Source organism: Struthio camelus, chromosome 17 (assembly GCF_040807025.1).
Source record: "Struthio camelus isolate bStrCam1 chromosome 17, bStrCam1.hap1, whole genome shotgun sequence".
Taxonomy (NCBI): Eukaryota; Metazoa; Chordata; class Aves; order Struthioniformes; family Struthionidae; genus Struthio; species Struthio camelus.
This window is the reverse complement of record NC_090958.1, coordinates 10,353,501-10,473,426: the sequence shown is the minus strand read 5'-3', so window position 1 is coordinate 10,473,426 and position 119,926 is coordinate 10,353,501. Positions and strand designations below refer to the sequence as shown.

The window sequence follows — 119,926 nt, the reverse complement described above, 5'->3', positions numbered from 1 at the left end:
CAGTTGGACAGGAAACACAGTCCTTGCGTGAGCTGATAGGCTCCAAGGACAAAATGCTACTACGACAGCAATTTCCTAATCAGCTTCCAGCCATAAATGAATGGCTACACAGAATGCTAGAGATATTTACATAAAATTATATTATTGCTCTACTGACAAACGGTTTGACATAAGCGTTGATTTGCTGTCATCTAGCAAATTATGTTACAAAGTTACTGCTTAGAAATAATTGCTGTCAATGCTATAGTTGCCTGGATTTGTTACCAGAGCCACTTTGCTGTGCAGGCTAGTCACAGAAAGGTTTCTTGTAAAAGGCACAGACACAGACTGTGCAAAGTCTAGGTGCAGTCCAGGAAAGTGCAGTAAGATTTACAGCAAAGGTAACATCACACATTTACAGAGCAGCACCACAAATAACTTGACCATGTGTTCACAATAGTTTTATTTGCAAGTTACCGTAAGACACCTGTAGTACTACAGTCTGTAAAACACCATTAGCAGTAAAATAAGTCACATCAGAGAAGACTAGGAGGCAGCAGAGGAAAACGTGCACGAAGAATGCAGAAAAGCTATTCAGTTATAAGTTGTTTTTCCACAGCTTTTTTGAAAGCAAGGAGGAATACATGCTGAGAGGAGCAAATTCTTCACTCTTGTTATTTTTAGAGCAATAAAATTTTTGCACAGTGTCACTTTATTACGGTGAATACTGCACACTAGCAGTCAAATGCAAGTGGTAGGGAGAAAACTACCTCAAACTTTGTCCTTTTGAGCACCGGGAAAGGAAAAACAAAGGTGCCCTCTTTAAAAGGAAAGTTATCCAGGGCTGATTTGCTTATAGAGCCAGTAGTGCAAAACTGCTATGGGGGGCCAGGAGGTACAGATCTTAAGGACTAGAGAGAGCTTGCATGCATTGCATATCGCCTGTGCGTGCTTATCTAGTTTCGAGATAGAGTCAGTGAGCAAAATCAGCTGCAGTATTCCACCATTCCTTTTAGAGTGCCGGGATCTAATAAGGTAGAGCGTAGTTTAGCAGAATCCCAAAACCAAGCAGGGAAAATAGCCCTTCTGCTCTCTTATAATCCTTGTCTCTAATGATGCTGGTGTTGAGCTTGGGTCTTTTTCAAAGGGAAAAACGCGGCAGAGCAAGTCCAGGGAAACTCTCTAGATCTGGATGTATTCTGATGACAGACTTGGAAGAAAATAAGCTTAATGGAGCATCAGATGCAACCCATCTCCGCTTTCAAGGTACAGCAGCAGCTTCCAGAAAATAAACAAATATTACTTGGGACCTTTTTTACCCTCAGCAGCTTGAATAGCCTGGCGCAACTCTCAGTGCATACAATCCGCACTAGTGATAGCCAATGGAAAGACAACAAAAATAAAGGCTGCACAGTAATTACTTCCACTGCTAACTACACACAGGATAGATTGCTTTTGGTACAACGTCATGTATTGTCACAAGGAGAAAACCAGTGATTAAGTTGAGCAGACATGAATGATGCAGACCTTTGCCATGCTGCAATAATGACATATTATCCTTAGAGAAAAATCAAGTTAGCAGTAAAAACAGCTTAATACATTCTCTCAAAATACTAAAATCTACCCTCAAAACAGAGCATAAAAAAATTAAGTTTACCTACAAAAGGATGCTTATGCAATGACTAGTGTTTTTCCTAATCCCCACTTTTGGCTAGACTGCTCTGTATATGCTGCACGCTAGAGCAAACAGTGAGTTAGAACATATAGCTGTAGTGACATCAGCAAAATGCACTGAACTATTTTTGAGTAATTTGGCCTGAAAAAGGTGTGTTTGTCCCCCCACATCCATTTTTCAGTGGCATGCCTATTTAGAAAGCCTGCAAATTGAATATATATGTACAAAAACTAACAAAGAAGTTTTTAAAAACATTGGAACACATAAAAAATCTGAAGTTTGAACTCTTCAGATGTTTCAATTACAAATAAGGGTATTTGTGAATTTTAACACTTCCAGGAATACAGAAAAGGACATAGGCTTTTCAGTCAAGATTTCCTCTCTCATAACTGCTAGCTGCTGAAATTAAAGCTAAATAAGGCAGGCTAGGGAAAATGTTTGACTGAAAAAAAAACCTTACCCTGAATTATTCAGCTCACTTGTGATGTAATTATTTCAGTGAATGTCAAGCCAAAATTCTGAATACTCAGCATTTTTACATTTGCAGTTTTAAGGCAGAAAAACATCTTCCAAACAAGCTGTTTAGTCTTGGATGTAATAACAAAACTGAAGTGCATCTCAAATCTTTTCGTAATAACAAATTTTTTTAAACTTATTTGGAATTTTCTTACAGTTGGATGGGGGGGAGGAGAGAGGAGGTTGCTAGAGAAGCCTGAATTTTGAAAATAGTTTGCAGAAGTCCTGAAGCATGCATCGTGACTAGATGAACTAAAATTTTCCATGGTTATTTCTGGATTGTGTATTTAAGTGCAGCATTAAGATTGTAAGGTGAAGTTAACAGATCACAGCTCTGTGCAATGCCTTAGTTAGTGCTATCCCAGGTATTGGAATGACTGAATGCAGCAGAGGAGCTGTTCTGCACAAGCCTTCTCCCTAGAGCCAGCAGCTGTAGCACAACCAGCAGCCCAGGATTCAGCTGTCTTAAACTCAGGGCCCAGCTCTGTGAAGCACAGCAGTGTCCTTGGCTCAGCTTTACAGAAGGAAAAAAAAAAAAGAAAGAACCAACCAACCAACCAAGTTGAGCTGTGAGCATGTAGGTAAGCTATAGCCATGCAAGATAAAGAAGTCGTTGAGTCAGTCACAGTAGTCAAAGGACTCTGGAGAAAAACACCAACATGAAAAAGTACAAAACCCTGAGGAAGAGAAGCATTGCTGGAAGATGGCAACTCAGCAAGATCAGTGAGCCCACTAGGAGCAGCAACAGAAAGCATTTCCTCACCTGACAGATGACCACATTGCCAGTACAGACTCATCAGGTGTCTGCATTAGGGATGCTGGAGACATGGCGATGTAGTATTTTAGCAGGCAAACTGATACAGTTGAAAGAGACACACAAACTCATCTTCAGCTCAGGAAGACACTCAAAATCAGTTTTTTTAAAACTCTATATCTTTAGATGAAAAAATGCTGGAAATTCAACACACTACCAAGGCAGTTTTGCTTGGTCTTTTCCAGGAAATCAGAAATTGAAAATATTTTCAGAGTTGGGTTTTTTTTTTTTTTTTTTTTTAAGTCTTCACGCACACACATAAGCTACTTCTGTACTGAGTGAAATGAGGAGCTAGAAGGATCACACATATTTGTCTGCCATACCAATGAATTCAATGGAAAGGGAAGGAACTTAAGGATAAATTTTTTTGTTTGGTCAATTTTTTTTTTTAAACATAGTGAGAGGAAGATGAAGGGCAATCTAGAGAAGTAGCTAGCAGGAAATTTCTCTTATTCACAAGGTATTGAAAAATTTAGAGTCAGAAAGAGAAACATTTGAACCAGGGACTATCAGACTGCAGGATGAAGCTTCCAACAGCAACAAAGAAACTCAGTGGAACTGATGGATATATCAGATCTAATTAATCCAAAAGGCTGTTGAGAACTACAGGAGCAGAAGAGTACGTGGTGGAACCAGACAAGCTGTTTTCTGGTTTCAACTGCAGTTGTATACTCAGGTGACATGCTCTATCTAAAGGTTTGAGAAACTGTACCATCACCACAGCAAAGCAGTGAAAAAAATCCCCTAGTTTTCATGGTTATGTTCTATCTTGCTTTCTCAAGCAATTCAAAAAACTTTTTCGTTTCATGGTACATTTTAACTAAATTCATCATTCCTTTCTGTTCCTTGTATCTGTTTTTATATTGCCTTCCCAGAAATCAAGATACAGTTATCAAGCAGCATGCTTCTGATAAGTTTGAGCACAGCTCCCAGTTTTCCTGCTTACCTCTTCAGTGGATTTACATCAGTTTAACTAATGAGATCAGTAAGCTGTTGTTTATTGTCAGAAGTTTCATGAATTCCACAGAAGAACGATTTTTGGAACCACTGGAACTTTAGCCTCACTTTGAATAGGAAGACAAAGAGGAAGACAATTTGTCAATGGCAAGATATACTGAAAGAACTGGCAGAGTTCTGGAAAACACCTGGAAGGAAAGTCTTAAGTGTGGGTCATTTATAAAGGGGAAAGAGGGAGGATATAGCATTTACAGGACAATCCTTATATATAACTTCCACGATTAGCCTTTACATGAACACAGCATGAGTGGGACCATATTTTGGATAGGGATTTAACACTGGTTACCTCTTGTACCTTGCACAGTGCTGGGACCTTGTTCTGAAGACTAACCAAAACCTTCCTACAGGCCAGAGTTCCTGCTCTAGAACTCCTCTTAAGCTGACTGAAGAATTTTGCCTGTGGACAAAAGGCACATCAGAGCAAGATAACTATCCACAGACCTGGCATGTATCAACGTGGTCAAGTGTGTAAGTCTTCTCTTCAAATGTTTTTCTTATAACTCTCAAGTGTTATATATACACAATTTAGTAAAAAGAATAACTGAAAGAGAAGTGTAAATCTGTGGTCTGCAGAGAGTACTGCGATCAGAGCTCTACAAAGCTTGATTCCATCAAATCTACGCTAATATCTACTCAAATAAATGTCTTATATTCAAAAACAGTTCCTCATAAGCCTTCGTAAGTGGGAGTGTACATCTGAGTGCAACCCTTGCCCCAGCTCTGGGGTTCAACCTGCAGTGTCCAGGGGGCTCTAACTGAAACAGCACAGCCCAGACAAGCCATAAGCCTGTGCCCAGACCCAAGTGCTCATCTCCAGAGTCTTTGACTCCAGGAGTTTAAGACTGCCCATTACACTTCAAGCTTAGAGATAGAAAGGATCAGTGTCCAATTCTGGCAGAATGCAGGAAAGATGCATAATATCTCAACTAAATCTACTTAAGTACTTGAGTATTACAAGAGTGTCAAGTCAATCATCAGCTTGTCAAAACCTCAGTGGAGACAAGTTGCAGTTTAATTATATCTAAAAGTAAATCACCAAAGTGCAAATTACTGCATACACAGAGTTCTGCTAGATGGAACAAAGAAAATGAGAGGCAGCTACCGTCAGTAACAAAGAAAGAGCATGCATAAACCTATCTAGGGCAAAGTGAAATTCTATAATATTCGGGGAGGGGGAGGGGGAACATACTCTGGTGTGAAAGCCAGAGAAAATATGGAGTGAAGAATTTTAACAAGCCACTTTTCAGAGAGTTGTTACATATCTGTCAGTTACTGCTAAACTCTCCTTAGTTTCAGGTCACATTTTCTATGTTTTCACATTAATTAGAGAAGTTTCTAGTGGCTATTATCCAAGTAAACTTTTTAGAGCTCAGTTCTTCGGCACAGTCTGACTTTAGGCTAACAAATCATAAAAAACAAACAAGCAAACAAAAAAACCCAGCAAGGTAAGCTTACTTGCATTGCTCCCAGAAATACTTCAAACCTTGGCCCAAGATGAATTTTTTGTGGAAAATCAAAACATTTGGTCTTTAAGGACTGCTCAAGTAATTCTTTTTAAGACTTTCTGGGAACAGGGCTACACCTAAATGAACAGCAATATAAAGAATGTCAAGAGAGTCTCTGAATCATCAGGTACACTGAAAACCATTTGCATTACTTTGTGTGCTCAGTAGTTCAAAATACTGATGACTTCTTAATTTCCTTGCCATGAAGATGTAATACTTTTGCTTGTCTATAGAGAAGCTTTACCTATAATTTTTTCAGATGGCTTCCTCCATTGTAATTTCCAGCTGGCATCATACACTGGAATAAACATACTTGTGTATTTAACAATATTAATGTAGGCTACTCACTACTGCAGGGTTCAAGTGATATTAATATTTTAGATAAGTTAAAGTAATACACAGCATATTTATAGTTTTTGGAACAGCAGTTCATTTTAAAGCAAAATTCCAGTCATTCTATATATGCACAGTACTATGCTGATTTGGTAATACAGGGACACAATTTAATGATTTTCTTTGCGTTTGTTTTTACAAGATTCAGATGCCAAAAACAAAACAGAACATTAAGTTATCTGATTTAAAAAAAGAAAATCACATACGTTTACAACATCAAAAGAATAAGACGAAATATAAACCTTTGCTACTTACAGTTGTTCTATACAGATTAACCAAATCACAAATCTGTCACGATATAAACGTTTAATTGTTACAATGAATAAGAACATACAGAAAATGTTTTTGTTTTGTTTTTGTCTTTTTTTTTTTTAATAAAATCTTCCTTTGCTTTCTTATTTTAAACTTACCATTAACTAAAGTAGCTATGCAAGACTTCTGGGGTACATGACTAAGAAGGCACCAACAGTACAAAGCAAAGACAAAGCAGTCTGAGTATTTTAAGAGTGCTCTACACTGATACAACACAAGAAAAGGCAACAATAGTAAGTAAACCAGCTGCAACCGTTAGAAATTTGTTCTAGATTTACAAAGGTATTCCAACTTTTACTTTTCCTCCAATGCTTCACTTAGTTTGATCACAGCACATGCTACAAAAATCATTGCAAGCTTCACTTTACTAATGTGCACTTTTCACTAATTTAGTGTCTTGATTTCAATTGTCAACTAAACCATTTTAAAGCACAAATGTATTTAAAACTTAGTAAAAGGATTGATTGGACTTTTTTTTTTTTGTTTAAACCACTGCATTTACAAAAATATTTCCCCTAAAATCTGGGATTGCTTGAAGACATTGCTGTACAAATATAAAAGTACTATGCAAGGGACCAAATTCATGTGTATATTGTGTGTATGTATAGACCTATATTTATACCATATCACTGCGCTGTAACAACACAATAAATTTATCAATAACCAAGGACTATATAAACTATGCTAACATAAGCAAATATATATTAATAAAGTTTAAATCTATAGTACAGTTGCTCAGCAAACAACTTCGACATGGTATAAATATATCATAGCATATAACAGTGGGCAGCAACAACAGGTTTTTCTTTTTCCCATTCTGCAAGGAAAACCATGCTAAGCTCCTTGGGTTTCATTTGGCCACTGCTCAGTTTTATAATCACCTGCTACTCCTGAAAGCTCATAGTGTACCACACCACGCAACCCATGCAGCGTGTTGTACACTTAAAATTTTATATAACGTGTAATATTGACGAGGAAGATTCTGGTGACAGTCAGGATAGCAGAATAAGATAATTTGCCAAAGCATCCATGAGAATTTTATATATTTGCATATTTTTCTTCAGCTATAAGGTTGGAATGTTTTTGACAGTCAACTGTTTACATTCCTTATTCCCAAAACATCTTTACCATGAAATATGCATGTCACTTCATTTGTGTTTCAGTTCTCTGCTCTACAAATACAGACTAGATAAAGAAAAAAAATGTGAAATTATGAAATAATTGACATAACACAGTGTTATTATAGGCACCGTCTTTAAAATTATTTTCCAAATCTGACAAAAAAAAAAAATCATGCTTCTGCATTTAACACATCAACAAATTCAACTCAACAATGTTTATTGACTTCAGTAAAACACTGATGAAAGCAATTACTGATACTGATGGATGCCAATTTGATTCAGCAATAATTGCTAAGGAAGAAAGCCCCAAAGCACCAGATGTTAAGTAAAGCAAACCCTTGGCTCCTCATTCCAAGGGTCAGAATTTAAGGGTAAGTCTATACCTCCCCAAAAATCCGCAATTAAAGAAACTATTAAAAATGAATGGGGAAAGTGAAAGAGGAATTAAGCTGCCAAAGTTCTTCCTTAATAAATTAAAATTGAGGTGTCACAAACTAATTTTTCAGTAACAGTCATCTTTTCAACCATGCCAAATTTATTCCTGTAGTCACAACGATCGTACAAGTAGCAGAGATTCTAGAAATAGTTCAACTTTTCAAAACTGAGTGAGAAAAGCATTTTGGTAAAGATGTGTAGAAATGTCAAGAGAACTTCTACACTAGTATCAACAGTCAAGTGCATATTTCTATAGAAATGTTTTTAGCATAGGTTCCACATCACAATTCAATGATCATTGTGCAGTGTTCTGACAATGCTCCTAATATGCTCTACATGACAGAGATTTATGTACCACAGGAACTTCCTAATAGAAAATGCCCTTTAAAGATGAACCCTTGCTTATTAAAAATTAGTTTTGGCAGACTAACACTTAAACTATAGGAAAAGGAAAGTTTTGAAATGGAATCTTGTAAGCACCCTTATCTATTGAAGTCTAAGTTAATGGCTTTCTAGATTTCTTTGAAAAGCAGACTAAGTGGTATGAGGAAGCCTGGAGTTATTAACCAGCAAGCATCCTTGTATACTACAGTAGCAATTAAACCTGATTTCCATTCAAACACATTACCCAAGAGGAAACCAAAAACTAATTCTTAATGTTAATGTGACGATATAAGGTTTAAATTTATTTCCAGGAATTACAAGTGCATTTTGTTCATATTAGCAAGCAGTCTTTATACAATCCATTCTTCACTGCTGCCAAAATAAAATGAGAAGAAGACAGCAGAGATATGAAAAGCTAAAAATAGAACTATTTTCCTAAGTTATTTGTTGAATAGCATTTCAGTTGAACACAACTCAGAGGTAACAATAGATTTTTTTTTTCTCAATCATAGGCATGTGGCACTTAGACAATCATCTTTGCACAGAAAGCTTTAACAGTCATGCGAGGGCACAGTAATTATTTTAAACAAGGCAAATTTTTCACCACAGAGAGCAGTGGGGAAAGAAAAGGAGGCACTGCACTGGAACATAACACCTAGTAAACTCCACATTATACAATTTCAGTAACAAATACTTGAAAAGATCATTAAAAGGTATACAATTTTAAACATTATTTAGTGCTAGCTTTGTTTGGTTGTCCTAACTCAGCGTTATCAGAAAAGTTTGATAGTACTTGACAACAGAACAGTACTTCATGTCACGAGCTCATGGAGGCTGGATTACAAATCACCATAGTGTAGGTTGCAAGAAATGAACTTGAGATGCTGACATGCTGTAGGAGCAAAAGTAAATTCAAACTTTCTCATTTAAAGATGCAGTGTTCCTCCCTGCAAGAACTCTGAACGTCAGTGATTAGATTCAAATATAAAAACTATCATCCTCTTTGAAGCATTTCATTGGTATGCAGTATGTAGACTGAGTTTACTAACATCATGTTTTGGTTTCTCACTTACCACCACATATGGATGCCTTCCACAGAGAAAAGCATTTGCCATTAGGTCATCATGCCATTATGTCTTTGTTAATCTTCCACCACACAGTGAATAAATATAAGCTGGCAAGCTGCCACTCATTCTCTTTGCACAAGTCTTATAAACACTACTATATGGTATGAACTTTGGAAGTACTACACCTCCAACATGGTTAAACTTTAAATGATCTCTTTTAGAAAAGGCAGGGAGAAAAGGTACAAATTGTGTGTATACACGGAATAATGTTTCTCAGATGAATTCAATTAAGTTGGGTTCCTATGTGGCTATTTCACTGTATAGAATACCTGTTTATACAGCACAGGACACCCAAACAAGTGCATAAGCAAGATTAACATGAACACAACTTATGCTGTAATCCATAGCATAATGGTATAAATTCCATTGGATGCTAACCATTTCTATCTAGAAAGGAAGTGCAAAAAAATCTGGGATGTCACTGACTTAAAGTGCCCTGAATAGTAGCTTTTCTAAAAAATAAAAAAATAAAAAAATGCCAGCGACTTCAGTAAAGTCAGAAAAAACATAGTTCATAGTTCTTATAGGTTAATGAATTTTCTTCTTGGTTATTGATCCAGGAGTGAAAGGAACCACTGCATCTTTCAAACCAGAAAGCAAGCAGTTAAAATACGGCCAGCAGTAGATGCACTTACAGTACAGTACTGCAACAGGTCAACAACGGGCATTTACGCATAGGAGTGTCAATTACAATTCTTCAGGCTTAAAAGATTCATTGAAAGCATGAAAAGCCAAAACTACCAGAAACTGCCCTTCTGAATGGCTCAAAGAAGTTAGTGGATAAGCTGAGAGAGGCCACAAGACATGACCAACAATAAAGAACTGGGAAGAGGAACAGCAACATTTGAGCATGCCCAGTCCTTTAAGTCCTTGTCCTACAAAAAAGAGCAGAGACATGTTTCAGCAAAGGAAATTAATGCTGCCTTTGAAAACAAACACTCTTTCCTATCTCTATATTTTATATACACTGTGTTTATCATAAGTCACAGAGAGCACTACTAATACATTTGTTAGCAAAAAAAGAAAAAGAAAAAACCCAAACAAAAAACACAACAACAAACAACCACTGAGAAGCTCCTTAGCCTAGGAGGTGCACCAAATCTTCAGAAACGTCAACTTTATCTACATAGGATATACACTATAGGACACAGGCTATTCCTTGTATAAATCCTCTTGAAGTCTTAAAGGACAAAAACCAAAAATAGTTATAAACATGACTACTAAACAGGAAGAAGTCTCTACCTTCCTCTAAATAAATAAAGTACATTATTTGGTAGTCTGAAGAATCAGTTATTTTCACACAAATTTTCATTTCTAAAAAGTATAGTCAGATGTCAGAAATTCTGAATCTCAAGAAATAACAAACCAGAAGAACTAGCTGATCAAGTATGGGGGAAGGGGTGAAAATGGAAACCCACAGGAAGAGTATGTTATTGTGCATTTTAAGTCAACTGCTGGCAACTGGCCTTCACTGTAACGTTAACTGCTTATGTTTAAAGTGTTGTGAAGTGGAACAACTAATAATTCTAACCAAAAATGGCTTGTACAAATCACTAGCCTATCATTAGCCTATCATTATTAAGCTAAGTAAAAATTGCTAAATTTCAGAATCATGTCAGCCAAATGAACTCTTCAGAGTGGTATTTAAAGGTAACATTTTTAGCAGATCAAAAACTTCCCTTAGCACTGGGTCATTGATATCTTTATCTCTAATGCCTTTATCCCTTAATCCCTAATACAACCTAATAAGTATGGACTGAGCAAAGAAGCAGGAGAGATCATAACCTGGGATTTACCACAACATTAGCTGCTCGCTCTCTTTCCTGAATGTTATGGCCTATTGACAACAGGCCTCATCTTCCTTCTTAAAGTTATATCATTTTCTTCCAGCAGAGTACAGTTAACTGCCACTGCCTCTCAAGCAGAATTAACATTAGAAAACATGGAAGGGAAGTAAGCACCATCCATGTTACTATGTCCCAGGTTTAATTCTGTTGGCAAAGCCCAGCTAATAAGAACAGCCAGATGTGTTAACCTCAAATTTACCTGAAGTTTAATAATTAAATAATTTAAAGTGTTAGCTTGCAAGTTTAATAAACAAAATACAGTATTTCCTCAACTTTTTTTTTCTTCTCCCCAACATTAAATAAAAGGAACTGGGAGTAAAAGCAATCTAGAAACTCAAATCCCATTTTTAGTGCAGGAAAATTATTGGCTGTAGCAAAGCAACAAAGCTTCCATAGCTGCTGTCTGAGCCACGGATCTCCTGCAGTAAGGAAGTTCACAGGCTCAAAACATCCTTTTTGCTCAAACTGCCAATGAAAGATGGTACTTGTAGAACGCTGCTGTTGACTGAGAATAGCACAGAAACTATTTTTAAGACCATAATGTAGACAACCTAGATTAGGCTGTCTTCTTTAGTTAGTAGTTCTTTTCCAGTCACAAAACTTAAAGATAACTTAAAATATTGGTATCACAGAAGTTTCACAAGTATCACAAAAATTATTCACATCAATATTGACTAGCTTTGTACAAAACTATGGAGACTTGCAAGTCTTGCAATATATGAAGACCAGTTAAGTTTTTCTGTTGTATATATACTATTGATTAATGTAAGTTATAAAGATGTACTTAAATATTCCTTCCTTATTCTTTGAGTATAGCTATTTAATTGATTTTAAAAAAGAATTGCCAGAAACACTGAAAATTAGTCAGTATGTTTTAAATTAAGGGAGTTTAAATCTTCAGAAGTGTAGCAAGCTCAATCAAAATTTATGAATACTTAGATAACAATCATTATATACTTACACAACTATTTCAGAAGTACTTAAAACTGAAGTTTTACATCATACTGTGTTTCCCCCCCCCATTTAAATAAATTCTTAAGAGATTTTCCCTCTGCACATTACATTTAAGGAATTATTTTTAAAATAAGCATTTGAAGCCATACAACAAAAGATTCTGTAGTATTTTTTATGAATATCTTCGTCCCCTTAAAAATAAGTAAAAACTGTCCCCTTTTGAATAATATCTGAATTTCAAAGTGTTTCATAGCTTTTGTTCTGAGATATACTATTTAAATGTAGCTGTTATTCCTTAAATGTAATCTAAAATCTAAGTAAACATCTCAGAGAATTGCCTGGATTCCCTATAGACACTTTAATATTGCAGAGAAAATTAAACTAACTTCTTCAAAAACAGAATAGGACTGAGGTCAAATGCATAAGCATAACTAGCTACAAAAGGACTGCTTTACCATATTAAGAAAAATGGCAAATTATATGTTTCACTAGTAGCAATCACAAAATTGCAAAATTCTTTCCCCCAACTAAATGGTTTCTTATTCTTGTGACTTTACCTATGCACAATTTAAGATCGATATCCTGGCTGGAATCTAGCAGTTTCCTCAAAAATCAGTTCTTTCAGCTTTTCCTTCGGCAAGTCATCCAACTCCATGTCAAACTTGAAGGGTGCTTCAGCTACAGGCTTAATAATATAAAGACACATTAGTACTTTTCCTAATATTACTGTACTCTTGAATTTCATGTAGTTACTGTAAGAAAGAAAAATCTGAAAAATAATGTATGCCACAAATAATCTATTACTGTACAGTCTTCAAGAAGCAGCCCATTCTGTTAATCCCTTTTGAGCTTTGTATGTTAGATTACCAAATTTTAAGTCAATCCATAGTAAATAGCTACTCAAACCTAAAAAAAAAAAAAAGGTTAAAATATTTGCTTAAGCAGAGGCTTGTAACTTAGTAACTATTTGAAGAAAAATAATGTGGAATATTTTTATTTCTCATAATTTTTTGTCCCAGAAGTCAAACTAACTTACTGCCTCCTCCTCTACTTCTGCACTAAACTAATCTGAAATCTCATCAGCATTATAATAAACCACAGCAAGTTCAGCTTTTTTAGTTTTCTTTTTTAATGGATAATCTGATGGCAAGCTCAGTTATTTTCCTCCCTTATCTTAGTCATTATAAAACAAAACCATAGTGCATTAAGAAATCTGATTTTCAGGAGAGTATTCCTTAGCATCTACTCATTTTGTATTATGCTCCGAAATGTAGTACTATAACAAGAAATACAGAATAAAAACAGTACTTCCAACTTGAAATTGGCGTTAAGTCAAACAGATTTTGTGGTTTGATTATTTTAAAGAAATGCACATTTAAAGTACAATTAGATATCTCTACATACAAGCAAGCCTTTCTAATCTGGAAGAAAATTAAGAATGCAAAAACAGACATTCTCAAGTAAAATCTAGTAATTAACTTGTTCATTGTTGAAGAACAAAACAAAAAAACCTACATGTTCAGAATCTCATTGCTTTTATAATTTTGTAGGCTTAAAAGGGAACAGGTACAGATACTCCCTAAAAAGGGTAGTAATACAGTTAACTCATAAGCACTTGAATAAATGATAACACCTTAAAGTCTGTTTTTCCTAAATCTATACTATAAAACCTGCTCAATATAAATTACAGTTTAGAAAGAACTTTGTAACAAATCTGTGGCTACCTTCTTGGTAGTGTATTAATCTGTGTACGCATTTGCATAAATCTATTTAAAAGATAAGTAGCCAAGTTTCAAGTTTCCCATGAAAAATTAACACTATAAAATTTCTTGAAAGATACCTAAAAAGAAACAGCACAATTTTCAAACATATAGAGCACCTGCAGTTCTTCTTTAACTTCTTACTCTCAAGTTGGAACACTTTATTACACATAATTTTTTACACATAACAACATATTATTTTGAAATTTATCAACAACTAAATTAGTGTTCTGAATTTCCATGGGGAACCAGAACACAAATACTGTCTCATGTAGTTATGGTGATTACACACAAACACTTGCTTTATGAACACATTTCTAACGATTTTGGTAAATTGGTTTTTATACTTCATTTTTAATACATTTTTTTCCTCCATTACAACATTAAAAATATTACCCTTAAGCTAATGAGAAAAATAACCTTTCTGTTGTATCCTTTAATCTATAATATATACATTCTAATGACGTCTTTACCTCATCACTTGGATCATAATACTGCTCCAGATATGGATGGGCTAAAGCTTGCTCCACTTCAATTCGCTTATGAGGATTAAAGGTCAACATTTTATCCAACAAATCAAGTGCTAAGAGGGAAAAAAAGTAAACAAGAGTTCAATATATGCTCCAAATTGCAATGTGCAAAAAAAGTTGTAATCACTGATATTACATAGGAAAGACACACTACCCTAATTTTGTGCTAATTTCAATTTAAGATTTCCTTAAGTCTTTGCAGTTCCTCAGCTGGAGTAGCAGTAATAGAAGCAGCAGAATGCTTCCTGTAACTTGGACAGAGTCTCTTCCTCTGCCCAGCATATCAGCATTCCTTGGTTAGTTTCCTTTAGCAAGATCTAGTATGTTTTAAGAACGCCTGAAAAAAAAAAAAGTATACCCTTTCAAAGGATCTTCAGTGTCAGAATGAACATTAGGGGAAAAGATGCATAGAACCTTATCTTTGGTACAATCTGATTTAGTTACAGCAGAAACTGGATAGACTGGGTTTCTTCACTCAAATAGGTGCTCTGGATTTTTGGCAAAAAAAATCCAAAACAAGACAGATCTTTTCTAAAGTGAAAAAGTTATCAAGAATATACTCCTCTTCTGGAAGTACAAGAAGGAGGATTAATAAAGCTGATGGCAGCTCCAACTACCTGCTTCAATGTTTAATGATGAAAACCTCATCTAGAACTCGTTACAGTTCTAGATCCTCACAGTGAACTACCATAGCACAAGTAGCATCCCAGAAGATACTCTCCACCTAAGATGCAATCATGTTCGTATTAAAAAGATTTAGGCAAAATCTGTTAAACACAACCAATAAAGACTCCACAGAGAACTTTAAGATCTGGTATGACAGAGTGAGGTTTGATCAAATTCTGGACAAATGTTACAAGTTAAAGTTACTGCAACTCTTCAGCTGCTCTGATTGTGACAGGTTTTCATTTCCAGGAAAAGGTGGGGGGTGGGGGAGGAATGCAGATTTTAGCAGTAAGAAGCCCAAATATATTCGCAGTATCTTGAGTTCTACTCCATTTCTTCTCCTCACCACATGATTTACAATACAGAACTTAAAATACAGGCTTCTCTTTGCACCAAAGTAGTTGTAGTTTTGCATCAGGATAAGATGCCTGGATGAATACAAAGCATTTCAGAAGTTAAAAGACAAAAATTTACCATTGCATTTAAAGGCAGTTTTTAAAAGCCTCAAACTTACCCAAACAACAATTAACATTAACTATCTTTATACAGTTTTCTCAACACTGAAAACTTGCAGGGTGACATCATGCTAAAGCACGTCAGGCACAGTGCTTTTTATTGAAATGTTGGCAAATAGTTTCTTGAAACACTGCTCCGTCAAAGCTACTCTGAAGACTTAGATGAAAAGGTGTTACAGAAGTCATGCAAACTGTATGTTCCCTTAGCAGCTAAGCACATCACCATTGCTATAATTTGAGCTGTCAAAAGCCTACAGTAGAAAATTCTCACAGTGATGAGCACCGTTATAAAAGCTGAACAAATCACTGCTGTTTGAAGAAGTTAAGATCTCTCAATGATAGGAATAATCAGCTCTACATAATTCCTTGTGCAGAAATCAGCTTTTGTGTGGTAGTTCAGTATGTGATCATATTCACTGAGAGTAAATTATCCTATTAGTTCAAAAACTTTTTAATCTGACTTATGAATTGTGTCAAAGCAGGTAAAAGAGCACTGTACTGTGAATATAGCAACTCAAACTGTATTAAGTAGAATTTAAAAGGCAAGTTAATGGTTACATAGCAAAACAAAATACATCTAAATCTTTACCAAGGCATTGAAAAGACAGACAATAATTCTTACACTCCTTGCTTTTACAACTTTAGTTACAAATATTATCACTGGACTCTTTAAAAGACATTACAGTTTAGCATTTTCAACTTTTGAAGGACATTATCATGGCTGGTAGAGAGCTGACACAAAGATTGCACAAACTATACAAAGTGAGTTTGGAATTAAGAAGCTATCTTACTTCATATTTCAGAAATTAGGTTCAGAATTTGTTTGATGTCTGGGTCAAAATCCAGTCCCAACATTCAGCACTTGGGTAATATATCATTCTTTCAACGACAATAGCAAAAGTTAGGATTTCCATGTGTTACATGGAAGTTAAAGCTCAAAACACCACAACATGAAATTCTATATTGTTATTAAAATTTATTTTAATAACAAAGAGATAAGCTGGTAAAACAGCTTATCAGGTGATTTGTTTTCATATTGATTTATATAAATGTTTTAGAGGACCTGGATGTTTTATTTCCACCATAGATAATGGTAAATGCTTAAGGTAGTTTTAAAAATCCCATCCTGCTATTACATTGTATCAGATCTCTAAAAATGGAAGTGAGCACTAAAAGTAATAGAACATGAAATACCTTTAGGGTCAGCATTCGGAAACAGCCTGTTCCATGGTACCTTATTTTTGTGTGGTAGGGAAAGCAAGTAGTTTCTGGCCTTTAAATTTATTATACAATTCAGATCTTCTTGGGAAGGGGATCCAAGTATACCTTAAAAATAAATAAATAAATAAATAAGGTGCTGCATTCCTATGAAAAGTACATGAAAATAGTCACATCACATTTAATCATCAATAATAAAATTACCAGAAAGAAGATTTCATCCTAAATGTTTTAGGAGTACAGAATATCTTAGGAATTTTTAGAAACATTTCCTAAAAATAGTTAAGTTAATTTTTCTGGTAAGCAGACAAATGCATTTAGGTTTTCCTAGTTATCAGTACTCCATTTAAAAGATCTCAAGACTATAAGTTGCTTACCTGTAGAAATATATAAGTAAATAAATTAACTTGGATTTTTTGATTTGTATATTTGAGCTTTTTTACATCTCTTTAATATAGTAAATAAACTAGTAAGTATCTTCGAGCTTCCCTTCAAATCAATGATTTATCACAGAGATCGCTGTAGAAATAACTACATGGAACAGATAATGCACCTACAGATCCAGACGTTACATATTCTTAAAGACATTTAATATACACATAAGTAGCATAGAAGAAAGGAGATACAAGACCAAACAAGAGAAAGAAATGGGTGACCAAGACTAGCCTAGCTGGTAGAGGTGGAGAGACACAGATGGACGTGGAAATGCGATGTTTATATTAAGCTTACCAAGGATATGGTTAAGTTGGTCAAGGTAGTGTTTTCCTGGAAAGATAGGTCTGTTGGAGAGCATCTCTGCCAGAATGCAGCCTACTGACCAGATGTCAATAGACTTCGTATAACCCTGCAAGTAAAGGGAAAAAATTGTTTCGTTCAAAGGTATTTTTGCATAATTGCAGTAATATGTTACTTTACTAAATTGTGAAAGTGCACTCATGTTAATTCTTTTTTCAAGATTAGATGAGTCATGCTTACTCATGCTGTTTAACTTTTCTGGTACAGTAAGGAATAATTAAGCATTGTATATCAAAAACACTACTTGCAAGCGTTAACAAGAAATGAAATATGCAATATGTGCTGTTCCAAAAGGATTCTCTTAAGTTTAGCTACACCAGCTTAGTATTACCAACTGCAATTTTTGCAAGGCTCCCTAATTTTCTAGCCAATTTACACTAACAAATTTTGGTAACAAGCTAATCCCTTATATTCTTATTAATTCTACAATTCCTAACAGTATGTTAAATACACACGTGCATGCCATGAAAAGATGCAATCCTTCTTCCTAAAAGCATACGATCTAAATACAACACAAGACAGTAAGAAGCCTTCAGCATCAGAAGGATGGAAGGACAAAACAGATTGTTGGTGCGTTAGTTTGTAAAACACAACAGGTAAGTAGTCAAGATGATATGAAAAGGCTAACAGTAGGAAACAAGGTCTATATGATATAACAAGAATGGAACAAATTATGTTATTTTCATGCATACAACCTCTGTTGTCTGTAAGCAGCAGCTTGGATTCAGCAGTTACCCTGATGCCTGGGTAATACAAGGGCAAGTTTACTTCAAGAGTCCTCGCCCCACGAGCTCCCTTGCCTCATTCTCCCATAGCCTGCTGTCCACTACTCCCCTCCTATTATAATGCAGGGAGCTTCCAGAAAAAGCTAGTGACTTTGCTGAACCCACAGCCACCTCAGCACCAGCTTCTCAGGATGTGATTACTTGACTGTTTTCAAAGCACTGTAATTCTAAAAGGAATCAAGTTATAGGCCTGGAACATAGTAATTTCACCATTTCTTAAGAAGCACACAAAATATTTTCTTGTAAAAGCTGACAAACGTATGTTGATATCCAGAAATAAAAATGAATTAGGTTGTCGTATGTTTATGGCTTCAAGGCGAGTTTAAAACACAAGAAGCTTTAAAAAAAAAAAAAAAATCCAGTTCATCAGATGACTATTTTCTAAAGTACATTAAACACGGTATTGCCACAATAAATCCAACTCAACGTGTGGAATATCTGAAAGAACCTGGTCAGAGTACTGAACTTTGACAAAAGGTTATGAAGATCTTATATCATATAGGATATCAGATACACCTTAACACAGCCAGAGAAGAAAATGTGAATAACTTCAAGTATAAAATAGAAAGGGATGATTTGATTAAGATTATGGGAAAGCAATCAAGATTGACATAAAGGAAAAATCACAAGCCTTTAGAATCAGATTTACTCTCATTATACATTCTACATCTAAATTAAGATGTCAAGATGACACTAAGACAGCATTTGCAAGTCATAATGAAGACAGTAGTAAAATGCTCTCGTTACTAGTACTTCTGTCCTGCTCTATGCAAGGGCATTTGATGGAAAGAAGTCTCATGAATGACAAGGACTGGGCACACTGGAACTCACGTATATGTATACTCAGTTATACTATCCAGTAATTATATCTAGAACCACACATTTATTGGAAGCCAGTACGTAGATAGCAAAACCATTAACATGTTTCCTTATGACTATGCATGCGTTCTGATCCTAAAAACACAGGAGGAAAAAAAGCAAACTTTGGTACTCACAGGTGAACAGGAACACTGTAACAGTGCACTATGGTTCTTACCTTAGAATTTAGCATGATTTCAGGAGCCCTGTACCAACGTGTGGCTACATATTCTGTTAAGAATCCTGTGTGATCGTGATCTGGATCTGCAACACGAGCCAGTCCAAAGTCACAAATCTGGTTTTAAATTAAAAAAATAAAAAAATAAAAAATTTAGAAATACAGCTTCCAATGCTTCAATAAACATTAACTGACCAAGTCACCTTTCCCCAATGCATGATGCAACACCTACAAACACGGTTAACCTGCATTTGTAGAAACAAATTATCGCACAAAGGTTATGAAAAATGTTTTGGATGTAAGTACAAAAAATATTTGGTTAGGCTCAGAAGAATAAATGATATGGGAAAGAAAAATGTTCCTGATGAACAGTTTATTTTCTGCTACCAGCTTACTTAACACCTTCTCTGCTAGGTAGGTGGCAAGATATACTTCTCCAGCTTGTTATTAGAAACTTATCAGAACAAGCATAGAGAAAAGAGAAAGGGATTAGGATTCCCAGAAAACCAAAATTACTGACCAACACATTCCTAGCATAGTTCAATATCCCTTTTTACAAAAGCTACTGTCACAACTGTGCATCTTTGCAAAAGAAACATCCTGCCCAAACATGAGATAAGAGGCTCATGATCATAATCTCTCCAGTCTACCATTTTTTTTTCCAGTTTTTACTTTTTAATTATCCCCCCAACATACCTCAACCCTATAACAGGAAGGCAATTTTATCTAACCATGGGGAAAAAAAAGAGGGGGGGGGGGAGGGAAAACCCCAGCTCTGATCTAGACTAGCAAGTCCAGCAAAAAGGCGAAACTGTTTTTGATTGCCCTCTGGTAAGGAGGCAGAGCTATTTAATAGGAGAAGCAGCTCTTAAGATTTGACTGGTGTCCTCTCTCCAGAGAGGAATTAAGAAAACTGAAAATGTGAAGAAAAATAGTTTTCTATAATACAGCAGCTGTTGCTTTCTGTCATCCTACTGATAAACAGCAAGCTTGTTGAGTGACACATTAGCCACATCCATATGCTTTCAATGCCACCAAGCACTAGTCTATGATAATGATCAATTTCAACATGAAATTTTTAACAAAAGGGTATTTGCATGACAATTTCCTCTCAGAAAAACAAAGCATCAAATGTTTGCACAACAAACAGTTAACAGGTTCCTCCTATACACATATTTTGTAATATAGACACTCTGATAGTTAAGTGTGCATACTACATATATTAAAAAATAGGAAATAGTAATATGTTGTAGTCAATAAAGATTTTACCACATCATCTCGCCAAAAATTCAGAAATATCATTGTACCCCAGCAACCTACCCTTTTATGTTCCTGGAGGGACAGCCAGTGAAACCTAGTTCAGTTAAGAGACCAGTTAAGGAAGAAGTGATTCAGCCGAATAAAAGCTACATCTGAAAGTCAAGATTCAGCAACCAATTGCTAAACAGAGGGACTGAAGAAAAGACGATGATGAAACTCAAACCAGCCTGCATAGAAGGACTTCTCTGACTTTAGCTACATATACCTCTCCCCTCCCCAAATCCTTAACAAACAAATAAACAAAATGAACCCTTTTAATAACCCTTCTAATAATAAGGTTTTCGCAGGCTACAGAGATAGGGCAGCTGCCTTGTTTGCAATTAGCAGCTTACATGAAGAGAACCAGTACAAATAATCAGATGAGTTTCCTGTAAAGACAGGCCAAGAAACTGTAGAGGATAGCATTATGGACTTCAAAAAATAATTATGCAGATAGATAGAATTGTTGCAACCTCTTCCTCCTACCCCCCCCCCAAAAAAAAAAAAAAAAAACTAGATGAGACTAAAGCAAGGAGACCTTTGCAGAATTAGGATACTACATATAAGCAAAGTGCTATAACTGGTTCTAACAAAGGCAAAAGAAGAAAAACTTCCTCCAGTCCATTGTAAGGAGAAAGAACCGAATTAAAGATGTCTGTGAACGTCTCAGCCCAGGTAGAAAGAAGTGTAACATGGGATAGAAAGGAATATTATTGAACAAAGAGAGCTCAATAAAGTGACAAAGCCTCTGCTGACTTGAGCAGAAACAGGTTACGCAGAAAAGAAGAATCTCCGTTAGTGAGAAAGGCACCAAGTTTGAGGCTGTAAGAAAGAGGAGCTTTTGGCTGTGGCCTTGCCAGCTGCAGAGCTAATCAGAAGCATTAACAGGGCAGAATAAAAGAGAAACTGGAGGGTCAGCATTCTGCCTGAAGTCCCTGGTAGAAGGGAAATAGAACAGAGATGGACTGTACCTTGGTGGGGGTGGACAGTTCTTGCCCTGTGGCAACAGAACACATTTAACAGAGCAGTGACCCTACATAGGACAAAAAAAAGTTGTGTGTCCACTATGCCTGTTCAAATATTAAAGTCAATTGGGAAAAGTCAGAGCGCAAGAAGGAGATAGGCTTCTCAACCAGAAACAAAACAAAAAGAAGGAACACAGAATCTGTGGGAGTGGTATAATGACAGGCAAAAGAATTCTTGACATTTTGCCTAAGTCACAGCAGAAAGAAAAAAAAAACTGCATAATGAAAGACCCAGATGTCAGTCAATGCTCCATACCTTGTTTCTCTTCCTAAATAATAATTTAAAAAATAAATAGTATCCTATGTATATATTTAACTTCCAATTCTTGAAAACAATTTTCTTGTAATCACTTACCACGTCTTTTAAATCAGATGAAGCTACAAAGCAGATAGGAAAGTTTATCAGGAACATGCACTTATAACTATTTACTAAGCAAGTTAAATGACACCTGACAGTACTATGAATACACTGAAATATCTGAAGAGTCGTATCATCAACTACTCTGTGCATGTGCGTGTATATACATATTTTTTGTAAAAAAGGAAAAGAGGTGCTTTCATGAAAATTAGTTGTTAATAATGAGAGGGTAGCTGAAACAGTTTAGAACTTCTAGAGCAATTGGTGAAATCCTGAAACAAACAATAAATTGCAGTCTTCCCTCAGGAAAAACCTTCCTTGTCCTTCCACTTAAGTCCATTAAACTATCTAGCATCTTGTGGATGTTTAGTACTCAGAATTCTGTTGCTTCTTAGTTTAGCTTTGCTTTGTATTCAATACACAGAGAGAAAAGCACAACTTATTCATGATATTGCTAGAGTGCATTGATGTTTTAATCAAGTTAAAAGAGTGGATTCTCAGCTAGAGTAAACTGGTGCACTGAAGACACATTACAGCATACTAGTTGAGAATCTGTTTAAAATAACTTTGACCTGATTTTCTGAAGTATTAATGCTACTGGCCTAGGAAAAGCTGTCGTGACCACATACTTTTATGTAATTTATTTCATTTATGAGATTGCAAAACAGGTCAAATATTTGGGCACAGATGATCATGACAGCACATGAAAATATTTCCAAAAAACATTAGACAACATTTTAGAGTATATTCCTGCCTACAGCACATCTGACTCTATACGTCTCCATTATTTATGGGAAAGATGCCAGGCTGTAAAAGAGCAAACCAATAACTTTACTACCTGGGACTCTCACTGGAGAGAGCTTCCAAGGTGATAAGTTTTCACGAACTCTTAAACCTAATCTGTGACCAAGAAGACATAAAAGGAATAGTAGCTAAGTCAGGAACAGTAGTTAAGTCAAATTATGTATTCTGGGCTTATCACATAGTAGAAGAAAGTTTGTGAAAGTTTTAGGCCTCATTTAAATGAGTATGTAGCTTACCCTAAGGAAAAGGGTAGGCCCTTTAGGCCCTGCACTTCTGCCGTTAGCTTTCAGCTGACCACAACAATCTATAGGGTTCATAGATGAATTATGTCAATAGAGACAAATATATTCCTTTCCTGGAAACTGAATCTACAATCCAGAGGTCAAGAGCACATGTAAGGGAGAGGAAAGAAGGAGCTCCTGTTACAACTTGTAGAATGCTGGGCTCCCGAAGAGACCAACAGATCTCTCTCAGAACACCTTTAATGAAAAAGAGGCTAACAGCATTACTACTGAAGATGAACAAACTGTCTATTTTTGTTCCTCTGAAAGTGTGATTTTTTTTTTTGAAGTTGTTCATTTTCACAGTATGTTATGTTCTGAATTTACGTACGATGATCATTATGTAAGCATGCACATGTACATAACAGTCCCACAGATTGGCAGAACTGCCCTAAAAGAAACAAGTTGGTACAAGTACAGCATTCATCAGACAAGGCCTAACATGCACTAGTTTTCTCTCCAATTCTTTTGTTTAAACTTTAGATGTGGTATTACAGCATAATACCAGAGTTCCCTTTAGGTTATGAAAAAGCATGTGCACTGGCATACAAACTATCATATTCTCCACTAGGAAAGCATATATTGCAGTGGCATGGTCTAAAGCATGCTATTTTAAAAATCTTAGAAATCTGAATAGTACTCACAAGGATCACATTCCATCATTTTGCCACCCAGTGAGCTTAACTTCCTTTTTGTGACTATCAAACTAATGTTAAAAAAACACCTTTTGTTCTTCAATTGCACATATATAGAGAGCTACATTCAAACTGTTCTTTCCTGCTTCCTTCACTCAAAGTTGTAGATTTTTCCCCATCTCTTTTCATGAAGGGGTTAATGTCCTGAGGGGATCTGCAGTATCAGCAGATCAGCTGCTAAAATCCTATAGCAAGAGTCAGAGGTGACTAGTCCAGCAGTACTAAGCATTATGCGAACCTGATCCATAAAGTGGGCACATAAAGCAAACTGTAGCCAGTATTTAGGAAGGATAAGTATATGGACAGCAAGGATTTTTCATGGAACTGCGACAAACTTGCAACTGGTTTACATTTTGAAGACTTTTTTTTTTTTTTAATGCTAGACCTACTATCAAAAGCAAAGTGTAATTAGGTGCAACTGAGCATGTATCAAACAGCTGTACCATGTCAGATCACATTCACCTAAGCTCACTAATTTCTCTCCATCATTGGTCAACAGCAAATACTTAAGACAAAGTGTAAAAGGCAATATATTCCAATGCTTCTCTAGTATTCTCTCCAATCTTCCACGGATTTGCCACTACCAGACTCTGAATCAGAGGTAGTACCTTTGTATTCAATAGCTTTTTGTTCTATTAACTTGCCCAGTGTTCTTGTGAAGTCACATTGTCTTAGTACCTGCAGTACTCTACAAGTTCCACAGCTTAGCCATGCTGGAAGTTAAATATTGTACCCTTTTGCTGAGTATGCCAGCTGCTCCTTTCATTTGCCAGCTCTTACTTCTTTTACAGGTATAGACAGTAAACAATTTTTCTCTATGCACCCTCCTTATGCTACTAACAATTTTATCATCTTCTATTACATTCTTTTTTTTCCCTCAAGCAATCTTTTTCCAGCTGAGAAGACTTAGACTGAACAGCTCTTCCTTTTATGGAAAGAAGAACTTTAAAGTCCTGGTCCCCTCATTTTAAAAGGATATCAAGTATGATCACACAATATTTAAGATTTAAGAAGAGCAGGAAGTTATAGAATGGCATGTTTTCTGTTTTCATCTCTATTTCTGTTCTAATTCTTCACACTTGGTCTGTTCTACTGAACACCACTAAGCACTGATATTTTCCCAGAATTATAACTGCTTTAGGATCACCTTTGGGTAGTATTAACTAGTACGGAGCCCATCATTGAAAACGTAAATGAGTAACGTTCCCTCTCCAAGTAATTGCTCCGCATTTAATCAGCGCTGAATTTCACATGCCATTTTAGTTGCCCCCTAATACAAAGTCCTTTTCTTTTTTCAGTCCAATGCTGAACAATTGACAGTTTAACACAGAGGAACCATGACCTGAAATACACCAAGTTTTGAGTTTACTTTCTAGGTATAAACTATGCAGTTCTTGATATGTATTTGCACCCAGCTTCCAACAAGTCTGTTTGTAAATCAGCCTCCAGATGGAAACATTGATGCACTCATCAAAACATATTTAACAGAGTATAAAGTTCTTAGTCACTCAAACCTTAATGATTTTATCAAAATCAATAACATTTTGACAATCTTCCCAGGATAAGAAAATCCCATTAACCCCCAGTAACAAAACAATGTTCATGATTAGAGCAGGTAGTTTTTTAAGACACCATAGGAGCAAAATTTGTTCAAGAGACTTCAACTAACCTTGAGATCACAAGTGGTGTTAAGCAGCAAATTTGAAGGTTTGAGGTCACGATGAAGCACATTGGCTGAATGGATATATTTTAACCCTCTCAGAATCTGGTAAAGAAAATAACAGATGTGATCGTTGCTGAGGTGCTGAGTCTTTAAGAGCTTGTAAAGATCTGTCTCCATAAGATCTTGCACAATGTATCTGTAAGGCATCAGATGTAAGGCAGCAAAACAAACTCAGTTTCATGTTAGATATCAACATACAGTACCAGATGAAACTTCTGTCACCTAATTTTTGTCTCTTATTTGTCCATTTCATGACAGTTATGAAACTATTAAGATGTTTCTCAGTTTTCTGGGGATCTTAATTTGATCAGATTCCTATACAGCTTGCCAATAAATACAGACTGGTTTAGTTTAATGAGTAATAAGATTTTGAGATACTTGCTTCCAGTAGCATAAAAGCATGAAGAGGTAGAAACTGATCAGTCTCTTTGCCACCTCCCCAGTTCAAAAATTCAGCTGTTGTTCCCCTTTACTGTATGTTTATCATGCTACACTGAACACAAATAGTCCTTTGTTTACCACAATTAAACCCTAATATTTTCAGTCAGATGATTTTCCCTAAGATTGGGATAAAGAACAGTGTTTTTTCTCCTCCCTGCTGTAATAGGAATAAGTTAACTCTCGGGTTATAGTTCTATTATCACTTTTCACTGAAATGAACAGGACTTCACTGGAAAACACTGTTATTGCCATCCCAGCTGGGTGTTTCCATCCTTTCCTCTAGGCACAGACTGGAACGCACTACTACATCTTTTTGGAGGCAGTATGCACTTGTGTTACTTCAGACTGGTCAAGGAAAAGCAGCCTCAAGACTCCCACATAATACTGAACTCAAACAACATATTGCTAATTTATGAAGTGAAAATATTTGACCTAGATTCATTGAATTCAATTGCTGCCTCTATGTTTCTAGATTTTTTTATTGGGCAGGCACCTGCAAAGACCTAGGGAAACCAAAAGGAAACCATGTATACAGACCTGGGCAAGTTAAGCTGGCTGAATCTAAACAAGGCCTTGAATCTCAGGTATAGTCTCCTGGCTAAGACTACTTCTTACGTTAGATATCCCATGAAGCTAAGTTTTCTATGGAAGAACAGCAGCAGAAAGGCCATATTTACATACACTAATCAAGCATTTTACCTGCCCATGTTCAGTCTGCAACTTTTCACGTATGCAAGAAGCACCATAAAACTCTGGGGGTTTTTTTTTGTTTTGTTTTTTTTTTTAAAGATGTAGCCTTTCTATTATTCAAGAAAAAATTATATGCTTTCATGAAAATTTAGACAATTATACCAGAGTCGAGCCATTTTATTTTCCCCTCAAAGCAATCAGATAGTACTAACAAAGGCTCTATTGAGAGTGAATGTAGTTCTAGAATTAAGTGACTAAACTAAGTCCATCTCAACAATGCTGTGTCCTTTGCCTTGGAAAATAGAAACGAACATATGTCTCTTTACCTGAAAAAGAGCAAACAAAACTTGTGCTCATCTAGGTATCAAATCAGGGACTCTTTAAATTTCCCTTTCAATTCACAACAATAGGTGATAAACTTTTATTAACATTTAATAAGAGAATGGAAAGGGCGAAATATGCAAAACAGGGAAGGAGAAGGCATCCATCACTAATTGTTAAGAACAACTTTAACTTTAAAAGGATACACATCTTTCATTTGTTCAATAGTTGGAGCTCTGATGATATCATTTATTCCAATAATATTCTCATGCCTGAAGCGCAGCAGAATCTTAATCTCTCTCAGAGTTCTCTGGCAATACGTCTGATGCTCAAAAGGACTGATTTTTTTTATAGCAACTCGAACTTTGTTGACGTTATCATAGGCAGAACTGGAAGAGAATCAACAACATTACAGTTATTAGGAAGGTTAAATTCATTCACTTTAGAAAGCAAGAATATGAATTCAGCTGAATCTAGGGGCAGCGCATTTGTTTTACATTTTATGAAGAGTGGCCATAGTGGCATGTATTTTTTTAGTTTGATAAACCGCTAAAATATTTATGCACTATCACCAACTCATTTGGGTATCTACAAGTCCTCATCTTTTCCAACTGACTCAGTCTGCTGATTTTTCGGTACCTGAACAAAGAAAAAAGTATTCATCTTCTTCACGAGCCTGTGGAAAAAACAAGTTTGAAGCTATCGTCATTAAGAAAGAAATTTGAGATAAAAGTTCACCTAAGGTTAACCCGCTCACTTGGAGAGCAAAAAAGTCTTCAGAAATCATCTTTTGAGTAGTGAAATCCACAACCTAGGTCTACCACCTGCAAGTAATTCCAACTGCCACAACCTTTGACTCCTCCATCAACCTACACCTAATCTCCAGTGAAGATTAGAAATTGTAGAAAAAAGAAATGGAGAACTTGTGAAAACACCTTTCTAAGCTCAACTCCAAAAACAACTGAGTTCCAGAAAAGAATAATTAAACTATTTGTGTGAAGCCAAAGCAAGCAGCAGTGCACTCAAGGAAGATGTTGATTATGACCTGTATTAATGAACACATTGACTGCTACAGTTAGAGTACTCTGCTTTCAGAAGCTCAGAAAGGCATTCCTAGTTATGCCTAATAAATAGCTAATAGCTAACTAATAGCTTCAGTATTTCTGTTCCAAATGTCCACTGTTTACAAAGAATATTGCAAACGGTAAAAAGGCTCATGAAAACATTTATGATTTTTTTTTTTTAGAGTTTAGACTCAAAACTTATTACTGACCTACAAATTTTAGGATGTCTTACATGGTCCTGCTTATGGAAAGGACAAAGCATATCATTACAATCTTTTCTCTCTGTATTAAGAGTATATGGTAATTGAGTAGAACAGAGTCTGTGTGCATATGTTTTTTTTAAATATACATAAAGGCTTCTTTAGTCCACCTAAAATTTCTTTTTACTCTCTATTGATTTGTTTCAAAGTTAAAAAATAATCAAGCCTACATTTAAACATTTCTGCTAGTCTCAACTATTTCACATAAAAAATAAACATACTAGCCAGACAGATTTTCTATAGTCAACTCATAGAACACTGTCTGAAATCCTCTTAAGTGGCATTACTCTGCTGAGATGTCCAGGTATCTGGTGATCAGGTAAAGGAAAATGAAATCTGAAAATATGATTAGAAAAAGAGGACCTAAAAGCAATTCAGATGCTTGAGCATTTCAGATTCTTCCAACATAAAGCAGATTTGTGGTGCAACAAGGTGTTCTTGATTTTTTACTGCATACAGAAACGTAACAGTTTTCACTTTTGCTATTAAAAATGACAGAGAACTGCTGCTGCCACTGAGATACTCATATGGTTCATGTATACATACTGACATCCTTTTGCATGATTTTTCCACAGAATCACTTTGACTTGTCTGCATCCATAACTCCAATCTATAATCATATAGACAGCTGCAAATTTTATTTGCCTTAGAAACACTGAACTCAAACGCTCCATAGGGTGTTCTGTAATTCCACATGCTAAGCAAGTGTTAATTATTACTGCTGCTATTACATATGTATAGCTAACACATGAACAATTCACAAATCTCAAAACAGGTAAAAACAAAATGCCATAAATGGAACTTGGCATAGCCTTCAAGAGCACTTCACCTTTAACTGATTAACTAAGAAAATTACTAATCACCTGAGTTGCTTACAAAACACCAGTAAGGTAAGTCACAGGCAGAGGACAAAACTAGAAATATTTCTGAAGAAAGAAAAACCTGTTTTTGGGAGAAGAAATAATAAGATAAGATTCTTTTTACTTTACACAAACCTCTTTCTTCTTTGTATTGACTGAAGCATATGCTTTCTCCCACAATGCAGAATCTTACTTCCTTTCAAAGTATGGGACAGCAGCAGCTATGCAGCATAAAAAAGGCAACATGGCCAATATTTAGCAATTGATGCTGCTTAAATAAAAGCTCCTAATTACTTATAATGTTTGATAAAAGCCTGTTTTTGAGATTTCACTGAAGTTTTTGTTTTTTCAAGCAAAAGTTGGTTATTGGTGAAAAATGGGCAGCTTTCTTTGCACAGATTCAATGAATGTGAATCAATCAAATATGCTAAGATTTTCTCTCTTGTGGCTCAATTTCAATTATAATTCTCGAAGCATTACTTAGAAGGTGGTTTAGGCTATTCTTAAAAAAAAAGGGCAATTTTGCTTTCAGATGGTTCTACTATGCAATCTACATGATTCAGTGTGGAAGAAGCAAAGTATTTCCAGTACAGATGTAATCAATTTCCTCTCTAGTGTACATTTTGCATACAGTCATTTTTCTGTTCCTATCAGAAGATCTCACCACGCTAATGTACCTAAGCATGCACTTCTGTTACTGTTGCAAAGACTGAGCTCACGAGAGCAAAAGTGAAATAGAATCTAGTTAAAACATTAAAAGACACTGGATTTATTTCCATCATTACACTTTCTCAGACATAGGCTTTTTTGTAACATGAACATCTGAAACATTACCCAGATTCCTATGAACAAGAAGCTAATCAGACAAGTAGCTTTATAAATTTGCTTATGCATATTTTAAATAACATGAACAATATAGGTACACAGAGAATCTGTATTATCAAGTTAACAGTATTTTGCATTCTCAGAGTCACAGCCCTTAAAACAAATACGGCCTTGAGTAAGCTCTGTGACTCTTTAAGAACCAGTGCCCTTTTAATAAGGCACATGACCTGAAGACCTTCAAGACCTTGAAGGTGTTGACATTAACATACATGAGGGGGGAATCAGTTTAACCCACTAATGGTTTCAATTTGTTTGCTGTTATTTAGACAGAAAACATGATTCCTGTCCTTAAAACTACACATTAGAGTCAATCTCAGTAGAACTGAAGAGAGCCGTATGTTCTCGCTCATTCACATACCACTTATAGCAATATTTATTTCACTATATAGGGAACCAATACAATTGGGTCCTTCACAGGTCAAAGACTTCTACCATGAATGTCAGGTTTACCCACTACTCTCCAGAACACTGCTGAAGACAGACACACTGCTTATGCACGTTGTCCATTGGTGATGTTAGCCTATCAAACACAACTATAAAAAAATGCAACTCCAAACCCTAATGCATTGGCTCACTGCAGTTAACAGAAAGCTTACTTATCTCTTAACATAGGATTTATCTTGCTTAACCTTAGCTAGAATTAGAGACCTAATTTTATGACTAATAATCATCTAGGCTCCCCCTACAGTTCAATGAGGAATAGCTCCACAGATTTATCTGTTACCTATTATATTTAAGCATGTCCTAAATTTAGATGATTTGTGTTCTGGAAGTGCTGTCCCAGTGTATATAGTCTAACCTCATTGTCTAGTCATTCCACTTCTACATAAATGTCACAAATGTTTATATTTTCTTTGCATCACTTAACTGGGACTACCTTCTAAAGAAAAGAACCTTCTATTATCAAGACTTTTCCCCGAGAGAATAAAGATCTGCAAAGTGGGAATAACACTTCACATACTGACCATAAAGACTCAGACCAACAACTTTCAGAGTGCTAATTTAAAACTTCTAGTTTATAGTTAATCACTTATACCAATCACTGCATATAGAACTTGACCTTTTAATGTTTTCTGTGTTATTCACATTACGGTGAATCTACTTACTAATATTTTAGTTACTCAAAAAGAAGGATTTCTTTTCCCTCTAATGGTGTACAGCTTCACAAACTGATGCAATCATTCAGCTGTGAAGGCTATTTATCTGTAATGTGATAATTTTAAATATAGAGTTGGGCAGTTGCAAAATCTAATATACACAAATTATTCCTATTTCAAGCTGTGGTTACTATCCTGTGACAACCTACTATAGCACTATTATCTAGATACTCTTAAGACACTTCATAAAAACCAGTAAAAGCCCTAATAGTGCAGTTTTATCATTCCTAATATTAAGCATCTTGTAAATACATAACAAAGTTTTGACTAAATAAAACATCTTGCACAGCTGTACAAAATAAATAAATGAGCATTTATAACCTAAGAAGTTGTGTCATGCAATTTTTAAAGTCAGCGTCTTATCCTTTTACTACTCTGATAGTGACTTCCTGTTTAAAATGTCCAGGGTGGGGCCGTTTCCAAGTTCAATAACCAAAACATGCACTGCCATATCTGAGGAGCTTAAAAAAAAAAAAAAATACCAATTACTAAGACGAATCTGTTACGTAGCCCATCGTCCACTTCTCAAGGAAGAAAAGCTTTTCACTAGACAGAATGGGACTAATGCCAAAACTTAGCTCCTTCTACCCGCAATGGCTGCTGCACGCTCTTCCATCCATTTCTATTCTTCACATGTTTCACTTTGGAGCAGAACTGGAACAAGTGAGAGCATGCTGCAGCTGCTGTGAGGAAAGAAGCCAGCTTCTGGCAGTAGTTACATCCCACAGAGGGTTGTTTCTTCATATAACCATTGAAAAACAACTGCCTACTCCGTCAGCACCCTTCATCCTCATTACACTCCTCTGCCATGCTGCCTGAAGGCTTACCTCATCATGGGTTTTTCTTCCAGCACCTTTAGGATTATTCACCCTATAGCTGTTTTACAGGCTGCTGTTAGTATATGTGTACATATACATACAAATCCACAATGCTACCAGCAAACATCCTAATTACAACTCTAAGTAAAAGACTGATTTGAGTTTTAAAAGGATGTTTTATCAGTAGCTTTGTGTTGCCATGGTAACAAGATTCCAAGGGCATATCCAGGGATAAGAAACTCTTAAATACTGCTTACAACTAGGATAGGGAAGGGAAAAATAATTCCAAGCAAACAAGCCAACCTATAAAGATGTTGACTCTTTACTGAGTCTACATTTAGCTCAATCACAGACATTTCCACAACATACTGACATTTATCAAGTTACAATGCAAATAGCTTAAACTTATTTTTAAAACTGCTATATGAAAAATAACACATTATTACTATATAGTTGCCTAACAGTATCATAGTGGACTGTTTCATTAATTTGCCACAACTTCTTGGGGTGGGGGAAGGTGGTTATGGGATGTGATTTCTTTCTTTTTTTTTAACTTATATATAATCAAACATCAGCCCCTTCAGTTTCTTCAGAATAATTGTTTCTGACTCCAGATGATGAAAATATAGGGAGCTACAGTGGATTATTCTAACTGAGATTCTTTTTTCGAAAAGCAAAGCCTGGAAAAAGGATAAAAAAAGTCAAAGAGGTCAGATTTGAGGACATCAAGTAAAGGTGTCAATTTTATAATACTGAATATACTTTTTGTCCCCAACTGTAAACATCTAAGGTTATTAGAGGTCTTTGTTACTTTGTTCCTTCCATTTTTTCATATTATTTTTGAAGCTAAATAAGCATACCTTTCATTAGACCTTTCTCATTACTACTACCTTACAAAAATCAGCATCTGCTTTTAAAGGGAACACACAGATATTCAGATTAAAGGTGTATCTGCCTTGTTTTAATGGGCCTCACTTTATAAAAAGACAATCTACTTCTTGCTTAAGAGTCTTCCTTCTGTTTCATTAGCTTTCTCTAAAAGAAGTTCTTAATAACTGAACACTTCCTAGGCTTATCAGTTGTGAATTCAGGAAATATAATCTTTTTGCATTAGATAAAAACTCAGTGATACTCAGTGGTAAATCCAGGATTAATCTAGCTTTTCGTTTCTGTAGATTGTACCCTTACACCTTAAGGGTTCCCATCTAGTCTGTCACAGGAAACACTGAAGATAACATATTTCGAATGTTTAAATGAACAGTAAAATTAAAAACATTGTGATAGAATTAATAACTGAATTTTATTTTGTGAGTCATTATCCCTCTCCTTTCATAAAGTTGAGAGGAAGTAAGAGAGATGAGGAATATTCTTTTCTACTGCACCATGCATCCCTGACAAACTACAGAAAGAGCAGCATCTTAAGACATTTCTATCTCTTTCTCCATTAAAGCTTTACATTTATAGATTCTAATTTCTACCACTCAGAAAATTTAAATCTATGAAAAGAGAAAACTACTCAAACAATAGATTTTTGGGAAAGAAAACCCCTTAGCTTTCAGGCTGTAGTTGCTTTTCAAGCCCCATAAATATTATATAACTTTATGGACACAACCACTGGATTCTTTTTCATGCCACTCAAATTAGATGGACAAGAGTCAAATATGTTGTAATTCAGCACTTTTGAGTTACCTATTGGTAGGCTACAGACACTCCCCATCGATTACTAAAAGCCAGCAGTATGTGTTACCTTCTCAGTCTTAATGAAATATGTATAAGTACCAGCAACCCTGCAATGAAAGAAAAAGCCAAAATTTTTGAAATCAAAAGTGAGATACTTCAGAGTAAATTTAGATACAAGCAGTCTATATTATACTTCCAAAAAACTGAGTGTTTGAGAAATAGACCTTCTCTTATCCATTATATAGCCATGAAATACACAGTATTAAAGTTTTCAAAAGTGAAAGTGAGACAGGAGAAACATACAGTGGGTCCCTCTAAATGTAGCTATTCAAACAATTATCTGACTGCTGAATTCTCCACCATTTGTATACAAAGTATCAGAAAACTACCTGAAGTTATAAATCACAGGATGATCACAGATTTAACTCCTTTTTGTTGAAGGAAAAAAAAGAAAACAAAATCCAATAAACAATGACTGTTTGTAGGCACTGAACAGTCACTGACAGTTTCTCTTTTTTTTTTTTTCATTTCATACTACAAAAATTGCAGCAAAGGAAGAGCAATAGAGAACATTAAAATAACTAAAAAGTAGATATGATCCATTTTGCAGTAGGATTAACCTGGCTCTGTCTGAAAATTCCTTACTGCATGCTATTTGAAAATGTATTTTCTTTTAGTGGTTTTTGATTTGCCAGGATTCTAGTGTCACTGAACAGATTATTGCTTTTGGCTAAGAAAATACCAACAGCTGTTTCTAAATCTTGTATCATGACCCCTTTGTAAAGCAACTGTCATACTTTACACACTCATCACGGGTTCATCAGTATTCTTAGTCCCTTTTTATCTGTTGTTCATCACCAAATCATCAAGTCCTGCTACGATTTTGTTTTTATGGAAGATGACCTGAACATGCTATTTTAGATCGTATTTATAAATTTATTATAAAGTTGACTTTTTCATTTTCTTAAAAAAAGGGGGGAGGTGGAAGAGACACCTTATTTCTAAATCACTGTCCTCTAGTTTATCAGAAGCACATAGCGAGGTGCCCAAATAATCAATGCTGACTGGTCGATCATTACGATGACCACTAACATTACTTTGTTAGATCTCTGAAGATTGTCCCAGTTCCCCCCAGCCTGGATTAAAATATAACTGCATTCCCTTCACCTTTACCGTGTACTTTTTCAGCCATTTTTCCCATATCATTTCATACCAGTCCTAACATTAAAGGTTTCCAGTACAATTATGCCAAGTCTTTCCCACCGCGACAAAAGTGAATAATTACTCTTAAGTGGTTTTTACTCTTTGGGAGTTTCTGATCTACTGCAGTTTATTGCCCTTCACACCATGAACTCTTAAGGCCCTTTTGTAACCTCCTGTAAGAGAATCGGTTTTGTTAGTCTATTCAAATAATTCTTGTAGGTTACAAAGGCACAATTTTCTTTTTCAGAATTGAAAAAATAAAATCTGATGGGATCTTCCAAAGCATTATAATTTCGAACTACTTACTATACACATGATTTCACAGTTTAACTCCTGAGATCATTCCTACTATTTTTGAACAGAAATATCTAGCCAAAGCAAACGGAGCCTGAGCCTGTAAAATAAATTAGATTCACCAAAAGCTCAGTCAATTCATAACCCTAGGTGTGGTAGCCCAAATGATTCGTTGTTTTATATTTTGTCTTAACATATGCTAACAAAGAGAGGTGATTCTAGAACAACACCTTAACATTACTATTATAAAAATATTAGCTATTTCACCCAATAGTCTGTATTAAGTTTGCTTAAAGAAGTCATTTAACTTCACTGTGTTCTAATCAATCTTAGTAGTTCCAGGAAACCATCCGTTCTCTCAGTTTCCTGTGTCTTTTTATATGTATTTGTCTTTCTATACCTTTAGCTGTTTACCACTATGACTCCAAATCACCCCATTTGTCTGCTCTGTTTTATGCCACGTCACTTCAGGTCAGGCTCCAGAAAACAGACTTGTTGAATAGTCTCTTACATCTTACTATTTTGTCTACTTCTTGCTTTTCCAATTGTTTTCCCCATTTTAGCGGTCTACAAGCGCCAATTATTTCCTCTGATGCCAGTTATTTCCTTTTAACACCATCTGTGCCAAATTTAATGTTTAGACAAATTTCACTTTTATGTTTAAAGGTCTTTTGGCCATCTCTGAAATAAAATCACTATTCTTAAAGAATACATTGCTATACTAAGTTTCAATAGCTTTCTTTCTCTCAGTACAAGCTTAAGACAAGTTCTGTGAGAATAAATTTCTGGGTAAAACTGAGAGTTCGACAACACCAGAGACTACCTAAAGGCTCAGTGAATTAAAAGGAATGGTTGTGACCCACCGCCTGGCAATCCTGCCCCTTTCTCACTTTTTTTGGTTGGAGTAGGGGCTTTCTTTGTGCCGACTTAGAACACTGAAACAGCCAAATGCCAAAAAGGCTCCAAAACACAAACAGTAAATAAGTCATCTAGCTGCGTCTGGGTATCCCCTTTTGTCAGCACTAGCACTCACATGGTTTTGCGTTAGTCACATCGACTGATCTCCTTAAAAAACATTTTGTGAACTTGCTTTTCAGATAAAACAGTTTTCCAACAGTTAACTCTGCAGCTGTGTAAGCACTAGCACCAGCAGAAGAGAGGAGGAAGGAATTACATGACCTGAGGCAGGGAAGGAAAGGCTGCCCCTTTAGAAGCAGCACAGGCTTAGATCAGCATAAGTCAATCATGAAAACCACAGCTTAAGTTTCTAGCCCTGGTTGTCCTGAAAACTAAACCTCCAAACATGAGCCAATAAAGTGAAGGCTTCCTCATTCTGTGCTTATGATTCCTCACAGATGCAACAAGAAGCAACCAAGAAAAGTGAAGACAGGTCAGCTGCATAACTAACATCACTCCAGAATTTTGGGGGGGAAAAAAGAAAACAAAAAACAAAAAAACACTATGAGCAGCAGCAAAGCAGGTTACACATTTACAGGAAGTATCCCCCTTCGTTCCCTCAGAGGGGTGGGAAAGTGCTACCAAAGGAGCTGTGAGTGATAATGGTATAACCAGAACTGCCAATCAGGTTTACTCTTTTGTCTAATAAAGTTTTAATTTTTTCTTCTATCCCAAACATTTTACCTAAAGCAGCTTTACAAAACGGAAAGCAATACAAGATCCACACAATTACTTTATTTTTCAGGAATTAGCTTATTTAATTATTTGATTCCACACAATGTTCATCTCCAGAAAAAAACAGTTTGATGTTTCACTCCAAAACGATGCAACAGCAAACATTAAAAAAAAAAAACACACACACAAAAACACACACTGAACGAAATAATTCATGCATACTTAGAAGTAGAAGGGTTCCCTAAACCTGTAGAAACATCAGTCCAACATAATTAGTATCACAAAGCACCAAAGAAAGCAAGCTAATCGTTAGTATTTGGGGGGGGGGGGGGATGGATCTTCAGCACTGTGAATCTTACCACTACCAGAAGTTACTTCACTTCAGTATCACAGTTTACAGGGGAGAGGGAGAGGGAGAGGGAGAGGGAGAGGGAGAGGGAGAGGGAGAGGGAGAGGGAGAGGGAGAGGGAGAGGGAGAGGGAGAGGGAGAGGGAGAGGGAGAGGGAGAGGGAGAGGGAGAGGGAGAGGGAGAGGGAGAGGGAGAGGGAGAGGGAGAGGGAGAGGGAGAGGGAGAGGGAGAGGGAGAGGGAGAGGGAGAGGGAGAGGGAGAGGGAGAGGGAGAGGGAGAGGGAGAGGGAGAGGGAGAGGGAGAGGGAGAGGGAGGCCAAAACTAAATCCTGTAAAACAGTAAATCCCAGTAAAATTGGGCAAATTCTGGGCTGATCAACTGAAGTGGTTTGGGGAGTAATGATTCGGAGTGCTCTAACCACTTCAAGTTTAATTCAGGACATATCAGCAATATTTCATGAAGCAAGCTGCCTTCCCTCCAAACAAGAAGCAAGGTACTGCAGTGACAGCTGCTAATTTTAAGGAAAACTGCAAAATGAAGTAATGACATATCACAAACTATAAATCTAATTACAAGTTGCTGGTACTTAAAACATACTCACAACACAGATGAATTACTTCTTACCGTGCAACAAAAAACCTCTCATTTACATTCTAATCTCCGTGGAATATTTCACCATTTTATAAAAATTCTGTTAAAATACAAAAGAAGAACTTCCAAGAGAAGATTCCCCCCCCCCCTTTAACAAAACTTACTTGTTATGATTTTAGGTATTACTAAACAAAGTAGGTAGCAAAATAATATGCGCACAAGTAAACTATGCCACTGAAAGGCAATCAGCCCTAAGGAGGAACACAGCAACCATTTCACAAGCCTTTCAATCAGCATGTGGACAGCCAATAGGGCACTTAATATCTCCCATCATAGCAGTCAAGAGTGCAGACAGTTCTGTGCGAGATACTCCTTCTACATTAGCAGAGTAGAAAAGAACGGAAAGGGGTGGAGACAGGAATGATCTCTTTGAAACAGAAACCAACCTAGTGCAGTGATGAAGAAGGAGAAACCTCATTTTGCCAGAGTACCTACCAATTTCTGATCAAATAACTCCATCATCTGAATGAATGAGATTAACCATTACTCGGATCTAATTATCTTTTTGGTCAAAGCTGATAATGAAGTAATTCATCTTAGGCTTTTAATATACCTTAGAACCAAGATGAGTTTGAGAACAGCATTTTTAATACCTAGAAAAGTTGTATTAAAACAAAGTAGTGACCTCCTGAAAGAGGGGATTCACCTACAAGCGTACAGTTGTTTTTCACAGATGAACTAACAAGCAATATAATCTAGGTTTCACACAGATGAATCACCCAAAACAGAATACACTATTTCACATTTACTATTAATTTTTCATTACAGACAGTAAAAAAGTTATACTGTAAAATATGCTTGTACAACCATACTCGTCATCTGAACAACTTGCAAATCAAAACTGTTACTTCAAATATCATTAAAAACTGTTAATAAAATATGCCTTTTTTTCAAATAACATTTGAAAAATTTCTAAAATACTTAGCTTTCAGTGGAAATAAAAATATTTTTTAAATAAGCAGAATAACATCCAACTTCATCCATTAGCAGTGCGTGCTTGCAGTGATGAAGGCTAACCAGGTACTGGGCTGCATTAGCAAGCATGTAGCTAAGAAGTCAAGGAAAGAGATCACTCCTGTAAGGCCACATCTGGAATACCGTCTCCAGTTTTGCTCTCTCCCAGTACTGCAGCAAGTCCCTCAGAAAACTCTTAAGATGGACAGGGGGCTTGAGCACATGACATAAGAAAAAAATAAGGAAACTGGTTTGTCTTAGCCTGGAAAAAAGATGACTGGGGGGCATGAGAAGGTACCCAATTCTGTCTTAAACTACCTAAAGGGAAGACCGATCCAGACTCTTCTCAGGGCCAAACAGTACAGAGGACAAGAGGCAATGATCCCAAGTTGCTGCAAGGGAAATTCTGATGAAAATAAGGACAAAAATATCACCACGCAGGTGGTTAAACACTAGAACACATTGCCCAGAGAAAGTGGAACCACATTGCCCAGAGAAACTGGAACCTTCATCCCTGGAGATTTTCAAAAAACCAAATGGGCAAGACCCTGAGCAGTGTGATCTAATTCTGATGTTAGCCCTGCTTCAAGCTGGAGGTTGGGCTACGTGACCTCAAGACATCCTTTCCAACCTACATTATTCTATGAAATATTCCACAGCAAGCTGTCATAAAAACTTTTATTAAATTGATCAGTGAATTCCCTTTCTAGAGCACAGCTGAAAGCTATTACAAAGTATCAACATACTAAAAAAATTATGATGCTGGTGAAGTGCTGTTTTTCAACTGATGCTAAACTGTATACACATTCAGTTGGTAAGTGTTAACTTTCCTCCTGCAGACTTTATCTCCCCACTCAAAAACAAGTAGCTCACTGAACTAAGTCAGTCTGGTTTCCCACAAATACCTGTTTCTGTTCTCCTTGAGAGTACCAATAAACCCAGTCCTGAAACTGGGCATCTGTATGTCTCTCTGGGGGAGTCTCTGACCTCTCACATTTGACCTCTTGATATAGTCTCTTCCTCAGCAGACCAGTTTATAGGATCTCTGTGCTCTACTAAAATTTTTAAGAAAGCTGCAGGAGGTTTACATATTTAAGACCTCTACCATCTGTCAAATTTGATGGAAGGCAGGCAACAGGTTCAAGAGCCATATGTAGGGGTACAGGAGACAGACTAACACAACACCACATACAGATAACGTGAATGCATAAGCCATCTTTCCATAATAAATCACGCTAAAAAAAAGTTATCTGCTTCAGTGGGCTGGAACATGCTATGTTAAGAAAATATGTATTTATTTATGAAATGCAAGTCCCTAAGCTGCACTCTTCAACTCTTAAGCTAGTATCCCATTACTCTGGGCAGACAGGAAAAGATGCTACCTCTCATCTCCCATAAATCTTAAAGACAGCTCTGATATGCACAGAGAGAATAAGTAGCCACTGTCCTGTCCCCAATGCCTGCTGAACAGCTTGCTGACCACCTGTTGCATCACAAGGGAGAGAAGAACAGCTCTAATCGCTCCTTTTTCATTTCCATGTCAGGTTAAGGAAGTGCTAGAAGTCTGAGTGACTTAACTGAAGGGAAAAGCTTATCCGTGTCTGTCTTCCCCAGAGAGAAGCAGCTGATAACCAGCCACCAATTACATTCCCTAACTTTCTACTCTGATCTTTGCACTAACTAGAATGTATTAGGACTGGCTAACTTGTGTCAGCTGCCCATTTTCCGTAAGACGCAGATCAGAACACGTTAATTAAAAGGTATCAACACCCATACCCAACCTGTGCTCCCTAAAAGCATGTATCGGCAAGCACAGGTATCTTTAAATTTGCTCTATCACAGAGTACTCATTCCAGGTCAGTGGAACACTTAACAGGTTGCTTCTGTTCCTCATCACCAAAAGCCTCCAAATCACCAATCTGACCCTCACAGATGGACACAACTGGTCTCTAAACTACCTTTTTGTCTAACTTTGGACAGTCTTGAGAGAAGACATTATGCAGTCATTAACCCAGTCTGGACAGTCTTGAGAGAAGACATCAGGCAGCCATTAACCCAGTCAGTTCTGTTTTCATTTTTTAATATAAATGCCTGTATTTTACAGAGCAATCTCTCCCTAATATTTTTTCATTTTGAATCTATTTATGAATATACTTCTCAATTCTCATATAAATGTTTCCCTCCTCTAAAAGGAACTTCCATGAGAGACTGGAAAAGAACAGAAATTTGAAAAAACTACTGCCAAATGTTTTAACTATTCCTTTTCAATATTGCATTCATATCATCTGCTGACTAGCTTAATATCTAACATAACTCTTCTACAGAACATCACCAACTCAAAGATGTCTTTCTAACAACACAGTAAAATCCAAGTCAAGAAATGAAGAATTTGAGCTTCAAAATTCTTTTCTTCCAACTGCATTCATCTTCATTATTTAGTTGCAATATTTGCAGCAGTGATACTTCATATGCGCATAAGCGTGATGATAAAGGGCTACCAAAAAATGGAATACAAGACAAAACATGCTCATCACATTCCCAATAATGATTTCTTTCAAGAAATATGAAATCTGATTTGTTTTACACTGTCAAATGATCATCCTTGTCAAATTACTGCTGACCGAATAGATGAAGGAAAATTCACACCAAAAAATGAAGGCTCGACACTGTCATGTTTTCATCAGTGTTTGTGTGCATTTAGAGCAGAGTCTGTGAACAGGTCATATTCAGCACTGCCAAAAGCAAAAACAAAAAAAAAAAAACCACCACAACAGACTTGGGAAGGAAGAGGGAATCTCAAAACCTTGCATCTGCAAGTTAGTTCCGAAACTTTCACACTTAATCTGAAAGTCAGTTCTAGCTGGCTCTCAGGTTAATAGTCCCCTATATCACTGAAAGACAGAGAACATCATTACATAAAGAACTTCACACCAAAATCCCTCAAAACAACTCTCAAGCAAAAGAGAAGGGGAGGAAAAGGAGAAATAGACACAGTGTTTGCATATATTTGGATAAATTAATTCAGAGTTACAAACATGACTGTATGACTAAATAATGGCTGAAAGCTGCTAAAATGTCTTGCAGGCCTAGAAACTGTTGAAGATCTTGGGCAGAACTTTTTTTGCACTGTGGCCATTCCCTAGTTCCACATGCAAAAGGACTGAAAATAAGAAATAGGTTAAAAAATATATTGACATGGATATCTACTTATTAATCTTTCACTACCACCTCCACTCCCCTGCAACAAAAGTTCTGAGTAGGATGCAAGCCTATATCAAAGGATGCACATTTTTGGTAGAGTTTAACTGGAGGACATTACGATTGAGATTTCCCTGATAATATGCCTCTCCTGCATATGCATTTGAGAAAGCGCAGCCACAACATAGAAGTAAATATACTGTTCAAATAACTGAATTTTACTCAAAACCCATTTAAGTTAAAAATGACTGTACTAGAGAAAATAGTTAAATGCCTTTAAGGGTTTTCAAATTCAGATGAGAGAATGTTCATGTACAGTATATTGTACATTCTCCTCTATTTCTTGTGCTATTATTTTATGTTCTAATCAATATTTCTCAAACATTCTATTCTCTCTGCTGCCAAGTCAAAATGGAAGACTGACTGTAATGCTATCCTAAGGACACTTCATATGACCTTTTATTCCGTGACAAAAGAATTGTCTTTTATCTTGTTTTCAACTCCCAAATTCAAAAATCCAGAAATATAGGGGGCAGGAAAAACACGGACAAGAGTGAAGGTTTTTTAAGAGTTAAGTCACTTGTTTTCCATATAACAAGCCTTATGGCAGAAGGCACTTAAAAATAACTAGATCCTCTGAAGTTGCATGCATTAGCTGGGGGTCTAAAAAACCAAAAACATCAGAGCTTGCTTTGTTTTCCTTCATTAAAGTGTACAGATTTAAATGGATTTTGCAGCTGCAGGGAATATCTCCATCTTTACTCTCATAGCTTGCCCTCTAATCACCTCACAAGGGAGAGGCTTCTGCAGATCCTCACTGCATTAACAATCAAAGCAAGACATGAAACATTTAGTATTAATCTACATAACCTATACCTCCATTGATTAATAAGTAATCTTATTTAATCGTAGCAGCTCATCTGCTGTGCACTACAAAACATTACATTTGCTATGGCATTTAGCTAGAACATGTGCAATCCAATACTTACCAAGTATACAATACAAACTGAGACTTTGTTCCCTGTCATTTCACACCCAAGGCAGAAGAGCAATGATTAATTAACAGCTCAACATATCAAATCTAGTATTTCACATGAATAACTTTAGAGGGAAAAAACTCAGGAGCCAAATGTGTATGTCTCTATTTTTGTTAATAACTGTGTACAGCAATCATACTAGAGAAAAAAAAAAAAAGAAAGAAAAAAAAAGCGAAAAAATATAAGAAAATCCACAACACTAGAATGAGCTATTAAATAAAAAATAACATTACATAGCCAGTCTTGGAGATAGAACTTAATAAAATATTAAGTAATAGAACTTAATGACACACCATTGGATGGGGGGGAAGGGGCCATATTTTCCCTATATCTGCTCACCAACCTAGTGATGCCGAAAAAGGGCATCAACTGCCAACATACTGCTTCTTGTAATCTTTGATCATTGGTGAAACATTTTAGCTTTAACACAACATCTGTGTTACCATTTTTAACATCCCATTGATATGAGCGGGACTATACACACATCTTGGAAGTACTATTCCAAATCAGACTGCATGCGTAAACCAGCGCAGTCAATAATGAGATTATGTGCACTGGCTTAGTTGTCCCAGCACAGATGATTTGCACCACAGTAAAATATGGTTTGTACCATAAGCTACATTAATGTCAGTTTTAGAGTGGATATATTGCTGTGATCTATAACACTAAAATGATAACAGGGGTATTTTTACACCATAAACAGGATTTTTGATTTTCATTTTGAAGGTTCTTCCCCCAGCTAAAAAAGTGAAGGCCACAATTCAAAACTTAAATACAGGCATATCTCCCAGCTAAATTCAGGCCTAAATGAAAGCTTCCATTCTGAAATACAAGATGACTTCATTTTAATAAGCCAGCACAATCCATCACAGCTGTAAAATCTGTAACATACACTTGGATGTTGTGAAGAGCCTTCACCGATAAGTGTACTAGTTTATACTATAAAAGATTAAACATCAGAGAGAGACATTATCGCTAATATAGCTTTCACCAAGTCATAACCTGTAAACTTCATTTAGTACTTCTGGTCAAATCTGAACATGAAACAGAAGCAGCATTGGAAAAAAGTTGATAAAATAACAAAAAATAGTTTTATTTTTGAAACAAGGGATTCAAATTAAGTCACTTTATCCTGTTTTGCTAATGGTAAAAAACAGAATAAGAATTGTAACTAAGGTCACAAAGTACGTCAGTTTTATAACCCAGTCACTAGGTATACCACCTCAGAGCATCATCTTGACTCAGCCCACCACATGCAGGCTGCTAAAAGAAAACCCATCTCACACTCTAAATCCAGGTAGCTTACATTTTAGGCATTTTATAGTTCACTGGTTAGGTTTTTAAGAGTGATACTAACCAAAGCAAATGTGTACTACTGCTTTCTAGTGAGGCTTACCACCAGTCTTCATGATATAAAATAATCAAGAACTGGAAGAGCTGAAGAGAACTTTCATCTCTCATATATGTTAATTTAGACAATAATCTGGCAGGCTGTGCAACAGTCAACAAACACATCCAAAGAAAAGGCAGATAGGGACAGCAATTCGTATACACAGATTCACTTTTTCTGTTTATCAACCATGACCCTAGGAACATGCAGCACAGGCACAAAGGAAAAAACAGAGCTGTTAGCATGATGTTATGACCTTCTCCCCTTTTTCAGTGTCTATAATATAACTGTAAGGAGAGAAAAAAGAAAGGGAAAAAGCAACTTGAGAAGCAGGAGGAAAAAAAAATTAAAAATAACGAGCACACGACAGAAAGGAAACGAGACGCGTAGCTGCACCCCACGGTGCAGGAATTTTGGCGGGGGGGGGGGCGGGAAGAGGCGACGGCAGCCGAGGGTTGGCGGCCGGGGAGGGGACGGGCGATGCCGGAGGGACAACCTCGGCAGCGCGAAGGGGAAAGCGGGGATGAGGAAAGAGGCAAGGATGCTGGAGGCCTAGCTTCCCCTCCCCCGAGGGCCAGGCACGGGCCGCTGCCCCCCGCAAGGGCGGGACGCAGCCCGCGGCCGAGCCCCCGGGGAGGCTGCGGCCGGGCAGGGCGGCGGGGCGGAGGGAGGAAGGCAGGCAGGCAGGGAGGGAGGCAGGCAGGGAGGGAGCTGTGCAGGGCAAGGGCGCTGGCCCGGCGGGGCGCGGCGGCCGGCACTCACCACACCATGCCGTAGGCCCCCTCGCCGATGTAGGAGAGGTTGGTGTAGCGCGGCCCCACGTCGAACACTTGGCCCCGCACCATCTCCGGGCCCCCGGCGTTGGCAGCGCCACCCGCAGCCCCGGCCCCCGACACCGCCGCCATGTTGTCCGTGCCGGGAACCGCGGTGACTGCGTGCGGGGGGGGGGGGGGGGGGCGGGGGGAAGGAAGGCGGGGTGAGGAGGAAAGAGGGGGGCGAGGAAAGAGATGCGGGGAGGGGGGGGTGGAGGGAAGTAAAAGAGGCGTCGCCGGCTCCGCCGCGCTCCGGAGCACCGGCCGCCGGCTCCGAGCCCCCGTCAGCGCCGCCGCCGCTGTGAGGAGACGCTGCCGGGCGCGCGCGCGCACCCACAGCGCCCGGGGGGAGGGGAGGGGAGGGGAGGAGGGAGGGGGAGCTCGCGCGCGCGCGGGGGTGGGGCGGGGCCAGGAGGCGCCCCGGGGGGGCGGGGCAGGAGGAGGGGCGGGGCCCAGGCACTGCGGTAACGGCCGCCGCCGCAGCCGCGGGGGGAGGGGCGGGGTCACGTGGTGGGCGTGCCGGCTCTGCGGGAGCCGCGCGGCCGCCCGGCGCCATTAGAGGCGTCAGGTGGCGGCGGCGGCCCGGGAAATGGCACCCGGCCGCCCTCGGACGGGGCCGGCTGGGCCGGGCCGGGTCCGCGGGGCGCCCCGTTGAGGCCCAGGCTCGGCGGCGCCCGGGCTGTCGGGGCGAGCCGAGGGCCGTCAGCGCCGGGCCGGGCCGGCGGCCTCGCTGCTGGCTGACGGACGGCCCGGAGGAAACGCGGGGCGGAAGCCTGGGGCCGAGGCCTGCGCTCCCTGCGGCCCTTGCAGCCGGGCTCTGTTTTCTTCAGCTCCCTGTGACAACGCTGCCCCCCGCGCAGCAGTCAGCTGCGGGCGGAGAGGGGGTTTCTCTTGCGTTTAAGGTGCTGATCTGAGGCCCAACAGGCCCTGCTCTGTCCTTGGCTCTGCCGCAAGCCCCTGATGTCACGCAGGGCAAGGTTAACATCCTGCCAGAGAGCTGGGTTACTGGAGGGAGGGCAAGTTTATTTCTAACGCTTTCTGACTTTTCAGGGCTTAGTTTTGCAACCTCTAATTAGCATATGGTTTTTACATGCAATTATATTTTCCCATTACTTGTTTCCCCTATGAATGTAAATAAACTCGAGGTTTTGAGCAGGAGGTGAAGATTTAATTTGTTATAGTTTGTATCATGCCATGATTGTCGCTTGCAACAATATCCATTTTTCCTGTTTTCCTGCAAGGCTCCCTCTTCCTGCCATGTTCTTTAGGTTCACCAAAAACATCAAGAGTCTTTGCTTCTGAATTTTTTTCTGCAATTCTGTAAACACTATACTTACATTCCATGTTTTTTTAAGGCAAAAAATTGTACTTGCTACTTAATTTTTCACTATTATTGGCATGGTTTTAGATAGTCTCTCCTGTTCCTTTGAAAATGCATTAATCACATACAGATCTCCATATATCTCATCACACTAGTGTGTCCATGTTCATGCCCATCCTACCCTGTCGAAAGACCCCAATGTGAAATCAGCTCATTACCCCTGACTCATGCTTTTCTTAAAAGTCGCTGTTAATTTTGTGTTCTTCTTTAACCAGAAGGTGTTACGTGCCGATCAAGTTCCTGTCAGGGTCTCACTGGTTGTGCTCTGCCCTCTTTCTTCTCTCAACGTTTCTCGCAGCTCTGCCGCTGCTCTCTCTAGACTTCTGTTGACATTTCTACTGCCGACCGTGCTGCTTCATGTCTCTCTCTCTGCCTTCGGGGTGTGCGATCCCCGTCTTGCTTCTCCCCACTGCCCGAGTCCAGCTGCAAGTCGGACTGCCAGAGGCTCTTTTCTTGCATCCCACCTTCTGTCACTCCTTGCTGCAAACCAGCTTCCATCACCATGACCAAACAATTGCAGTCTTCTGTAGCTGGTTACAAATATTGTACAACCTCCTGATTACGACTTATTAGCATCCCCCAAAGCTTCGGCAGAAGTCAAAAGGAAAGAGTTATCAGTTTAAACTGAGCAGTGGCTTAGCCTAGCTGCAGCCTAAGGACTCTCCTTTGGCATGGACCTACCCAGCAGGCTTCAGGGTTTCAGATGCAGCCCCAGCATGTTTGGTGGAGTGAAAGCTATCCTGGATGACCAACGTAATCTAATGAAAAAAAAAAAATCCATCTTCTATTTATCACACATTAAATCATATGGCTTGGTTTTTGTGTATCGATGTGGGATAGTTAAAATTACTTGTTATGGCTTTATTTTTCCTTGTATATAATACTCTTTCCTTTCCATAATGTGCTTTTTTTTTCACTTTGGAAACCCACATTATTTTTCTGAGAAATTGCAGACAGCAGTAGAGGTGAATAAATGTTTAAATTTTCTGAAACTGTGTAAGTAAAATATGATTTTAAAGGTTCTTCTCTTAACTCTAAAAATGAAATTATGCTTACAGTTCTGATTACATACATAAATAAATGTCATCAGCAAAGGCAAAACAAATGATTATAGAGAAGCTAGCTTAAACACAACCTGTCATAGCAAAATTTAATTAAAAACTGGTGTATATCTAGATTATTTTCCACCTTCACCAGGATGTGTCAGATCAAAAAGGAAACCAACCAGCAGACCAGGAAATTGTGGAAAGACTGTCAACTGCTTTGAGTGCTGTGTTCAAATATATGTCTAATCCAATTAAACCCAAATAAGCGGTCAAAAGGCTATGGCATGCTTTGCCAACAGTTCCTCTTGTGACAGAACCTAGTTGTATGTAGTTCCAGGTAGCAATACAGTTGTTGAGTTAGACAGACCAGATAGAAATGGTAGCAACTGCTTTTCAGCCTTTATAAATACACAGCTATTACCTACACTTTATGCTGGGTCTTTCCCTCACACGGTGACAAGGTGACATTACAGCCTTGGTTCTGCAAGGAATGTAAATATGTTTTAAGCACATGATTAGTTCCATGATCAGAATAAAGGGTTATGTTGTGGGGAGAGGTGATACTTACTGTAAAATGATTGCAGATAACAAAAAGCAGGTGAAAAAAATGTCTCCATGCCTCAAGCAGAAATAAAACCACTGCTAAGAAGAGCTGTCCAAACAGAAGTGCAGTATCTTCAGTTTGAAAGCTGTATGAGGAACCAGCCAAGCTATAAAATAGGTCAGTTTACATGTGCGACAGTTTGGACTATCTATCTCCATCATGATATCAAGTTCAGGAGTCACTTGGATGAGTTCATTGTACAGTTAGGGTCTAGAGATTCTCTGTACTGTTACAAATATCTACTTTAACTGTTAACTTTGTGGTCTGTAAATAGTTCTCTTGAAAAGTAAATGTCATGCTATGAAAGACCCTATGAGTCCTGGAAACAGCGTGATCAGATATAGGCAAAGAACAGGAATGATACGTAGGTGCCCTAGAGCGTCACTCTTTCCTGAGGGTGGGAGGGTTTTCCATTTTTTTTGTGCTGATTTAGAACTAAAGCTACCTCTCCTAAAACCATCATCACTGCAATCGTCACGCTGTTTGTGTAGGGGCAGTCCAGACAGCGCTTTCGTGGTCCCTGCTGTCGGGTTATGGCATTCACTTTCCGAGAGCCTCGGAATGACCCTGAACCCTCTCATCCTCCAAAGAAAATGCAAATATTATGTGTGTAAAACGATTTTCCCAGCATTATTTAAAAAGACCTCAAGCCTCTGTGTGGGGGTGAAGACAGAGAGAGAGACGTAAGACATGGAAGATGTTGTATAAAGACATATTTTAACTTCTGTGTCACTCAGGAACCATGGTGATGAACGTGACAAAAACTTAAATTACTTAGATATGAGAGCTCTGATCCACAGGGAACCATCCTAAGACTGATAAAGAGCATCAGATACTAATAACTCGTAGTCACTACCGACCTGGGCTTGATTTAACTGGTGACATACAGCTAAAATCCCTTGTGACTGATTTTCATTTAAATGTTGGCCACTGCTTTGACAGTGTAAAGTGACCTCAGTACAAATGAGAATCTCTCTGTAATCTTATGCTGTTGGGAAGTTAAAAACATCCTCCTGTTGGAGGTACGGGAGGGAAAAAAGGCGATTAGGGCATTATTCAGTCTTTCACAGGTAGTTAACAAAACAAGGCCCAAATCACTGGTCAGTTGATGACAAAGCTAACTTACAGGGTTTTTCCCAGTGTTTCCCCCTCCCTTTCCCCCCATCCAGCATTCTGACTAACTTTGCAGGAAGCTTACAATGGCTTTCTTATACATTTTGGAGTTACAACTAGTAAACAGATTGGTATTTTTGTTTTCTGCATGCCAAGAGGAGCACAAAAGATTATTAACTGCAGAACTATACTGTCAGAAACAGCCTTGATCTTGCACTGGGTATCATTGCATCGCTGTCACACTCTGCCACTGTTGGAGGCGATGTCTTGTGTCATATTCTTGCTAAATTCACTGTTCACAGATATGATATTATAGTTTGAAAGCTCAGCTGTAATTTCAAGTCATTTCTATATTCCTTGGTTTTGTACGAGTAATTTACAATTATATTCTGTATATTTAAAAAGGGATTCATTTTACAGCAAACTTAAAAGCTTGTTATATAATTCTAACAATTTTAATTAATATACTGACATTTTGCTACTGTCTATATAAAATTAACTTGCTTTTATTTCTCAGCTGCAGTAGCAGCAGTATCCAGGCACTGTCCTTCACTTCAGTAATGGAAATTTCCCAGCCTCAAAGCACACACTGTTTCAGTCAGCTGCAATACAACTCTGAGTAATTTCAATATTGTTGTGTGCTTTGCTTGTCTTCGGTTATCGGGAGCTCATATCTTCTGAAAACCAACTTCTCTTCAGGAGCTTGCTTCATCTTGCCCAAGACTTAAGATTCAGTAAACAAGCTGTAGCTGATAAAAGAGTTGAACCATGCAGATAAAAAGTTATTTTACAGGGTTGAAAAAACAAAACATGTACATAGTCAATAGGTACACAGACTGTTACAGGGACTTGTGAGGATGACGAGGTAAACCTGATATATGACCATTGTTTTCTTATGCTGATGCTTTATATGCTGGAACACTATTAAGTTCTTACAAAAGGGAGATTTATGTAGAGTATAATAATAGTTTCTTTACTGCTGTATTTCTGATATGATTGATTGCTAGAAAAAGACAAGAAAATACAAGAAAGGAGATAAAATTATTACAAAACCTCACAAGTCTAATGATTTAGAAATACTAAAACATGCAATCTATTTCCCCCTAGTTGTTCTCAGTTCAGCTGCAGGCAGGACAAGTGATGCCTCCAACAAAGGCAGAAGTCAAAGAATACAGAAATAGGATTACTGGAGGTTGAGGTTGTCCAGATATTGCAGTAACTCCATTTTTAATACTTTTGTTCATAGCTAAAAATCAAAGGTTGGCTGCTGTGAGGGCAGAGGAGAAAGGACGAAGCAGAAAAGAATAAAAAAGAATACAGAGGGGGAAAGAATGTGAAATAAGATGACTAGGTAATGGGAATGAGTTATGGGATTAGAAGGGTTTAGCTGGAGGGGTCGTGCAAATGTAAATTCAAGGAAAGATCTCTAGTGACCTAACTGACAAAGTTCAATATTGAACCTCGTGTCTGGGAAACTACTGAGATGGTGGGCGTCCTGACTGCTAGACCTGGCTGGTTCTTTCGTGGATGGACTTTTACGCTGCTGACAGCAAGTTACCAGCGGTGTAATCCAAAGCATCAGGCACTGTGACGCCCAAGCCCACCTGCATCTGGCTTTGTGTGAGCAAAGCGCTTGGCCTATGCAGAAGTCCCTTCATGGGGAAGCAGTTGAAGGAACGGTGCCAAACTTTCCAAACAGAACTCGCTAAGGCTTGCTGTCAAGTGAAGGTGTCACCTAGGATGATGGTCATCACAATGAAACATACAGCAAACGATTTTGTGATGGTGTAGGTACGCTTCCTTGTTGTCTGCTATTTTTATATGTAGCCTAAATGATGGGCTTTGGCCGAACAGAAACAAGCAATAGGGAACAGCGCGCTGATGGGATTCTGAGCTTTTTCACATAAAAGTCACCAGGGTTCAAAGTTCGGCTGACGCTGATGCAGAGTGACGAGGCAACCGCTTGGCAGGCTTTGCGAAGCGAGCTGGAGGCCTTAGCGTGGTTATTCTGACTATAAGGTTACATATATGAAAGCCCACGGTCATACTTGGCTTTCCTGGTGGGAGCCTTGGCAGAGAGCAGGACTGGAAACAGGACTGCCTCTCTCCTTTGCTGGTCAGATCCAGGTCTTGTTGATGCTGAAGGACCGAACCGCAGAAGAGGCACCTCCAGGTTTGTGGCTGAGACACGTTTCGTTAGTCACCACAAGGGAATTTGTATCTCTGCTCTCTAAGCTGCATCTATGCTGCTGCAGGGGGAAGGTATCGGTCTCTTCTCCTTGCACTTTGTCAATCCACTGGGCTGAGAAGCCAGAACGCCCATATTGCATATTTTTTAAAGAATTTCAAGCTCGACTTCAGTTTCTACAGTCGGAAATTGGTAAATCAACATTCATGTTTAAAACAACCATTTATTTGCAATTTCGCATAGCTATCGGAGACAGGAGCTAGGCGGACAAGAGAGATTTCCTCGAGGAAGCGGTGTCACGGTGTTCTGAAAAAAAGAGCCAAGCTCCTGGAAACCGTGTTGCGTTACATGGGTAATGCAATGCATCTGAACGCTTCCTGTTTATCATGAGAGACAGAGCTTTCACCACGTCATAAAACCTTCAAGCATTTGTTAATAAACACTCCCAGGGAAAAACAATATCCAAATACACAAACCCCTGTGGCATCTATCACTATAAACAAAACAAGGGTTTTCGTGGTATATATCAGGAGACTATTTGTGTGAGGCAAGCAGATTTTGAGGCCCTACCCGACTCCCTCTGAAGCGCACGTCACTTCTCTCGTTACTCGCAGAGGCATTAGAGTTGGACCCTCGGCGTATGATATTTGGTATGTAAATAGCAAGATGTGTGAATGAGCAAATGTGATTTTTATTATCAGCGTTTGTCGTTTTCGTAAACAATGTCGGTATACAGAGAACGAACATCTGCAGAATAACAGCGCAGAACCTTATGTGAAAATGGCAAAAGTGAGATTCGTTTCTAACAACAATAATTTGCAGGTGCTGAGGTACCTAATCAAACATACAATTAGTGCAGATGCTCAGAACGGTGCTGCCCTGCTCTGTGGCCTTTCTCACTTGACAGCTCTGTTGTCTCAATTAATTCTTCTGGCTAAATGAACCCCGCCTGAAACAGCAGATCTGCAGAGCAAAAGGGTGCAAGTTGTTCAACCGCACCAGCGATGTTTACCGTGCAACTTGCCCCAAAGACAGATAAAATCTTTGGTAAGGAAATACAAATTACTGAGATTGGCTGGGGATGTTCTTGTGATCATGGTCAGGATTTAGGCTGCGACTGATGGGCACAAAGGGGCTGGGGGTGAGGGAAGGAAATTCTGAGTTTCTGCCAATTCTATAGGGAAAATAAGCAGTTTGCTAGGCAACTATACAGCTGCAATGCGAAAGACAGCTCTTGCCTCGTGGAGCTTTGCCGTCGAAGGAGGCTTCTTGAGCTCAGGAGGCTTCTTTAAACTTTCTGGGACAAATAGGAGCCTTTGAACTGCGCTGGAGGTTTTCATTTGGTAATCCTGCTATATGGAAATTCAAGATGGGTAATAACTGTGTATGATTCCTGCTCCCTTAAATGGCTAAAACAGTGTATATATGGCAGAGTTTAAAATGTTATCAGCTAGACTGAGGCAAAGACTGAACCTCAGAAAGACAGTCTCTCCTGCCACCAGCTCTAGATCTAGCTAAAATTATAAAGATATTCATAACTTTTTAGATTTGGAAAGTTTTAACAATAGGAAAATTATCTGGCTCACATTAACTTTGTTTTAACTGATGTGGAGTGGCTACTGCTCCAGATTTGCAGAACGATAAGAGATGCCTTTTGCAAGCGCAGTACATCCACTGTAATCAAGTGCTGCAATCTTACGGCATTGCCGAGGCTCTGGGTGCTGCATGAGTGACACAACATTGTTGTGGCCCCTCTATTAGTGTCCTGCACCTCAACTAACTTTTCAGTGGGGCGTCACATTTTTCACTGACACTGAAAAGAGCCAAAACTGACTCCCTGGCCCGGAGATTGTTTGGGAGAAAGACTAACAGCAATGAAAAGCATCTTTGACTGTTGCAATCACAGATGCTTAGAAAAAAAGCAAGAGAGAGGGAAGGCTGCTCTTCTTGAAGGCTTGGCATAATATCTGGAGGATGATGTTCTGCATTCACATTTTACAGGTACCATTAATGGATGCAGAGCAAGATTAAGTGATTTGTCTGCCAAACAGCAAGTGCAGGAGAGCAGACAGCAGATGTCCAGCAGTTCAGGCCTATGCCTTATGCACCAGACCATGGCATGCAAGCATGTGTGGATATTTAATTGTAATTCAACTACAAATTGCCTGGATTTATGAGTCTGGAAGGCCCATATGCTGCAGTAAGAAATGAGTGTTTATTAGCACAGTGATTGTGCTGGTCTTTCCTGCAGTGAGGTGAAGTACCCCCTTCTATAGAAAATGGACTAAATGAGGGCAGTATACCACTCTCATGCCCCGTTTACTTTTGTGAAGTGCAGCTGGATAAATGCCAATATACTGATACATTTCCAGCATGAACAGCTTTTACTGCCTCTTATCTCAGAAAATAAAAATGCAGCAGCTATCCTCTTAGCAAATCCCAATTTGCAGAAATATATACCCACGTTAGGAAGATAAACAGGACTCCTCCTTCAGGGACTGCTACATGGATACATTAGAAAAACCCTTTAAGAATGGGATTAGCAAGGTGGGGCCGTTGCCCTGTATCCAAGCATTTTTCGAGTGCTTGTTGCAGCAGCCTGGGCATCTGAATGCTTCCTCTTCCCTCCTCATTTCCTCTTGCACAGCTCTTACCCGTGGCAACGTCCTCCTGGGCTCCGGCAGTCCCGGAGCTGCTCATTCCCTTCCCCGCCGCGAGGGCTGGCCCTGCCGGATCGCCTCCCCTCGGCCGGCGTGTTCACCTTGTGCCCTTGTCAGGGAAGCACCACCTGTGAGATGAAGTAGATCAGGTGTAGAAGAGCAGCAAGGCGTCCCCCAGCGCACCCCAAATTTCTAGTGAAAATGTGCCACCCATGCATGTTGCACTCGCTGCAGCGCCGGTCTCCGTTCTCACAGCGTCCGACTCTCCTCCCTTCCTGGGCTGGTACTTCACTATTTCTTCAAGTTTGTTTGGCTGAATGAGCTCACCAAAGGGGCCAGACAAGCACCCACCGGACCTGTGCGAAGAAAGCAGGGCTGGGAGCAGAACTGTCCCTCTTGATACCAGCCGTCCGTCAGCCTGGCTCAGCCGCCACGCAAAATCACTCCCTAATTCTCACCCCAGCTGGGGAACGGGGACGTTTGCCAACGCTGCTGAGATGCCTTCAGACAGCTGTGTTACCGTCTGCAGCCTCTCTTGCCCTCTTCTCTGTTCTGGCCAAAAAATAGGAGAAAAAGCCATCCTGGGGCAGTGCGCTAACAACTTTCGTACCCCGTCCTGTCTGCTTGTCCTCTTTTTCCTCTCCTGTTTCTGCCTTCCACCCCACCCCAAATCTTTCCACTGTTATTCCGTGCTCCCAATTTCCTTGTCCTACCAACTTCCACGCAGCTGTAGACATCTAGAAACGTACTCCTGGTCCAGGGTCTTTCTCCTTGCAGACACACACCACGCTACCAAGACACACAAACGCAAGCCTCCTTTCACAGGACAAGCGTTCAGAAAAAGAGTATTACATAATCCACCAGACATGAGCATTACTCACCAAAACAATCATGGGTATCCTATTTCTGTAGCCCTACCCCTCGGTGCTTGTTTCTCTCCATTCATGTGCCGATGTCTTAGAGCCAGGACCTGACAATTTTTGTACGTGTATAAAGCTAACGCCTCTGATGGAGAGGGCTTTTTTGTACAGCTGTAATAGCGATCAGTCCTGCTGTGATGGGCAGAAATATCTTGGTGTGTTTGTTTGGTGATGTGCTATGAGCGTTTACACCACTGAATTAATAAAATAACCAGATATAAGTTTGTCAAATGGAATCCATTGCTAAACATCATTCATTGCTCTAGTCCTGCTCCACATACGTTAGGAAGTTATGCATTATCTTATAAACCACTGCACAAGAAACAAACAAATGCCTTTTATACCTAAGAAAAAATCTTTTGGTAGGAATATCATAGGAACATTCAAAGTCTCTATTTCTGTCTTTCATTAAAGGCAGGCTGTGTCTTCTTACCACCAAGGAAAAAGTAAACAAACGTAATTTCATCAGTTCTGTCTTTGGCTGATTTGCATCAGCAAGAATGAAAGACAAAGGCAAAGGCAGAAGGGAAAACAGGAGCTTTGTGCTAAAACTTTGAATGCACAAAATGCTTCTTTCTCCAGCTGTCAAACATTAAAAAACACTATGCATACCAGTAATAATAAAAGTGTCAAACGATTGACCACAATGGGAATCACAATGCTTCATTAAAAGCTCTAAAGCAGAGCAGAAAAGCTCCCAGCCATTTGTTAAGCAGAACTAAACGCTAAGATACTCTCAAAACGGTCGGAAGATGCTTTCATCTAGTCTAGTTGGTCGGATAAACATCTCGCTGCCGAGCGCAGTCCAGCCCTGGCGCTCGCGCCGTTTCGGCGGCAGCAGCTCTCTATGCCATTTGCTTTCCTGAGACTGGGACGCTTCTCGGTAAAGCAGAAAAGGTTAACGTCCTTTCCAGTGATCAGACCTTCACTCTGCGTGGTGCAGGGATATAATCTGTAATTCTGTATTTACATATGTAATTTTGCATTATTTGGAGAACCTAACCTATTTGTTCAGCTGACAGGCGATGTTGCGATAAGGAATTTCAGCAGACAGGATATTTATAGACCCTTTATCTCTATGTACAATCAGAACTAACACGTCAAATAAAACCCAGAATGAAGGGTTGTTTCAGTTCAACTTTTCTCCATTGTTGCTTTTGCGTTTTTTTTCCCTCCCTCTGTCTCGTTACTGCCTGAAAGTTGGCAGCGGGAGAAAAAAGGGAATGTGACTCACACTGACAACTTTGCTTGCTGTAAGAGACCTTAGTAATTGCTATAACCCACTTACAGGAAAGCTACCCCTCCTCTTTTCTCTTCCTCCACCCCGAGACAGACCGAGGCCGTATTTGTAACACGAGCAGCCCGGCTGATCGCAGAGGTCGGGCTGTTGCTTATAAAGCGACCAGGCCTCCCTCTCCTCCGCTGTTCTTGCTCTGGACTCAAGCTAACCCCTCGCGAGAACCTAAAGCGGCTTCAGGTTCAGGGGCAGCTTCCTGCCACAGGTTTCTGGTGGCCCCAACAACCAGAGTTTCCCAAGGAGGCGCAGCTCGACCGCGGCAGCGCTGGCCGCCGGCGCTGCCCCTCCAGCGTCAGGCTGCTGAGGAGTCGAACCATTTTTGCCTTTTCCTTCTATTATGGAATTTTTTTTTTTTTGGGGGGGGGGGGGGGGGAAGGGACTAGGTACAGGAGAAGCAGCACAGATGCCTATGCAGCACTCTACGAAAATATACTTTCATTTTTAATTACATAATCAACATAACGAGAGTGGCATTCGTAGTGAGGGGGTGGAACAGATGGCAGAGACTTAGTTTTCAGCAAGACAATTAACAACAGCTCTGGTTTCTGCTAGAAAAGGGGGGCTGCTGTCCTCCAGCAGGGTTAAGAGGGGTGCTTACTACACAGGACAAAACTCAGTTTCCAAATACAGAACAATATTTTTTTGTTTTGTTTTTTTCCCCTCCCTGCGTCGCTGCTGAAATTTCCAGGATACTGTCCAAAACACAGCCGTGTCCCACAGCCCCAGCCCTCTTGGTAACCAGCACAGGCAAGAGGTTCTGCTTGCCAAGCCTTTGAAACGCTCTGCGCACACACACACGCTTCATATACGTGTGTGTGTGTGTGTGTGTGTGTGTGTGTGTGTGTGTGTGTAAAAACAAGAGGGGTGGGGGGAGGAAGAGTTCAGAAGATTAAGTGAGGGGGCAGAAAGCGCCGGTGAGGCTCAGGTGAAACACGGCGTCTTCAGAGGCGTACCTTAAACGCCATATGCACCCACACAGCGGTGAGAAGGGCAACAGAGCTTCCGGACTCATCCGCTACAGAGCTTGGAAAGGAACCCAGCACCCGCACGGCCCAGCGCTCATCCCTCGCTGCCAGCGAGCACCTGTGAAGAGAACAAGCTGACAAGAAAACGTCTCTGCCCACTCGAGTGACACATCCGCCTAGAAAGGACCCTTGTCCGCTACTGCCAGCGACCCGGGGCGGGAGTAGAGGGCTGCAGCTCTGTGCTGGCATCTGAAAGTCACCCCTGCGCCGGACCCCCCGGGCGGCGATGTCATTGCACGTGATGATTTTTTTTTTCCCCCCTTTTAAAGTGTGAGTTAAAAACAGTTGAGCCAAGTTAAAAATTACATTAAAAATATTAAGGTTATCAAGTCAAACATTGAAAAACGAGCACATGACCGAATTAAGAGCGTTCCCTCTCCCAGCAGCCGCTCGAATCCACAACAGCAGGCCGGGCTCCCGGGCGGCACCGCTCGCAGCCGGCGGAAAGCGCACGACGCGGTTACGCCACGCGCGGCGAGGCTGCAGCCTCGCACGCTGCTCGGGCCTCCGCCGGTTCAGACTGCGCTGACGCGGAAACGGGCCACGGGCAGGAACGCGCTGTCGCACACGCGTCTGAGGGTAGAGGCTCTTCGCAGGACGGGTTTAGGAGAAGTGTCATACCACTGAAACTGAGGTTAGGGGTTGCAAAGCAGTGGAAAGAAAAGACCGCAAACATTTTCTGCTTAGCTTGCCCTACTTTTGCAGAGCTCGAGCAGGAGCTGAGAACCCACAGATCCAGATTTGTGCTTGTGGCTACTTCAATGGGAGGGGGGGCAGGGAGGAGAGAAGGGGGACTAAAGAGCCTTTGGCAGATGCTACCTTGGAAGAAATAAAAATCAGCAGAAGCAGTTAACTCTTCGAGCAACAAGAAAAAGAGAGACCAGCAGATGCACAGACAAGCACCGTCTTCAGTGGAGCTGCAAGGCTGGATCGGGCCTGGATTCTGTGAAGTGCTTCCAAAGCAGGAGCGTGCTGCATACAAATGAGCGCGCAGTTCAATAATTTGCATCATTAAGAGAGCTCTAGGCAGCTCATCTGGACTTTGAAAAAAGCTAAAGCAAATGCACAGTGTTTGAATACCATTAGGGACAGTCATTAACGAGCATTAAGACATTGACTGAATTGACACTTAGCACTGTAGTGAGACCCACCCTCCTTTCCTTTCCCTTCCCTTTTTTTATTGATTTGTGAAATCTCTTACGCACAAGCTTTTGAGTGCCACAGAGTTCAGCAATTCCCCGAGGATTACCCACTACTGAAGCACACAGTTACTGCTTATCGATATCACATCTTTTAATTTAGGCTTTCAGAAACTTACTCCCGTTTGCTTGGTGTAGGTACCATAGACAATTTAAACACCAATGGGTATCAGAAAAACAAGGACACCGACAGATGACGGGTTTATCGGGAAGGACACAAGGACACCCTGTGGCAGACACAGGCTGAAGGGTCTGCGTGCCCCGCTGCCCCGTTTAACCCCGTAACTGGAGGAGCTCTAAGCACAGCCGGCGCCTCGGCCCCTGCTGCAGACGCGTGAGCACATGCTGCAGAAGTAGCCGCGACGCCACCGCACAGGTCGGGTGCAGAAAGCAAGTTGCGCAAACAACCAAAGGTACAATGTAGTTCAATATGGACGAAGGCGTTCGCCTGCCAGAGCTGAAGGAGGCGACGAGCGAGGGGATGCTGAGAGCCAAGTACGGGAGGCAAAGCGCGCAGGGGGAGGCAGGGGCAGGCGGCAGCCCACGGGCAGTTGAAGGGGAGCTGGAAGGAATCTTAAACGAAGGCAGAAATCCTCCTGCGTGACTCAGAATATTGGTATTCACAGAGAGAATTGAGAACAGGCAAAAATAAAGAAAGCTGAAAGCAAAACCCAAAGGCCAAACCCCTCTCAACAGCCAGCAACACTGATATAATCTGAGCAACCAAACAACAGGTCCTTGTGAAAACCTCCCGCTGCCGCTTCCTGCGCGCCAGGCGGTGCGCGGCCGGCGACGGCTGCTGCCAGCGGCTCCCGCTGCACCAGGCGGCAGCTTTGCAGGCGGCCCCCGCGCAGCCCGGCCCAGCGCGGCGGTCTCCTCCGCGCCCCCGGCCCGCGTGCTGTGCCGCCTCGCGGGCGTCCCGAGCGCCCCGCGCCGCTTTGCTTAGCGGCCAGCTTTTGTACATGGCGCAGGCACACACTCGGCTCACTGGCAGATCCCCAGTCCCAGCAGTTTCATTTACGAGTGGATTTACGTTAGCCGACTTCCAGACCCGCTGCCATCAACCTGAAATACATCCAAGGCAACGTTTAGCTAAAAACTGAAGTTCTACAAGTTTTGAAGTGGAGCCTGTAAAGCAGATTAGTCTCCGTTCCCGATACAATACAAATATGATGGCTTTTTTGCCTTCAGTTTTTTTTTTTTTTTAATTAAAGAGTAGTCAGAGAAGTTCGTTATATGCATTGGAATTAAATTGAGATCAGCAAGACTGAAGAGCAGGACAGACTTCCTGACAGGGAGAGCTATTAGTCAGCAGAGCAGTCTCCCAAAGGAGGCAAGGGGAGGACAAGAAGTGCTTTAGCAGAGCCAGTATTAAGTGCTCCCAGTGATGCAGCCAGCTCCTAGGGACTGCCATGGGACGCTGCCTTCAGCAGTGCAGGATGCCTGCCATTAGCCTGCTAATGCACCTCCTGGCTTGGCCTCCTACTATTTGGGAACAGCTCATTGACTTAAAATGTTATTAACAAGAAAATACTAGAAGACAACTTTCGGAGGGTGGGGACAGGCCTTTGCCACACATCTTCCCATCACAGAAGGTGCTTACTAGTAAGGGTGGTGGGGAGGGGGGGGAACAGTTTCACTAGTATTAAGGAAAGATTAATGAAAATATCCTAAACTTCAAAGTAAGGTATGAATTGCTCGAGTCCCCTCTGTCTTCTTTACCCTGCAGAGGCCAGCCACTTCCTAATCTTTTTTTTTTTTTAAGCATTATCAGGAAGAAAAATACCAGTCACAAAGGGGTTAAGATCGAGAGTACAGATGCATAATTCCTTTACTTTAGAAAGCAAATGTACCCAAAACACAATTTGAGATGCTACACTTAATGCAGCATACAGTTTTATGCACACTTCCAGGAGGCAGAATTAAAATTAAAAATTCTAGATGAAACTATTCTTCAAAAGTTTTAATATTGGTCCAAAAACAAGCACGTGAAATGCTTTCCTCAGTCCCCGATTAGTATACTATTTACTGCCCTGTGTAGCAGGAACATCATGACAGTGGTTTAACTGGTAGGTTCCCAAAACACTGTTTAAACTTTAAATGTAACTGCAATACAGAGTGGCCAGCGATCTGGTGTTTTCTGTAGAAGAATTACAGCATCCTCGTCATTCACAAACACAGGCCACTCCGCTTCAGTTCCACAGTAACGATTCGATATTTCTAACATTTGGAAGAGATGAAAATCCATCCCAGTCCCTTGGAAGGGACAGAAAGGGAGAAGGATTACTTTTTGTTTTTAAAGGCAGACTCAGCAGTGCAACCTTTGGAAAGGTAGGAGCCTGCATGTGACTGAGGGGACAGAAGGGGAGCGGGCAGAGACAGTCGCGGGGTCCAATTCTTTCTCGCATCTCACCTCCCTCGATAGCGCAGGTTCAACGTTCGATACTGCTAAAACGGCTGCCCTCCAGGAAATCTTCCAAGAGCCAGCACTAAGGACGTGGTACCTCTACCACTAGTGACATTTGGGCAGTTAAATCTGCCAGGGAAAAACCCTTGACAGGCGTCCACCGCACCTCGAGCCGTCGCTGCAGCCGGCAGAACCGTTGCAGGGAATTAGCTGCATCAACAGGCAGCAATTGCCTGAAATACCCCAGATGTCAGCGGCCCCGCTCCGTTACCTGAGCCTGTCTGTAACCCAACAACCAGGTTCCTCGTTAGCAACTTGCCTTAATTATAGCTTAGTACTTCAAGCATAGACTGTGCACAAGATTTTAAATGACTGTAATTAAGAATACAGAAAGTTGAAGCGTCTTCTGCTCCATTGTTAAGATTGCCTCCCCCTTTTTCCCACCCTGATGCTGGAACGCAGTTTCCTAAAGGATCTGGTCTTTTATTTTTGAAGTTAATGGATTTAAACTACGCACACTGTCAAAAAAATTCTGTGGTTTTAGGGAAAAGCTAGAAATTGATTATATCAAGTATGCACATGCAAAAGAAAGACTTTGAAACTCTGGTTTAAGGCAAAACAACCCAAACTTAACCAACAAGTCAAAGACAGTGTCTCTAGACTAAAGAGATATGTCTTGCAGGACGGTAAATATAAAAGATATTTATCTGTTTATATCTTATACAAAGAGAAACAAGGCTGCCTAGATCCTGTGATCATGACTAAGAGATGAGGAAAGGATTATTATTCTAATCCACACAGGTTTAGTCCCCCTCTTCGCATTAATTATTTCTCTCCTGCCTCCCATGTACATGGAGTTTTTGCAGTCTCCCCCAGTTGCTGTTGTTGGCCATTATCAGAAGTCTGGTACTGGGCAAGCTGAACCCCGGCCTGATGGTGTCCGCTGTTATCTGTGCCAAAAACCTCAGTTGTAATAAGTTAAAAGTACTCGAATGTTAGCCAGTAAAAAACAAAAGAGTCATTGCAACTTCTTAAAGATACAGGGTAGGAAGGAAGGAATTATCATGTAAAAAAGCTTTTCCCATTCGGATTTCCAGTGGCTAACTACAAGGTGGAAATATCACAAGAGTGACACGGGATGCAGGGGATTTTTGAACGGCCTGTGGCGATGGGTAACATCAAAAGTCTTTTCCTACTGCCTTTTGGTTTCTTTTCTTTTTGGCAAAAGGAAGGAGGGAGCCCTCTAGGGGTAGAAAGACAAAGCCCTGAAGGAATATTCAGATATCTGCAGAGCAATTGCCTTCTCCATACCCGAGACCGCCGGCCTTACCTTGAGACAGGAGCAGCTTCCACTGTCATTTGTGAGAGCCTCGAAGACATCGGTTTTACCCAGGAAAATCAGACTGGGCAGAAGAAAGTCACAGGCTGCTTCCTGGAAGTGCTTACTCTGCAGGCTAGAGTATGATTCAGGAAATAAGTCTTTTCCTTACTGTTTGTGTAATCTTTTTCCAGAGAAAATTGGAGTATCACCAAACTTCAGATCCAGGTACTGGAGCTAGCCTGCTCCACCACAGCGTATTTTTTCTTTTAGGCTATGCAAAAGACTTGTTTTTGCCCCACTCTATGCCTTAAGCATACAGTGAACTCTAACAAAGTGAACAGGTTTATGTTTGTCAAGGCTTGTTCAAAATACTTCTTTCCAAGAACTGCTTCCACTGGAAGGCTATATAACAGCTGCACTATTTCAACAATATCTTCTCGTTCTAATAAGAGCTTAAGATTCTTTCCAAACAGCTCAACATAACATGGACATGTGGCAAACCCAAGCTTCAAAACATTTCAACTCTAGTGAAGGAGAAAAAAAAAACCAACCAAACCCAAAACCACACCCACCCACCCCCAAGCAAATATTGGGAAGCATGTAGCAAATGTAGCAAGATATTAAGAACTAGCCATAGTGCAACAGGTATATAGATACAAAATAAGATGCTCAAAACAGAAAAGGTTAAGATCAACTTATCACATTGAAAAATAGATTATAGAAGGGATGTTGACCTCGGACTTCAGGATAGCTGCATATGCAGAACTGTGCACTATCAGCTTGGTGAAACACATAGTTAATACCCATTACAGTCTCTACAGATAATTTACAAGTGACTTCACACGACATGTCCAAAAAAAAAACAATTTCCAAAAAAAAGAGAGAGAAACAGACAGACAAACATGAAAGCCTGTAATCTTCACCAGGGCCCCCTGAATTACAGTCTTGTTCTAGATGCAGACCATGTTTTACCTGGCCCTTACCAGAGTAGACACATGAAATCTCCTGCATTTCTAGGGAAGAGCCCATACTTACAGTCCTCGTCTCTGAGGAAGCACTTCTGGTCACTCCATTTCCCAGCTACAGGGGATGGGCATTTCCAGATTGATCTGACAGAGCTGGAGAATTAATTTCTGCTTAGCAACCCCCACTACAGTTTCCCAGAGACTCTGGATGAAACCAGCAAGCACTAGTCAGGGTCAGCTGAGTAACTCTACAGGAATTAAACAGCCCTCGTTCATTTTGTAAGAGACTAATTCAAGCTCAACCAGAAACATCTGCCTCATCACCACTGTGATTTCACTTTCTACTGTCTGTGAAATGAGAGGCAGCAGATTTTACTGCACATCATCTGCAAAGAAACCTAGATCAAATGGGGGAGGGTAAGCAAGACACAAATATTTGTTATTGCTTGGGCAATTAAGTGTGGTGGATAATGCTAGTGTCATTGAACCATTTGCTTAGATACACAGAACCTCAATGGTATCTAAATTTAGCTTCATGTAGCTTTAGAACAAAGTTTTATATTAATTTTGATGGGATAATTGGTTGCTTGTTGCTCAAATCCACCAGCAACAGAAAACTGCAAGTGCCTGATATCATAGGGCAAGACGACAGGCTATGAGCCCCATTTTCAACTCCCAGTCCATTGGCAATCCAGTAGATAAGAAAACATTCACAAGTAGGATGGCACAGCTGAAAAGAATCCGCAATGTCTGAGCTTCTACTAATTAAAAGGGGACAGTAAAACCAGAGTCAGGCATCAGAAAGGAGAAACAACGGTAAGGTCCAGTTCTGGTCTCCTCAGACATCACATAACTGCAGCTGGAATGGACTCAGATCAACAGGAAGATGCGCTCTCTTAGAAAGTACCAAAGATACCTACAACCCACTGGAGTGATTCTGTTCAGCTCTATGTTGCTTCCAAAGAGTAGCTGTAGCTTTCTTTGGATTGTGGAACTACCTGAATGATGGATTCCCATAGTTGCTCATAAAACAGCAGCAGCAGTTAGCTGTTGCTTATGCTCCCTGATGAGCTAAGTAAATTAGATTAGGAAACTGCTGCTAAAGGTAGTCAAGCAAATCCCAAACCTATGCTTTTTTTTGAGAATTTCCTGGTTTCCCAGGGATTAATACAAGTGAATCTTCACACTGGGAATTATTTCTTTTTTAAAAAATTCAGAGCCATGAAATGGAAGATATTTTCAAGATATTTAAGGTCTGATATGAACTAGGTTCAAGTATGCACAGAGCACCTCCAGCAAAATCTACCTCATGACTGATCGCAGTTATGTTTATATTCCAAGAATTATCTTTACCCCCTTCCCTCTATCTGCTTCTTTCTACTGCAGAATCTTGGACTCTTTCTAGAATTTTATTTTCCTGTTCCCTGGGATAGGTATAGTACAGGCACAATAGCAAGCTCTTTCAGCAATTGCCAACTCTCCTTTACCCTTTAGGCTTTCTTCCTAAAAGACTGAATATCTCAGATCCCCAAGACTACTAAGGCTTGCTTCTTGAGGTCCATTATCTCTGTCTTGCTGCTCTTACATCCTCCTTTGGGGACATCAGCACCACTGTTTCAGAAACAATCACACAGATTAGCTAATTTCCTAAGCCACTCTTGTAATTTGAAAGTTGCAATCCTTCTCAAAACTTCCTCTATGCTCTGTAGAGCGTTAAACCTAATGTACCCCAAGAATTCACTGTCTGTCCTGCCACATTGCCTCTTCAGCAAATATGCAAGTAACCAACAAATTCTCACTGTCTCTGCTGAAACAGGGATTTTCAGATCATTACCCCATCACTGCAAGACATTAGGTAGCAGGCCAACCTTATCCTGCAGTATTATTTGTTGTTAGCCTCTAAAGAGAACCAGAAAAAACTTGGATCAGATGAACAAGTTAGAATGGAAGCACACAGGCCATTTTTAAGATGGCTTTAGTAACACAGTCTCTTCAAGATGCTCTGTGATCCAAGAATTGTTTCCTTCTAATGCTTCTCGGAAGCACCTCTTTATCCAGAAAGGTCCTACGGAAGAAAGCAAGATTTGGTGACTAACTAGTATGACATGGCAACCCCACAAAGATGTGTGCAATTCCATAGACTTCACCTACTGGAAGGATTAAAATGAAATACACATTTAAGAAAAGAAACAATGCTCCAAATCACTATGCTTTATTAATACTTCAAAAAACATCAGATCCTACAGCGGAGAGCTCTTATCCCCATTTGTTTCCAATCATTGCTTTGAAACATTTCTTGCAATATGCAAATAGATACATGAGGCACTGTGTGAATACAAAAGTGACAATACAAAAAAATACAACAATAAAACCTCATGCAATACATTATATATATATTTATATAAATATATATATATAAAATATGGTAACGTAGCATAATACACACAAGCACTATTAGAACAATCCAATCCACATAAACAGACATACAATATGCATAGCATGTAATGATCACTGACAACAGGTTTTTGACCTGTGCACTAAACCAGTCAGCTTGAAAATAAGAAGAGTTTCAAGGAACTAGATAACTGGTTAAGCCACAGCTTACAAAACCTGCCGTAACACAGCTTTTCTGCTCAAGGTCACAAGTGTACAGTAACATACAAAATAAATAAGGACTAGGATTCCACAATGTTTGGCTAACAGCTCCTACTTCAAAGTCACTGGCCCTCTTACTTTCATTCAAGGTTTGTCAGCCAACACAGTGGCAAGGAACGTGCCTAAAGCAACAGTTCTGCTCTTCAACTATTTTAATACTGATAAAACACATATTATTAAGTCAGCAGGAGTAGTTACAATCTAACTTACCACTAAATAAGTACAGGATTGAAGTTCTCATATAGATCAGATACTGAAGAATTACATCAGCTGAAAGGTTGATCAGCCACATAGTATGCTACAGTTACCAACCTGTTTGCTCAGTCAGCTAGGGCAGGAGAGAACTGACAAGGTAAAGGAAGTCAGAGGGGTGCGTTGTCCCATCCCGTCTCCCGCCCTCCCCCCCAAACAGTGCAAATGGTTAAAAATACAGTTCTGCCGGAACAAAAGGATACAGAGACATTTCTCAAGTCCTGTAGCCATGATAAGAGAGCTCCTGTTTCCTGGAGTGAGCATAAGTATTCCTATGTAGTAACACACAAATAACAGGATTTTCTTCCTGCAATACTGGTCAGTGTCAAAAAGACACCAGCTGTAGTCTTGTATCTTCCTGGCTGATGTGGTACTTTCCACAATCTTGGGAGTTGCAAGCCTCCAAGAATCAGACCACACACTACTAACACAGATAAAAACTATAAGGCGGCAGCTACATTGACTTAACAGCCAATGGAGTTTAATGTCTCCAAAGCAGCATTTTTTTTTCTGGCTGGCACATACAAGGTAGGAAAAAAAAAAAAGGAGACTAGGAAGAGAATAAGGAGGAGTTAGAGCAGGACTGATTTTCAGAAGAGGAAATAAGAAAAGATAAATGCTTTTGGCATAAATTTTTAACCTCCAACAAAACAAACATCCAGCTACTATTAAAAATATGAAGTTTTTCAAACCCACAAAGAAAAAAAAATGACAGCAGCATTAATCATCCCATATTAAGCAGAATGCTTTTTAACAGAGTTAGGAAACAGCAATATGAAAGAGAAGCCACAGTATCTAATTGCCCTGAGAAGGCCCCCCACAAGATCCCTCTAGTTTCCTAGCTGTTATCTCTAACCTTAGGTATCCAAAAGGAACCATAATTCTTTAGGTAAAAGGATAAATATCTCCTCCAGACAGTAATGGTCAAACCTTCCAGCTCCATTTGCCATAGTGACAAGCCTTCCACATGCCTGATGAATACTGCCGAAGGACAACAAACCTCAAAGTGATCCACTAGAACAGGAAAGACTGATGTTCTTGTGCATGGTAATCCAGAGTTGTTTAATCATTAATAAGGTCAGTACTTGCTATATTAACATGCCCTGGCAATTAGTAATCAGGCTTAATAGATGAGAGAAAACTCAATAATCATAATCTAACTAGAATAGTCACAAAACCCAGATACATTCAGCTCCTCAGAAAGTTAAATATATCTTCTCCAGACTAAAATGGACATATTAGCAAAAAGACATGAAACCCTGGCTAAAAGGAGTTTGTTAACAAAATAAAGCAGACATTACAAAGCAGACAAATTCAGTTGCTTGAAACAGTGGTTTTAAGTTGACAGTGCACTGCCAACTCTTTGAGGCTGCATTTTTTATTCCATTGTTTGCATTCCAAGAACTTTGAAAACATTTATTTCCCTATTGATTTTACCCTCTTCTGTTTGAGAAAAGCTGCATCTTGCTGAATTTCCTAGGCTGCCAACACAGCTGTCTTTTGTTTATTTTTGTGTGCACCAGCAGCAGCATGCACAGCTTGGAAAACCCACACATTAAACTGGCAACGTGAAACAGCTTGGGGAGGCCTTGAGTGCTTTCAGGTTCTGGTGGGTCACAGCAAAGTAAAGGTTTAAATGATTCTCTAAGATGTTGGTTTCCCATTCTATTCAGTGAGATAAGGTTACAATCTCAAAAGCCTATCAGCTAATTTAAGGCAGTATTTTAAGAAGCATCTCTTGACAGATACATGTTCAGATTACTCCCTCATGTCTCTAGTTGAGCACTTCAGCTGACATGACTGAAATCAATAGAAATAGCTTTATCTACAGTAGAATCCAAGGAATATATTAAACATAACCAAAACATATGCAGGAAGAGGCTGGCTTAGTCCTTAGAGCTATCTACACTACAAAACAAAAAACTCAGCAGGGCTGGCTGTTTTAGTGGCTAGATTTAGGAAAGCAGGGAGGACTACGCTCATGTTTTCTGTGTTGTCAGTTTTAAAGGTTATGGCTAGTTTGGCAGAAAATCAATCATCTTTAGCATAATTACTCAAATGGAAACAGATGTGCTATAAAAATGTTTAGGGAGAATACATAACTTCACCTAGATTAGGAAGTTTTGCAGTCATTTGAAAGCTCCTTTTTCTCCCTTTCCCACCCTTCCTGAAAGGGGCTATGTCCATCAAGAGTCGTTTGCTCCTGAAAAAGGGAACTGGGACCAGTACTTCCTAGTAGGATTTTGCTTGACAGCACAGGCCCAATTCTGAAAGGGATAGCTATGCAGTAACAGAACTGAACTAGGAAGGGAAATTTAATTCAGTCTTAACTGGAGCTAAATTACACGTGAATCATCTGCAAAATGCCGTGTTGTGGCTAACATTCTCCCTGCCCTTGCTCAATACTTCAGTACTGTAAGAACAAAAATACACCACGTCTGGTGCTATGCTTAAGTACCTGCATCCACAAGAATCAGAGTAACCTAACTAAAAAAAACCCTCACCTATACACAGAGTAGAGTTGCAGCCTTAATTTCAAGTTTAAGAAGCTCAACCAACTGAATAACCCCTTTAGATATTGCTGCTATTCGCTGGTTCCTTAAAAGCTAGTACCTTCTGGGCCACATCATTTAGGAGATACCTGTTTTCTCAGGCACTTATTTTGGAAACACCTTTTTGTTTGTTTTTAAAGGGTTTCTGGTAGCAATGTTTTAACCCCAAACAGCTGCTTTCCCTTAAACTATCAGCTGAAAATGGGTTTTCCAATGCAGACAACTAAATTATATCCAATCCAGAATTCAGAAAGCAAGAACAAGTGCTTTTGCAAACAGTCAATCCCCCCCAACCCAAAACACCACACACCCTGGAAATTTTAGTAGCTCTACATGACAGAAAGTTAATAGCACTGGAAATGCTTTTAAAAAGAGCAATATCTCAGCTGACTTTGAATTCAGATAAGTGTCTATTAAATGCTATTAAAGTCATCACTGTGATTAACACTATTCAACTGCCAACTCCGCTGTAACCACTCCGGGCCCAATTACTCATCTTATGAGAGCTCACTAGCAGTATCAATTCATTAACACACTTCACACCATTTACTCATGGCAACAGTTGCACAGTGACCAATAACTGCATATACTGAATATTTCCTCTTAGTGAGACCTTATACATAGCATGTTTAGAAAAAATCCATCTAGTAGCACTAACATTCAAGACTGAGGAGTCAGAGAAAGTCACCTCGGCTGCTGGTACTTTGATTCCACCCCTAGCTGCTTGAAGACAGAGTTCCACATCCGAGTTTTTGCCTTTCTAATGGGTGTGTTTCTAATTCTTTCAAGCATTGGTACTTCACTCTAAGGAACTGACATTTGTAGCTCTATCTTCCAGCCCACTTCCTTTTTAGAATAGGCATTAATAATACTTAAATGCATTCCTGTCTCTCTCTCACTCCTCCATCACTTAGAGGATGGCTTTTACTTAATTTCCCTCTTTCTAGAAGTTTTCCTGCCTTTCTATCCTCTATAAGGTGTTCTGAGGAAAAAAGCCACATGTAATTTGTAAAATTTTAATCTTTTATATGTTAGACCCAAAGGACTTGGCTGTTTTAGATATATTTCTTTGTAGGAGAGTGAGAGCTAGGGAGAGAAAAGGTAGAAGAATGAACTACCCGTATCGAAAAGGCAATGTTGTATACCTACTAAGCAGTATGACAAAAGCCAAGTTTTCAATCAAGCACAAGGTAGGAATTTCAGTGTGGCGTTTCAAATGCAGGCTCCTTTAAGGAGTAATTTTTCCTGAAGCTAGATGCCAAAATGCAGCCAAGGACATCCATTTGGGGTTTAGCAAAAATCTGAAATTACTTTAACTTTTCATTGAATATTTGTCTTGAACCCTTCAAATAGCTTTTATGGTTTCAAAGATTTTTGGCTAGATTCAAGAATTGTTTTTGTTGCAAGCTCAAAGTAACATACCCATCAGAAAGACAATGAGGAGACAGACAAATTAGTCAATACCTTACATTGGCTGAAAAGCATTAATGTTTTAGGCGACACCAGGAAGGCCCAGAGACGTGGTACCATTCCCTCACCAAAACTGCATACTATTTGTAAAGTGCTGAAACCAAGGGAGAGAAAAGACAGCAGAACAGAAAACACATTTGAAACCCAAGGAGTTTGAAGACAAAAGACAAGGAAAACTAGTGCAGCAGATTAGTACTGTAAATCCAAAACATAGTACCATTCCAGCTTTCGGACTATTTAGTTCAACTTCATAATCTTCTGCTAGAGCTCCTACCTCTCTACTGCCACCACCCACGCAGTGACAACTGTTGTAACAGCATTACGTATTATAGCTATTGACTTCTAAAAGTAGTATCAAAGTCACTAGTGAAACAAAGTTGGAGGTTGTTATGCCATCCCAAGGAAAAGTCCACTTTTATGATCATTTTCAATAGAATTTTAAAAACACTCTTCCAAAATCCATAGCTGCATCCTTTGTTATACTTACATTACTGATTTACATCAAGTTGAATTTTTTTTTCATTAAAGAAAAAATCCATAGGTTTTCATCAGGCTGTCAAGAATAGGTCAGACATGTCCCAAGCCAATTCTTCCCCCCTCCGCCCCCGAGCATGTGAAATCAAGTTGTACTCCAGATGATACATTATGACTTTAGCCTAGATGATACATTATGACTTTAGTATACCAATTACCATTTTTTGACCACGTTAAATCTCCTACAGACCCAACTGGAATTTTTAAAGCTAGTAAGAAGCCTCTGAAAATTAGAGAAACATTTTCTATTTTCCCCCTCCCCCAAAATCTCTATCAGTTCCCAAGAACTATTCCTATCCCTTTAGATCTCAAAGGAACAATTCACCAAGTCATTCAGAATGAAAACATCCATATAAAGGAACAGCTTCTCAGAATGCAGAATGTCTTCCCTACCTAAATAATTCTTGAACTATGCTTTAAGTTTGATTACCACAGACGGCTTTCTAAATGTGCATTTCACACGTAGTTCCTTCCCATTCCCCCAAATCTTATTCATTTCAGATTTGATGGGATAGTCTCACATGGCTGTAAGTACACATGGTAAGACCTGTATTTTCTCCTCTGTATTCTAAATCTGCCCCAAACGGCTGAAATAGAAGGAACATTACAAAGAGCTTGGCCTGTTCAGTTCTATCCACGTTTCAGAAAAATGGTAAAGTTTCAGAAACTAAACCATACTATGCGCTTATCAACATTTCACAGCTCCCTTCATGAATACGGTAGCTTCTCCCACCCCCTGATAACAATAAACCTCAGAGAGCAGTGAAATCGGACAGTTCTGTGTGACTCTTACTATATTAATAATGAGAACTCTATTTCCAAGACACCAAGAGGCACTAGTGGTCCTCAGGATTCAGTGTAACACTGAATATCTGAATTAGAAACCACAGAGATGGGAGACAGTAGGTCCAAAGGGATTGCTATGCCAGTCTGAAGGCTTCCTGAACTGAAGTAGGTTCAGCACAAAAATTACACCTACCCTACTAGGTTGCTGTCACAGAAAGCTTTCCCCACATATTTTAGGGCAGCAAAATACACAGGGGAAAAGTGGTTACAACATTCCCAATGGAAAAAGCTACTGTATTTCCACAGTAAAACAAAGTCACTGTCTGAGTTGCTATATAATGACATGGTAGCTCACTGAAGAGTTACTATGTTAAACTGCACAATTATCCATAGTAATTGGGCAAAAGGCTCAAGTCACTCAGATTAACTGCATTATCCTACACTAGCTGATGCTTCAGAGACAGCATGGACATGAACAACACTGTTCCGTTCTGCCTTTGTTTAGTCATCTCAACTCTTCTACCTAAATTTCCCCCTAAACACTATTTTTCAACACATTTTAATCAACAGGACTGACATACTTCAATGCCATGCTTCTGAATTAGGCATATAATCTTACTATCATATGTAAAGCACTTCTTGTTTAGATATAGAAATTGCTGATACCTTTGCCACTGAGCATTCAGATCTTGTTGAGATTCCTGCTGGACAGGCTAGCAAGGCAGGATAAAACACAACCAGTGGCTCTCACACGTAATGGATGTAACACTTGCACAACAACATACACGCTCATTAAGATTCTTTCCTCCTTACCGTAGCTTCACATCTCCTTAAAGTTATTTGGGCCCAAAAAGTTGAAGTATGGCCAACATTAGGCATCTATTAAAATTCGTTATTTTAATAGATGCTTAATCTATTAAGATCAAAATTCTGTTATTAGACAGTTATAAGTTTGTGTTACTAAATTTTCTGGTGAAGGTCAGAAGATTATTGGCTTTTAAATGAAAGTCTTGATGAATCAGCTAGTTACTTTATGACTAACTAACCAGAGATTTTTGCATGGGGCAGAGGAGAAAAAAATCACAGTAAGTATCACGAAGCTTTTACTATGAGCCTCAAGATTTGGCAACACTGAATGAGATGTTTTCTTGAAACCCAGTTCCCACTAAATCATTCACAAAAATGAAACAATTAAGTGCATTAAACATTAATATTAATGAAATAAAAAAAATCACACTTTAAAAACATTATAAAGTGGCTCACCAGAATATGATAGGAAGCCAGCAATCTCTATTCTTGGGTGAAATATTTAAGGCACTTGAGGGTAGTCACTTTTTAAAATCATAAAGATAATAAAGACATAGCCACTTTAAAATTCTAATTTAAATAAAAACCAGAACAAAAGTAAAGTAACACTGCAAAAAAATCCTCCAACGTAAAGTTCAGTAAACAAATAAATCCTTAAAATAAAAATAAAACATTCACTTGTTATAGTACACACAAAAATATGGCAGAAACAAAACACGTTACTGGTAGAGCATGTACAACCTGTAAAGGACCTCTTTCAAACATATCAATAAGTGTCCTTTCTTTTCAGGTTGTCAGATAGCCAAGAAAATGTTAGGGAAAAATAATCCAGTGCAGTTAAATATTGGATTCCAGTTTATAAGCTAGAGCATCCCAGAGAGCAGCTGATTTTGTATTATTTTTGCCAAGGACATCTCTGGATAGCTTTCTTGCTCCTTCTCTGGAGCATTCAGCTCCATCTTCCCCTTCCCATACACACAGAAATTAACCTCTCCATTTGAAGAAAGAGGTCACAACATTCTCTTAATATCATCTTTGGTACAAAACAAAATAACTTACACAACACCTGGGCTGCTACTTCTGGTCACCCAGTTCCCTGGCACACCAAGCCTGTTCCTACAGGCCATACACAGTAACAAGCTTCTCTGATGATACAGCTTCTCTCCTCCCAAACTCCAGAGTAACATCAAAATTAAATATAACATACAGCATTCTTTTTAACCACTAATTTAAAGTTTCACTCAGAATTCAAACACAAACATTCTCATCCATTAGCTTATACATTATTATGGTTTCTTACCACTTCCAGGGCAGAGAGATATGACCAGCAGCCCTGGGACACACTTTAGAACCTGTTCCCAGAAAAGAAATAGCTGCACAAATCTCCAAGCCCACTCACCAGTTTTTGAAGGGAGGGGAAGGGGAAGAAAAGACAAGTGGGAACTCAGTAAAAGGAGGCTTGTTTTTTGCTAAATGTTTGTCCATTTGTTATTTTCTCTTTTGCCTATTATATTAGAGGCTTCTTCAGTGGAAAGCAATTCCTTAAGTTAACTTATTTCAATGTTCTGGGTTAAGCAGATTCTGTTACTGTGTGGCTGCTGCCTCACAGCTGAGGAAGTTAAAGGCTGAGCTCCAAGCATCATCACCAGCCCCAAGGCTCTTTGGGTCTCTGAGACAGTCTGCCAAGATGTCCTGAGGGTCCCTCAAGAACACCACTAGAACAGTGATGTTATCACTGGATCCATTTTCCTTTGCAGCAGCCACTAGTCTTTCTGCTGCCTTGACACCCACTCCTTTGGCTTGCATTAAATGATCTAGGACCAAGTCTACAACCTCATATGGTTTGATAGCATCAAAGAATCCATCGCAGGCTAGGAGCAAGTAATCTTCAGAACCAGTCAGCTCAAATGAATCTCCATCTGCATCACCAGAGATGTAGGGTTTCTGATATATGTCACCTAAAACAATCAGAACAAAGGCTTTATTACTTCAAATGTAGGAAGTTACTTCCTCAACAGCCAATGGCTTTTACTGTCCTCCAGAACAGCCAGATCATATTCTGGAGATACCTGATGCAGGACAGAAGTAGTTAAAAGCTACAGGTTAAGCTTGGAAGGCCTTTGCTTCTTTGAGAACTCTTGTGAGCTACTTAAATCCATTTGTAAGGAGCTCATGCTTTCCTAACTTTGCAGGGAAACTAAGAAAATTCTTTCCAGGTTTTTTCTCCCTGAAATATATTTGTGAAGGAGATATTCGGGCCTTCATTTGCAAGCGTGGCTCTTAGACAGCCTTCAAAATGCTATGGAAAGAAGATTTTCCTTAGTATTAAGCTATCCTGACACAGCATAATACTGTAAGAATTTGCCCACATGCTTAGTTCAGTTTCATAAGGACTCTTCAAACACAGGTTACTATCGATCCAAAGTAGCATTCAATGGATTTATACAAACCTATTTCTGTTCACACATTAGTTCTTGCTTAGGGTCGTCTTCTTTTGCCCTAATTGGTGAGTAGCCAAGAAAGTTCTTTCCATAAGAGTATTTTGAAATACTACAACTACCATGCCGTATGTCGCTGGATGTGTATAATTTGAAGGAGGATGTTGCAATCTGACTTCTCATTTATGAGAAGCAACAGACTTAGAAGAACAAAACAATTAGGACTGTCATGGCTAGAATGTAAAAACAAAACAATATTCTATGCTTATAGCAAAGGCAGTAAGATTATGTAACCTATGTAAAAATAATATAGCTGTCAGCTAGCCTTAGGGCAAAGGCCGTAAGAGTGGTTTGCTACTCGGTCCATGCTGAGTAAATTGTCATTTACAGTAAATATACTGTCTCAGGTGTGTTTTAATCAAATTAAATCTGAACTGTACTATTTCAGATGGCTTAGCTTACCAATTGCTCTGGAAACAGCCAAGGTACCATTAACCCGCCAGCAGTCCATGTAAGTTACACAGCCACCTAGAGCCTCAATACGTGCTTTCTCATCCTAAAAGACATTAGGATAGAGTTTTTAATGTCAAAAGCCTACTCATGACTTACTGACCTTGCTATTACCCATTTGAAGAGAAAAAAAGACAAAATCCAAAACCATGTGCAAATTTAGCTTTTGTATTTACAGTACAAGTAGCACAACTACAAAAGCATATCAGAATCCGGTTCAGAAATGGATGCTTACTAAGACTATTGGGAGCAACCCACCTACTTTGCAACTGTATCATGGCTTGTCCACAAAAAAGCAGAATTCTTAACTTCCTCTATCACCAAGTTCTTCTCCGTATGCATGAGCACCTCTCCTGCCACTTCCTCCCATCCCATATAGCAATTGGGTAAATATTTATATATTTGGAGTAAGAGGAAGGATAGGTAGACTCCATAACACTGAAATGTGGCATTTGCAACGATACTCCTTTAACTGCTTTATTTATTAAAAATATTCATGCCATGGAGGCAACCACCATATTCCACGTAATAAAATACCTAGCCTTTAAAAATATGTAGGAAATGCAACGTGCTTTAAGCCAGTTAGGCTAATAGATTAAAACTAGCTTTTAGATGACATTATAGCATAATGTGAAAGACCTGAATTATGCTAGCTTTTTAAATAGATACTAATCTCATAAATTAGGAAGCCCATTTATAACAATGGCACCTAAAAATTCACAAATAAAATCCCATAAAAGTCTGCAAAGTACTACTATTTTTGAAATGATAGTCCAAGCAGGAACTGAAGTCTGGACTACCAGTACTATCAGCATTTTCAGGGACATAAGAGCGGAAACCACCTTTTCAAAACACAGGAGTGGATGGAAAAAAAAGTTGTCATTCTCTGAATCCCAAACCAGACAGAATTATGTAAGGTGCAAAACACCTAAGAAGCCTTGATTCCAAAGACTTTCAAGAGAGATTCTGACAGAACTTTCACTCTCACCTGTCTGTAGTGTAACAGTTGAGGAGTGTAAGACTTCTAATGGCTTCTCAGGCCTTTTAACAAATACACCTTCTACCCCCACACAAAAAGGTCAGACTTACTTCTCTTTCTGGTTTGTGAGGTTCCATTAAGGTCACAGCTTTTCCCTGCCGCACCAGCATTACCTGCGAGTCCCCAAGCCAGGCTATGTGTAGCTTGTTCCCTACAATCAAGGCAGATACACCTGTTGTACCACTCCGCAGCCTCTACAGAAGAAAATAGGCAAGTTAGGTGAGTTTTCAAAAAGCCCTTCTAGGGGACATAGCAATATTATAAATTTAGGTTTAATCAAACCTAAATGCAATGTAGCAAACCTAAGCAAACCATGATTCAGGTACCTGAGAAAATGTACAAGTGCTTAGACAGATTTAAAATAAACTGTTTCCATATTCCAGCATCCAGGTAGGTGATATTGTCTCAATTATGTTCCTACTTTTCTGCTGTTAATAATTCCAAAACTGATCTAAGGTGACTAACACTTTTTTCTTTTTGTCTCCAACAATAGAAAGACAAACAGAAAGGGAAGAGGGTCTGAATTTCAGCAGTACGAACATGAACAGAGGTTTCCTCAATCCTTTTGCACTCTCACCTCTGCCATTAGCAAATACAGTCATCTTGCTCCACATTCATCCCCTTATCTTTAGGCATATAAATGAGGATGAGTGCAAAGGAAGGAATCTAATTCTCCTAGATTCCCCATAATAAGTTTTCCTTCCACCGTGAAGATCTGAAAAAAGAAGTTCATTTGACTTTTACCAACTTGATCCAAAGCATATCTATAAACTTGATGAGCTGAAGAGTCTGATTTAAGTCATTTTGTGCTTTAGATTTAATTTAAATCTAAATTTAAATTATGACATGATTATGAATACAATTTTTGAACTTCCTACATGACAGTAACAGTGGGACAAGAAAAAAGATAGTGACTGCATTACTCGGGAAAGGGAAATCCCTTTTTCACCTAAGAGACAGTACAACAGAACATCTAGACTGCCTCATTTAGTCAAAAGGGCAGAGTTTTCTCTCAAACAGAATTGTCAGGATCATTTAAACCACTTCACTCTTCATTTCAAACATTCCTCTCGTGAACTTGCAAGCACTGTCATTTTGTTTTTCCTTCCCCTCAAAAAAAAGAAATAATTTGATCAATGAAAGCTTTTCCATTTAAGATAATTTCATAAAGAAATCAGAGATTCAAAAAAAAATCTTACTGCCAAAACTTTCTAGATAATACCATTCTGCTCAACAGTTCCCGCTACTCTTTAAACGCAATGGAATTCATCTCTACCCACTCACCTCTCTTTTGGCTTTGAAAAGAAACATTTCATCTGTCTTCTGAAAAGAACATTTCAAGGCCTCAGCTGGATTCTTAACAATCTCTTCGTGTAGCCCAACATTTACATGTAAATGGGTTGCTGAATAATTGGCAGCATCCACTCCACCATGGCCATCAAACACAGCAAAGTAAGCTCGATCAGTGTCATCCTTTTGTGGGGAGGGAGAGAGAAGACTACATGCAAGCATTCAAAAATAAAATAGTTCCTAGACTGGTAGCAAAGATGTCTCTGTTCTGGTCTTTCTTTCATAAGACATTGCCTAGGTTAGGGCAATTTAACCCATGAGCAAAAGGAACAGAATGGGTAATTTGCAGGGGAATTACTTTTCTTTGATTGCTGTTGGCCATTTAATATCTTTGAAAATAACCTGGAATTGAAGTGGCATAGAAGTGATTATCTAGTATCTTCATTAATTGGTACCTATCCTGGTTAAACTGGTGTTTTCCAATTTTTCTATCCATTACTTCGTTCACAAGAACATTAAAACTACAACAGCATAGCACTAGGTGAGCCTCCTGTCTCCCTACATCATTTCTGACAGGAAGGCCAATGCCCCGAGATTCTTCTTTATCAGAGCAGCAGTTAGCCCCTAAAAAATTAAGTCAGTAAGTCCTTGCTTCAACATAGACACAATAAACACATCTGGCAACAAATTCTTAGCATTTTGGTTTCTCCATCACCCAATCACTGTATTTATATGCATGTTGAAAAGCTAACAAACTGACCTAACCTGGTTCTATCCAGACCTACCGATAAGCCAAACAGCTGATTGAACTCTGTGAGCAAAACATGGCGGTCCTCCATTTTCCGTCGAGTATTACGGATGGCGTGGATGGAAACGAGCAGAAAACGCTTCAGTGGTCTCAGTGGTGGCAACTGCTTCTGCCATTCAAAGCAGACTTCCCGAAGCTTGTTAAAGAAGAAGCGCTGCAAAGAGTCTCCATCCAGCACTGACAGCAGAAAGACAAATAACTAGTTTGCATCATTTTTCTACCTTACCCCATAATTTGTCCTGTCTTTTCTTCAAGTTACATACACGCACACACTCAACATTCTGCCTCTGCAGGCTCTGTAAGAATTAAGGTAGGCTGAGAATAATGCAGAGAAAAATATTATATTGTTGTGCATTATTGCCACTTAAGGATAAGAGGAGCTTCTTGTACTTTATTTTCTAATTCTCTTTCAAAATAGAGGCTTATCAAATGGCTGATAGCTTCATGGCAATAGATTGCATACAATCACATTAGAGTCCAAAAACCAGTCTGGCAAATTAAATGTAAAATTTATCATACAAGTAAAATGCACAGGGTATGGTAGGGGGAGTGCACCTCAAAAATATAGAAATAATCAAGTATAGGCAGAAATACCTTCACACTGGCTGAGAGCTGCTGTTGTCTTGGACAGAAGAGTTAAAAAGTATCAGCCTGGCTTAGGGTTAGGTTATGTATTATTGAACCACTTCCACTAAAGCAACAAGGAAGTATAAGAATATGTTTTATTGAGGTTGACAGCTCAACTCATAGCTGAACTGAACAGAAGATTAGTATTTTAAGCTGTTGTCTCTATCTCTTTAACACACAGGGTTGTAAAAGCTAGACGGACAGAAGAACACCTCTGCCACTTTCCTGCTTTGTCATTACAGAGCAGAACTGCAAACATCATTGGGTAGAGCGCGAAAAGCTCCAGCCAGACACCCAAATCCTTTTCTGGATAGCTTCCAAAGATCAATTAATCCAAACTTATTGTTCATCAGACTGAAAACGGTGGTGTTTGGAATCGTGTCTAGCTTTGCAATGCAGTGTCTCTCAGAAAAGGTGATAATTTAAAGTTTTGTTTTTTGAGTAAGAACCCTGCCCCAAAGCTAAATCATCTAACTTCAGAAAGCATTGAAAAGATCATCTATACAGCAAAAAAGATTTGCTAACCACTAAAGCATTTCCTAAAGAACTGCCGTGGCATGAGCTATTCTCTGTTCTATCAATACATCTTTGAACCAACTCTGTTCTCCATACTACCTCTGTTTTATCCTGACTCCTGCTAACACTGCCAGCATTAAGTTTTTTTCCCCAGAATTCCCTTTATAACTGCAGGTTCTCAAGCATCTGTCTGTCTCAACAGCACTGGGTGGCCAGCTTCAGATACACCTTTGGGCCTAGAGAATGAAGAAAGCTTAAATTTAAACACAAAGCTTTGATAAGCAGTCACTAATTACTAATCCAAAAATCACTTTTTGGTTTGCTTAATATTACAGATGTGAATAGGTGAGATAAAATTAAGTCATCACGTTATTATTAAATAGGACAGGATCTCAGACAGCCTTGTCTGCACCTATTGGTCAAGACAGTTACGAATTTGTAAACTAATACTGACCAGGAAGACTCAGACACACATCACTGTTTAAATAATAAGCTGGTGAAATTTGACATGGAGTTTAGTGCCTTCGTATCAGAAACTCTTCTGCAGTACACCACAAACAGTGGTATTCATATAGGCACACATACGTACCTCACTTGTATAATCACTTCTCTTTCATTCCAAGAATAACTCTCCGGAGAAAAGCATTATAGCAATGCAGGGAGAGAGAGTCCATACTGTGCTGTTGCACAAGGCACATCATGCTTTCTATTTGAATAGTTAAAATTAGGCAATAAGCAATTATAAGACAAGGAAAACAAGTATAATAGGTGCAGGAACACAGTTCAAACGTGCAGAGAAATTAATGTGTTTAAAGGAGATATTCTTTGCTGAGACTAGGCAATGCAAGCAACTGAAGAGTAAGCAGTTTTTCATAATGTCCAATATGGGGAGGGTAAATAGCTGTTCGATAGAAAGGACACTGGTCACACAAGAAAAAATTTATATAAAATGAACAGGAATATAAGATTGAAATTAAAGAAAGTTTCAATCAACAAAACAGGAGATGTTCTGGAACAATTGTCAACAAGGAGTAGTGAGAGAGAAGGGAACCCGAAGTAGTTCAAGATGCAACTCTGTAAAGATGTTGCAGCTTTGCCTACAGTATATTAAAAGCAGGCTCCATCAGCATCTAGGTTCCTTCCAGTCCTGCATCTTTACGGCCTTTACACTAAAATAAAAGCACAAATTGTTGTGCAAGTTTCACCAGTACAGCGCAACTATATAGGGCTCCAGAAGACATTAGAGATTTGTGACAAAAAACTCACAAACACAACAACAAAAAAATCCACAGTCCCTGTCCTAAGGAGTTTTTCATTACTCACTGCTTCTAAACATTAAGATTTCTCAGTCTTTCAGATGACTTTTGCTAATTGAGGGTCCACCTGCCCAAGACTTTCATAAGACCTAGAAACAGAAATGATAATCTTAGGCTCACAAGGGACAAACTGCTATGGATTTGCATTACTGCTGCACTTCATGTCAAAGATGATTACATGGGATCATCTCGGCAAGAGCAGCGGCAGAGGGCGCAAGCCCATCGCCTCCCCGCGGGCCCTGCGCGCTGGGCGGAGCGCACGGGGGCGTGAGCGCCGCAGAGCTGAGCCTGCTGTGGGCCCAGCCCAGGGCTCCCTCTCTCGTTAAAAGCACTGCTGTTATTTCCTGCATTTCGCTTCTCATGTTCTTTGTTAAAGTCTACCACAAAATCATTTTTATGCACTCTGGAAGAGGAAAGCCAGTGCTTGTTATTTAGACCCCCGCCAAGTTCATATGAAGGCAACTCTTTCCATACAAAGGGCTGGAAGTGTGATAAATCTCTCCAGATACCTTAATATTTGTAGCCTTAATGTAAGAGAATAAATATTCAGGGTGCAGCAAGATTTAATTAAGCGCGTCCTCCCTTGCCCTGTTTCAGATGCATAGGTAAATATTGAAATAGGCTTCTGGAAAGTGAAGCATCCTGGCCAGTACAGGAGCTCTGCTGGGAGATGAACAGCCCTTTCCCCCGGGGCCATGGAGAACTGCTTTTGAAGTCATCCTAGGAGAATAGAAGGCTGAGCATTTCCCCTTAAAGGGCAGACTAGTTTAAGACATTTCTCTTTTTCATTTTTATATTCAAATTCTGGCTGCTTCTTGCTCTGTTTAAATTTTTGCCATAGGGAGTGAAGGTTTGGTGAAGTCTAATGTTAAATACTTTTGCACATAAATGCAATGGGACCATCTGTTACACAAAGCTCACACTCAGTACTCAGTCACTAAGGCCTGTTTTCTCCCTGATTCAGGCAGACAGGAACAAATGGCAGGAACATCAGGCAGAAAATACATGCTTCAAGTTCTTCACCCCTCATCATCCTCTTATTTGTGTGGGGCAGGGGGGAAGGACTCAGACAGATGCTGTTGAGAAGACTGTCAAAAGAAAGGCCTGGAGTTTCAAGTTCTGGATCAGCCACAGGTCCCAAAATCTGATCCCCAAAACAGCTAAAAGCAGGGTGAATTATGTAGGTGAATTTAAGGTTTTCGTGCGGCTGCACAATAGCAGTTCTGGTGAAGCCAACACCATAGTATGGGAGTAATTACCTAAGGTCAGTCCATCAAAGAGAAGGCACTTCAAAAAAAAAAATAGAAAAGGTTATCAACTTAAGATAGGAGCTGAATCAGTTTAATTTAAGTGAATTCATCCAATGAAGAGTAGTTCCTAAGTAGTTAAGTTCAAGAAGTGGATATATTCAGTCATTAATCACTTTTGGGAAGAGAAACTTTCTTCCCTTTCCAGAAAACCAACTATATAATCAGTCCAGGGCTCTTGACAGCATGTTTGCATCTTGCCCACAAAACTAGCATAGCTACTTTTCATCCCATAGGTACATAGTAGGAGCAAATAAAATTCTGTTCACTACTGCTTGCCAGACATCCTAACCAAATATTCTGGGAAAAATTTCAAAACACTGATGTCTTCCAACAGACAGCCTCTCGGAAAACCACGAAAGGAAAAAAAAAATACTTACAGGTGAACCTTTCTTCATCTCCTTCTTCCTCCGTTTCCACACTTTGCTTCTTAAATTCAGTAAAGTCTATTTGGAGAACTTCATCAACTGCAGCATGGATCAATGAAGCTGCAAGAAGTGGCGAGACACCTCTGATGGTAAGAAAAAGAGGGGAAAGCAAAACAGACTGCATTAGTTTAAATTGAGCCTCATAAACATTGAGCCTCAATGTTTATGACTGATGACTAACTCAGAATTGGAAAGCATTACAATCAGTAATTCTAACTTTATTAGTAAACTAGTAAAAGAAACCATATGTTCAGTATTTATTCATACAAGTCTTCAGTAAGATTTTCAGTTAGACAAGTGCTTTCTCAAGAAAGAAAAGAGGAAGTGTATGAATCAGGTTTTCAAACTATTCCTTCACACTTCAGTCACAGACAGTACCTCATTCTCTTGTGCTCTCTGATGGGGACCGCTACCTTCGATTCTAACAAGTATTTGAATGCAGATGTTTTGTTTTTGCTCATTACACAGTACTGCTTGCTTGGAGTTAATTGTCTCACCATAGACAATGTCAGAATCTCTGCATTGTGGTACATGTAAACCACAGAAAAAGTTACTCAGGACTCCAATTCCCTTCCCTATACAAAAAAGTTATGCTCAGTACTAGCCTACAAACTTTTAACATTCAGTTTCTTCTAACTGAAAGTCAGAAAGTTCCCCAAAGTAATCACCTAGGAAGAAGGTACAAAGAGTTGCCACTGGAGAATGAGCTAAGAAAAGACTCCAAGACTTGAGATTCAACTAAAACTTTTAGTTAAGTATCTAGAAAACAATAATGCTACATAATCTACCCACCCTTATGCAAGCTATGTGCTGTATAGGAAACACGCTTGCAACAGTGCTTTTGAAACTACAAACAGATCAGTCCTCTCCAACTTTAAATCAGAGCTACTAGAAAATAATTCTTTTATATTCACTATATTCCCATGGTAGGCACTAACAATTACAGCTCACATGCCAGACATTTTCTACGAGCACAATGAAGAACAAGCATGGACATCCATAAAAAGGATTGTATCCATTGTTCATGGAGAGTTTGATATCCACAAAATATCAAGTTATGCAACCGAAGTGAATAAAAACATTAAGGCACCTGCAGCAAGTCAAGGGCAAGAATTGGTTTTGCCAGGAAACATTTTGGAAGCCCTACATAAAACTGCTTGGCAACAGAACAAGAAATGGTGGAAGCAGCTGAAGGGATTGAACAGAGATAACTTAGTTTTGCGTGTGTGGAGCAGTCGGGAAGGGAAGACCGTGGGCTTTTAAAATATTTCGAGCTCCTAGTGACAAATAGCTCAAATGCATTTTACCACTGTGTTTCTGAAAGGGAGGCCTTGTCATCTCTTCACAGCCATGTATGAGTACCTCCTTCCACAGCAAATAGAAACCATTGTGTTGGCCACAGCCTGCTAACAGAAGCTTGTTTTATGCTATGCATTCTGTAGCAGTGATGGCCTACTTTAATGAGTCATTTCAGTACTTCAAATACATGGCAACGTGTCTGCAACCCTTTCAGTGCTAGCTGCAGTCATTTCAAATCGTGGGAAACCAGAAATTGGCTTGATTTTATTTTACTTTGTAAAGGGCTATTAACCTTTAGGAAGTCTGTGGCTTTTCCCACCCAGGTCAGAAGTAGGAATGCTTGCTTATTAGAAACAGTTCAGCTTAATCACAATGACACCAACAGACAACCTCTTGGAAGGTCAAGCAAGGAATAAACCTGAGACAGATATGGTAAGCCAGAAAATCCTACTTCCTTTTTTTCCTTTCAATAGGTGGAAAATAAAGGAATATGAAGAGAAAAGGCACACACAAAAAGATTAGCTGTGTAGCTGATACTGCTGAAAGTTAGAAGCTTCAGTTAAAGCATAGTCCAGCTCCAAGTACAGAGAAAAAAAATGTTAAGAGAAATAATTATAGATTTTAATGGAAGTAAGAGCCATAGCTTCAGACATCTTCAGAATTTCTTTGCTATACTGGAGAAAAATTTGAAATCTAGCCTAGGTTTTCCAGCTTGGCATTAGAATAGCGCTCAACGTTTTGGTTTTAAACTTTGTTTTAAACTCTGCTTTCCAAAACCCTGACTCACTGAACTGGGTCCCTAAAAAGAACCTTAAACAAAAGCCAAAAAGGAAATGCTGTAATTCACAAGTCCTTTTTAAACACCTAGTTATAGGAAGCCTGTAACAAGGAAAAGGGTTATAAGTTAGTAAGTCACATCCTTCATCTTTTTCCAGTTGCTACTCAGTTCCTAAAAAGGAAATTCAGAGATTCCTCAGTACTGGCTGATAGGCCTCATTCAGCTTCGCTTCCTATGCATTTCCTTCCTGGTCCTTTCTCCCCCCCCTCTTCTGTTTTGCAAATCTAAAAGAAAATGGTTGCCATTGGAATTGTATTTTGCTACACAGTCAGTAACAACATTGTGTTGTTAGTTCTGACAGGCTGACAGAAGATAAAATAAAAGGTTATATAAATAAATATATATATATAAATATACACACACATATATATATATATATATCACTAACCATTTAGTTCAACCTCAGTTCTGAGCGGGACATGTTTACGTATTACTTCATAAGCTCTTAAGGCTAGTACTACCGTCTAGGTAAGCCTGCTTTTTACACAAGCTCAGGTAAATTGAGCCCCATGACAATGGCACCTTCCATCCAGTTTAGATGTTTACTGGTTCTAATTTCATCCTCTAAAGCTGGGACTCTAAGAGTTAACAAAATATATAACTAAAGAAGGGCAAGAACCTCTTACACATAGCTAGGAGGTCTCACTCCACTAGAGAGCATCTGGAGGCAGACACAGTACCTATGGCAACCAGTGCAAAAGTAGAAGCCCACTGCAGTTACCATAACAGACCTCAAACCTTTTCTGTAAACAGAGAAGAATGAAGGAAAGATTTTTACAACAAGTGACAAAAAAAGCCCTAGACACCCTGCTGACAGTCTGAAGCAAGCATAATTGAATTTTCATGAATCAGAAGAAACTCTGTAGCTGTTTTCTAAGTGGGAAAACAAAGGTGTTGGGAAGGAGGGGGAAGGTGGTGGGGTGTGCTATGTGGAAAGGAAGTTGCCTTCTCTCAAGAGAGCCTTGGAAGAAACATGTGTCAGCCCCATTTCTATGACACATGCAGCACTAATTGCCTAGCCTCAGCCCACGCAGGCTAGTAGTAAACAGTCTCAGAATTTCTTTGCTACAGGCTAACGAAAAGGGTGTGCTTTGACCACAATAAAAATAATAATAATAAAGCATGTTATAACAGTGGAGATGAGGCACTGTAGCTTCACCACCAGCTAAAGTCAGATCACCAGTGGCCTGGGCATAGAGTTCATACCCTCTCACTAGTTCAGGGTAAAACACATGCCTCATTCTAAAATTTTGAGTGCAGATATGAGTGGCAAGTTGAAGAGCGAAGTAACGCTTCAGTTAATAAAAAACACATTTAAATTTATACACCATCTTCCTTGAAATATTCCACTGCACACATATGTGAAGGCTTGCAAAGCTTTTGTTGGTACCTGTGGGCCAAAATACAGTTACATACCGAAGTAGAAAGCAACTGATATTTTGCATAGCCTAGATTTGGCTTGAGTTAGAGAACAGAATTTCTCTTCTGCAATATAATTTACTTCTATTTTATTTCACTTTAAAAGAACAGCTGTCATGCGATCGAATCCACAACATATTCATATATATCATATCAATCATAGGAGTGTCACTGACCCCCTACATATCCTTCAGAAAGGAAGCAGAGAATACACACAAGTTTCTTCAGGCAAACAGGAAACCTATTCAAATTACCTCTTATTTGGTCTTATGGGTCACCAAAGACCTCAGACCATTTGCAGGGAGCACTGCAATAGTAAGGCACCAGTTTGAAGACCCTCCCCCTATCCCAATTTAAGAGTATATTCAGAAGCCTCCGGTACACAGCTACAAGGGCGAGGGGGAAGCACCTAGGGCACCAGAGGTCAGGCCGTTACATCTCACCCAGAGTCACTGCCTCAACTCTGACTAACGCTTTTCTCAAAGGTTTGAAAACACATGACAGACTTTCTGCTGTGCTCTATGCCCACAGCTTACAGCAGCTTTGAAAAGCTGAGTACTGCAACAGATGGCAGACTCCCAACAGCTGCTCTTCAGCACTTCAGAGAGAAGCAAGCTCTCTGTAACCTGGTGGAGAGTGGTACAAATTCTCACCAGGACATACCAAACACCCAGTGTTTATACAAAGCTTTCTGAATTTTATTTACTTTTCCAGAAGGAAGATAATTCACATTTCCCCCCTACCCCCCCCAATCTTCTACAGTAATGTCAAGAAATCTCTGTCCGCATAAAGACAAGCGTAAGAGTTTGCTAACGTTATCTGTCTGATGATCACTTACCACCTTTCAAAGGAGAAAAAAAATTACATCATGTTCTTTGTACAAATTAATTATCAAAGTCATGCAACAAGGCAACAGTAAGCATGGTATTACAGGCCAGAGTGCCACTACACTTTTTTCCCCCCTTTTGGTTTAGTATATAGGATAGTGTATATATATGTAGGTAAGACATATACATCAGGGTATGAAGAGATGCTATATCTACTAGCAAAAGCTTCTAAGTTAGCTGTAGCAGGAGAGGAGGGACAATGCATTTTCACCCTCATTTGCTCCACAGACCCTGTAGCACCACATGAGCACATACAGTGCAGCTTTGCCAGTAATGCAAAAGTTCATCATGGTGGACTCGGTGCCTGTTGACAGTACACGTTGTAGCTATATCAGCAAAGTGTTTTTAATGCAGACCTGCAAATGCTAGCAGTTCTCTAATAAGTGAAAGATCCACTCAGGCTGCTGGAATAATACCAGGTCACACGTTTCCTAGTAAACAAAAGCTGCCTTTATTCAGTATTTTCTCCACGATCCCCTAGTTTTGTTTCTCTCCCCCCCCCCCTTTTTTTTATTATAATAAACTACAGAATGTTTGCACTGAAGTAGCTTTAAGCATTTTTTTTATTACAGCAGCATCCAGAAATCCCTGAGTGATGGTGACCAGAGCTCTGTGGTGGCCAGAGAAGTGCAAATATACATTCATCAAGGAGAAAACATAAGAAACCTCCTTCTATCTGCTGTGGGATTTCAGGTGTTAACATCATCAGACTTTTCAGCTGATGAACACTGAGGGAGTTAAAACAAAAGCTAACAAATATAAGAAACAATGCCACATACAGAACTTCAATTTTCTAAATTTCCATCTTTGCATGAAGCATTTTTTTTCCAGAGGATCTGAAACTATCAGAGGCAGCACCTTCAAAATCCAATCTTCACCATCTATTTGGGCGCTCCAGTCGTTATCCAACAGCTTTACAGAAAATGTATAATAGAGAGTCACCTGCTACTTCCATTTCATTCTCAGCAGGAAGGAAAAAACACATGGTAGAGCAGGAGAGGCTTAACTCCACAAAAGTCACTTTTCAATTAAAAATTAACCTGTTTTTTTTCAAAATTGAATATTTGTCATCTTGATCATTAATATCATAAACTTGTTGACAGCAAATAGAAGTACTGGTGCTACCATTGCATTGATACACGTAATGATACAAATTAAGAGTAAGGTGGTCAGTTTTAGGGGATTTATTGAAAGCACTAAAGGGAATTTTAAAAAGAGATTGGGTAAACCAGAAGCAAGACTTTTTTCCTCTCCATGCTAACAACGTATGAAAGCATTAAAACATCAGGACTGCAGAATGAATCATTACAAAGCAGGGAAACGCTGAAAATAAAGATGCCTGGGCAACACTTTGGGTGTAAGCATTACAAAGACACAAAACAGGATGCTGAGGCAACTAGAAGATGAAACACAGTAAATCGTTTGGGAGGGGTCAGAACAGGAAGCCTGAGTCTCACAACTGTTTTTGCAGTAAAGTCTCTTCAAGCAGGAAGCCTCTTGGAACTTCACATTGTTCTTTTGCTATGTCACAGGATGGACATATAAGTTTCAGCTCCTATCAAGGGAGAGGAGAAATTTCTGAATTGGGAGCCTGATTTCAGCTCATGTTCTGTTTCAGAACAAATCAGTAAAATTTCTGGTTAATTTCTATAGCTTTGGAAACAACTCTGGGATTCTTCATTAGCATTCATCCATTTCTGCTGATTGTTATAGCATATAACTCTTACCCAAAAGTGTATGTTAATTAAAATTCTGCAAAACAAGATTACTTAAGCCTGCCTCAATTCTGCAGAGCAATAATTTGATGTAGCTTAGTAGAGACAACTGAGGCGTTTAAGCTTGAGGTATCCAACTGATTTAATGTAAGCGACAAAACAATTGCCTCTAAGAAGCAACAGGACGCAGAAACTCCACACGGGACCTAACAAATCCCATTCCTTTTCCTGTTTCCTTCTCAACAGCAGTCCTCCTGGTGGTAGGAGAGGAATTCTTCTCTTTGTAAAGACACAAGGGTTTATGCCTCCAAGCAACTGAAGGGATAAGTTAAATATCACCATACCTTGTCTCACCGAACCAAGGTATTAGCTTGGGCCTCTCCAAGCATGACCCACACATCCACGCATGTGTGAAAGAAGTATCTGACAACACAGAAATAAGCAGAGCCGCAGATTTGCGTGCAAAACTCTATTCGCAATAACATTTTGATCTAGAGACAAACTCTTCAACATTACTAAACATCATGTAAAGTATATACTGCGATGCAGGAGTGTTGTCAAATTCTCAAATTTAGAAAATACAGAACAAGTACCAATGCACGACATCAGCAAGGTACATTTAACATCATCTTCATAGCATTAGAATTGGTTATACTGACACTATATTCTAATGTGTGTATTTTCAACTGAGCTGCCATATATATGTGTTAAAGACATCACCATGACAGCCCACAGCAGTGAATCTAAGCTCCAGTGACTTTTCTTGAACTTGCTTCCCAATCTGGCATTGTTTTTGCCTCTAACAACTTTCACACAACTATTCACACTTAAATGTTCCCCTCCCCCCCCCCTTTTTTTTTTTTAAATAAACTAGCTCTTAAAACCTTCAGAATCCTTTTTCTCTTCTCCTCATCTATTTTTTTTGGAGGATTTGAGGGATTCAGATCAATTGTAAAGTTTATTTATCCTTTAGAACTACTGAGAGTAGTTTTAAAACTTCTGAGAGTTTCCTTTGGTCTTTAATTATGTGTATTATGAGAAGAGGGGTTGCATTTTCAAAATCATAGGCACCCATTCTTGGCCTTGGGCTCTATAGTCTTTTCCTCTGCATGCAAGAACCTAGGCTACTCATTGTGACATTGCAGCCTTTTTGTGATTGCAAAACAACCTTTCTCTTCATCATGAGAGTCCAAAACAGAGCTGTGGGGTCTGTCAGGACTCCCGCTGTTGAGGTACACTGTACTATGCCCAAGCACAGAGCTTCACACAGAGTTGTTTCGCTCATTTGCCTACAGCCCGTCAAAAGAATACATAAAACATTATTATATATTTCTGTTTTCCAAGTGTATTTCCTGAAAAGATGCATAAATAAGCAGATCTCTGTGCACTTTTATTCTGCTCTACTTTCATTAGCTGCCTTCCCCTTCCTTCATATTTTTTGGTGATCCAACAGGAAATGATTAGGCCCAAGGAAGACATACTAGAAAAAGGTTTTGCTGCCTTGGGACTTAAGAAGCCCCACAAAGCAGGCTGTTTAATCAGAAATGGCTGCAGGGCAGGTATGTGAAAAATGCAGCTTCTGACAGGGCAAGCTCCTTTTTGTGTAAACACCAGGAGTGACAGGTGAGATGAAAGTATTGCAAAAGCAGCATTCTTCTGCTTTCACATGTTAATATGCCCACTAGAGAACGGAATGTTAGCAGATAAATAACTCAGAAAGGCTATTTTAAAAAATCACCACATCTACAGATACAGGATAGAGTCTCCAAGAACTCCCTACCAACCTCTCTAAACCAATTTAGAAAACAGTAGCCTGGTCCACGTGGCAGATGGGTTGCTGTATGATAAGTATTGGTTCAAGACCTGTGTCACTCTGTTCCCTAAGCACTCATCCAGAGCCATTCTAACTCCAAATAGTTTTAAAATTCAGTACACAAAACAAATTTGCAGTCCAATCTGGAATGCATTGGCAATGGTTTGGTCAAGAGTAATTCAGTCACAGAGCACAAGTAATAGGTAATGCAATGATCACCCGGGTCTCTTCCAACTGCAGCCTAAAAATCTAAATCTATTTACATGCATTTCTCCTTTTTAGGTTTAGGCACACGATTTAACCCAGTGGTGTTATTTCCAGGGGCATCTATGCAATAACAAAGCATAGAAGTCATTTGGTGTTTTTAAACAATTTAAGTACACACACACACAAATCACCCACATGCTTTCAACAAATGATTCAACGTTCATAAACCCACCAGATTGTAAACAGTTACAAGAAAGTCAAATCTTGTTTTCTATCTCTTCATCAAATTCCTCTAGTAAGTAGGTATTCAGCATACCTAAACAGAACCAGTCTTCCTCATCTCCCTGTCACTAGATTATCAGCACAAAGTCAGCTATTCATTTAGAAAACTTTTATAAGATCCACAATATCTTTTCTAAGCTTGCACAACAACGAATACTTCATAGAAGTGGACTGGCTGGAACTTCAAGGAACCTAAAACACTCCAAACGCTGCTACTGAAGGGCGTCAGGAAGCAGGCAAAGTGCATCAGAAGGCAAGAGCTTACAGCAAGACAACTTGTTTTTGACAAGGCACTAACTTACCAAAGCAAGCAAGTTGCGTCCAAATTATGACTAACTTATAAAGCCGTGCTAAAGGGGAAGCCTACAACTCTAAGGATGAAGGTCACAAGCTGTCTCTGCTGAGATTAAGGGATCACAGAAACATCACTGAAACAAGAACTATGTTTTCCAGCAGTGTTGTGACTATGCTCTTGGAAGTTTGGAGAAAAGATCAGTTTGAGAAACCCACCCAAGTACATCCCACTCAAAAGGGCAACTCAAGAGGGGTGGAAAGAGTGACGAAGGGGACGAATACCCTTCTGGCTGGCTTGGTTCTTGCATTCGACAGGTTACATCTCAGCGTAACTCCTTCCTTCCCTCCCTCCGCAGCTTTCAAGTAGACACAGGTGCCCTTAGGGACTTTAGTTCAAACTAACCGGCACTTTACCACGAGAAACATCCTATCATGCTAATTGCAGGATTGTAATTTAATCTCGCATGCACCAAGAGCGGGAGAGAAATATTTTTAAGAGCATACAAACGCTACTATAAAGCCACAGAGTTTGGCAGGAGGCCTGCAGGAGAAGCACGCTATTGGAAGCCTCACTTCCCAGGAGAACATCCACAATTTGGGGGAAGGGGAGGACGAAAACCCCCGGGAAGATTTTGAGTGGATCTTCTCAAACGCAGCCCGAGCCAGGCAGCAGATGGCACAGTAACAGCCCCGAGGGCCCTGCCGACGCCGGGGAAGTTGCCTCAGGAAGAGGAGCGCCCCCCCTCCCCGCGCCGGCACCTGTTCAGCTCCCCAGGCGCCGGCGAGGCCGCCAGCCCGCACGGCCGCGCCGCCCCGCTCCGCTCCGCGCCGCCCCGCGCAGGGCTCTCGGGCCGCCGCCCCGCTTCCCTCAGCGGCGCCGCGGCCGCCCCTCCCCCGCGCGCCCCGCCGGCCGCCAACTGTCAGCGCGGCGCGCGCCGCCGCTGCGGGCGGGCAAGGCGCGAGCCCCGGCAGGGGGCGCCCCCCACCCCCCACCTGCCCCAACGGCCGCGCCGCCGGGGGGAGAGGGAAGGGAAGGGAGGCAGCGGCCGCGCTCTCACCTGCCGCCCAAGAGGCCCCTCGCCAGCTCGGCCAGCGCGCCCGGCACCTCGGCCCGCCTCAGGGCGCCGCTGCCCGCAGAGCTCCACGGCAGCGGCTCCCCCGGGCCCAGCGGAGACGGGAAGTCCCTCAGGAAAGAGCTGAGGGGAGCCGCGGCCGCCTCCGCTTCCAGCGCCATGGCGGCGCCGCGCCGCCCGGTCGGGAGCGGCCCCCGCGCCGGCGGGGACGGGCGCGGAGGGGGCAGAGTGGGGAGGGGAAGGCGAGAGCGCCGTGACGGCTCCTTTAAGGGGAGCGCGGAGGGGGGGTGGGGCCAGGGGGCGGGGCGGGGCCTGAGGGGGCGGGGCCGGCCCGGGGGCGGGGCGGCGGCTCCACGTGGCCGGACGGGGCGGGCGGGCCGCGGAAGGGGCGCGGCGGGGGGCGGGGTCCGCGGTGCTGCCGGGACCTTTCGGGGCCCGTTGCCGCTGAGGACACCGAAAAATTGCTTCGCAACACCCGATTTTGCCAGTTTTTTTTCTTTTTTTTCGGTTACGCGTGCCTCATTGCAAAATATGCGTCGGAGCACAGGTAAATATACAAAGTGGCATCAGTTCAACGGACTGTTAGTTACAGATACATTGATTTTGACGGGCCTCTCCCTCAGGAAAGGGAGAGCGTCAGTAAACTAAGCAGAATTGTCTGTTCCAGTCTGGAATCTTCCAAGAAAAGGATGAAAGACAAATTCTCAGTGCTAGACCCCTAAAGGTAAAAACATGTCCAAACCCCTGCTAAAGTCAGTAAGGCACGGGCATCTAACATACTTAACGCTGACCTCTCCCCTAGATCTTTTGGGTCCTTTGGGATATTTACAGCATGCTTACTAAAAATCTGTTGCCTTCTTTCCTTGCACAGAGCTGTAAAACAGCCTGACCTCTTCCCTGAAGTCTGGTACCAAGGCACAGTGCCATCGATTTACCTCATCCAACCCTACAGCGGCAAAAGCCTTTCCCAAACACAGAACTCCAGTTTATTGTTTTGTCTAGTAGCTACTTTATTTTTAATGCATAGGAGATGGGCCTTTCATCACTTTCCTTTGGAGCCTATTAAGCAATCAAACCATTCTACCAAGAAATTAATCTGGATATTCAGTTTGGAAAAAAAAAAAAAAAACAACTTCCTCTTTCTCCTTGATTTCAGTGTCTTTGGTGCTATTGGTACTCGCCATCTCCTCTTCAATGTTCAAACAACTAGACATGTGCAGATGATATGCCTTATCCACCAAATCCAGCAGCAGTTTCCTGCACGCACTATGTGCTCCAACTAGAAGTAGTTGATTTCTGCTCTGAGACACTGATTTATTTGCAAAACTGCCCCCACAATTCTACATTAGAAAGCAAAGCCAAAACTATTCACAGGCATGCACAAAACTAGAAGGAAAACTTTTTTTTTTTAAATTGGTCAAGGGTACAGCACATGGAAATAGAAGGAAGAAATTGTGTTGCAATCTATTTTATCTATCTGGAAACTATAAACGTAGAGTCACACAGGACAGAATAAACCATCTCTTTCCATTCTTCAGCCTATTCTAACATCTGATTTTCTACCAGGGAAACATGGATTATGATTTCATTGTTTTTACAAAACACTGTAATTTATTGCCTTTCATGTAAAAATTCCTATGTATTAGCACCCCAAAGTAGCAAACCAATATTCTGAGCAGGATCTTGGTCGTTTAGCAACAATTCAGATCCTCAAACATTAAGTCAGAATGACGTCTTGGCACATGTGTTCCTCTAACCCTTGCCGTCATGAAAATTGTAGAGAACACAGGTACCCCTCCTTCCTTCGCAAAAATGAATACTGCTAAAAACTGTCAGAGTCTGTACTCTGCTCTAATAGCAATAAGCATGATGGCATTTGTAAAAAAAAAATGGTCAGTGAAAACAGAGAGGGCCAATATTATGCTTTTTAAAGCAGGCTTTTAATTCAGTCATTGGACACTCAGTTTTGAGAGGGACTGAGTGCCCTGAACTCCTTCTGAACCTTACATGAGTTTAGGATTCATGACATGTTGAAGCATCAGGCACAAAGTTAACTGTGTTCAGCAACAGAGACTGCTGAGATTTTTAGAGATTTCTAGGTCATTAATGCCAAGGGGATTCTGTCCCACCCCTTCCCTTGTTATTCCTCACTGGAAGGGTAGCAGGCCTGCACCCTACAAACCGTTCCAGTTAAGCAGGCAACGCTCTGCTGTCGACAGCAGCAGGTTCCTCCTTGATAGCAGTGTGCAGGGTCGGCATCAAAACAGTCTTCCTTTCACCTCCTGGCTGAATAAGGATGTTGTTTCTCCAAATGGTGTGAACGTCTAATGCTTAAATCCAGATAGCGTTTAGATGACAAAATCATTGGATCCACCATGACATGACGACATGACATCTTCAACCTGCTGTGACCATTTGAGTCCAGGAAAGCCATAGCAAGCATTGCCAAATGTGGCCTGTTTGAGCCTCAGCTCCAGTGGATTTGCACAAGGAGCTTCACAGGGGCTTGCACCTACCACCCAATTTCCAGTACAGAAGTTGCAATCTCATTCCTCCAAAAATTCACTCAGGAGCACAACTTCTGCTCAAGATACAGCCCATATACAATTATCTTTGGAAAAATAAAAAGTAAATATCATGTAGCGCTACAGTGGTTTCACGTATAAAAGCCCCAAAAGTATTTTCAAAGGCCGCTGGGAAACTATCCAAGAAGGAAAGCTGCAGTCTCCCTGCTATGATCACTCTCTGCTGGCAGTTCCAAGAACAAAAGTTTTTATAGTTGAATGATTTAGGAGAGCAACTCCAGATATAGGATAAACAGTCACCTCTTCAGTATCACTAGCCCTAAAAGGGCCATGTATCGCTTCCAGACAGATGCTTTTTGTCTCTGCAGCATCCTTTCCCTGCTCCTATCAGTGATCTTTTTGCTTCCACATAAAAATAATCTTATCCCCAGATCAAAATCTGGATTTTGATGCTCTTCCTACTCCTGAACACTGCCTGTCCATCTTTTGGCACCAGCTTTCTAGAGAGACCCAACTGCTACTTCTTCCTAAGCTGACAAAAGCAAGTGTCCTAAGGCACACCAGTGCCATCCCAGGCAGGGACAAGTGTGCAGTATAGAGTAATTCATTGTTTCTTTCTTTTATCAACTGTGAGAGCCAAATCAATCTCCTCCCTTGAAAGTGACCAGCCACAGAGGGCTGCCGGGGCAGCGCAAAACCAACGCCTTCGTCCTCAGACGCAGGCACTCACGGTTTTCAATGATCCTTTCACAGTTACTAACGCATCTTACAAAGAATAACTTTGCTATTTGTGGAAGTTAAGGGGAGACACTGAAACCTGCCAGAGCACTTCAGCGGCCAATTCTCAGCATCTGAAAGTTCCCGGGACTTTGCTGAATTTGCCCCAGTGGAACTAAAGAGATTTTACAGGCATTAGTGTGTCTGAAAACTTTAAAAATAAAGACCGTGTTTGGAGGAAGAGGAACATCTTCTCACACAGTTCAAATGTCACTAGGAATGAGCAACGAGACAGGATTCCCACACTTCTGGGGCTATCACACTAAAGATCGCAGCAAAATCCCAGGCGATAACCAGTGCCATATGCAACAGCAGAAGCTAGCTGAGCACACAGGTATTTTCAGAGCACTACCCTAACCTATCCAAGCAGGGTAAAGAGGGAAGAGGGGATGTGAACAGCAGAACCTGAAAAGTGATACAATTTAGGCTTAGCTCTATCGCTCTGAGAAACATTACAACAAGATGAACTGTAAGACACAAAAAAAGCTACTCACTCCAGGCTAAGGGAGAAACAGAGACAGTTTGCTTTTACCAGAAAAAAGATTTAATATTTAGGGAAAAAAAACAAACAAACATGAACTACAGAAAGAGAAACTTCTAGCTACATCTGGGTCTTTTAACTAATACTATTAAAACATAGTTCATGTTTGAGCTGTAACTATATAAACGGCTGATCAGAGAAGTAGGCTTGGGGCCTACTTCTTGTGTTTTGTCTATTCTCATGTTCAGTAAATGCACGCTCTGTGCCAATTAAAACAACAGGGTTGTACATTACCTTTTGCAGGAACTTGTCCTTCCTTTCTGTTGCCAGTGAATCACGTCAGGTTACTCTGTGCATATCCCGTGCCCAAATGCAGAAATCTTTGCACCATATAAAGTTGTGATGGTACCCTCCCTTCTGACCACAACTAGCGCTGAAATGGTTTTGGGGTATAGACGATAAAAGCTGTGTTTTATCAGTTGATCTGTTATGATCAGCTATGTGCACATGGAAAGGAAGGAGAGCATACTACATAGAATATTTGTAAAATTAGATCCTGTAGTATGGCACTCAGTAGGGAGATAGAGCTCCATGTAGAAATGTGATGATGTCCTCCTTTTGATGACAAGGCCAACTAACACCAAGATGACAATTTGAGGTACAGATGGTATAAAGTGTGTTTGATCTGCTTATCAGATATGATCAGCTATGTGAACGCAGAAGAAAAGAGCAGCATGGGTACTCCATATGCCCTCCAGCAGTAGGAGGAGGTCTCATTTAACTGGTGTCCACTGGCCAGAAGATATTAATTTTGCTGCACAGACTGCAATTTGGGAATCATTGCTCAAGATAGATATTCCTGTTAACATTCATAATTTTCCTTGTATATGTCTACTAGCATTACTCTTTTACGCAGCACAGCGACAGGTTTGAAGTGGTGTTCTTGCTATTGCTAACGTAATTTAAAAACCTGACAGCTGCTAATCATTTCTCATTTTTGCAGATCCAGAGTCAGATGACATGAGCCTCCTTCCATGCCTAAAGCTTACAGCAGCAGAACAGAGATCTTGATCAGCTCTTACATTCCTGGCATTTTTATCTCCGAAAAGGCCCTGGAAATGACAGAAGAGGGAAATTTCATTTTCTTTCTATCGGCCACAGGTAACACTCGAGCAGACTTCTCCAGGCTCCCTCCTGTCAAGGCACAGGACACACACCTTCTGTGTACTCTGCTTGGGCAAATGAATTCCAGTAGGAAGCTTAAAGGCTTACTCAGTCACTAACTGATCATCCAGAAGGACTTGTTTTGTGATCAAATCAAAGCATACAACAATCCAAGATGTTTAATTTTTCTAAGAATAAGACAGTGGTGAAGATCAGAAATACCTAAAATGAACTAAAGAGAAAGCTTTGTAAGAAGTTTATTTTTCAGTATTGTGTGGCCACTATACAAAGTAAGCAGCCAGAGCTGCCATTTTGTCCTTGGGTTTCTTGGGATTGGGTCTTCCTCCCGGCCTCCGGCCTTTCCCTCTTCCTCGGCCTTGCCTTTTTCCCTGTCCGCCACGGTGCATGGGGTGCCTCATGGCTGCATGCTTCAGCTCCACCAGATCCTGAAACACAGGATCACAGAATATGCAGCCCGAATGCTGGGTCTCATCACCAGGAAGGGGAGATTTGGCTTTGTTAAAATCTACGTCCACAAGGGCTGCATCACATGAGTCGCAGGTCTCTGGTGACACTCGGACTTTGTGGGCGTTCTCAAAGAAGTGTACAATCACATTGCATTTGTTGCAGGCCATCTTCCACTTGGGACCTGACGTTGAGTCTAGCACCAGAACCCCATTCTCGCATTCAACGCACTGCCCGATTCCAAGCATGCTCAGAGAATGCTGGCATGTGGGGTGGGTGCATTCATTACAGCCCATTCCTGGTGAAAGAAGAAAAAAAAAAAAAAACTAGACCATGAGAAACCACTCTGTATCACCACTGCCCATTTGGCAGGAAGTGAGACACAGAACTGAAAGACAGCTTAACACGTTACACCTTTTCTAAATCACTAGAAAACAGAACCACTCCACAAAAGGCAATCTGTCTTTTCACAGATCCAGAATAATCTCTGGCTCCAAAATGTTTCTATAAGGGCTTTCAGAATTTCCAGGCAATGCTACTGTACAGGACAGGCAGTATGGCTATATTAACAATGAAAATACACGTTTTCAATGAAATGCATGGCTCCTAACTGTTGTTTCATTTCATTCTTAGACTGTATGCTGTTCTCATAAGACATTTTTAATTAAAAGATAGTAATAAAAAGATGACAGAAAGCACCTGATACTCAGTCAGAGCTTCTAAGCATTACGTTTTGACTCACAGTTACCAGACTAACTGCAACTTTTACCCCTTCTTATACCCTTCAATGGCATTTAACACACCATCTACCTCAGTATCAAAACAGGATTCTCCCACTCTCAGACCAGACCTTAAACTATAGTCCATACGTGTACCAAGCACCCCATCTTTGCAACTTAAACTTATCAGAATCAGTGTCTTGCTTGTATAGAGTGTTAGGAAGGTCACCTACTGTGCGTGCAAAAAAAGTTAGTCTCTTGTTTGTTTTATGTATCTTGTAATGGTCCCTTCAACAATCTGAGTAAGTGTTGTTACAAAAGCTTAAAAATACGGTTATATGAGTAATACTAAAGGATTTTTCTCTACCCTTCCACATTAGCGATAGTAGAGAGAGAGAACCTTAAAAGTAACTAATCTTTTAATATTTGATTTATGCGCAAAACCCTAGCTGTTTTAGTGAAAACAGCTTTCACTAGATTCCAGACTACTGAAATAACAACGATAATTTAAAACTGACCAGTCTATTTCTTTTTCTGGCTTGTAGAAAATGACATAAAAGTAGCATCTCTCATACTCAATAAAATTCACAGGAAAGTTTCACAAAGATAACTTTAACATTTCAACTAAATTCCTGTAAGGCAGGGATTCATCAGAGAAATCCTATTAGACCTCAAGCCCAGAAATTCACTATGCAGAATTAATATTCTCTTACTCAATATTCTCAAATCCAGCAATTTCACTACTTTATACACATATCCTAAAGGATTTTACTGCCTTGGCAGGTTTAAAAACTGTGGAATAACAAAAATGGGTTAAAGCATTCCTCATTCATCTCCGAAAAACTATTGGCCTTTCATCCAGGTACAAAATCTTTGAAAGTGTTTGCTAGTGCTGATTAAAGGCAAAAATAATACAGTTCAGAAACAGCTCAACTACTAAATTTTGATCAGCGAGTTTGATGTGAATTTTAGGTATCTAATCCAACTGGAACAGCACTTTACGCTAAGCAACGTTGATTGAAAACTACTAAAAACACACTGAATAGACTGTGCATAATTTATTTCAAACGAGGCTGATCCCTGCATGTCCACAGAAATCCTACCTTTTTTCATGTCCCTGAAGGGAGGATGGTTGTAACAGTATGGACAGAGTGGGTAGCTCTTTCCCCTGGATCCAGATGACCACAGCACTAGTTCAAAGTCATCTAGGGGGCAACGCAACTCTTTGTAGAGCTTAATGGTACCATTCTGTGGGAGACTGTAGGTGTCATCACAGTGAGAGCAATGCAGACGGCTAGGCTTGGCCTGGAAACAGAATAGAAATCTCCAGAACAACTGTACCGACAATAGGGTTCAAAACTTGCAGGAATCCAGCTATGTGCTCTCTGGTCTGTTCCCATGGAAAACTCCATCAGGCCTTTTGTTTTAGAGATGCATTCTTGACAATCATATTTGAAATCATATTTAATAATGGGAAAGAGGTTTCTACTCAAAACCTTCCAGCAAGTGAAGTTTAAAACATAAGCACAAGATGAACTTACCTGAATATACTTCATAAAACGATGGCATTTGCCACAGCGGGAAAGAGGTTTACCTGTGGCAGCTAAAGGTGAAAAAGACACTTCCATCAGCTCATCCATACCTGCAGAAGAGAAAAATCACATTGATGTTAGAACTCTAATTCCTGAGGGAAAATCTTGCACAAAATCATCTGATGGGCCTGTGAAGTAGTAATGGCAATTAAAATACGTTATTCACAATGCTCCTCTTTGTTTAGGAACGTTTTAATACACCACGTGTTGCAATGAGCATGCACAAACACACTAGGTAAGAACTTCAGATAGTATCAAGTTTTAGAAAACTCACTACTACACAGTCACAAAATAAATTTGAAGTGAATTTCTGGACACACGATTGAGTCCATTTCTTTTTGGAGAGCAACTTAATTTAACCAAAAAACTCAGTCCTGCACAACTTTCAGTGAACCTAAACACGTAAAAGCAACCTACTATGTAAGTATTTTCTACCAACGTCTTTGCTACAATTCAGCGATAGTAGAGAATTTCACATGTAAAAGGTTTTACCTGCAATAGAATCCACAAAATAGTGAAATTTCCTTTTGAAGATGTCAAGAGTGTGTTCCAGGACCTGATGATAGTTTGCTTTACCCAGAGCTATTAAGTTGAGTTGCTTCTCTACAGCACTACGGATTGTAGGAAGAACCAATTCTGCATCTAACAGAAAAATAAGAGATAGCAACAATGGAGAAGCAGTAATAAAAGAACAACGAATGGGGATAAGAAGCTGACCGTACATAAACTGATATCAAAATAAACAAACAAAAATGTTTTAATTATTATAGTCTTTGAAATTAGAAATGCCTTCCTAGATGTGTCATTTCAGACAGAAATGCTATTTATACAGTGAAAACAGTCTCTGACATAGTGAAGTGACAAGTGAGAGGATAGGGAGAGAAAAAAAAAGAGCGTTAACTGACCTATTTTGTAATAACCATGAACCAGAACAATGCCAAGGTTTGTAGGCTTTAGTCTCCGACCACTCTCCACTGTGACATAGTTTCGCTGGCAAATGTTGTTAATGTGGACTGGAATACTTGCGTCAGTTCCTGCCACACACAAACAATATATCCATCTTGAACAAAACAAAGTTTTAATTGAATTACTCATTTCTGACTTCTCTTTTCTGTTTTTGTGTCAAATTGTAGTGCTTGCTAAAACAGCTTAAAATTTCAGGTACCTTTTTAGTGTTATCCAGTTTCCAGTTGCTCATTTCTCTTTTATCTAGTAATTCATATGCTCCTTTGCAGTTCTGAGAATTCTGAAACGTATGATTTAACCTTAATCCTTTCACCTCTTCCAGGGAATTACTATTGTGAAGGTAGCTATTCTAACAATCACTTCCTCTGGAAAAATACAGTGCAGTAAGAGACTACGTTCATTTGGGCTGAACACGTTAGTTTATGAAAATGCATTGGAGGAAGCAAGCCAGATTAAAAAAAGAGGTAGTATTGTGGTAAAATGTGTAATAAGATACATAAGAACTACTAGAGCCAGAAAAGACAAAGCAAGCTGTAAAGACAGGAAGACACTCCCAGGAATGGGGAGTGCATTCTTCTACACAACATCAACTCTTTCTGACAGAGAAATGACAATGATGGATTATGAAAAGATGCTTCTTTGGCCAGAAACTAGGCATCAGGGTAAGAAAGGGAAAGCAGCAAGGGGGAAGAGAGAAGCTCCCATCTGCTAAGAGATGCTACAGAAATTCTGGTTTGAGGGGAAACAGATACCATTACTGTACCTATTCAAATGAATACTGAAAGGTTATTACCGACAGAGACAGCGACTCTGTTCAGAGGAGTGACTCAAACTCTGCCCTCTTGGTGGATGTACTACAGGATAACGTGAGTGAAGTCAGTTCCTACCAATGCCATGCTTTTCCATCAGAGTGATAAGTTCTGCTTCAGTCAGGTAATCAGGAGGACTGGTTTGCTTTTCCAGCAGTTTTATTTCACCAATTGGAAAAACATCTCCTCTCTCACAGTGGGGGAGGCTCTCCTCCAATGGGATGCTGTGCCAAGGCATAATTTCTGTGAACCCTGTAGGTTAAAAAAAAAAAAAAAAGAAAAAAAGCTTATCTCCACAACAGGACAAGGTAGAGGTTTCTAATTTTAACTTGGGCTGCATTATACAGATGAAAGCTGAGAGGCTACCTGCCATATCATGTAGAAGGTAACTGATATTGAATGAGGCTGGGAATGCTGAGGAAATAGTATAGCAAGAGGGAGTTTCTCCCACTACACAGCACCATCTTTATTTTGTGGGTGACTTGAGTCAGGTTGAGGTTAAAAAAAAAAAAAAAAAAACCCACAACAACACGTTTTATTGCTTTATGCTTTACTTGTATCAAAGCACAATGCAAACATGACATTAAATTTATCCTTGAGACAATTACACTAGAAAACGTATCTTATTTTTCATGTAACAGAAGTATGCAAATGAAGACAAAGAACTGGTATTTGCTACCTTGATATCTCAAAAACGTCTTCAGAATTCCCTCCAAATTTCACTTTTATGTGCATTCAGTGTATTAAAGGGAAAAATAATAATTTATAGCTAACCACTTACTCCTTTGTTAGTCTTACCTGGTGAAGTTACCACTTTTCCGATACAGGTAAAACGTTCAGGACCGATACTGAAAGAAATGGTGGTTTGTAGGTACTTGCAATCAGCGCTGACAGTGGCAATGAAATGTCTAGTTATATACTCATATAGTCGCCATCCATCTCCACCTGAGGATAAATAACAACATCTTACCTGCACAACTCAAGTCCTGCAGCTCTACATAAAATTTGCACTAAGTACCAGATTTCCACAGGTATCACAGGAAAAACTGGTATCTAAAATGAAATAAAATCCAAAAGTCCATCCAGTTTCCCCTTTAAAGTTTCCTGCCCGTAGACTCAGACGTGTTAAGAGTCCTGCACCATATTAACTTTTCCTTATTTATTTAAACATATTATCAACTAATTTTCCTGAACTACCACTGACAAACTATGAGAGCATAGACATGAGCTGTGCTAGTCTCTTCCTACAAGAGTGTTAACACCACTTGCAGGCAGTTGCTCTTGAAGAAGGGCTACCAATTAAGCCAGCCCACTGCCTAATTTTGCGGTGTGTTCTAATGAGAGGAAAGACTCACTTTTTTTTTTTTTTTTTTTAAAAGATGCTGACTTTGTGCAATAAGCTACTGCTTCATGCCACTGAAGATTTCCCTAATTTAAATCCTAAAATGGGATTCTAGTGGCCACTGCAGTACTGGGCAACCTGAAGTCCTGCAAGAGATCAGTCTGTAAAATACTACTTATTAATACTAATATACATGCATTTCAAAGCAAAGTCTCCTTAATCACAGTTTACAGTTAGGAGATCAGGTAGAACTGAGGTTACTCAGCTACAGTCAGAAACAAGGCTTCTAATTCCTAGTCCTATGCTTTGCATATTTCATCTTGCTGTGCATATAGAAATCTTAAATGACCAGTCAGTATCTTATACAGTTACTCAAAATTGTAACACACTTGTTTTCTTCTATCAGAGATTTTCACTGGATTTTCACAGAAGGTATCAGTTTTCTAAAACAATCTTAGCTGCTGCTAGTAAACAATACAGTACATTCTCTATATTTTCTTTTAACAATAAAATCCCCTTTTGAGGGATCACAGCACAAAGAAAGCCAAATGTTACATTTTAATATAAAAATACAAATCATAGAGACCAAATTAAAAGGCATTTGAAAGTTTGACTTTCAAACACAAACATACAGTAAATTAAATACTTGCAAGCTACTATTCTGCGGCAAGTTTCTCCTAGTAAAAGCAGGCATTTTGGTGTTAGGTTGGCTATTTTTCCTTCTTTGCAGGTACTGTGGTCTCTAGGATCAACTACTGAACAATAGACCAGCTCTCAAACTCACATCAGAAGTTTCAGTTAGGATAAAGTCTGCTCTCTCTTCCCTTCCTACCCTTTGAATAATTACATTTTCTACAGGAACTCAGGGATTTTCACACTGGCTCCTATATCTCAAAAAACTAGTTTCCTTGTATAGTGTTCTAACACTATTGAATTTTCCTATACCTAATTCTGCTTCTGTTGCAGCTCTCATTGGTGTGATGGGAGGATGGTCCCCTGCATCATGGCCCTTCCTTGGACGATTAATACCTTCGGACAGCAATGCTTTTACCTGAGTGAAGGAAGAGAGAGAAAATAGGCTGAAGCAGATAACAAGTCTATCTCAGCAGGTTAGGAAATTTTTCCGATCAAACCCATAACAATATAGAGTCCAGAAATGAAAGCAATTACAGGTATTTATTTATTGTTTGCGTAGACCTACAGATCACCATATACCAGATATGACATTTTCTAAAACACAGGCCAGAGAGCGATTTGTTAAACAACATAGGTTTTGCTTCATGTACTCACAGTTTCTGCCCAGTAAGGATTATTAGCTTGTTGTCTCAAACATCCTTTCAGGTCAAAGTTTTCTGGATAATGGGTAGTTTCTGTTCGAGGGTAGCTAATATAACCCTGAGTATAAAGACGTTCTGCTATTTGCATGGCATGTTGCGGACCCATTCCTGGGATGGAGTAAGAGAAAACAAAATCATGATCACAGCAACGTGCAGATGATTTTGTTTGTTGCGTCTGAAAGTACACTCTATCAAAGCGTTTAAATAAATTCTGATTTGTCCTTTCTACAAGCGTTTTGTCACCTTGATCTCACCCAACACTTCACTTTCAACAAACTTTCTAAACTTGTCCTTCTCCAATAATTGTGTATTTATTCAGGGGAAAGGATGCTGTCAAAATATATATGATGTGTCCCTGATTATTTGATTTGAGAAGCCAAAAATATTTTGTTTTAAAACAGTTTGAAAATCTGAACTGTTACACATACCTAAAGCAGCACTGGCCACTCGCAGCATTTCTACCGTGTTCAGAGCCAGCGGTCTCTGCTTCACCTTCTCTTTTTTACTCACAGATTCTACCTAGAAAATAGTATTTTCCCAGTAAAAGTTCTGAAGTTTGGTACCTGATAAATGTATAATTTTCTTGATGACTATAAACACATTGCATAGCTAGCATTACCCATTCTTGCCGTATCTCTTTTGTCTCCTACAACAGTAACCCATAATGTATTTTTACTTCCGAAAAATCTGACTGGAGATAATTTTAGCAGATTCTAAAACCACGTTCCTAAGATGCCTTTGTGCTAGGGACTAGGTAGACCTGTAAGTGGAAACGCAGCAAGGTAACTTATTGCTGCCTTTACTTCCCGTTTACCTCAACGTAGTTTCAGTGCTACAGGGACGTAGTGCTTAATCCAAGTAATGGTCTTAAAAGTCTGGATTCTTACAGTTAGAAGCTTCATGCGGTTTTTGAACCTTGATGACTGACTATAAGCACTTAAATCCAAACATACTGTCAAACAAGTATTGGAACAGAACTTGTAGTTCATTGGCTATAAAGACTGTACCATACACATGATTAAAAATTTAACTGCAGGAATACTGCCGCATAAGTAATTAAATTCTGATTTATATAACGTCTCATGGGAAATAAGAGGTCTACTTGGAGAGATCTGAACAGTATTTCTCAGCAGGTTTAGTAATGAAGACTTCCTATCATGAGTGATGATCATTTCCAAAGTCAGTATTAAAAAGGGGCTTCTGTTGGGATGACCGAAGTAGCATAATATGTACTATAATCAAAAACCGCTTGCCTTTTAGTCTCATTTGTAAGTTTAATGGAACAAAAAACAACATACAGATGATATTCTACACTCTTAAAAAAACCAAAAAACTCAATATGCATCATTATTTCCTCTGTATGAAACACAGCTCTACTGATACTTAGTAAATATTTTTACCTTTGCTTCTTTTTCCATCTTTGTTATATTTAGGAACATTTGAGCAATCTCACGATCAAACACTCTCACTCTATCCCAATCCAAAGTAAGAGAACTTTCTTTTTCAGGGTTCACCTAATGGGACCAAAAAAAAAAAAAAAGAAAAGAAAAAAGGCATTAACACCTACACTACTACTAAAAGAGCAGACATTTCCAACAATACTCCAGGAAGCAAATCCTAATCCCCTAATCCCTGTGGTATGACGCAAGCGTTCCAAACTCGTAGCTGTACACATAGGTTTTTGAGAAAGATAATGTATTTGAGTTCAGGGGTTAAGGAAATGAATAGAATTATTCTTGCAGATAGCTGAAATACTTTACTTATATGTAATGCTGGGAACAGTCAAGGCTGAAATAGGCAGAAATTCAAATTTTATCTTTTTGATTTAGCAAAATGAATCAAAAATATCAAAAATGAATCCAAAATCAAAATGAATATTAAAAGCAAACTGTAACTTGGTCATGTTTTAAGTTACATGTACCAAAATAAACATGAACTAGCCATCACGAAAGCTTGAAATTCTCCAAAAATAGGCACCAAATATTTCCTAGCACTACATACATGAAAGAGAATTGTCTAAGGAAACAGACAATAGTAGACAGTAGATTTCATCTTTTTATTTTAAAATCTAAAAATGGCAACTTTTTACCATCCATCCCTTATTTGTTTAAAAAATTCCTTGCGATCACAAGCAGTAAAACCATTCTGGTTTGTTCTCAGAGCTTGGAGAGCAGCAAGGCTATAAAACTGCCATAAGCTGCCAAAGTATTCAGGGAACTCAATTGCCAATTAACACAATAAGCATTTTATTTGCTTTAAAATTCCAATATCCAGCAATGCCAATGTTTGTTGGCAGCCTAATTAATTCCTGGATTCAAATTAACAACAGTCAGTCCAAGGACTCCAGGGAACAAAAGCAAATCATTTTAAGTAGTCTTTCTGGCTGAGCCTAAGCTTGGATGGTTAGCACTGAAGTATTCGTATAAGCAGCACACAATAACCACTTTAATATAAAACTGACATCCTGGAATCTGTTCTAGAGAGAGTGGTGACACACATGTGAAGTGAATAAAAATACACTAGCAAATTGGAGGCATTGTGATTTCTTGTCAGCAGCTACAGATTTATGAATGAAGAAAATGAGAATATAAGCAGTTTTTCAGGTAAAAAATGTATGTTGCTTCTATGCAAAAAGTATTGTAAGACTTACTTTAGCCTGCAGCACCCAGTAAGTCTCAGGCTTAAATGATTGTATTTTGTCATGCCTTTCAACACAGAATCCAAGTGTTGGGGTCTGACACGGCCCAAAGGAGATGAGGGAGCTGTCTAGATTTCCATATTTCCCCTGAAAATATTTAGTCTGAAACCTAAGACAGAAAAATACCAGCAACAAGTGTATTAATATACTTATTCCCTCCAAAAGCAAAAACTTCCATGAACTTGCACAGACATACATGAATAATCTATTAAGTCATTCAAGTATTAGGAACAAACATTCTAAGAATCATCAAATCTGAAAAGCCAACGAAGTCATAACTACTTTGTCTCACAGAATCCTGTTGGTTCCCAAAGAAGTGGGAGAGAGAGAGAAAAAATAAAAAATATTATAGTTGCTGATAATAGTTCATCTAGCTCAGTTAAAGCCGTAACATTTTTTTAAAATTTATCTCTGCATGAAATTGTTCAGTTTGGTGCTGCGGAGAATTAATTACTAGCATTCTGAGGCATATTTTGCAGGCCAGAGTAGTCTTCCTGAATCTTTCACAAAATTGTCCATAATCTATGCTGTCACCTTGTAAACGCACAGCCAATTCTAAGATCCAGCTCCTGGCGGGCATCCACTGAAAGAGCTTCATTGCGATTGGGTTCTCCCAAGTGATTCATGGCATTGCAGATGTCTGTGTCAGTAATAGAACTGAATTTAGCTCTATAAATCGTCCGTTCAGTGCTACGAGGTTTGTTCATAACAGGAAGAACAGCATCAAGAACCTAATGAAGATCAGAAGCATATTTTAAAAGTAATTGAAAGGTAAGGGTGCAAATTAGTATCCCCACCCCACCAAAAATCCCTACAGAATATTTGCCAACGTATAAATATTTTCTTCATTCAATAAGACGTCATGCCAATATATTAACTGATCAGCAAAAGTAATGTTGCCTATACACTTAGAAGCGTATCACGCGTTAGCATGATTGAAGGATTTATTTATTAAACAGTGGTTGCTGAAAGGGAATCGCTATTCTTAGCTAAGCGCAAAGAAAGTCTCCAGTGGAGCTGCAGCACCTTTTTGTGAATATGCTTCAGTTTCTGTCTGGGTTTACTTTTAAGTACTGCCAGAGCACGATACATTTAAATAATGTAGTATTTAAATGCAAACAATTGACAAAATGTGCATCTTTTATCTAAAGATAATGAAAAATATTTTTCATGCATATTTCTGGGAGTAGGATATTTAAAAATATATACTTTTGCACAGAAAAACTGTTAATTTAATTATATACTTTTTATGTGCAGAGTCCAAACTCTTCTTAAAGAGTCTGCACGTAAAATCACCTAAAGCACAAGACGAGAGATCAACTTTTACAAGGACAGGAAAATAGCTACTGTGAAATTCAGACTGATCCTCAAAGCACTGGAAAGTTTGAACATTTAAGAGATCTTATTATTCATCTCAGATGAGCAACATCTATGAAATTGACTTATAATCTTTAGTTGACATCTTAGAATTCAAAAACACGAGTTCTTCCACCAAGGTGCTCCATTTCCTTAAAACTCTACTCAATTTAGTTTGAATTTTATTGTCTATCCACAAAACAGCATACTGATAGTACCGTATGTCACGGATGCATTTATTATGGTATTATAAGAGCTAGAAATGGAAGTCTTACTTCGAAACAGATGTTTTCTCCTTCCTTATCGCAATCCAACCACAAGACAATACAATCACAGCCTCTTCCCTCCACCTGTCAGAGAAATTTGCACAGTTCTTCAACAACTCAAAAAAGCTACCTCTTCTCACTAACTGTAAGTTTTTTGTTTCAATTTGAAGATCCAAAGAAAAATTACATGGTACAAAAAGGACTGGAAGAATACAGCAGAAATAATGAGTAAAAGTCTGTGGGTAATTAAACAGGAGTTTGGGAAAGAACAAGCTGTGGCTCGTGGGACTGGAAACATGCCCATAAAATGCTATTCTGTGAACCTCCAAGAAAAAACAACTACAACAAAAAATCGGCCTGCTCTTTAGCAGCAGAAGTCTCTTGAATCTGCTACAGTCTGTGTGTGCAGTCTGGGACTTGGTCGTTTTACTTTTCCATGCCAGAGTTTCCACATCTTAAAAAAAACAAACCAAACAAACAAAAAACCTTTCCTAGCTCACAAACATATCACAAAGTCTAAACTTATCTGAGAAGCATGTGGAATTCTAAGAAAGACCAAGATCAGTTTTGTATCATATACGTTTGCTTTCCAAATAGAACATTATTTTGTAGAAGTAACCACACTACTGCTTTCCTCTGATGGAAGGACTTGTGGAGAGTCATCAGTATAGTACATAAACTTATTTTAAGGAAGCCATTTACAAGCTAGGCCTTGTATGAGCTTTAAGAAGTAACGCATGTGTCCAGCGTTCCAGTTTTGAGGAGTAAGATACCAAGAGCCAAGAAACAGAAGGCAAAGACAAAAGTCAATTCAACGAGGCAAAGATTTGAAACAGCTTAAGAACCAATTAAATTAACAAACATATATCTAATCTTGCCAAAAGGCTGCTTCCTCCAGGGAAGCAAACCCTTAATGTACTCATTTCTCTGAATCTAGACAGGACTCTAGCATATTGTATGGCATATTGCCAGACACTGTCCACTTTTGGGAAGTGGGAAAAGACATCTACTGAATCAAACATTTAACAATGTGCAATGTGAGAAACAACAGTTCATGCAGATAGCCTTCCTGCCTTCTTAGAGGGAAGATATGTAACAAACGTTTTAAAGGACACAGACTCCTCTGGTATTACCTTCCAAAAGGAAACTTATCTGTGGTGAAGACAGACTCAATTCCTTATTGTAAAGGGAAGCTAACTGACTTACTCTAAGAGCCTGGAGATGAGTACGCTTCTGTTTCTGAAATAGTGCTAGGTAACCATAAGCAAAAAATTTAAAAAAGCAAGGCTAACTCATAGCAACATGCTATACTGTTCTTTCAAATTTATTAGTAATTTGTGTTGCTTTCCACAACCACAGAATAACTTCACTTATTTTTCTTGGCAAGATAAAAATGGATCTCATTGTTTTGTGTCCAACAGAAGAAGAATAGAGCCAATGAATCCCTGAAGATGGAATGTATCTCATAAGAGAGAGTACCTGTAAAAATTTCACCATGGTCAGTTTGGGATTAGCTTCTTTCTTTTCTGTAGGGGCTTTGCTAAAAAGTTCTGCTGGATCTACTTTGTCCCAGCTGTTATATTTTCCTGAAAAATAGAAGTATATTAGCTAGAGTTCTAAATTAAATATACACTCACACACACACACATATACATATGTATAAAACTTTGCAAAACAGCTGGTTTTCAAAATCTGTCATGGAAACCTTTCTACTCTAACGTGTCTTGCTTTAAGTCTTTAGCTCTTTATGTGAATTGCAGCTATTACTTTGAAACATGACACATGAAGGGGGAAAAAAAATACTAGACACCTTTCAGAAATGATAACACGAGCTGTTAAAATATCTTCTGTTAGTACAACCAACTGACATGGCCAAAGGAAGGAGCTTTTTCCTTGTTTTCACCATGCACATAAAATGTACACGTTATAGTCTGTTCTACTGTTCATTACATATGGCCAGTTATGTCTCAGCCCTGCAAATAAATGTCTATCATGGAGCATCCTGTGTCATCTTGTAGTATCGGTGCATTTGTTCATTTCTGTATCTCTGAACTAACTGTTAGTAATATTACTTAGCAACTACATGACACCGTACCTCTCTAACGTACTGTGTAAACAACTCAAGAATTAGTCCTCATCAAACTTGTGAGGTAGTTAGCATGAGAGGAAATAGTCACATGGCTAGTCCAATATTTCAAAGCAAGTTAGTGACCAGAACCCTTGCACATGACCCTTACCATATCTCCACTTTACCAAAATACACTACGATGTATTAGACAGTCTCCCTTTAGACTCTGCATTCCTTAATTATCTTTCCTTCAAGAACACCAAAACATTTTTACAGGCTGGCACACTGAGCTTCATATCCCCTTATTTTCTGGTAACATCACTGAGGCACAGAAAAGATAAGCGTTCTGCCTAAGGTGATACAAGAAGTCAGCTACAGAACTAGAAAGAAAAATCAGAACTGCTGACCATTAGTGACCCTTTCATCCCCATTTCCGCTCTAATGCTAACTCTCTGAGTCATTTTCACAATCAGCATTTTCCCACTAGAAGTCCCAAGACAGTTTTGCAAGCCATATCAGTTAAAAAAGGTTATGAACAGACACACACCTATGAAATCCAAAGTCATCACGTGACCACACACAGATGTCATCTTGAAATGGGCGCTCTGTCCTACAAATGATCCAGCGTACTCATGCACAGAACACGCACCATTCAGTCCTTTGCGAGAGGACATGTTTCCTGTGAGAAGAACATAAATATCAACAGGCTAAAAAAAACTATTCAAAGAAAGAGGCATTACCTCTTCTGAAATCAGCTACCTCCCCCCTTTTTTCTAGATCTCACAGGTACGGTCTTCCTGATCACAGGCTTCCACTCTTCAACCAAGTTCTTCTCCAGCCAGTTATCACTTTGGGCCTTTCTTAGCATATTTCATTTCCAGTTGAAATTATCCAGGATCTCCTCTGTGTTTTTCTTCCCACCAGGAAATTCTTATGAAAAGACTTCTTCTTTTCTGGATCAGTACAACTATACTCATTCTGTTTTCCATGACTTATAAGATATTTCAAAAATCTCAGAACAACAACTTGCTACTTAACCGGCGCTTTCCAGAAACCGTACGCACTAATGCACACTGCCGCTACACTAAATAAAAGCAGGCTCATTTACCCTGGGATTGAACAGGTGTTAGCAGACAAAAAAAAAAACAAAACAAAACCAAACAAAACGTGGAATGCCATCCAGGTACTTTATGGACTGGAACCCGTCCTACCACAGTGCTCTCAGTGACAGCTGCTCCAAAGACAAGAAAGCAGCTGTCCAGGGGGTTTCCCACCTCATTTCACCACGGGGAAGCCTTTGCATCATGTCCCTACTCAACCTACACGCATTTCCTCAGTAAAGCCTGGGAGTCCTAGAGGACTTAGACCGGCCGGACGACAAGCAGTAGGGCCGAAACCAACACGCTCTCGTCCCTACCCCGCGAGAGGATCTTGGCGATGGACTGAGCCAGGGAAGGTTTCTCTGCAACCATCAGCACGGTCTTCATTTTCAGCCGAGGAGACGCGCCACAGAGCTCGACGGTGCGATCTGGGTTTGCTGGAGGCCGCAGCGCTCAGCTCAGGGACGAAAACCTGCTCTCACGGGGTTAATTCTCACTCTAGGGAGAGAAAGCACAGAACAGCGTGTACTACAAAACCACCTCTAGGGGAAAAAACCCTAGGAGCGCTGCCAAAACTCGGCGCAAGGGCAGATTTCGCAGCTCCTAACGGCCCCGCAGGGGGCAGGGGCCGCCCCGGGGCGACCGGCGGCGCCACCGCCCTGAGCAGCGGCCGGGGCCCGCGCGCCTCAAGGGGCCCCGCGGGGCAGCCGCCCCCGGGCCGCGCCGGCCCCGCTCCGCTTCCCGCCGCCGGGCGCGGCCGCCCCTCAGGGGCCGCGGGTTCGAGTCCCCCGCGGGGAGGCGGCGGCGGGAAGCGGCCCGGCCTCACCGAGGTGAAGTGCGGGGCGGCGACTCCGCCCCCCCCTCCCCCCCGCTCCGTCCCGGCCGCCGCCGCTCCCGTCCCCGCCGCGCCACAACCTCAGCGGGCGGCCATCGCCTCCGCTTGCACTGCCGGGTCACGGAGCCGGAAGGCGCGGAGGGGGAGGTGGCCGGCGCCGCCCCGGGGGGAAGCGGGAAAGGGCGGGCGCGGCGCTCCCCGCCCCCTCGGCGGGAACCGCGCGGCTCCCCCCGCCCCTTCCCCGGCGCCCCCTGGCGGCGCGAGGGGCGGGCTGGGTGGAAATGGGGGGTGTATGGGGTGTGAGGGGGTTACGAGGGGTGTGTGTAGGGGTAAATGGGGTGTGTATGGGGCTTTGGCGTGTGCGTGAGGGGGTACATGGGGTGTGGGGGCGGTGGGAGTGAGAAGGAGCGCGGAGGGCAGGGAGGAGCGTGTGTGAAGGGGTGGGGGGGTGTGAGGAGGGTGCGTGGGTGAGGGATGTGAAGGGGCTGTGGGGGTGTGTGAGGGGGGTTGAAGGGGGGTGTGTGTGAGAGGGTGCGAGGAGGGTGTGAAGGGGGTGGGACGGGAGGGCGCCTGTGAGGGGGTTGTGGGGGAGGGCTGCGGGCTTTGCCATAAATCGGCCCCGGTGCTGGCGGGGTCTCGGCGTCGCCGCGTTTGCGTTCGTGCCGCTGGCTTCGCCGGCGCCGGAGGGCCAGGCCTCACCTCCTTCAGGTCTCGCTGCGGTGGCAACCTGCCTCTTCCAGCAGCAGGAGGCTGCTGTGGCCACCACCTGGCCTGGCCGAAACGTCCCCGTCCCCAGCACGACGGTCCGCGTCGACGTTTCCTCTCCAAGTCCGGTCAGAATGGCCTCGGGCAAGCTACGTGGCTTTACCTGCGTCTCCCTGACCGAATGCGAGCAGCCCTGCCAGCCACCCCGGCCGTGCTGGTTAATAACTCTTAATGCGCCTCATCAGGAGCTAGAGCGCCAGGAGTAGTCGCAGCCTCGTCCTTCGTTGTCGTGCTTTTTGCACGGCATAAAAAACGCTTTACATGCTGCTGCAAAATGAGCGCGAGACAAAGTGTGGGATCTCCGTGAGGGAAATAGAGAGCTACAAAGGCTCTGCTCCTTGCTGTTGGCCTCACCTGAAAAACTGTAAATAATCAAACCTGGTTTGATAAATCAAATCCAGTCTATTTATGGGTGCCTTGCAACCACCTTTGCCACAGCAGCCCGTGCCTCTATCCTTGTTGTAAGCCCCTTGCAGGGGAATTGAATACAGCAGAGAAGATAGCTAGTATTTTGTCTCTCAAAACATTAATTTCAGTCATAATGAACGAAAATTACTGACTTCAAAAGGAGAGCGCCATACAGGAGAGCTCCTGGGCACCTCCGCCTCTGCCCAGGAGAGGGCAGGTATACACACGTGCGCGCACCTCCCATCCTTGATCCTCGTCCTGTCTTCTTGCACAAGTAAACTAGATTCCACTAACAGATTTAACAGGAATGTTTCTAAATGCTTTGGTGATCCTCACAATAAGCATGCGAATGCAATTCCCAATAGGAATAGGAAATGGATAAGCTCACAATAGGGAATTGATATTAGATATTTACTGGACACCAAAGCACCAGAAAAATTTACCACCGCTGTTTCCTTCTCCCAGTCCATGCACAAAGTTCTTCCACTGGAACCAAAAAGCAATTTTGTACTCACTCCCTTAGATCAGTCCAGCTATGCACTGATTTCTCCTCTCACTTTAAATTTGGTTGTTATCAAAGGTACAAACAAAACAAATATAATCAAACCCCTGCAAGAAAAATCCATGTCCAAAAGCTGTATCTGCTTTATTCAAGCAACGTAAGTTAAACCAGTGCAACTGTACAGAGTCCATAATTCATTTTCTGGTTTCCGTACACTCAAACTCACAGTATAAATAGTCTCTGTCACTAACAGCAGCTCCTTCAATGCAAAGAAATGTGTCCTAGGACTGTTAGGAGCCACCTGATTTCCTTGCACCCAGATGATGTGACAGAAACAGTCCTGATTTCTGAAAAATCTTGGATTTATATCACAAATTCTTGAAAAATGTCTTCTCTCATGTTAAATTTTTGTTGAATGTTGATTGCTCCTTTAGAACAAACAGAGAGAAAGAGAGAGAGGAAGGAGGGGAAAGGAAAGGAGGAAGGCCCAGGCAGAAGCACACCATTCACCCCTCATTTCCCCCAGTTTGGGGCCAAAGGGTGCCCTGAGCCAGCTCTTGCTCCTCTCCAGGTCTGGACCCTTTTCCCACGCCACGCAGGGGCAGTAGAGGCCCTCTGCCCTCGCTGCCACCCCTCAAGGATGGTGGGCCCCACTAAGGCAGGTTTTACCAGCAGATCAGAGCAGCTTCAGACCTCTGCTATGACCTCTCACTCTTCTACGTGCCCTGAAATGTTTCAGTCAAGTGACTTGCTGAAGGGTGAAGCCCCAAGTAGACCAGTTTTATAAACCCTTTGTGCAGGAGAGCCGCTCCCTAGTTTTACCCCTGTGGTGTACATCTCTTGTTCCCAATATTTATAGCTCTTCTTTCCAAGAGTTGCTCGGATACCATGCAAACCCAGAGAGAAGAGATTGGTAAGCAGCCAGGAATAGAATGTGTATCGTCATCACACCATCTAGAACAAAACGGAACAAATTCACCCTCAATTAGACTAGTAGACAATAGATACTAAAGTTACTGGTGAAAGAAAAAATCAAAACAAACTCAGGACTTTTTATTCTTTGGCAATTCTGAAGTTAGAACTTGTTAAAACAAATGTGTTCTTCTGTTTCAATGACTGGTTCCCTTTGACATCTGGGGAACATCTGGAATAATCAGGATGCAAGTTCAAACCAAGTCTTCAGATATGTCACATACATATTTTTCAATTTCCTCTACTAAAAACCCTCCACAATATCCAACAACGTTTCTTTTCTTTTCTAATGTGCAATGCAACATGCACACTCTGACCCACCTGTGAAAGGGCAGTCAGGCCTCTTGGATACATGGCAGAGAGACTGTGTGCAGCTGGAGTCCCTGTGTGCCTTTTTGGTGGCACATAAGCTAGTCTAGCTGGTTTATTGGGCCACACAAGGATTTTCCTGACCTGAAGGAAGCACTGGTTTCCATACAGGCCAGTAAAGGCCATGTACAACAGCCCTCCTTGACCTAACCCATTGAGTACGTTGGGGCATCAGGTCACACTTGTCCCCCTGAAGCATCCCCAACCAGAACAAGACAGTTTTGGAAAGTCGTTTGCAGGATCTCATTCGCCTCACTCATACTCTTCCAGAGTGGAGCTGCATCACTCCCACAGCTACAGAGGATCACAGAGCCTGGTGCTGCCATCCTGATATAGTGAGAGTGAGGTGGGACATCTTGGCCTTCCTGTTACCCTTCCTGCTTGGCTGCTTGTTTGAAGGCTTTGCCGTATCTAGGACTACGCCACAGATCTGCCCATGTGCAGTATGAAGTCCGAGGCTTGCGTAACAAACTCTTGTGTTCCCTAGAAGCAAAAGCTACGTCTCCATGGTCTCCTCTGTGCACGTTTGATGTGAATGGTCCCTGCAGTGGGAGGAAGACAGCAGAGCCACCCTGCAGTGGCAGAGGCCACCTACACAGGTCTTGTGCTCTTGGGTCCTCCACCACATCCCTGAAACCTGACTGTGGTCTTTGTGCTGCAGCCTCTGTTCCTGGCCAGTTGAGTCTCCCAACACAAACAGGACAGACACTGGTTTCTAGAAGGTTTCTGTAACATCTAACTGCCACAGCCTAGGAGCTATGGAGTGTCCAACTTTTCTAATATGGTTTGGAAGGTCACCAGACCATTAAAGCCAACGGCATATCTAGTACCAGCCAGGGAGCTCTACAAGTTGTGAGCAGGTCTTGCTTCCTTCCAAGGACCCTGAGAAGACACATGCTACTGAAATGGACATGAGTGTGCAACAGAGCTGGCCTACACACTAAATGGGGGGGGGGGGAGGGCTTACAAATTATTGCCAATTAAGGGTCAAATCCCAAATCAGAATAAAAATGGGATTTCTGGTTCTCTCCTCAGTGCTCAGCCCTCCTGGCTGGTTACCAGACCTCTCCATCTCTCCTCAGCTTGTACGGCTTCCATCACCATGGCAGAAGGCCCTCAGCCTCTGACTTGCCCTGTCACTCTCTCCAGGGACAACACTGAACAGACCCAGATGACAAGTTAAACAAAACCAAAAAAAACCCTCAACCTCCCCAACCCCCCTTTTTGTGCCCTTGTATTCACTCTGGTTGCTTTTATGTCAATAGGAAATGCCGCCTTTAGCCAGTAATTTGAGCTGACAAGCATTCCTGGCTCCATGTCCCCAGCTCCCATCCGAGTCAGGCTGGGGGCAGGGGCTCTACAGCCCAGGGCCCTAATCTGGGAACTTGCTCCCATGAGATTAACCTTCAGTTTCCCTCTGACCACACAACGCCCATAAATTGGCTTGCAGAGAGGATTTTAACTGTTAGTTTGCATGTGGGATACTCCAGCCAAGATGGGGCACCAATAAACAAGGTATTGGACAAACACAATGCAACAAACCACTAGCACAAAGTCCTAGGGCATGAGTTGACAGGATAGGGAGTAATTGCCTTGCTAAGCCCTGCAAGAGAGCTGAACGGGCCCCAGGCCCCGTAATGCAGCTCTAAAAAGCATCTTCACATGTGATGCAGTCCTGATGTGGCCTATAGCGTATATTGTCCACTAGAGAGCAGTGCCAGCGCAAGGGAGATGGTGGCCACCCCTTTGTGGGTCCTGGTGGCAGCTTGCTGCTGTCACTAGAGAGCAGCTCCTGGAAATACGCTTTACATCGAGAGGAGGAGAAGGGAAGCTGAGAATAATACTTCACAGAGACGCGAGTTCTACTACATTTCCCTCACTTTCTCTAGTGCTGCACTAAGATCTGTCTTCAGGACACTGTAAATTCACTTTGTTCCAAGCTGCATTGTATTTTATACAGCAAATTTAACTTCTGCTCATGCATTGCCCTACAGCAGGCGGATTGCTCTCTCTCTGAGCCTGTGACAATGAGGCCACGCATCTGGGAGAACCTCGGAGACTGGGACACCAAGAGTTCGCTCTTTTAAAAGGGCCTTTCTTCTTGCTGCACTGCAGTGTTACTGCTATTTCTGGCTTACCAGCCTTTTCTTTAGAAGTGCTTCTCATGACTCTAAGGAAGTGCTAAAAATTCTCTTCTGCTGACCCCATCACTCTCTGGTGAGCGCTTGGCTCTAGAAGGCACTTCATTCCCCTGGAAAGACGCTCCTTGGAAAACAGGCAGAATTGGCTGGGACTTAGTTCCCCAGCACCATTGGGTATCTTTGCACTGGCGCAGGTTTCATCCGGGACTGCTGCACCTCCTAGTCCTACCACTAATCCACCAGGTAACTTGGTAACTAACATCTTGGTGCCTCCTCTCCTCTCCAGGACTAAAGCAGCAATTTCCCTCTTCAGGGATGTTTTACAGATCTACATTTGCAAAGTCCATTTTGAGAGTGAGATAGAAAGTTACAGAAATACAAAATGTTGTAAGGAGATCTTTCCTATCTTTGCTTCCCCGAGCTCTTCTTGACCTTAGAGTAACTTTTTCCTGTTTGTTTCCAAACACACTTGAGAAGACGGCCATGAAATTAATAAGTATTGACAGGAGAGTCAGGCAGGCAGAAACCCATCTGGAAGGATGCCACAGACATTAGAAATGATGAAAATGCAGGTCAAATGGTTAAAATAGTTTTATTTTTCTCCCTCAAAACTAAATAAGAGCTATGCAGCCACAAAAATTTGTTTGAAATCTTGACTACAAATCTGGGCTCCAGATATTGCATTGGGAAGGAGAAGATAGAGTATTTCATACAGAGAGAAACAATGGCGCTTGAGATATTTTGTGCTGGAGTGAAAATCGTGCTTGTGTCTCTTCTATAGACCAATAACAAAAAAAACTTTTTGAATAATAGAGAGGAGGGAAGAGGGTGAATGCTGTCTGAAACAGGATATTAGTTGCCGGGGTGGAAAAAGCCCCAAACATGACATAAAACTGTTTTCCCCTCAGGTACTAGCCCTTTATTCAAGGGGAAAAAATGGAAAAGTTCGTAGATAAACAAGGTTCTATGTTAGAAAACACCCTGGCTGTAGTCCCATGCATATCCAGTGCACACCTGCCAATTCCAACAGTACTGGCTAGGGTCAAAGGCTCTTATATTAAAATAATGAGGAAAAAAATCAGATTAAAGAGCTTTTGGAGATAAAAGCACCCATTTCTCATTTGCAGCAGTTATATTTCCTGTCACTTTAAGGCCTTAAATTGTTGACGAGATGTGAAAGGGATCTGTGTGAGTGAGAAGTGGGTCCTCAGGGGTGGAATGAGAGAAACTGAATACACACGTTGTGTTCAAGTTTGGTCTTGCATCAGCCTCTATATAATTCGACACAGTTTTGGCATTGACAATAATCCATAATCCATGTAGTATACCACAGCACCTCTCCAAATACTGTCTTCAGTAGCAAAGGAAGGCAAAAGAAACCCAAAGGCTATATGATGGTGACCATTTGAAGCACATGCCCATGTGTGCGCAGCTGTACTGCAGACCTAAGGCCATGGCTGGAGGAGGCACAGACCCCAGTGGCCTTCACGGGGTTACTTGCATATTAATAGCAAGGCAGTCCTGGCTGCACGAGACCTCAGCCTCCAAGCAAGTAGCCAAGACCTGGGCCGTGCAGCCCATGCAGGAGCCCATCTGAGGAGGAGGATCTGCATAAGCGGCAGTTTAGCCGCTTTGGTGTAGACATGCCCTGAGCCTACTCAGATCATCTATCATCACCAGAGCCTGTGTGCTGCGCTGTCTCCAGAGAAGTTAGCC

General features: G+C 40.3%; 3 protein-coding genes and 1 long non-coding RNA gene across 4 annotated transcripts; all 4 read right to left on the bottom strand.

Moving 5' to 3' along the window:
- Positions 1-418: 418 nt before the first annotated feature.
- Positions 419-45,663, bottom strand: MAPK1 (mitogen-activated protein kinase 1). Its single transcript, XM_068911409.1, has 9 exons — positions 45,216-45,663; positions 27,228-27,410; positions 25,516-25,705; positions 19,385-19,501; positions 17,498-17,612; positions 16,745-16,876; positions 14,313-14,422; positions 12,637-12,764; positions 419-10,153 (listed from the first exon to the last, which is right to left on the bottom strand). Exons 1-8 carry the CDS (start codon positions 45,356-45,358, stop codon positions 12,648-12,650), a joined length of 1,107 nt encoding a protein of 368 aa, XP_068767510.1. The 5' UTR covers positions 45,359-45,663; the 3' UTR covers positions 419-10,153; positions 12,637-12,647.
- An 8,842-nt stretch (positions 45,664-54,505) lies between these two features.
- Positions 54,506-56,695, bottom strand: LOC138061417 (uncharacterized). The gene is made up of 3 exons (XR_011135157.1): positions 54,971-56,695; positions 54,716-54,809; positions 54,506-54,613 (listed from the first exon to the last, which is right to left on the bottom strand). It is a non-coding gene; the product is annotated as an uncharacterized lncRNA (long non-coding RNA).
- An 8,892-nt stretch (positions 56,696-65,587) lies between these two features.
- On the bottom strand, positions 65,588-92,781 carry PPM1F (protein phosphatase, Mg2+/Mn2+ dependent 1F). The gene is made up of 7 exons (XM_068911022.1): positions 92,539-92,781; positions 82,679-82,809; positions 78,510-78,709; positions 77,719-77,907; positions 76,485-76,628; positions 75,348-75,441; positions 65,588-74,405 (listed from the first exon to the last, which is right to left on the bottom strand). The coding sequence occupies exons 1-7, from the start codon at positions 92,712-92,714 to the stop codon at positions 74,032-74,034; spliced, it is 1,308 nt and encodes a 435-aa protein (XP_068767123.1). The 5' UTR covers positions 92,715-92,781; the 3' UTR covers positions 65,588-74,031.
- A 4,960-nt stretch (positions 92,782-97,741) lies between these two features.
- TOP3B (DNA topoisomerase III beta) lies at positions 97,742-113,227 on the bottom strand. The gene is made up of 18 exons (XM_068910847.1): positions 113,134-113,227; positions 112,536-112,716; positions 111,666-111,797; positions 110,530-110,636; positions 109,060-109,134; positions 107,963-108,159; positions 107,381-107,537; positions 106,131-106,244; positions 105,159-105,249; positions 104,684-104,838; positions 104,339-104,444; positions 102,850-102,996; positions 102,130-102,303; positions 101,182-101,310; positions 100,769-100,918; positions 100,226-100,326; positions 99,788-99,989; positions 97,742-98,263 (listed from the first exon to the last, which is right to left on the bottom strand). The coding sequence occupies exons 2-18, from the start codon at positions 112,603-112,605 to the stop codon at positions 97,782-97,784; spliced, it is 2,589 nt and encodes an 862-aa protein (XP_068766948.1). The 5' UTR covers positions 112,606-112,716; positions 113,134-113,227; the 3' UTR covers positions 97,742-97,781.
- Positions 113,228-119,926: the final 6,699 nt, after the last annotated feature.

Bases quoted from the DNA above. Each gene is read 5' to 3' on its own strand.
- MAPK1 (XM_068911409.1), bottom strand. From the start codon at position 45,358: ATGGCGGCGGTGTCGGGGGCCGGGGCTGCGGGTGGCGCTGCCAACGCC. The intron at 27,411-45,215 runs GTGAGTGCCGGC...ATTCTCTTCCAG, and splicing joins GGGGCCTACGGCATGGTGTG to TTCTGCCTATGATAACGTCA. The intron at 12,765-14,312 runs GTAAAGACGTCA...TATATTATTAAG, and splicing joins ATTATGATCCAAGTGATGAG to CCTGTAGCTGAAGCACCCTT.
- PPM1F (XM_068911022.1), bottom strand. From the start codon at position 92,714: ATGGCGCTGGAAGCGGAGGCGGCCGCGGCTCCCCTCAGCTCTTTCCTG. The intron at 76,629-77,718 runs GTGAGTGGGTAG...TTTCTTCTGTAG, and splicing joins TTTTCAAAGCCAAAAGAGAG to AGGCTGCGGAGTGGTACAAC. The intron at 75,442-76,484 runs GTAAGTCTGACC...AATGTCTTTTAG, and splicing joins CTCACAAACCAGAAAGAGAA to GATGAGAAAGCACGTATTGA.
- TOP3B (XM_068910847.1), bottom strand. From the start codon at position 112,605: ATGAAGACCGTGCTGATGGTTGCAGAGAAACCTTCCCTGGCTCAGTCC. The intron at 111,798-112,535 runs GTAGGGACGAGA...TTCTTCTCACAG, and splicing joins CGCCAAGATCCTCTCGCGGG to GAAACATGTCCTCTCGCAAA. The intron at 104,445-104,683 runs GTGAGTACATGA...TCCTTCACTCAG, and splicing joins ATCCTTACTGGGCAGAAACT to GTAAAAGCATTGCTGTCCGA.